Source organism: Papio anubis, chromosome 12, assembly GCF_008728515.1.
Source record: "Papio anubis isolate 15944 chromosome 12, Panubis1.0, whole genome shotgun sequence".
NCBI lineage: Eukaryota > Metazoa > Chordata > Mammalia > Primates > Cercopithecidae > Papio > Papio anubis.
In genome coordinates, this window is record NC_044987.1 from 110,356,205 (window position 1) to 110,500,383 (window position 144,179).

General features: G+C 38.8%; 3 protein-coding genes across 15 annotated transcripts; all 3 read left to right on the forward strand.

Annotated features, from left to right (window-relative positions):
• The first annotated feature begins 4,363 nt into the window (after window positions 1-4,363).
• On the forward strand, window positions 4,364-42,563 carry LOC101010062 (membrane-spanning 4-domains subfamily A member 8-like). Of its 4 annotated transcripts, none has more exons than XM_021925686.2 (7): window positions 4,364-4,575; window positions 5,964-6,060; window positions 13,283-13,426; window positions 24,629-24,685; window positions 36,865-36,984; window positions 39,328-39,445; window positions 42,377-42,563. In XM_021925686.2, the coding sequence occupies exons 2-6, from the start codon at window positions 6,013-6,015 to the stop codon at window positions 39,436-39,438; spliced, it is 480 nt and encodes a 159-aa protein (XP_021781378.2). In that variant the 5' UTR covers window positions 4,364-4,575; window positions 5,964-6,012; the 3' UTR covers window positions 39,439-39,445; window positions 42,377-42,563. The 4 variants fall into 4 exon arrangements, with proteins under 4 accessions (XP_021781378.2, XP_021781379.2, XP_021781381.2 ...); XM_021925687.2 differs by having other exon boundaries at window positions 6,007-6,060; XM_021925689.2 differs by lacking the exon at window positions 4,364-4,575 and adding an exon at window positions 4,586-4,712 and having other exon boundaries at window positions 6,007-6,060.
• Window positions 42,564-47,364: 4,801 nt separating this feature from the next.
• LOC101009144 (membrane-spanning 4-domains subfamily A member 8-like) lies at window positions 47,365-108,027 on the forward strand. 10 transcript variants are annotated; one of them, XR_001894746.3, is made up of 10 exons: window positions 47,365-47,476; window positions 52,639-52,736; window positions 53,716-53,859; window positions 64,489-64,545; window positions 77,165-77,284; window positions 82,987-83,107; window positions 90,295-90,416; window positions 93,368-93,510; window positions 97,903-97,997; window positions 107,788-108,027. XR_001894746.3 is itself a non-coding variant. In XM_021925685.2 (7 exons), the coding sequence occupies exons 2-6, from the start codon at window positions 52,689-52,691 to the stop codon at window positions 83,104-83,106; spliced, it is 489 nt and encodes a 162-aa protein (XP_021781377.1). In that variant the 5' UTR covers window positions 47,365-47,476; window positions 52,639-52,688; the 3' UTR covers window position 83,107; window positions 93,368-93,515. The 10 variants fall into 10 exon arrangements, 5 of the variants coding, with proteins under 5 accessions (XP_021781377.1, XP_017803829.1, XP_017803826.1 ...); XR_004177564.1 differs by lacking the exon at window positions 90,295-90,416; XR_004177565.1 differs by lacking the exon at window positions 90,295-90,416 and having other exon boundaries at window positions 64,489-64,541.
• Window positions 108,028-125,196: 17,169 nt separating this feature from the next.
• LOC101008803 (membrane-spanning 4-domains subfamily A member 8) lies at window positions 125,197-140,281 on the forward strand. Its single transcript, XM_003909756.4, has 7 exons — window positions 125,197-125,575; window positions 126,674-126,893; window positions 129,157-129,279; window positions 132,677-132,736; window positions 134,447-134,578; window positions 139,496-139,609; window positions 139,783-140,281. The coding sequence occupies exons 2-7, from the start codon at window positions 126,675-126,677 to the stop codon at window positions 139,885-139,887; spliced, it is 753 nt and encodes a 250-aa protein (XP_003909805.2). The 5' UTR covers window positions 125,197-125,575; window position 126,674; the 3' UTR covers window positions 139,888-140,281.
• The last annotated feature ends 3,898 nt before the right edge of the window (window positions 140,282-144,179 follow it).

Sequence of the window (144,179 nt, forward strand, 5' to 3'; positions counted from 1 at the left end):
TTTTCTCACTGATTTTGTATCCTGAGACTTTGCTGAAATTGCTTATCAGCTGAGGAAGCTTTTGAGCTGAGAGGATGGAGTTTTCTAGATATAGGATCATGTCATCTGCAAATAAAGATAATTTGACTTCTTCCCTCCCTATTTGAATATACCCTTTTTTTCTTTCTCTTGCCTGATTGCCCTGGCCAGAACTCCCAATACTATGTTGAATAGTAGTGATGAGAAAGGCCATCCTTGTCTTGTGCTGGTTTTCAAAGGGAATGCTTCCAGCTTTCGCCCATTCAGTATGATATTGGCTGTGAGTCTGTCATATATGGCTCTTATTATTTTGAGGCATGTTCCTTCAATACCTAGTTTGTTGAGATTTTTTAACATGAATGGATGTTGAATTTTATCAAAGGCCTCTTCAGCATCTATTGAGATAATCATGTGGTTCTTGTCTTTAGTTCTATTTATGTGATGAATTACATTTATTGATTTGCATATGTCGAACCAACCCTGCATCCCAGGGATGAAGTCAACTTGATCACGGTGGATAATCTTTTTGATGGGCTGCCGCTGGATCCCATTACTGGGTATATACCCAAAGGAATATAAATCATTCTATTATAAAGATATATGCACACTTACGTTCATTGTAGCACTATTCTCAATGGCAAAAACATGGAATCAACCCAAATGCCCATCAATGATAGATTCAGTAATGAAAATATGGTCATATACATCATGGAATACTATGCAATCATAAGAAGGAAGAAGGTCATGTCCTTTGTAGGGACATGGATGGTGCTGGAAGCCATTAACCTCAGTGAACTAACATAGAAACAGAAAACCAAACACTGCATGTTCTCACTTATAAGTAGGAGCTGAACAAGGAGAACATATGGACACACTGAGGGGAACAACACGCACTGCATGAAAAATGTCATGGGTGGGGTGGGAGAGCATCAGGAAGAATAGCTAATGGATCTTGGACTTAATACCTAGGGGATGGGTTGATCTGTGCAGCAAACCACCATGGCACATGTTTACCTCTAAAACAAACCTACAGGCCAGGCATGGTGGCTCATGTCTCTAATCCCAGCATTTTGGGAGGCTGGGGTGGGCAGATCACGAGGTCAGGAGATTGAGACCATCCTGGCCAACATGGTGAAACCCCGTCTGTACTAAAAATACAAAAAATTAGCTGGGCATGGTGGCACACACCCGTGGTACTCAGGATGCTGAGGCAGGAGAACTGCTTGAACCCGGGAAGCAGAGTTGCAGTGAGCCGAGATCACGCCACTGCACTCCAGCCTGGCTAGAGAGCAAGACTCCATCTCAAAAAACAAAACACAAAAACCTACAAACCTGCACATGTAACCCAGAACTTAAAAGCTGAAAAAAAAAATTCAATAGAGAGCATCAACAGCAAAACTCATCAAACCCATCTATGAAGTAAAAGATTACTTTTTTAAGCTTTTTTTTTTCATTACCGAGGAGAAAAAAAGAATAAAGAGAAATAAAGCTTATAGGATTTATGAAACATACATAACATGTAATATTATATAATAGAAAACCCACAAATAAATCCACACATACACAGTCAACTAATCTTCTACAAAGGTGCAAGAATATGCAGTGAGGGAAGGATAGTCTCTTCAATAAATGATGTAACTTGCATAATAAATGGGAAATCTGAATATCCTCATACAGAAGAATGAGACAGAAACTGAAATAGAATATAGAAACCAGAAAAAAAACCACAAAGATTTTGACCTCTACCTTATACCATACAAAATCAATTTCAGATGGCTCAAAATGTAAACAGAACAATAAAGCATTTAGAATATAACATAGAAGTATGTCTTATATTAACTTTGGATAGGAAAAAAACTTTTTAACAGGACACACTAAAGATTACCTAGAAAAATAACATTAATAAATTAGATTACATTAAAATTTGAAACTTATCATCAACAGACATCTTCAAATGAATGACAGAAGATAATTTGAATACATATTCCTGGAAAAAGACTCACATCAAGATTTTTGCAATGGTAAATGAGCATTAAACAGCACTCAACTTAATTAAAAGTGGATATCCAAGTTATAGGTATATTTAAAAAGGCCTTTATGTTTTTCTTTTCTTGGATCTTGTTTTTCTGGAAAAAGGTTTTGTTCTCAGTTGCCTAAATTATTTTTCTCTATTTTGTCTTGCCACTCAATACACACATGAGAGGCCTTAAGATAACTCCTGGGGTCACTGGACTCCTTGGGAAAAACAGTGAAGGCACCACTCACCCTGTTTTGGGAAGAAATCAGTTCTCGTCATGGAACCCCAGGAATTAAAAGTGGATGAATCTCTCTCAAAATCTGTTTTTGCCTCCCAATCATGCCTGTTTATTAGACTCTAGAAGCTGCATGTTTTCCTATATAAAGAAATCCTACTAAGTATTAAGAAATAGACTAATATAAAATTGGGTATAAAATGTGAATAGGTACTTCTTAAATGAGGATCACCAAGTATCCAATAGGCATATAAGAATGTGCTCAACATTATTACCATTAAAGGAAATGAAAAACCCTGAATACAACTCTACTACAAATATGCTAAAATATAAAATTACAAAAACTAAAAACGTCAGGTATTAGCGATATGTGCAAGTCTCATATTGTGTATGAGGGAAGCATAAATTGATATTTTTAGGAAGCTGTTTAGCAGAATCAACTATAGCCAATTAAAAGTATGCCCTATGACTCAGCAATCACATTCCTAGGTATATATTCCTAGGTATAACAGAAATTAGTCCATATCTGAACAAAAAAAAGTTTAGAATGTTTCTAGTAACTTTATTCAAAAATAGCCCTCTATACAAATGATCTCACCTTTAACTTCAAAAATCACCTCTATATACCAACAAGAACTAGGAAAAGCATCTTTTCTCAAGCCTCCAATTCCTCCAGAAACATTTTTCCCTTTTTTACTTGAGGTGCTAATCTCCCTAACTTTGTATAGCTCCACATGTGGTCAGGAAAGAATTCAAAAAGATGTACTCCAAAATAACATTCAATATTCAGTTACACAGAGAAATGGCAAACAGCTCACTCTGCTGAAAGGTATGATCAGGGCAAGGTGTGGTGGCTCATGTCTGAAATTCCAGCACTTTGGGAGGCCGAGGCAGGCGGATCACAAGGTCAGGAGTTCAAGACCAGCCTGACCAACATGGTGAAACCCTGTCTCTACTAAAAATACAAAAATTAGCCAAGTATGGTGGCATGTGCCTGTAATCCCAGCTACTTAGGAGGCTGAGGCAGGAGAATCGGTTGAAACCGGGAGGCAGAGGTTGTAGTGAGCTGAGATCATGCCACTGCACTCCAGCCTGGGTGACAGAGTGAGACTTCGTCTCAAAAAAAAAAAAAAAAGGATTTTCAGTTCTGATACACCAAGCACTTTGTGACACATTTTTTAAGTTTAAATTGCGTATAATATAGAGGGTCTATAAATAATATCAACTGACAAAGATACTAATAATTCATAAAATCATCATGCTATGATGGGTGTTTTTTCTCTTTCATAAACTTCCTGATATATAAAATGCATGTACATAATAATTATAGATCATATCACATATTACACGTTTTATTTTCAGGCTATGGAAAGGTATTTTATCTATATTCAGCAACTTGAATTAAGCACAGAGTCTCACTGGGCATAAAATATTATCTCTGAAGAGTTTTCATAGGAAGCTGAAAAAGTCTGCAGTGACTGTACACTTTGGTTTTGGTTTTTGGGTTTGTTGTTGTTGTTGTTGTTGTTACTTGTTTACTTGTGTTTTGACTGTTTGCCTGACATTTGGCAGGTCATCACCAGGCACAGGATTAAGGGCACATTGAAATCTGTGGTCTCTCTATTTTATAATTTACTTTACCCCAAAATGCACACCTTAACTATACAGAAAAACAACGTAAAGAATAGGGAAGATCAATATTTTGCTCAAACAGGCAACTACCAAATAAAAGGGAGAGTTATGGACCAGGTCCCAGGTTTATTGATTAGTACCCTTCCCTCTAGACCTTGTGAGGATTAAAAGTAAAAAGACTTGTTAATACTAACCTATTACAGAAGTGATGAAGAGGACATTTGCTTGATAACGTCTCTGTGGAGGCATCCAGAGAATCAGCCTGCGGCTGGAGTCAGGCGCAGCGAGTATGACGCTAACATGGACAGGAAAGCATTCGTCTGTGTCAGATCCCACCCCACGCCTCATCTCTCACTGCAGTCCTGAGGGAGAACAGGCTCAGAACAGTTTCCAGGCCCCCAGGGTGCCTGTGTCGGCGCAGGTCTCCACGTGGAGTCCCCTGGCTGCGGCTCTAGACCGTAACCGCTGCGTTGGAATCTCGCGAGAAGAGATGAGGGTCACCACCCAGGAAACATCTCCGACTAGGGAGGTGCTGCCTCCGCAACTCTGAAGCCGGAAGCTCCATAACTAAGGGCACCCCTGCAGGATCACACCCCTCTGGCCTTGTGATCAAGTCAGTGTAGGACAAGGTCTGCTGTGGACCATAAGTTCCTCTTGTTCGAGTTTCAATTTTGTAAGTGTCTTTTTTTGGCTCCCCAATACAGTGCTACAAGAGGGAGGGTGTTTTTTGTTTTGTTTTGTTTTGTTTTGTTTTTGGCGCTGAGGAAACAGACTTTGAAAGAGTAAATGATGTGAACAAGGTCACGTAAGGTAAGATTTGAACTCACGACTGGTAAGATACGAACTCAAGTTTGACTCTTTCCACTATAGCTTTCAATTTCAAGCTTAATGGGCCATCTCAAAGGCAATTTAAGCCTTAAGAGTTCATGGTTTATATAAGTGAAAGGAAACGTTTATAAACGAAAAATGTAAAGACAAGATCTTAGACTTTGACAGTCTTCCCTTGGAGATTGGGGAGACTGTCAAAACCACATGAGAAAATTTACAAGACAAAGCAATTTTTAAAAATGTTGCAAGAAACAAAAGCTATCTCTTATTAGTTTTAGCAAAATTAAGATATATTTGTTATAATATATGAACAGGTATTTTACATAATATAAGGACCAGAAATCAGCCAGGTTTCTGAAAGAAATTGGAACTAGAAAATGGAAAGCCATCATAATCTTGGGAAGTTCTGTTCTTCCATCTCTGCTTTTCTCTGGGTGTCTTCTCTATCCTCTCACTCTCAAAACTTACTTTCTCTACAATTTTGTCCATTAGAGAAGAGCATGGCAATGCCACTGCTACTAAATTTTTACATCTTCTCAACAAGAGACCAGCCTGAACAATCTTGGAAAGAGAATATCATGAACTCACCTTGCTTTAGATGTTTACCTTTGACCCAATCAGCTAGGATGAAATAATAATTATGGATACTAAATATGGATGCTAGGGAGAATAACACAGGTTATATACAATCTAATGATAGCTATCTGTGAGTTGTAATTTTCTTATCTATTGAACACCCTCTCTATATTTTTATTGGTTCCTAACTTACGAAGCCCACCTTTCAATAATATAACTTATCACTCTATTTTCCAGCCTCCCCTGCATCTGGTGGAAGTATATGACATGGGTTCTTCCAGTCAGGTACCCCTGAACCAGGCTTTAATTTAGAGGGAAACAATGAGTAAGAGAATAAACCATGGAAACCAAAAGCCCAATGTTTCTGACCCTGTAAGATGTAGGGATATGGGTAATTTCTAGAGGGATTGATGTTATTGGGACAGTCAACATATTCTATTTACTAAAGCCTAATTTAAGGTTTGTAAGTGAACGAACAATGTGAGAGGTAACTAATGGATTTCTCAAGATGGTAATCTTGGTGGTTTCATGCAAAAAGCTCTCAGGGAACAACAAAGTCATGAAAAATAGGCAGCTGTAGGTTGGATTTCCCTCTAAAGTTTAAGTTTCTTACCCCCCAAAAAATTAACATTAATTTGTTTTCATATTTTCCTACAGAAAAGGAACACATTTATTCTTTCATTTCTCTATTGTATCTTAGTGAAAAATGCCACGAACTCGTCTGTGGATAAGAGAGGAAACAAGAATGTTGGGGGTAAGAACTAAATGCCACTTGAGTGAATAAATGATTATAGTGTTGCGATTTCTAAATATAAAAGGGAAGAGACTGTAACCACCTCTATTATGAACTCCTCAAATGGAGGAATGTTAATAGAAGTGTCCTGAAATTGTTATGTAGCATCTGCATTTTTCCACATTCAGCCTCAACACATAAGCTATTTATCAGGCTCACATTAAATAAAGCAGAAATTATGAATTTATCAGCAACATGTAAATGACCCAACAACGTCTAAACCCACTCATGCTCTCAGAAAACCCTGACTCTGGAAATGGGTAAAGAAATCTCTTTTTGGCATCTATAAATTATTTCAAGCTAAGCTGATGACATGGTTCTAAATGAGATGATCAAATTGTGGAAACTACATTCAGGAGAAGCTGCAGACCATAAAGCTTTATGGACAGTGGTCACAATAGCACTGTGCTTTCAAGATTACCCCCAAAACACATGACTCTTTTCCCAGTCAACTTCATCAAATATGGCAGGTATTCACCCATATTGCTGGATGATTTTGCATTATCCACTCATTTTTGGATGATGGAACCAGATTAGGATTAAACAAGCAGGATTAAAGTTTGGTTCAGGAAAATTCCCAACATCACAAGTATATTATTACTCCCACTTATTTAAGATCTGCCTGATCCTTTGCCAGAATTATACTAAGAGCCTTACATAAAACAAGCAATGAACCCAATATTTTCTCTCCTCATTTTCAAGGTATGATATTAAAGATGTGGATTCCTAACCCCCTTATCCATTTATCTGGTCTTGATATTGGGAAATAATTAGTTGAAATATATTTGAGAATAAATAAATTTGTTATTGTCTATATTACTGTCTTTCTAATGAGATCTACTGTTATCTTAAGAAGACACAGAGCTTTGGTTTTATTTCATGCTTTAAGACATACCAACAGCCATTTCTCCCTATTCTTACCACTAACTATATCTAAAACTTTGGATAAATACAAGAAGATCCTGAGAAGTACAGATAAGGAAGAATAAGATTTAGGGAGCTTTGAACCCAGAGAATGATATGTTAGTGAGTTTCCTGGGTTTTCTTTTTTATTTCATATACCTCAAACTGGGTCCCCAGTTGAGATATACCTACTAATGTTTTGAAGCCTGCAATTTCAAAACTTAAAATACCTAGGAATAAATTTAACCAAGAAGGTGAAAGGAAAACTATAAGTAAAACTACAGAAGACTGATAAAAGAAATTGAAGAGGGCACAAACAAACAGAAAGACATCCCATGCTCATGGATTGGAAAAATGACGATACTAACCAAAGAAATCTACAATTTCAATGTATTCCAAATCCAAATACCAACGTCATTTTTTATAGAAATAGAAAAAAGAATCCTAAAATTTGTATGGAATCAAAAAAGTTTTCAAATAGCCAAAGCAATTCAAAATACCTAGGAGAGAGGAACTTGAAACATTTGCAACATATAGAAATATCCTAAATACCCTGGCTTGATCATTACACATTCAATAAATGTAGCAAAATATTACATGTACCTCACAAATATGTACAAATATTATATCACTAAAAAATAAAATAAATTTTAAAAATAAAAATTTGATTGATATAACTAAGCAAGAAAAACAAATATATTAAAGAACTCAACACCACCATCAACCAGTAAAATGTAATTAATATTTATAGAATATCTAACATCAGAACATATACTCTTTTTTTTTCTTTTTTTTTTTCTTTTTATTTTTTTACTTTTAGGTTCAGGGGTATATGGGTGGGTTTGTTATATAGTAAATTGTTATTATGGGGGCTTATTGTACAGATTATTTAATCACCCAAGTCATAAGCATAGTACCTCATGGGTAGTTTTTCAATCCTCACCCAGTTCCAAACTTCTACCCTCAAGCAGGTCCTGATGTCTGTTGTTACCTTCTTTGTGTTCATGTGTGCTGGACATTTAGCTCCTACTTATAAGTCAGAACATGCAGTATTTAGTTTTCTGTTCATGTGTTAGTTTGCTTAGGATAATGGCCTCCAGCTCTATTCATGTTGCAGCAAAGGACATGATTTCATTCTTTTTTATGGCTTAGTGTATATGTACCACATTTTCTTTATCTAGTCTACCGTTGATGAGCATTTAGGTTGATTCCATGTCTTTGCTCTTAAGAATACACATTCTTTTTAAGTGTCTATGGACCATTAACCAAATAAACTATATTTTGGGTCATAAAACAAACTTTGAAATATTTAAAAGAATTGAAATCATATGGAATGTGTTCTTTCACCAAAATAGAATCATACTAGAAACCAAGTAAGAGAAAGATAACAAAAAAGCTCCAAACTTGAAAATTAAGACACTTCTAAATGATTAATGCTTTAAAGAGGACATTTCAATGAAAAATTTATAAAATTCAATTAAATTATAATGAAAATACATGATATCAAAATGTATAACACTAAATGCTTACAGAAAACAAGAAAATTGTCAAATAAATACTCTAAACTCTCACCTAAAAAAAAAAAAACTAGAAAAAAGAAGACCAAAATAAACCCAAAGAAATCAGGAGAAAATAATAAAGATAAGAAAATAAATCAATAAAATTTAAATTTAAAAAGTAGAGAAAATCAGTACAACAAATAGTTGATTCTTATAAAAGATCATCAAAATCAACAAACATCTAGCAAGACTAATCAAGGAAAAGAAGACAAAAATTATCAAACTCAGAAATAAAATAGAGTATATTACTACAGATAATTTACATCTCAAAATAATATTAAGAGACTGCTATCAGTAACTATAGACACAAATTTAACAATATTGATAAAATGAACAAATTTTCCCAAAAAGCACAAACTACAGCTCAATATGAAATAGATCATTTTAATGGCCCTATAATTGTTAGAAAAATTAAATTTGTAATTTCAAAACTCCTGAAAAGGAAATCTCCAGGCCAGGCCTGATTTCACTGAAGAATTCTACCAGATGTTCTTAGAATATTCAACACCAGTTATTTTCAATGTATTTCAAAAAAACAGAAGAGAATGAAACATTTCGCAACTTATTTGAAGAGGCCAATATTATTCTGATACCAAAAACAAATAAAGATAGTACAAAAGAAGAAAACTATAGATCCATATCCTTCAGAATATAGACCCAAAAATCATTTATGAAGTATTAGCAAATATAATTCAACAATATTTAAAAATACTTTTCCACCATGACTAAGTGAAGCTTATTCCAGATATACAAAGCTGGTTTAGTACTCAAAAAGCAATCGATGTAACCCATCATATTAATAGGCTAAAGAGGAAAAATCACATGATCATGTCAGTTGATGCAAAATAAACCACATTTGACAAAAGTTAACACCTGTTCATGATATTTTAGAAAGCTCTTAGAATAATAGAAATGTAAGGGAACTTCCACAACCTGATAAAGAACACCCACAAAAAAACTTACAGCTAACATTATATTTCATGTTTAAAAATTGAATTATTTTCACCTAAGATTGGTAACAGTGCAAAGATACCATGTCTCACCATGCTTACTAGCACAGTACTAGAAGTCTTAGCACAGATCAATAAGATAAAAAAGAAAATTAAAAAGCATACAGATTGTAAAGGAAAAAATGAAAATATCCCTGTTTGCAGATGACATGATGATCTATGTAGAAAATCCCATGCAATTAAAAAAAAAAAAAAGACTCCTGGAACTAATAAGTGAGTTCAGTAAGGTCACAGGATACAAGATTAATGATCAACATACAAAATTGATTATATTTTTATATAATAGCAATGAACATATGGACAACAAAATTTAAAACACAATGCTATTTAATATCAGCCAAACAAATACTTAGGTATAAAGTTAGCAAAATATGTACAGGACTCATATTTTGAAAATTATCTAATACTAATAGAGGCTGAGGCGGGTGGATCACCTGAGGTCAGGAGTTCAAGACAAACGTGACCAACATGGTAAAACCCCGTCTCTACTAAAAATACAAAAATTAGCCTGGTGCCATGGCACATGCCTGTAATCCCAGCTACTCAGGAGGCTGAGGCAGGAGGATTGCTTGAACCTGGGAGGCAAAGGTTGCAGTGAGCTGAGATCATGCCACTGAATTCCAACCTGGTTGATAAGAGCAAAACTTCATCTCCAAAAAATAAATAAATAAAATAAAATAAAAGAATTCCAAGTAGGTTATGTAAATGAAAAGACATTTATTGTTGTGACTGAAAATCTCAACATAGTAAAAATATTAATTGTCCCAAAATTGACATATAGATTTAGCACAATTCCTATCAAAATCCTGGAAATATTTTTTGTAGATTTAAATAAGATTATCAAAAATTTCTATGGAAAGGTTGAGAAGCTAGAATAGCTAAAACTTTTTAAAGAAGAATAAAGTGAAAGGAATCATACTACCTGATTTTAAGACATGTAACTACAGATATTAAGACTGTGTGGTATTGGTGTAGTAACAGATACACAGATAAATGGAACAGAACACACTATCGATAAGTAGACTCATACAGTTATGGTTGACTGACTTTTTATAAAAGTAATTCAATGGAGGAAGTATAGTCATCTCTAAAAATTGTGTTGGACTAACAGGATAACCACTGGCAAAAAATAAAAGAACCTCAAACTAAAGTCTCTTACCTTATACAAAAATTAACTCAAAATGAATACTATATTTAAATATAAAATATAAAACTATAACACTTTTAGAAGAAAGCATAGGAGAAAATATTTAGTACCTAGGACTCTAGAGCTCTTTAACATGACCTTAAAAACATGATCCATCCATAAAAGACACAAATCAATAAATTTTACTTCACCAAAATTAAGTTTTGTTTTGTGAAATACCCTTGTTAGGAAGATGAAATGACAAGCTACAGAGTAGGAGAAAATGCTTGCTAACCACATCTCTGACAAAGGATTTATATCTAAGAATATCCTTCTTAAAACCTTAAGACTCAACCGCAGAAAAAACACAAATGATCCAACTTTAAAACCAGCAAAAGACATGAAAAGACATTTCACTGAAGAAGATATACAGATGGCATAAGCATATAGAAATATGCTTAACATCATTAGCCATGAGAGAAATGCAAATTAAGACCATAATGAGAGATCACTACAAACCTATTAGAACAACTAAAATAAGAAATTGTGACAATACCAAATGCTGGAGATGATGCAGGGAAACTGGATCTCTCTTACATTGCCAGTGAGAATATGAAAATGATATAATCACTCTCAAAAATAGTTTGACATCTTATTTAAGTACTAAACATACACTTACCATTAAATTTAGCAAGTGAGCTCCAGGGTATTTATCTTGGACAACTGAAAACTGATGTGTCTGCAGAATTTACATATGACTGTTCATAGCATCTTTATTTGTAATAGCTCCCAAACTGGAAACTGTCAAAATACCCCCTCAAGAGGTGATTAAACTCTAGTTGTTCATATCATAGACTACTACTCAGAAATTAAAAAGGAGTGAACTACATTGTTACACATAACAACTTGATGAATCTCAAAGGTATTTTGCTGGACAACAACAAAAAAGCCAATCACAAAAGGAACATACTGAATTATTCCATTTATTTGACACTATCAAAATGATAATACTGAGGATATGAAAAACAAATTAGTGACTACCAGAAGTTTAGCATTGTTGGGACAATAAAGATACAGCACGAGGGATATCCTCATGGTGATAGAATAGTTCTGTATCCTGATTATGGTTGTGATTATGCAAATATGCTTATGTGCTAAAATGACACATAACTATACACACACACTGTATCGAGGTTAATTTCCTAATTTTGATATTGTCATATAGTTATGTAAGATATAATCATTCTGAGAATCTGGACTCAGGACACAAGGACCTGTCCATAGTTTTGAAAATTCCTACAAATTTATAATTACTTAAAAATAAAGGTTTTTTTTTAATTCCACATCCTTCACTAAACTCAGACTTCAGAGAAAGTCATTGTGTTCCATGCCAAGCAAGGAGATGAAATGTGCACAGCATGTCAGTCAGTGGGAAAAGTCCTGTCCCTTCCAATTTCCCCTTGCTTCCTGCCACAGCCTGCCTGAAGTACCTCTAAATGCGTAGTTTTGTGTTGCCTAGGCGTTAATCTGCAAGTGAAAATAGTATTTTCATTAATTAGCCACTTCTTGGCCCTCCCCAGAATCACACACCAGAACAGAAGCTCATTGCAAACTTCAAGTAGAGGTGTCCATGTTTTAAGAAAATCTGTAAGAAAAATATGTCAGGAATCCCCAGACATTGTGAAACTATGGTGGCAGTATGGCAAAAGATGCTAAGTTATGAACTCCAATCCTGCTCCTTCAGCTTTTCGAAACTTAACGCCTGTGCTTACCTGGGGGTGTAGGTAGGGAGAGTCAGAATGTTGGTTCATTCAGCTGTGGCAGGAAAAAAGCACCCCTGAGAAATATCTACCTGAAAACCAACTGAAAGGCCCTACAGTGATACGTTAGAGGGCTCTTCATACAACTTAGAATTGTCCTCCTACGGCTGAGAAACTGTCATAGCTGACCTATAACTTCAGTGGGTACGAATTATCTGAGACCTCCACATCAGGAAATAGCCCCTTGGAAAAGTGACAGAAAACCAAGGATCCCAAAGGCTCACTATCCTTTCAAAAGGACCCTCTTGTGAAGGACTCAAGACTATCAGTTATAGATGTTTTGGAGGTGGGAAGAACAAAAGGAACCAAAGTTCAAAACCCAGCTTTGGTAAGATAAGAGGAATCTAGGGAAGGTCAGAAATACCAAGTCTAGTTGCCTGTAGAACATAAGAGTTGTATATGCAGGATAATATTGTTGACCTAGGTCAAGAATTCTTGACCATACAGGTCAAGGATTGTTGACCACACAGGGACTGATGACTCTCAAGAGATCAATTCTTCTGGACTCCAAGACTAATGCTATGTAATCTCCTGAACCGATCAGATAAACAGACTCCTAGAATAATTTTATTGGATATGTACATAGTCATTGTATCTACAAACTGCTCTGAAATAATAAAGTCTCCTTATCTGATTTGAATGTTGAGAAATTTAAAATTCTGTTAGGTCATCACCTTCCATCTTCACCTTGGCTTTTTCTTGATGTATATTCCTTTCAAAGGTTGAACTAAAATAATAATTAATGATAGTGTTATTTTCTTCCAGGCCATACAAATAATTACTGGTATACTTCTTGATTGCCTGGGACTGCTCTGGATGTATTTGTTTTTCACACAAATTTTTGCATTTGGAGCCACATATACTCCTATTGCATTATTAACAGCATACCCATTTTGGTCATCCTGGCTTGTGAGTAAATAATCAAATTTCTGATTGTTATTCATTACATTTAAAGACTGTGTATCAGTCAAGCAGTACGCCAGAGACTGAAACTAAAAATGCACAATCTCTATTCTCAAGGAACTCATTTTATCTAGTTGAAAATAATATGCCAATATGAAAAAACTTAGATTCTTATCAATGATATTCTTTAATAATAAGAGTCTTTTGTTAAAAGGCTACCTTTTACATTTTTCTAGGATATGAAGAAAAATGATAAGATGCACAAGGGGCATTTTGGGAAAACAGAAAATTGTTGGTGACTATTCAACTGCCCATATGGTATTTATTTTGCCAGTGGGGCAAATAAAAAATGAGAGAGCATAACTGCTGAGGAAATAGTGGGATATATACAATTTGTGTAGGGAAAGAAACATAAAATCTTTGTGTTGTATTCAAGAAGTATTTGGTAAAATTGAACAGAGATTTTAAAATTGAATTTTATTGTGTCTGATAGTATGATGAGTGATGTGCCATTGTCTTTAAAGGGGATATCATGAAGAAGGATATTATGGTGGTTGATGTCCCATGTTTCCCACAAAATCCTGAGTGAAGCTTATTATAATATCACATTTGGAGTTTGATCACTCAACCGGTACTTATTGAGTACCATGATGTGTCAGGCACTGTTTTAGGTGCCTGAGATACATTAGCAAACAAAACAAAGATCCAAGTTCTTATGGAGCTTTTATTTTAGCATGGCATAGTATATTAGAAGATGATAAGGCTATAGAAGCAAAAAGAAAAAGAGTAGGCTAAGGGGGACTGGAATTTTTGGGAAAGTGGCAAAGGGATATAGGTTATCACCTAAAATTGGGTGGTTGAGGTAGGGCTCATTGAAAAAGTGACTCTATTACTCATCTATTGTTATGTAATAAACCACCAAAAACCCAGTGGCATACAATTACAAGCATTTATTTTTTACTCATGCAGACTTGGCAGAGATTCAGCTGCTCTTGGCCTGGTTTCAAGCTACAGGACAGGTCCAGATCCACTCCATATGTATCTTATTGCTTTTAGACTAGGGGCTACTAGAGTCATATTCTTCTCACAATGAAAAGTGAGAACACAAGAGGACAATCCTAATCACACAAGACCATTTCAAGCTTTGGCTTGGGTCATGTTTGTTAAAATCCCAGCTAAAACAAATAAAATGATCAAGTCCTAAATTAAAGAGCAGGGAAGCATAATCCAAGCACCATGAGATCATGGCAAGAGTATGAAAATATATTATTATTACCTAAAAGTAAAAAATTGTGACCAACAGTTCAAACTACCATAGTGACATTTGAGCAAGGACTTAAAAAAGTGATGGTTTTGACCACAAAGATATGTTGGGAGAGAACATTTTGGGGAGAAAAGAGTCAGAATGAAGTCTTCGATGAAGAGTTCCTAGAAAAATGTAGTCAGTATTTCTGGAACATTTCTGGAACAGAGTGAGCAACCACAGTAGTAGTAGAAAACAAGCTAGAAAAAATAATGAGGTGCATGACAATATAGGGCTATGTAAACCATTGTAAACATTTTAGCTTTTACTGTAAGTGAATTGGAGTTATTATAGTGTTTCATAAACAGAAGTTAAATAATCTGGTTTAGGTTTTAAAAGAATCACTTTGGTTTCTGTGTTGAAAAGAGAATGAAGGGGTCCAAATAGACTTTTTAGAAAGCTACTTCAAAAGTCCAGGTGAGACTCAAAGTTGTTAGTAGTGAAGGTGGTGAAAGTAATATAGATATATGTTGAGGTAGAGCCAACTTAATATCTTGATGGATTGGGTATGGAGTGTGAAAGAAGTTAAAGATAATGCCAGGGTTTTTGTTCAAGCTAATAGAAGGAATGACTTGACATCAAGTGATACAGGTGAGACTGTACAGAACTGGTTTTCAGAGGAAGATGATGAGTTTGCTTTGACAATATTGAGTTTGAAATATTTATTTAATATTCAACTGGAGATGTCAAGTAACCTGTTGGATATGGAATGTAGAGTTCAGAAGACAGAATTAGAATAAAAGATACAGAATTGCAGAAAGGACAAGAATTCACCAACCAAGTATCTGCTGCCTTCAAGAGACTCACCTAACACACAAGGAATCACATAAACTTAAGGGAAAGGGGTAGAAAAAGATATTCCATGCAAATGGACACCAAAAGCTAGCAGGAGTTACTATCCCTGTATGAGACAAAACAAACTTTAAAGGAACAGCAGTTAAAAAAGACAAAGAGAGACTTTATATAATAATAAAAGGCCTTGTCCAACAAGAAAATATCACAGTCCTAAATATATATGCACCTAACACTAGAGCTCCCAAATTTATAAAACAATTACTACTAGACCTAAGAAGTGAGATCGCAACACAATAATAGGTGGGACTTCAGTACTCCACTGGCAGCACTAGACAGTTCATCAAGACAGAAAATCGACAAAGAAATACGGATTTAAACTATACCCTGGAACAAATTGACTTAACAGATATTTACAAAACAATTCTACCTGACAACTGCAGAATATATATTATATTCATCAGCACATGGAACTTTCTCCAAGATAGACCAAGTGATAGGCCACAAAACAAGTCTCAATAAATTTAGGAAAATTGAAATAATATCAAGTACTCTCTCAGACCACAGTGGAATAAAATTGGAAATCAACTCCAAAAGGGACCTTTAAAACCAAGCAAATACATGGAAATTAAATAACCTGCTCCTGAATGATCATTGGGCCAACAATGAAATCACAATGGAAATTAAAAAATTATTTGAACTCAATAATAGTGACACAACCTATCAAAACCTCTGGGATACAGCAAAGGCAGTACTAAGAAAAAGTTTACATGCCTACATCAAAAAGTCTGAAAGAGCACAAATAGACAATCTAAGGTCACACCTCAAGGAACTAGAGAAACAAGAACAAACCAAACACAAACCCAACAGAAGAAAAGAAATAACAAAGATTAAAGCAGAACTAAATGAAATTGGGGGGGAAAGGCAATACAAAAGATAAATGAAACAAAAAGCTGGCTCTTTGAATAAGTAAATACAATTGATAGAACATTAGCAAGAGTAACCAAGAAAAGAGAGACAATCCAAATAAGCTCAATTAGAAATGAAATGGGAGATATTACAACTGAAACCACAGAAATACAAAAGATAACTCAAGGCTACTATCAACATCTTGTGTACATAAATTAGAAAACCTAGAGGAGATGGAAAAATTTCTGGAAATTTACTACCCTCCTAGATTAAACCAGGAAGATATAGAAGCTCTGAACATACCAAAAAAAAAAAAAAAAAAAAAAAGCAGTGAGCTTAAAATTGTAATAAAAAATTGCTAACAAAAAAAAAAAAAGCCCAGGACGAGATGGATTCACAGCAGAATTCTATCAGACCTTCAAAGAAGAATTGGTACCAATCCTACTGACACAACTCCAGAAAATAGAGAAAGAGGGAATTCTCCCTAAATCATTCTATGAGACCAGTATCACCCCAATACCAAAACCAGGAAAAGGACATAACAAAAAAAAGAAAACTATAGACCAATATCCCTGATGAAGATAAATGCAAAAATCCTTAACAAAATACTAGCTAACTGAATCCCACAGCATATCAAAAAAATAATCCACCATGATCGAGTGGGTTTCACACCAGGGATGCAGGGGTGTTTTAACATACTCAAGTCAATAAATGTGATACACCACATAAACAGAATTAAAAACAAAAATCACATGATCGGCTGGGCGCAGTGGCTCGAGCCTGTAATCCCAGCACTTTGGGAGGCCGAGACAGGTGGATCATGAGGTCAGGAGATTGAGACCATCCTGGTGAACATGGTGAAACCCTGTCTCTACTAAAAAATACAAAAAACTAGCTGGGCGAGGTGGTGGGCACCCCTAGTCCCAGCTACTCGGGAGGCTGAGGCAGGAGAATGGCATAAACCCAGGAAGTGGAGCTTGCAGTGAGCTGAGATCCGGCCACTGCACTCCAGCCTGGGCAACAGAGCGAGACTCTGTCTCAAAAAAAAAAGTCCCGTGATCATCTCAATAGATGCAGAAAAAGCATTTGACAAAATCCAGCATCATTTTATGATTAAAACCCTCAGCAAAATCAGCATACAAGGGTCATACCTCAATGTAATAAAAGTCATCTATAACAAATCTACAGCCAACATAATACTGAATGGGGAAAAGTTGAAAGCTTTCCCTCTGAGAACTGGAACAAGGCAAGGATGCTCACTCTCACCACTTTTATTCAACATAGTGCTGGAAGTCCTAGCCAGAGCAGTCAGACAAGAGAAAGAAATAAAAGACATCCAAATCAATAAAGAGGAAGTCAAACTCTTGCTTTTTCCTAATGATACAGTTGTATATCTAGAAACCCCTAATGACTCATCCAAAAAACTCTTAGAACTGGTAAATGAATTCAGCAAAGTTTCAGGATATAAAATTAATGTACACAAATCAGTAGCTCTGCTATACACCAACAGCGACCAAGCTGAGAAACAAATCAAGAACTCAACCCCTTTTACAATAGCTGCAAAAATAAAATAAAATATTTAAGAGTATACCTAATCAAGGAGTTGAAAGACCTCTGCAAGGAAAACTACAAAACACTGCTAAAAGAAATTATAGATGACAAAAACAAATAGAAACACATCCCATGCTAATGGATGGGTAGAATCAGTATTGTGAAAATGACCATACTGCCAAAGCAATCTACAAATTCAGCACAATTCCCATCGAAATATTACCATCATTCCTCACAGAACTGGAAAAAACCAATCCTACAGTTCATATGGAACCAAAAAAAAAAAAAAAAAAAAAAAAAAAGCCCACATAGCTAAAGCAACATTAAGCAAAAACAACAAATCCGGAGGCATCATATTACCCAACTTCAAACTATACTATAAAGCCATAGTCACCCAAATAGCATGGCACTGGTATAAAAATAGGCACATAGACCAATGGAACAGAATAGAGAACCCAGAAATAAAGCCAAATACTTACCGTTGGCATATCTTTGACAAAGCAAACAAAAACATAAAGTGGGGAAAGGACACCCTATTTAACAAATGGTGCTGAGATAATTGGCAAGTCACATATAGGAGAATGAAACTGGACCCTCATCTCTTACCTTATTCAAAAATCTACTCAACATGGATCAAGGACTTAAATCTAAAAAAAAAAAAAAAAAAAAATTAACATCGGAAGAACCCTTCTAGACATTGACTTGGGCAAAGACTTCATGACTGAGAACCCAAAAGCAAATGCAACAAAAACAAAAATAAATAGGTGGGACTTAATTAAACTAAAGAGCTTCTGTACAGCAAAAAGAACAGTCAGCAGAGTAAACAAACAACCCACAGAGTGGGAGAAAATCTTCACAGTCTACACATCTGACACAGGACTAATATCCAGAATTTACAAGGAACTCAAACAAATTAGCAAGAAAAAATCAAACAGTCCCATCAAAAAGTGGGCTAAGGACATGAATAGATAATTCTCAAAAGAAGATATACAAATGGCCAATAAACATATGAAAAAATGCTCAACATCACTAATGATCAGGGAAATGCAAATCAAAACCACAATGTGATACCACCTTACTCCTGCAAGAATGGCCATAATCAAAAATTTTTTTTTGAAAATAGATGTTGCCATGGATGCAGTGAAAAGGGAACACTTCTCTGCTGGTGGGGGAATGTAAACTAATACAACTATTATGGAAACAGTGTGGAGAGTTCTTAAAGAATTAAAAGTAGAACTACCATTTGACCCAGCAATCCTCTGAATAGAATTCCTCTGAATAGAATTTTTCCTCTGAATAGAATTCCTCTATTCAGAGGAAAAAAAGTCACACAAAGAAGATACTTGCACCCACATATTTATAGCAGCACAAGTTGCAATTGCAAAAATATGGAACCAGCCCAAATGTCCATCAATCTATGAATAGATAAAGAAGCTGTGGTATACATATACAATGGACTACTACTCAGCCATAAAAAGCAACAAATGAATGGCATTCACAACAACCTGGATGGAACTGGAGACTATTAATTTAAGTGAAGTAACTCAGGAATGGAAAACCATACATTGTATGATCTCACTCATAAGTGGGAGCTAAACTATGAGGCTGCAAAGGCATAAGAACAATACAGTGGACTTTGGGGACTTGGGGGAAAGGGTGGGAGGGGGTGAGGGATAAAAGACTACAAATTGGGTTCAGTGTATACTGCTAAGGAGATGGGTACACCAAAATCTTACAAATCACCACTAAAGAATTTACTCATATAACCAAATATGACCTGTTCCCAAAAACCTATATAAATTTTTTTTTTAATGTAATGACAAAAAAGAAGCTTAAGAAAGAAATCTTTAAAAAGTAGAATGAAGAGTCATTGGCATCTAGTAATGAGACTAGATGAGATCACCAAGGAAATGAATAAACATAGAAAAGAGGAGATAACTAAGGACTAGAGCTGCACTGTCCAATACAATAGTCACATGTACCTACTGAACCTGGAAAATGCAACTAAACTGCACTGAGAAGTGCTGTAAAGATAAAATACATATAAGATTTCAAAACTTAATATACATCTTAAAATGTAAAATATATAATTATTTTATATTGATTCTATGTTGAAATAATTTTGGATATGTGAAGTTACAGAAAATATTATTAAAATAAGATATATATTTCTTTTTAGTTTTCTTAATATGGCACTTGAAAACTTACAATTACATGTGTTGCTTGCATTATATTTCTATTGGACAGCCCTAGACAATACTCTGACTCAGGATAGTGCTATGATTAGGTTTGTTTTAATACCATTGCTCTATGAGTAATAAGAGATTAGATTTGAGACTGTTAGGGAAGTTAGAAGAGGCTACTACAGTGATTCAGATAAGAAAAATAGGGCCTTAATTCAATTCAGAGGTGCCAAAAATATGGGTTCTGTCTTAGTCCATTTTGTGTTGCTGTGATAGAACATCACAGGCTAAGTAATTTATAAAAGAAAACAAATGTATTTCTCACAGTTCTTGGGGCTGAGAACTCTAATATCAAGATGCTGGCATCTTGTGAGGACCTTCATGCTGCATCATCTCATGATAGAAACTGTAAGGGCAGGCCGGGGACAGTGGCTCACGCCTGTAATCCCAGTACTTTTGGAGGCTGAGGCGGGCAGATCACGAGGTCAGGAGATCGAGACCATCCTGGCTAATACAGTGAAACCCTGTCTGTACTAAAAATACAAAAGATTAGCCGGGCATGGTGAGGTGGGTGCCTGTAGTCCCAGCTACTCGGGAGGCTGAGGCAGGAGAATGGTGTGAACCCAGGAGGCAGAGCTTGCAGTGAGCTGAGATCGCAGTACTGCACTCCAGCCTGGGCGACAGAGTGAGACTCTGTCTCGGGGGGAAAAAGAAATCAGTGAAACAGGTAGTTGATATTTTGCAAAGTTAAACAAATTTGACAAATGTTTAGCCAGACTAACCAGGAAAAAAAGAGAGAAGATTCGAATAAATAAAATCTGGAATTAAAAAAGACACATTACAACTGATGTTGCAGAAATTCAAAAGATCATTAGTGGCTACTATGAGCAACTATATGCCAATAAATTGGAAAATCTAGACAAAATGAACAAATTCCAAGATACATACAACCTACCAAGATTGAACCGTAAAGAAAGCCAAAACCTGAACAGACCAATAACAAGTAATGAGGTCAAAGCTATAGTAAAAAGTCTCTCAGTAAAAAAAAACCTGGGACCTGATAGCTTAACTGATGAATTCTACCAAACATTTAAAGAACTAGTATCAATTCTACTCAAACTGTTTCAAAAAAAATAGAGGAGAAGGGAATACTTCCAAAGTCATTCTACAAGGCTAGTAAAACCCTAATACCAAAACCAGACAAGGACCCATCAAAAAAAAGAAAAAAAGAAAACTACAGGTCAATCTGATGAATATTGATGCAAAAATCCTCAACAAAATAATAGCAAACCAAATTCAACTATGCATCAGAAAGATCATTCATCGTGACCAAGTGGGATTTACCCCTGGGATGCAAGGATGAATCAACATACCCAAGTAAATCAATGTAGTACATTATATCAACAAAATGAAAAATAAAAACCATAAGATCACTTCAAATGATGCTGAAAAGTCATATGATAAAACTCAACATCTCTTCATGTTAAAAACCCTCAAAAAACTGAGGATATAAGAAACATACATCAATATAATAAAAGTCACTTATGACAGACCCACAGCTAGTATCATACTGAATGGGGAAAAATGGAAAGCCTTTCCTCTAAGATCTGGAACACAACAAGGATGCCTACTGCCACCACTGTTATTTAACATAGTACTGGAAGTCCTAGCTAGAGCAATCAGATGAGAAAAAGCTATGAAGGGCATCCAAATTGAAAAGGAAAAAGTCAAATTATTCTTGTTTGCACATGATATTGTCTTATATTTGGAAAAACCTAAAGACTCCACTAGAAAACTATTAAAACTGATAAACTCAGTAAAGTTGCAGGATGCAATATCAACATACAAAAATCAGTAGCATTTCTATATGCCAACTGTGAACAATCTGAAAAAGAAATAAAAAGATTAATCTCATTTACAACAGCCACACATAAAATTAAATACCTAGAAATTAACTAGGGAACCTGGAAACAAATCCATACACCTAGAGTGAACACATATTCAACAAAGGTACCAAGAACATATACTGGGGAAAAGACAGTCTCTTCAACAAATGGTGATGGGAAAACTGAATATCCATATGCAGAAGAATGAATATCTCTCACCATACACAAAAATCAAATCAAAATGGATTAAAGACAAATCTAAGACCTCAAACTATGAAACTACTACAAGAAAACATGAGGAAAATCTCCAGGACATTGGTTCAGGCAAAAATTTCTTGAGCAATACCCCAGAAGCACAGGCAATCAGAGCAAACATGGACAAATGGGATCACATCAAGTTTGAAAGCTTCTGCACAGCAAGGACACAATCAACAAAGTGAAGAGACAATCCGCAGAATGGGAGAAAATGTTTGCAAACTACCCATCTGACAAGGGATTCATAGCCAGAATATATAAGGAGCTCAAAAAACTCTATAAGGAAAAAATCTAGTCATCCGATTAAAAAATGGGCAAAAGATTTCAGTAGACATTTCTTGAAAGACGACATACACATGACAAACAGGCATATGAAAAGGTGCTCAACATCACTGATCTTCAGAGAAATGCAAATCAAAACTACAATGAGATATCATCTCACCCCAGTTAAAATGGCTTATATCCAAAAGACAGGCACTAACAAATGCTGGTGATGATGTGGAGGAAAGGGAACCTTTGTACACTGTTCCTGGGAATGTAAATTAATACACCCACTATGCAGAATAGTTTGGAGGTTCCTCAGATAACTAAAAATTCAGCTACTATATGATCCAGCAGTCCCACTGCTACATATATACCCAAAGGAAGGGAAATCAGTGTATCGAAGAAATATCTGCACTCCTACATTTATTGCAGCACTGTTTACAATAGCTAAGATTTGGAAGCAACGTAAGTGTACATAAACAGATGAATAAAGAAAATGTGGTACATATACACAATGGAGTACTATTCAACCATACAAAAGAATGAGATCCACAACTGTAGCAGCTCTGCTCCCACCTCAGGCCTGCAACATAGGAGAGCACAATTCCAGTGCTCACTGCTGAGACACTTTCCACAATTCTAGCTGTGGAGGCTCTTAGCCCACACCAGGGCAAGAACTCCAATCTCTGGCCCAAGACCATAATCCTTACGTGGCCATGCTGCAGGCTCACCATAGAATGAATGACTTTGTATGCACCCAGATTAAAAATGATGTCCTGCTATTGGTCCTGGGTTTGGGAAAATGTCTGCAGCTTTTCCCAGCGCTTTTCCCTCTCAGTTTCTCCAAGCTTCTCCCTAAGTTAGCTCCAGGGCTTGGGAGAAATAAAATGCTCCCCCTCAAGCTGGGTTCCTTGGATTTCCCGTGGAAAGATGAGTCACAGAGGGAGGCTCTCTGCTTCTCTCACACAGTGGGACTTCACTCACTTCTATCAGCCAGACATCATCACGGGGACTGTTCGCCCACGCTCTCCTCTCCAGCATCTGGGTGTCCTTAACAACACCCGTGAGTTTCTGTTTTCCTTTTTGAATTAAAGCCCACAGAGTTGATCTTTATTCACTATTCTTTTATTTCCAAGTTGCTAAAGTATGCTAAAAGCCCCCTAATCTGCCATCTTGGAAAAAAAATCGAAACATTATATGTAACTATTACGACACTACCACAATAACTCAGTGTAACAGATTATCCTCATTTTACCAATGAAAAAAGCAAAACTAAGTTATAGGTTAAGTAATTTTCCTGAGTCACAGAGAAAGCAAAGAGCAAAGAACTCAACTTCAGATCCTCCTTACTTCAAAATTCTATTTAGCATTGACATATGAGTTTCCAGATTTTTCTGGGAAAAGAACATCCCTCTCCCATACTACTAACTGACCTGTTCATTTCTTAATGCTGTGGAAAGTTTTATAAGTTCATAAATGTTGCATCTGTGAGTAAAATAAATTTTTGATACACCATAATTGCCATCTTTCTAACAAGTGTCACGAAATGATGGAAGATCTCAAAACAAGCTTCTCATGGAAGACATTGTATAATTCTTCTATTTAAGTATGTAAACTGAAGCACCAATATTTTATGAATGATATTTTCTATTAATAAAATATATAAGCATTATATTAAAAGTATTTTCATATGAAGTCACCAAGATACAACATTTCCCAGTAGTAAATTCATCAATTGTGTGCATTTTCCTGTAATTCACATATTGGCTTTAATAAATTATAATTGACAAAAACTAAGGAAACATTGATACTCCTTTTTCCATAAAGTCACTTCAGAATGCCCTTAGATTCTATTTCCAATACATATATTAAATTAGTAGCCAGAGATTTCATGGCTTTCTCCCATCTCCACAAATAAAAAAAAAAAACCCTTGAATTATATCCTGAATGATTTTCTCAATGGTCCCATATTCTTTATGTTAAAACATTCCGGAATTCTCTTACTTTTTAAGTTTATACATAAGCGTAATGACTGGGTATTAATAAATGTAATCTTTGTTTCCAGTTTATCTTCTCGGGAGCCTTTACAGTATTGTTAGAAAAGAGACGTTCACCATTCTTGGTAAGTCAGAATGCTTATAGCAGCTCTAGAGTTTTATTTGCCAAAAGAAGGAAAGTCAGTGGGTAGGCAGCATTGTCTGTGTGTCACTAGAAACCTACATATAATTGAAGAATAGATTTTTAAAATATAAGAAATGTAAGTTTCCATTGCATTTTCAAACAAAAACAGAATACATGCCAGTTACTGAAGGCATTGTTATATTTCATCAGTTATAAAAATAACTCAGATGTATGAAGTTAATCAAGAAGCTAAATTTCTACATGATAAATCATTTAGTGCAAATTAAAATTCAATGAAGACATAAATATAGCTATCTTGAAATGACCCAGTTTCTGTTATTACCTTCTTTTTCTCTTGCTTCTTTCTTCACATGTCTAGGAACTTTTAATTGTATGGGGACTACTGTGTATGTGGTGTTTTAAAGAGTCTGGATCATGTTGATTTCCTTTAGTGAATATTGCATTTTGTATTGATAGGAAGTGAGGTGAAAGAATAAGAAATTAGAATAATTATGTATGTAAATGCTAGAAGATTGACTTCTGGAATGGCAAACTGAGAACTCCATGAAATCGTTCTTTAACAAAAGCAGGGAAAGCACTGGCAAAACAACCAAAAGTAATGATTTCAGAGCTTTGGAAATTAATCAAAGCCACAGCTAAAACAGAAAATTATCTAAGAGATACTAGTAAACCTCAGAAAAATAGAGAGATCTATAATGTTTTAATTTGAGGCTAATTTCTATCCCCTCTCCCTTCAAGCTCATTGGCAGAGTATGTATGAAAAGCCAGCAGTAGAGCACCCAGTTGAGAGGACCAACATCTTGTGATGCTCTATTAAAAGTGCCATCATCTGAGCACAGTCAATATTTTGTCTGAAATTGCACCTCTGTTCCCAGGATGTTTTGGCTATTTTTTGTATAGATTTCAGCTCAGTGAAAACAAAGTCCTACCACTAGATGGCGTAAACACCATCAATCTGCTAACAATAGCACAGCTTAGTAAGGCTATGAATGCAGGTAAATAAGGGCTTGGTCAGAAATTTAAAAGACAATCCCGAATAACTAGATAATCATAAGGAGCTTTGAAAAGCTCTGACATATTCTTGGAGATCTAAAGTCCCTCACAAATATGGAAAGCTATGTGCATGCCCAGGAAACAACTAAGAAAGAAGAAAGGCCCACCACTCATTTACCTCTGGCTGACTATGAGGCCCTAAGCAAGGAAGAAGTGAAAGCTGAAGCTGTCTTATAAACTAACTGAAATTTTAAGCATATATTCTCATACATACTCTCCTTGGCAAAGGATTATGGACTGACATTAAATTACACTGGGCCAGGAATGGCTCCCAGGAAGCAGATAACCATGGGCCACATTGAGGGAATAAAATATTTACAGAATTAATCCAGGAAATTTAACAAGAAGAAATAAGAAAAACAAAAACAAAAAAAGCAAAAATAGCCAAAAAAGCAACCAACAGAAAAATATTACTGTGTGGGCCAAAATTTGGTACTTACTACTCAAAGACTTTAAATTAGATCTTTTAAGTATGGTCAGAGAACCAAAAAAAAAAAATTGTTTAAAGAATTAAAAGAAAGCATGAAAGTGATATGTCACCAAATACAGAATATCAATAAAGAGATAGAAATTATAGATTGTTAAAAATTAACACGCTAATTGGAATTCCCATAGAAATCACTTTAAAACATGACTGAAAATATACACAACAAGAAATAAGGCCATCTCCAGTGATGCCAGGCACAAGTTCAACTCAAACCATCCTAGACTACAGACTAGTCCTACGGACCCAGACTCTACACCTGCCCTAGCACCAGGCCAACCCTAAGCTGCAGGCCAGTTCCTATAGCCCAAGTCTCCAGAGGACCCAGGGTCTAGGCCTGCTCCAGCAGACCCAAGGTCCAGGCCCACCCCAGTGGACCCCATTGCCAAAATGAGCCACATGGACTGAGGCACCATGACCACCCTTGCAGACCCATTCCAATGCCCATGGACTCAGGACCCAGACTGATCCCTACAGACTTGGTTTAGACTTGCCCCAGCACCAGACCAGCCCCATGGACTCAGAATGCAGACCCATGTCAGTGGTCGCAGGTGCCAGGCCCATCACAACATCTGAGTGACCCTTAAAGACTCAGGCTCAAGGTTCACACTAGTATCAGCTCAGCTCTTGTAGACTCAGGCTTCAGGCTGGCCCCCATGGATACAGGCTCCTGGCCCATACCCATATGCCAATCAACAAGTCCACCATGGTAGATCAGGGCTACAGGCACAACTCCACAGAACCAGGTTTCAGGCCCACCTACCTGCTAACCTGGTATCAGGCCAGCTTGCCTGAGGACTCCTGCAACAAGCCAACCATACCAGATGTTCTGCCCAGAATCTCTGAATCCGGTGAAAATCTTTTCTAGACAAAACTAGTATGAAAAAACTGGAATAAGGCTCCTACTTCAAATGGACAGATATCAACATAAGGTAAAAAAAGATGAGAAAACAAGAAGACATACCACCAAAACAAGACAATATGCTCCCGGTAGCTGACCCCAAAGAAATGGAAATATATGAACTTCATCATCAATAATTAAAGTAATTGTCATTGAAAGGCTCAAGGAACTTCAAGAAAATGCAGATAATTTTATAAAATCAGGAAAACAAAAACTGACCAAAATGAGAAATTTAAGAGTGAATAAAATTATTTTTGAAAATTAAACAGAAATTCTGAAGCTGAAAAATAAATGAATGAAGTTAAAATGCAATAGAGAGAAGCAACAACAGAATTCATCAAGCAGAAGACACTGAAGACACAGAAGACAAGGCATTTGAATATATACAGTCATAGGAGAAAAAAATGAAAAGGACAAAAAAGTCTATAGGATTTGTGGGACAAGATCAAAAGAGGAAATATTCAAAATATAGGAGTTCAAGAAGAAGACGACAAAGACAAATGGCTATAGGAAGATTATTAAAATAACATAAGAAAGCTTTCTAAATCTGGGAAAAGATATAAATATCCAGGTACAGGAAGGACCAAAGGTCTCCAATTAGATCAAATCCAAGCAAGATTACACCAAGATATAATCAAACTGTCAAAAATCAAAGACAAAGAGAGGCTCCTGAAAACAGTAAGAAAAAAGAAGTAACTAATATATAAGAAAGTTTCCGCCAGGCGCGGTGGGTCACGCCTGTAATCCCAGCACTTTGGGAGGCCGAGGCGGGTGGATCACAAGCAGGAGATCGAGATCATCCTGGCTAACACGGTGAAACCCCATCTCTACTAAAAATACAAAAAATTAGCCGGGCACGGTTGCGAACACCTGTAGTCCCAGCTACTCAGGAGGCTGAGGCAGGAGAATGGCGGGAACCCAGGAGGCGGAGCTTGCAGTGAGCCGAAATCGCGCCACTGCCCTCCAGCCAGGGGGACAGAGCGAGACTCTGTCTCAAAAAAAAAAAAAAAAGAAAGTTTCAACAAGGCTGGTAGGAGATTTCTCAGCACAAATGTAACAGGCCTGGACAGAATAGGATGATATAATCAAAGTGGTGAAAGAAAAATACTATCAACAAATGACCCAGGAAAGCTGTTCTTCAAAAATTAAGAATGAAGACTTTCTCAGACAAAAGCTGAGAGAGTATATTATCCTGTAATGGAAGGGTCAAAGCTTACAAAATTTTAGTTAGATAGGAGTAATAAGTTCAAGAGACCTTATGGTGCAACATGATGACTATAGTTAAAAACACCAGATGTAACAGAGGTGTTGAACTTATTACACTGTGACTTCAAAAAACTATGATTAACATGCTGAGAAATCTAATGGAATAAAGTGGGCAACATGCAAAAACAGATAAGTAATGTAATCAGAGAAACAGAAATTCTAAGATGTAATAAAAAGGAAATGCTAGAAATAAAAAACTTTATAACAGAAATGAATAATGCCTTTGATGGGCTCATTAGTAGTCTGGACATGTCTGAGGAAAGAATTAGTGAGTTTAAGGATCAGTAAATATAGAAGCATCCACAACTAAAAAGTAAAGGAAAAAAAAAAACTGAAAAAAAACAGGACAAAAAATCCAAGAACTGTGAGGTAAAGACAAAAGAAGTAACTTGTGCATAATGGAACTGCCAAAAGAAAAACAAGAGGGAGCAGAAGAAATATTTGTAGCAATAATGACTGATAATTAATATCAGACCAAACCACAGATCCAGAAACTTAAAGGACACTAAGCAGAATAAATGCCAAAAATATACACTTAGGAAAATTATACTTAAACCACAGAAAATCAAATATTTTTTTTAAAATCTTGAAAGAAGTTGTATTAGTTTGTTCTCGCACTGCTATATAGAAATACCTGAGACTGGGTATTTATAAAGAAAAGAGATTTAATTGACTCACAGTTCCTCAGGCTGTATAGGAAGCAGGACAGCATCTGCTTGGCTTCTAGGGAGGCCTCAGGAAACTTAAAATCATGGCAGAAGGTGAAAGGGAAACAGGTACATCTTACATGACAGGAGCACGACCAAGGTGGGAGGAGGTGCCACACATTTTTAAACAACCAGATCTCATGATAACTCATTCACTATCATGAGAACAGAGGGGGAAATCCACCCTTTTGATCTAATCACCTCCCACCAGGCCCTACCTCCAACATGAGAGATTATAAATTCAACATGAGATTTGGGCAGTGACACAGATCCAAACCGTATCAGAAGCCAAAAAATAATTACCTATAGAGGATCAAGGATAAGAATTACATAGGACTTCTCCTCATACACCACGCAAGTAAAAAGAGTGGAGTTAAATTTTTAAAGTATTTGGAGAAATGCCAACCTAGAATTCTGCAGTCTGTGAAATTATTCTTCAGAAGTGAAGGAGAAATAAAGATTTGCTCAGACAAGCAAAATTGAAGAAATTTGTTGAGAGTAAATCTGCTTTGCAAGAAATGTTAAAGTTAAAATTTTTCAGGAACCAAAAGAAATGATTTGTCAAACTTAGAACTTAATAAAGAAAAAAAGATAGAGAAAGAAAAAGTGAAGGTAAAAAATTAAAACTTTCATTGTTCTTATATTTAATCTAACAGTTTGTTCAAAATGATGATAGCAGCAATGTATTCAATGATCACACCCTACGAATAGGTATAATGAAAGAAAGCAATGATACAAAAGATGAGAAGAAGGAATTAGAACTACTTTGTTAACATAAGATACTTGTACTATCTGTGAAGTAGTATATAGTTATTTGACAAATAGAATTGGATTAGTTGTAAATGTATATTGAAAACACTGTGGTAACCACTTGAAGAAGTTTATTTAAATATTTGATTTGCTAATAAAGAAGAGAAAACAGAATCACATAAAATGTTCATTTAAGCCAAAAAAGGTAGAAGAACAGCATAATCTGAAAAAACAAGCAAGAACAAGGGAAATGAATAAAGACCAGTAATAAATATATGACAGATATTAATCCATCTCTATCAATAATCACTATAAACACCAGTGATCTAAATGCACCTATCAAAAGACAGATTTTTGAAGAGTGGAACAAAAAGCAATATTCAACAATATGTTGTCTAGAGGAAACCTGCTCTAAATATAAAGACACATATAGATTGAAAGTAAAAGGATGGAAAAAGATATCACATGTTAACACTAATTGAAAGAAAGTAAGAGTAACTATATTAACTTCAGACAGAGCAGACGTCAGGGCAAGGAAAATTATCAGGAATAAAGAGAGGCATTACATAATGATAAAGGGGTCAATGTATGTGACCAACAAAAAAGTAATAAAATACATGAGGCAACAGCTGATAGAACTACAAGGAAACATATATGGATCCACTATTAGAGTTGAAGATTTTAACTCCTATAAGCAATAAAGACATTCTGCAAGCAGAAAATCAGTATTACAGAGTTGAACTCAACAACACCATCAGTCACTTGGATATAATTGACATCAATGCAATACTCATACAATAAAAGAACACATTTTTCTCAAGGACACTTATAACAGCCCCTAAGATAGACCATGCTCTGAGTCATAAAATACATGCTAATTGCTAATCAATTTTTTAAAAATAAACATTGTACAATTTATGCTCTCAGATCACACTGTGATGAAAATAGAAGCTACTTTAGAAAGGTAAGAGAAATGCTTTCACTTTGACTATGTCACCTCTCCACGACAATGGCATAGCACCCACCACACAGGAAGAATTTCCTTAGGCCCAGGATTTCTACAAGGGAATGAAAAGGGAGCCCATGGTGGACATCCAGCTTCCCCAGCATTCTTGGGTATTCTGCCAGAGGCCCACTTCTGTCTTGCCAAATGGGGAACATTGGAAGTATCACCAGGGATAGACTATGTGGTGTCAGCTAGAAATAGAAAGGTGGGGCCCACAGCAACCAGCACGTGAATCTTGGCTGCGGCTCTGTATTCTAGTCAGCAGAGGCACCCAACCAGAGAGATTAACCAAAAGCATCTCTCTGCAGGAAGCACAGTTGAGAGATTTGCCAGGCTTAAGCCTTTATCTAGCTTTGACACCTAGCATCAGAGCTCTGCATAAGGCTCTCCCAGGCTGAGAAGCAAGTCTGCATTTGGACATTGCTACAGAGTGTACCTTCTGGCCCAGCTCAACATGATTAGCTAAGCAGTAACCTAGCCTCAGAGACCTGCATAAGGTTGCATCAGGCTGGGAGGCAAGCCAGTATATGAGCATATCTATGAAGCAGAGCATCTGGCTCTGCCTGACGCTAGCAGTTGAGCAGAGGCCCCGTCAATCTTCAGAGCCCAGTCAGAGGTTCTATCCAGACCCCGGCAGGGAGGAAATCCTCTGACTACACATACCTGTGGAATATAGTCTCTGACCGTGACCATTTCAAATAACATTTTCATAATTGAATTTATAGAAGGAAAAGACAGAAAGGAAGAGCAAGCATATTTAAGAAAATAATGGCTGAAAATGTTTCAAATCTGGAAAAAGATGGCAACATACAGATACAGGAAGCTCAGAAGTCTTCAATCAAATTAAACCCAAAGAAGGGTTAACCAAGACGTATCATGTTCAAACTATCAAAAATCAAAGACAAAGAATTCTCAAAGTAGCAAGAGATAAGAAACATATCATATTCGAGAGGGTTCCAATACAGCTATCAGCAGACTTCTCAGCAGATATCATGCGGGCCAGGAGAGAGTAGAATAATGTACTCAAAGTGCTGTAAACAACAACAACAACAAAAGATCAACCAAGAATATTTTACCTTGCAAAGCTATTCTTTTTATTATTATTTTTTCTTGACACAAAGTCTTGCTCTTGTCACCCAGGCTGGAGTGCAATGGTGTGATCTCGGCTCACTGCAACCTCCACCTCCCGGGTTCAAGCGATTTTCCTGCCTCAGCCTCCTGAGTAGCTGGGATTACAGGCACCTGCCATCACGCCTGGTCAATTTTTGTATTTTCAGTAGAGACAGGTTTCACCGTGTTGGCCAGTCTGGTCTCAAACTCCTGATCTCAGGCGATCCACCCGCCTCAGCCTCCCAAAGTGCTGAGATTACAGGCGTGAGCCACTGTGCCCGGCCCTTGCAAAGCTATTCTAAGGAAATATGGGAAAAATTAAAACTTTCCCAGACAAAAAAAAAAGCTAAGGGGTCTCATCATCACTACACCTGCCTTACAGGAATCATGAAAGGGAGCTATTTAAGCTGAAACCAAAAAAACAATGACACAAATTAACAACATAAAACATATAAAAGTATAAAACTTGGTGATATAAATAATACATAGTCATATTCAGAATATTCTAGTACTATAATGGTAGTACATAAAGCAATTTTATCTCTAATATAAGTGTTAGAAGAAAAACACCTATAACTACAATAAACTAAGGGATACAAACTACAAAAGATACACATTTTGACATCGAAATAACAAATAGGGGAAAAAGTAAAATGCAGACATTTTGTATTGAAAGTTAAGTTGTTATCAGCTTTCAAAGCCTGGTACAACTACAAAATATTTTATTTGTGCCTCGTGGTAACCACAATACAAAAACTTATAATAGTTGCACAAAATATAAAAACTAAGGAATCAAATCATACCACCACAGAAAATCATCAAATCACAAAAAACGTTAAGAGAGGAGGAAAGAAATAAAGGATGGTTTAAAAAGAAAATAAACCACAAAACAGCAATAAGAGTTCTTATATGTTAATAATTACCTGGAATGTAAATTGACTACATTCTCCAATAAAAAAATAAAGTAACTAAATGGACTGCAAAACAAAATGCAACTATTTGCTGCCTACAAGACACTCGCTTCACCTTTAAGGACACATATAGACTGAAAGTAAAGGAGTGAAGAAAGATATTTCCTGAAAATAGAAGCCCAAAAGAGAAGAAATAGCATACTTAACACCAAATGTTAACAGGTATGTGGAGAAAATAAGCCCTTCATATTGTCATTAGAAGTGTAAAATGACACCATGACCTTGTAAAAATATGTGGTCATTCATTCAAAATTTAAATATAGGCTGAGGCATGAGAATTGCTTGAACCTGGGAGGTGGAGGTTGCAGTGAGCCGAGATCCCACTACTGCACTCCAGCCTGGGCGACAGAGTGAGACTCTGTCTCAAAAAAAAAAAAGATTATATGGTCTCTATTTTCAAAATTATTAAAAAGCAAACAAAACAAAACTTCATAGTAGATGGCAGGGTCATAGAGGGTAGCTTATCCCATGCCTCACACTCTTTTACTGCATCTGGCTCTCACATAGTGCCTCTTCATGCTCTTCTTTCTTAATTTTTAATAGCTTTATTGAGGCATAATTGACATACAATAAACAATAAACTGTATGTATTTAAAGTACACAATTTGGTAAGCCATTAATACAATAAGATAGTGCATATGTCACCCCCAACCGTTTTCACATGCCCCTTTGTCATCCCTCTTGCTTTTCCCTCCTCAAAACCCTCCTTCCCCCAGGCATCTACTGATCTACTTGTTATCACTACAGATTAATTTGCATTCTCTAGAGTTTTATACACATGGAATAATACAGTATATATGCTTTCTTGTTTGACTTATTTCATTCAGCATAATTATCCTGAGATTCATCCATGTATATAAGTTATCAATCCCTTTTTTATTTCTAAATCATATTCAATTTTATGGATATATCACAATTCATTTATCCATTCACCTACTGATGGAACTTGCATTGTTTCCAGTTTTGAGCTTTTACAAATAAAGCTACTATGAACATTTACATATAAGTCTTCGTACAGACATATGCCTTCATTTCTCTTTAGTAAATACGTGAATCGTAGGGTATATGCATGTTTCACTTTTCAAGAAACTGCTAACCTGTTTTCCAAAGTGGTTGTAGCATATTACATTTCCACCCACAGGCTAAGTATTCCAGTTCCTCCATACTTTCACTCTCTTCTTACAGTGCACTTACTGTATATCTTTCTGTATTAATGATTTATCAAATTGTATACTTTAAATATGTCCAATACCATCCCAACGGAGGGCAGGAATCAAAACAAGTGTTTCTGCTTGTTTTATTCAGATAAGTTTTTCCCAGAAAAACTTCACGCTCCAGAGAAGAACACCTGCTCCACAGGGCCTTACTGATGCATTTCCTCAACAAGGTGGCTCTTTTCTAAATAAAAACAGATTATTTTGACATAACTATTGCCTGTATAGTTGAGAAAATGAAATATTTACCAAATATACTTCATTTTAAAGACTGGATTATGTCAACATACCAAAATGTACTAAGCAATACAGTTGTATGTTTAGGTTATAAAATGAAATAATAAACATTTTATTTTCATTTGTCTTTCTTTAAGGGAGATTTGCTCCAAAAGAATAAATTAGTTGAGATCACTATACAACATACAACAGCAACTTCGATAAACACATCCTTTATCCAGTGAAATTGGTTTCAGAATTCAGTAGTTTAAGCTTTAGTAATTATTACCTAATTCATATTAGATAGAAGGAAATATACATATCTTTTTAAATTTAACTTTTATTTTAAGTTCCGGGGTACATGTGCAGGTTTGTTATATAGGTAAACCTGTGTCATGGGGGTTTGTTTTACAGATTATTTCGTCACCCAGGTATTAAGCCTAGTACCCATTAGTTATTTTTTCTCATCCTCTCCCTTCTCTCACCCTCACCCTCCAATAGGCTCCAGTGTGTTGTTTCCCTCTATGTGTTCATGTGTTCTCATCATTTAGCTCCCATTTACAAGTGAGAACGGCAGTATTTGGTTTTCTGTTCCTGCATTAGTTTGCTAAGGATGATGGCCTCCAGCTCCTTCCATGTTCCTGCAAAGAAAATGATCTCTTTTTTTATGGCTGCATAGTATTCCATGGTGTATATGTACCACATTTTATTTATCCAGTCTACCATTGATGGGCATTTAGGTGGATTCCATGTCTTTGTTATTGTGAATCATGCTGCAGTGAACATCTACATGCATGTGTCTTTATGACAGAATGATTTATATTCCCTTGGATATATTTCCAATAATGGGACTGCTGGGTCAAATTGTAGTTTATTTTTATGTCTTTGAGGAATCACCACACTGTCTTCCACACTAATTGAACTGATGTACACTCCCACCCACAGTGTATAAGTGTTACTTTTTCTCTAAAACCTTATCAGCATCTGTCATTTTTTGACTTCTTTTTTTTTTTTTTTTTTGAGACGGAGTCTCGGTCTGTCACCCAGGCTGGAGTACAGTGGCCGGATCTCAGCTCACTGCAAGCTCTGCCTCCCGGGTTTACGCCATTCTCCTGCCTCAGTCTCCCGGGTAGCTGGGACTACAGGCGCCCGCCACCACGCCCGGCTAATTTTTTGTATTTTTAGTAGAGACGGGGTTTCACCGTGTTAGCCCAGATGGTCTTGATCTCCTGACCTCGTGATCCTCCCGTCTCGGCCTCCCAAAGTGCTGGGATTACAGGCTTGAGCCACCGCGCCCGGCCTTGACTTCTTAGTAATAGCCATTCTAACTGGTGTGAGATGGTATCTCGTGTTTGATTTGCATTTCTCTAATGATCAGTGATGTTGAGTTTTTTATCATATGCTGGTTGGCCACATGTATGTCTTCTTTTGAAAAATGTCTGTTCCTGTCCTTTGTCTGCTTTTTAATGGGGATGTTTGGTTTTATCTTTGTAAATTTGTTTACGTTTCTTACAGATGCTGGATATTAGACCTTTGTCAGATGCATAGTTTGCAAAAATTTTCTCTCATTCTGTAGGTTGTCTGTTCATTCTGTTGATTGTTTCTTTTGCTGTGCACAGAAGTTGCTTGGTTTAATTAGATCCCATTTTTCAATTTTTGTTTTTGTTGCAATTGCTTTTGGTGTCTTTGTCATGAAATCTTTGCTGATTTCTATATCCAGAATGGTATTATCTAGTTTGTACAGGAGAGATACAGATATAGATATAGATATAGATATAGATATTCAAATGTAGACAAAGAAATAAATATAATCAATAAGGATCTTCTTAGTATCATGTCACCTCTCAGATCCTATACATGGACAAAGTGCAATTATGCAGCAACGTTATACATATGCATGCCATTCTCTACCATCTTTAAGATAAAATCCTAAATATCTAGCTAGATAGCACCAATCTTTCCAACAAAATTTTCTACAGTTCTCCTTCTTCCACTCCAAAATGAACCATAACGAACTCCTGAAATGTTAGGTCTCTGATATTCTGAAACTGTATGGCACTATGAATTTGCCTACATTATTAACAATTTTTTTACATTCTATTCACATTTAACATGCACTTGTTTGTCTTCCTCAGTAGTCTGAAAATTCCTTGAGTGCAGAGACCATTTCTTTTCTGTCTTTTTATCTACTAATGCAGAGCATAGATTACGGAGTATAGAATAGGTATTCAATAAATTGTCAGTGAAGAAATAAACTTGTTTATTATATCAAAAATTGTATCATCTCCAGAATGGTTTATTCCTATTGGGATCCTGACACATCTGCATTTCTGACCGTCTTTGTAATGATCCTACACTGCTGAAAAGATCAGCATTTATATAAACCTTTTACTTTTAAAAAAATCTTTTACTTTAATATACTTGTCAATGATGCATATGGATAATTGCCAATGACCAAATGATTATTTTTCTCTATTGCAGGTGTCTTACGCTTTAGTAGTAAACATCATAAGTGCCTGTATTTCAGTGATTGGTCTGCTTTTACTATCAATTGAGTTTATAAAATATAGTAAAAGTTCAAAAAATCCTCTTTGGCCACAAGTAAGTACCAGGTGTCTGTGAGAATCTCGTCACAATTTTAGAATTATTGTTAAATATTTACTAAGTGATCAGAGCACTTAAGTACAATGCAAGTCATGGAGGTAACCCTCACCATTAGTTTACCTCATGGTATATGCATCTATTAAAAACGTGACTCAAACTACGAGTTATATTTCTAAACCCAAGACCACCCAAAACCTCAAGTAAACAAATGAAAGGTATTATAAATATTAATAGATGCCTTTTGAGTGACTAAGCATTATATTCCATTCTGGACCCACCTGATAGCCATGATATTTTTATGATGGGCAGCCCAGTTCATTCCAGGTTCCTGCATCTCTGAGGTCAGTTCTCCCAGGCCTTAAAAGATCAAGTTTGTTATAGCAAGACTTGGTCTTCCAAGAAGGAACGGGCATATTCATGTACCTGTGATACCCAGGGGTTTATGTTCAATGTCAGGGCTGTAGTTTATAAAAAGAATAAAGCTGAACTCTGTACACGTATGTAATTTTGAATGCATGAGTACTCAGTTCTATATCGTTCACGATTATGTGGACATTTTTGCACTGCCTGCTTGGAGTCTGTCAGTTGTTTAGCAGGTCTGTGGGAGTCTAAGTGTGTTCACATTTGCATTTCAGTATCTGTGTATATCTATGTTCCCATTCATGTGGAACTGTGGACATATGTGCATTTATCTGTACACGTTTGTTGGTGTATAGAGAAGGGGCTAGGAGGGCAAGAAGGTGGAAGTCAGTGCTAAGCAAGTTGTATAGAAATTGAAGCGTAAGGGCCAAAGTCTTCTCTAGGATTTCTGTCCTTCTGCTCTATCCCATCTGTCCAGGGCTTGATGATGGGCAAAACAGAGGGGACTTTTACCAATACTTAGAAATCAACTTTTCTGAATTGAACCCATTAGATATTGCCTATATTTAAATTCCTAACTCATTAAGTAAACTCTCCTTACTTCAACATCCAAAACTCTTGGTTAATTATCTAGTTGCAAAGAATACACCAGTTTGCATTTTGCTGGATTTTTCTTATTTCTATGTAGCTTTGAAAGTGATTTTACCGTGAGTACAACTGTAAACCTCCTTAGGGGACCATTTATGTCTCTGATTCAATAAAGAAATGAGTTTAGAAATTTTAAACTACTTGCTCAGAGTCACATGGCTAGTCACTTACAGATCATTTTTTCTAATGCAGAATGGTTTTAAATTCTAAATTATCTTACCCCACAGAATTGAGCTTTTACAAAAATCAATTCAGTGGCACATCAAAGAATCATTTTGCTGCTACAGAGAATGTTAATATTTTATGACACATACCCTGATGGATACCTTAAAGTGGTATCTTAAATAAATAGAAACATAAAGATGTTGCTTAAGATTATATTTGTATAACAAGAATGTCTCATTTTATTGGATTGATCTTTAATTATGATCTTAACTCTTTCATTTCTCTAATTTATCTCTTAAACTATCAATATTCATATTAGTAGGAAATCCAGAATCTTCCTTCTGAGGTCCCCTCCCTGTTGACCCTCTCAAGTTACTCAAAACCATTGGGATCCAAAGGTTCAATATTGACTCCAAACCCTTAGTTAACAGAGTCATGGAGTATCTCATCAGTCCACCAGCGTGCCCTTAATTTCCACTGCCATGGTTCATTCACTACTAAATGATGTCATTATTTAACACTGATCTGAGTAGCCCGTGGTGACCTTGTCATAAAAGTGCATTGAGTACTGAAGAGGCTTGGGCTTCCAATATTACAGATTCTGTATTATTGTTTCCAACCCAGCTATCCTGTCAGGATATGGATCTATTGGGGCTTATAGACAGAGGCACAATCCCAGGAGGAAATTCCTACCCCCAGGCCACATAAGCCCTTGTGTTGAGTCCAGGTTACAAGTCCAAACATTCTTTTCTTTCATTGTTTCTCTTTAGCATCCTTTCCTTTCAACAGGGCAGATTTGTATATGTTTCTCTATTAAATAAGTTCTACAACACTAAACCTCAAGGGTGTCACAATTCCATCTTCCCCAGAGATTTATTGGCCTCAGTGAAAATTTCCTGTCATTATCCACAACAATAAACAAGAAAACACAATCAATGATTCTCATCATCCACTTGGGAGAAATGTATCAGTTTGTCATCATCCTCAATAATTATCAGTTGTAATTACGATTAAAAAATATTTAAAATTCTCTTGTTGAGGGTGCAGGATATGGTGGGTCATTTTTCTCTTCTGTTTTTCTTCTTCAATTTTAAGATACCTTTATCAATTCTAAAGCACTCACATAGAAAGATCTGTAAGGAATGTACATTTTCTTTTTGGATACAGAAAACTGGTAAACTCCTTTCGGAATATCTGTTCATATTAACCATCTTGGAGTTGTCTGTCGCAAGTATAGTCATCCACTGGGCATTCCAAGCAAAATATACAGGAAGATAAAGATGCAGTAAGTATCCCATTTCTCCCTTAGTAAATCAGAGGATATTGTCTTCTGTTATGAACACTATTTGAATAACTAAGGTTTTGATATGAATTAAGTATAAATAATGCCACCACTAAGCTCTGATTGTAGATAACTGAGAACACTCGGCACTAACTGTCGTGCATGGGTCCCTCCACAGCTGAATAATCTTCCCTTTTATAAAAGTGTTTTGCATTACAGGATACTTTTATGTCCACGCCATATGAGAGAGTAAGGTAGAAGACATGTGATTTTCTGGCTCAGGTCTGTTTAATTCAACAGATATTACCCTGGAAACAAAAAGCTTTGTAGAAGTTGTTACCAGGCACGGGGATATGGGACTACTGAAGTCTGAAGCCTTTGTTTCTCAAAATTTGGGAGAACAAGTCGACTATCTAAGTGTAGAAATTTAGTGTCTTCAGAAACCAAGATGTGGGAGTAATGGAGAAGTTGAAAAAGATGGTAAAAATCTTTTTTCAATAAAGCTATTTTCCTACTTTCTCCATTCCAACTACTTCATGTCTAAAGGAAAACTTAACCTCCATTTGACCTCAATCTCATTAAATCAGAGAACTTCAGTGAAAGATATTCCCACCCTTTTTCCCCAGTACCCAATCAACAGGCTGAGGCTTAGGGATCTGTGAGATCATAGAAACAACTGAGAAGGAGACCAAAGTTAACACAAAGAAGAAAATGAGTTGTCCATATATCCTAGACCACATGTGTAGAAAGGTTTAGGAAATTTAAGCTTCCTCCCCATTTTACCACTTTCTAATCTCATCTGTTTGACCCTTTGACCTGCCTTCTTACCTAGGTCTTAATCTCTTCAGGTTGCTATTCTGTGCCTTGACTTTTCCAACTGTACCTCTATAGCTTTTGTATAGGCAACACCGTATATACCTACAGCTTGGTAGATGTATACCATCTATAAATTGATAATAATCCAAATGTTGAATCTCCACCCTAGACCTTTCTACTGAGCTCTAGGCTCATATTGCCAACTTCAAATGATTCCAAAGGACCTCAAATAAAACACATCTAAAACTGAACTAATCATCTCACCCACAAAGTGATTACCTTGTCTTTTCCATTTGAGAGCACCACTATCTACTTGGCTGTCCTGGCCAGGGAGCTGAGAAATACTCTCAAATTGAAACTAGCTGATAATCCTTTTTATATGATCCCTTAAATGTACTTCAGTTCTGTCCTCTGTTTCTTCATCTCCCCAAATGAAAGTTTAAACAGACAGCACTCACCACATGAAAGCCTGATATTCTAGCACAACATTCATTTCTGCAATAAATTAGCCCAATCTACCTTCTTGACTTCATTTCCTACCACTCACTCCCATAAACGCTGTGCTCCAGCCTCACCAATTTACTTATCATTCTATATAGATGCCTTGTTAAGTTTACCATCTTAATTTACAAATAGCTTTGTTTAGGAATCTCTATTTTGAATTAACTTGATAAAATGAATTAGGAGGGAGAGGAATTTATCATATAGATTTCTTTTCTCGTATTTCCCACTTTCTCTTGACACTCAGAGGCTACATCTTCATTTGTACTGCAAAAGTCATTTGCTTTTCAAAACATGTGAATTAGCTATAATTCCAGATGAATTAGGGTATTGAAAACCTGTTATCTGGATCACTGATTGCCTTTCAATGAATTTTCTTTAAGTAAGGTATTAAAATGGGGAGCTGAAGTTCCATCTAAAGGTATTCAAACTCAAAATCTCAAAAAAATATGGCTCTACCTAAAAGCAAAGTAAACAAAAACACCCCCCCCCCCCCACACACACACACACACACAGGTCTTATTCTTTTTTTTTTTTTTTTTTTTTTTTTTTTTTGAGACAGAGTCTCGCTCTGTTGCCCAGGCTGGAGCGCAGTGGCCGGATCTCAGCTCACTGCAAGCTCTGCCTCCCGGGTTCACGCCATTCTCCTGCCTCAGCCTCCCGAGTAGCTGGGACTACAGGCGCCCGCCACCTCGCCCGGCTAGTTTTTGTATTTTTTTTAGTAGAGACGGGGTTTCACCGTGTTAGCCAGGATGGTCTCGATCTCCTAACCTTGTGACCCACCCGTCTCGGCCTCCCAAAGTGCTGGGATTACAGGCTTGAGCCACCGCGCCCGGCCACAGGTCTTATTCTTAATTCTTCTCTGAATAAAGTGAAAAGAGAGCAAACATGGATTGGGTATATAAGAACATATAGATTTCTACTATAACCAAATAGAATTTAAACTGATAGGTATTCAATGCTATACTTAATAATGCAATCAAGTTTGAGTAGAAAACAGTATGTCCTTTATGATGAGTCATTGTCTTGGGGACTGTCTTGCCATATGGCATTGTCTTTGGCTTTCAATCTATAGAAACAAAAGGGAAGGGAGGATGGAAACCAGGGAGAAAGGGAGAGAGGACAAAGAAAGAAACTAAAAAGTATCAAAAGCACGTGGTTTAATTTAAAAATCTCGCCTGGTGGGGTGGTTCACACCCATAATTCCAGCACTTTGAGAGGCTAAGGCAGGGGAATTGCTTGAGCTCAGGATTTTGAGACCAGCCTGGGCAACACAGTGAGACCCCATTTCAAATAAAATAAAATAAAATAAAATAGAAAAAATTACCCAGGAGTGGTGGCACATACCTGCAGTCCTATAGCTAGTTCGGAGGGGAAGGTGGAAGGAGGGCTTGAGCCCAGGAATTCAGGGTTACAGTGAGCGATGATAGTGCCACTGCACTCCAGGCTGGGTGACAGATAGAGACGTCATCTCTAAAAAATAAATAAATAAAATAAAAATCTCAATGATGAGAATACTTCTATTAGAATTATTTCCAAAATTCTACCCCAGATTTTATAGTTCTTTATTTTAGAGTGTATTAGTGATCAATGTACTGATATCTAACTTAACCTCAGGTTCATGGCAGAAGGAGATCCTTTTTCTACATATTAAAGAAACCATCGGTGAGCTCAGTCAAGGACGAAAGTTTAGTGACAAATGAAGAACTTCATTCTGTTCAAGAGGCTTCTTGGAAAATGTAATTTCATTAAATCCATCTCAGTATTCTCTTTCCCCTATTTCGTTAATAAAAATTAAAATTGATGAATGTGGTTATTTTTGTCTATGTGGGGGAACTGTGCATGAATTTATCTCAGTTTGAATATGGTCAGCCTGAATTAAGAGATTCTTCCATGTAAGAGAAATTCTATGAATGGGCACTTGTTTCTAGAGTAGAATCTATACCTAAAATTGATAATGATGTAATAAATGCTAACTCGAGAAAATTATTTCATTGTGAGAAGGAGACTTCACATAAATGACAAATAATCCCATTACTTGTGAAGGCTTCTTTGCTGATTAGCTCTAAATACTACTTCTAATTATTTCTTTCTCACTGGATATTATTAAAACAGGCATAGCTCACATATAGTGAAGAAGGTATATTACAATTAGCCATATCTTTATGTTATTGAGACTACATGAATTAATAGCTACTGGATTTATTTTGTCTAGAAAGTCCAGCTCCCAAAACGTTATGTATTTTTGCCTATAATTTTACACTGTGGCTTATCACACTCAAATTTTAAGTAAATTATCTTAGAAATGTTTTGTTGTGTCTATAAGGATGCTTCCTACTTTTAAAATTTTCTTTGATGTCCGTACTCCACTCCCCCTTCCCTCCCTCCATGAGCAATTGTTCCACTTTATAAAACATGGATATTTTATTTGTCAGTATCTCCCCAAAAATGTATGCCATTCTATTGTGGGAATGTATTTGGAATCCATGAAGATCATACACACTGATAAATTACATGCACAAATTTTGCTCCTCCCAACAGTAAGTTTTAAAGATCTATCCATGTTGCTATCAGTACCTCTATCAGTTGATTTTAAATGCTGCCTAAAAGTCTGTGCCATGCACCCAGCACATTTATACATTTGCTGTCCCAGGAATGGGCAACTGGGTCCCCCTATCTTGCCCCTTAAGTAATTTGCGGGGATATAAATTCAAGATTAGAGTATCTGTGTTATTTATGTATATGCCATTTGTTTATGAAATGCAAAAATTCCCACCATTTAGAACTGTCTTCTGTTGCAGGTCCTTTATTATTGTGTACTTTTTCTTCAGTCTAGTCTGCATACTTTTGGTCTCTCCGGAATTCACAGATTCTGGCTCACCAAGAGAGTTGCTTCTTATTTTTCAGTGTGGCAATGGAATTTTTTTTTGTAGGGGTGCTCCTTGGAATTGGAGTTCATATGAAGCATAAGTAGCATCTGTTTGGTCCACCTTCATGAACTAGAAACCACAACTGTGAGAGAGACTTGTATAAATGTATGGGTTGAGAAGAAATACGAAGCAGGGAGTAATATTTGAATATACTGGGGAGAAAGAGATAATTGATGGATTAAGGTTTATAAGCCCTTTGAAGGAAATGAGATTAGTAGCACAGGAACAGATTACACTTTAGAACCCAGGAAAGATACCTAATTCTGATCAAGTAAGAAAATAGTGAATCAATAGCTTTAATGTAAATGTTTTTTATCCATTCCTCCATATGAGGAGGATAAGAAAGAACATGAGAGCCTTTGTCTTTCCTTTGAAAATATTGACAAGGAAGTCATTTAGGAGTGAGGGGTGGTAATGAATAAAGTCCTTGTTTGCATTAAGAGTTGCCAGGAATCAGAGGAAAAATTGGCCAAATTATACTCAACGATTTAATTAGAAGCACAGATGAAGACACTGGACTTTCAAATGACATCTTTGTTGGGTGTCTATCCATGCCATTGTGAGTTTCCCTAAAATATCCTACACAGAAAAGGTAGCATTACAAGGTGGTAAACTTGCATTTGTGGGGTTTAATAAGAAGATAATTAGTTGGATCTGTGGGATCCAGGCTGAATGAGGAAGGATATGATGCCAGAAATTTTGAAAGAAATGTAGAGATCGGGGGCCAATAATCTGAAAAGGGGCTACTAACACGTAAGATGCCGTTGTGCAAACTAGACAGGAGTACCCTGTTCAAAAGGACAGACTGCTCAATAACAGCTCCTCTGGGAAAATGAAATAGACGATGAGTCCCCTCTGAACAGTACAATTAGAAATTGAGGCTCCTTCCTCCTAACTGATCAACCCAGCACCAAGGAAGTCTGCCTGCAAGTGGAGATCAGGTGCCATTGCAGCGCCAATCTTTAACTCCATTCACATGCATCCTTGAACAAGGTCCCAGCTTTAGAGCCTGAGCTAGTTTAACACAAAGAATAGCTCTAGATAGGGATGCCATGTCAGATCTGAAAGATATTTGTTTTTTATCACAGAGCAGGATATCACCATTGAGATACTGGAAAGAATGAGCTGTTAATGTAAATACAGGGTAGCTCCTCCATTCATCCATACATTCATCATAAACTACTTTTTGACAATCTACTTTGCACCAGGCATAATGCTTGCTTCTGGGAACAGATTTAAACAAAAGAGACAAGATCCTGCCTTCAGGGAGCTTATATTCTAGGGAAAGGAAGTCAGTGACACTATATGGATCACGCACTGGTCAACAAAGCAAATACATAAAAATTGAAAAGGCCAATCTCTCCCTCCCCCATAAAAAAAGAAAAAGAATCATAGTCACCCTTGTAGGGTGTTCATTATTTCAAAATTTCATAAGTAAAGAGATAAAACATACATCTTGCCTTTCATTTTTATAACAGTTTCATTGAGATATAATTCAAATATTATAAAATTTGCCCATTTAAAGTGTATAGTTTAGTGGCTTTTAGTATATTCACAGAGTTGTGTAAATAACACCACCTAATTTTGGACCCAAACCCATTAAGAGTAATTCTTATTCTCCACCACTTACCTCAGTGTTAGCAAACCACTGGTCTACTTTTTGTCTCTGTGGATTTGCCTACTGGGGCTATTTTATATGAATGTCTTTTGTGACTTGCTTCTTTCACTTACCATAATGATTTCAAGGCTTACTCATGCTGTAGCATAAACTAGAACTTTGTTGTGTTTCATTGTCAAATAATACATTATATGGATATACCAAATATTATTTGTTCATTCATTAGTTGATAGGGATTTGGGTTGTTTTCACTTTTGGCTATTAGGAATATATAGGAATGCTCCTATGAACATTTGTGTGCAAGTTTTTTTATAATGAGGACTTTCCTGACTCCCCTCATTTCCATTTCCATTGACCCCACCTCCCTTTCATACTTTATCATTCTCCTTAGCTCTCATTATTCTTAACATGCTATAAATTTTCCTTATGAATCTTATTTATTATTAGCTTCCTTATTCTTATTAGAATCTCATCTGTTTTATTCACTACTGTATCCCCAGCCTTGTGAACAATGCCTAGCACATACTGGCACCAAGTGGAAATTTGCTGAATTAATTTATCATAAAAACGCCAAACATAAAAGAGTTCAACAAACATGACTGTCATCTATTACTCATAATTAGCCAGCGATGCTAACACTTTAATAAGTTAGACAAAACCTTGCAATCATTCATCTGTTCCTACTATGTGTTGAGGATAGTTGTTAAACACTGAGAATACAACTTAAACTGTCAGGTTCGGCTTGAAGGACATATATGCACCCTGCTTATCGCAGTGGAATATGTTTGTAAAACATCTTTGGTTTTCAAAGTTCTGCAGCATGAGCATATGAGGTACCGGAGCGGGTATCATCTCCACTTTACCAAAGAATAAGCTGAGGACCGAAGGAGTTAAGTGCAGTGCTGTATCCACCACATTTTGCAGAGGACTCTTAGCGGCAAGGAGCTTCTTTTTTTTTTTTTTTTTTTTTTTAATTTATTTATTATTATTATACTGTAAGTTGTAGGGTACATGTGCATAACGTGCAGGTCTGTTACATATGTATACCTGTGCCTTGTTGGTGTGCTGCACCCATCAACTCGTCATTTACATCAGGTATAACTCCCAATGCAATCCCTCCCCCCTCCCCCCTCCCCGTGATAGGCCCCGGTGTGTGATGTTCCCCTTCCCGAGTCCAAGTGATCTCATTGTTCAGTTCCCACCTATGAGTGAGAACATGCGGTGTTTGGTTTTCTGTTCTTGTGATAGTTTGCTAAGAATGATGGATTCCAGCTGCATCCATGTCCCTACAAAGGACACAAACTCATCCTTTTTTATGGCTGCATAGTATTCCATGGTGTATATGTGCCACATTTTCTTAATCCAATCTGTCACTGATGGACATTTGGGTTGATTCCAAGTCTTTGCTATTGTGAATAGTGCTGCAATAAACATACGTGTGCATGTGTCTTTAGAGCAGCATAATTTATAATCCTTTGGGTATATACCCAGTAATGGGATGGCTGGGTCATATGGTACATCTAGTTCTAGATCCTTGAGGAATCGCCATACTGTTTTCCATAAACACATGAAAAAATGCTCATCATCACTGGCCATCAGAGAAATGCAAATCAAAACCACAATGAGATACCATCTCACACCAGTTAGAATGGCGATCATTAAAAAGTCAGGAAACAACAGGTGCTGGAGAGGATGTGGAGAAATAGGAACACTTTTACACTGTTGGTGGGATTGTAAACTAGTTCAACCATTATGGAAAGCGGCAAGGAGCTTCTGACAATGTTGCTGCTTCTAAGTGGGGTTGTCTCTGGGGTTAGCAGTGAGGCCCCCACGTGATCAGCCCGCCAACACATCAAGCACAGCCTCTTCCCCCTGGGCGTGCCAGGCCCAAGGACAGAGGATAAAGCCCACACAGCCAGGAGAGGGCGGCATCGTCGTCAGCCCCTACCCCACCCTCGTCTTGGGAACCTGCAGGCTCCGCGGAGCCACGGGAGCCCCACTGCGCCTCAAGTGTCCGCGCGGGTCTCCCGCACAGCCGCGCTCTTGGACGTTAGAACCCCGCGAGGCGAGGTGAGGGGCGCCACCGAGGAAGCACCCACCGGGCTCCCGGGGCTGCCAGGCCCCGCACTGAGGAAGTTGAATGCCAGATCACACTCTCTGGGCCCAGGCGTGAGTGGAGGGATCCCTGGTTGGATTTTCACTGGCGCTGGGAATAAAACTAGCACCTGCTGAGGGTCAGGTGTTCCCCACCACCCCATAGTCATAGTGTTTTCCAAATCACTTCCAGTTGGAAAGAGCCTCAGTTAATACATTGTGGCACTTTTCACGTAGTTCTTTCAATATTTTTTCTTCCAATGTGTGTTTTCAGTAAGTGACCTGGTTGACACACCCAGCATCCTCTCATGTAAAAATAAATTGGCTAATTGACAGGAGGAGAATATGGAGATAGTGTAGTGAACTGGGGATCCCAGGGTCATGGTTGTGGCAAGAATGACTCTTACTTTCCATCTTTTACCGTATTTCTATATCCTTTTTAGCTTAGGAGATGTGCCTTGGGTTTTGCACTAGAGATTATATAAACAGAAACTCATATTTTGGATGATAGGAATGGTGGATTTCCAAGAACAGTGACTCAAGAGTTTCCCTGATTTTGTATTCCCTTTCCCGACTGGCCTACAAAGTTTTAGGAGGGAGAACCCTCAACCAGGATTATATAAGAGATTCCACTGCTGCTTCTCTGGAGCAGGCCACAGAGTCCTCGTGTGAAAAGTGGCTCTTCTGAGAATCACTTCCTGAAATTCATATTGTCTGCACGTATAAATTCAATGTGATCCTTAACATTGAAACTGAAGTTTGCCTTCTTAAGACTTTTTAGTACCTGCCACATGTCTCAGTCCAGTCTGTTCTATCTCCTTGGGTTCATCTGCTATGGAGAAAGACAGTATGTGTCTTTGGGGTAACCTTCCAAGGCTGCCCAAAACTAATTCAATAAATGCCAGAGAACCTATGCTCTAAGGCCGAACTTCCCAAACATGTTGCACAACTGGCATAAACAAATCTACCTATCTATACCTAATGTGGTAACGCGTCATGCATTTCCTGGTAACGCATCAGCCAGGAAAGGGAATACACAATCAGGGAAACTCTTAAATCGCTGTTCTTGGAAATCAACCTTTCTTATCATCCAAAATATGAGTTTCTGTTTATATAATCTCTAGTGCAAAACTCAAGGCACAAGATACCCAAAACGGGTAGAAAGGATTCTCCCAACAATTATTGTATTCCAACAATGTGCAAACTCATTGCTAGAGCCAGATACTATGACACTGTGAGATTTAGCAGCAGCGATGATGTATATGGGAAGGCACTTAAAAACCATAAGGTGCTTAAATATCACACAGTAGTGGAAATGTCAGCAGTCAGGAATGGATGGAGTGCTGTGTGGGAAAAAGAAGTGTAGGCCAAATATACCTGGCTCCAATGTGCCACACAAAGAAATGTGTACTGTGACCTGAAGAGAACGAGGAGTCATTGAAAGATTTTTTTTTTCCTTTCCAACTTTTGTTTTAAGTTCAAGGGGTACATGTCCAGGTTTGTTACATGGATAAACTGCATGTCATAGGGGTTTAGTGTACGGATAATTTTATTACCCAGCTAATAAGCATAGTACTTGTAGTACTTGAAAAGTAGATTTCTTTTTTTTTTTTTTTTTTTTTTTTTTTTGAGACATGTCATCCCAGCTGGAGTGCAGTGGTGCAATCTCAACTCACTACAACCTTCGCCTCCCAGGTTCAAACGATTCTCCAGCCTCAGCCTCCCAAGTGCTGGGATTATAGGTGCCTGTCACCATGCCCAACTAATTTTTTGTATTTTTAGTGGAGACACGGTTTCACCTTGTTGGTCAAGCTGGTCTTGAACTCCTGTCCTCGTGATTTGCCTGCCTCGGTCGCCCAAAGTGCTGGGATTACAGGAGTGACCCACCGCCCCCAGCGTAATAGGTAGATTTCCTATCTTCACCTCCTCCCGCCATCCACCATCACATAGGGCCTAGTGTCTACTGTTCCCTTCTTCATGTTCATGTGTACTCAATGTTTAGCTCACATAAGTAAGAACATGCAGTGTTTGGTTTTCTGTTCCTGCATTAATTTACTTAGGATAATGACTTCCAGCTCCATTCATGTTGCTGCAAAGGACATGATTTTGTTCTTTTTTATGGCCATGTAGTATTCCACAGTGCATATGTGTCACATTTTCTTTATCTAGTCCGCTTTGATGGGTATTTAGGTTGATTCCATGTCTTTGCCGTTGTGAATAGCACATATGGCAATGAACATACAAGTGCATGTATCTTTGTGGTAGAATGATTTAAACAAGTGATTTCTACACGTGATTTCTGTTTTGGAAATGCCACTGTGGTCATGTTATAGAGGCTGGATTTAAGCTTTTAGGTTCCTTTGCCGTGGTGATTGAGTTGTTTCATATTCTGCTACTTTGTAGCAAATTGTAACTCAAGGGAATTCAAAGGAATGGTGTGAAATAACAGTAGGGTCCAGCCCTACAGGGCCTGTGGGTTTTTCTCTTCGTGTGCGGAGACAAGAGGTTGTAGAAATAAAGACAAGACAAAGAGATAGAAGAAAAGACAGCTGGGCCCCGGGGACCACTACGACCAAGGTGCGGAGACTGGTAGTGGCCCCGAATGCGTGACCGCGCTGCTAGTTACTGTATACAAGGCAAAAGGGGCAGGGTAAGGAGTGTGAGTCATCTCCAGTGATTGACAAGGTCACGTGAGTCACGTGTCCACCAGACAGGGGGCCTTTCCCTTTTAGGCAGCCAAGGCAGAGAGAGAGGGCACAGCTTACGTCATTATTTCTTCTATGCTCTTCTTAGAAAGATCAAAGACTTTAATACTTACACTAATTCTGCTACTGCTATCTAGAAGGCGGAGCCAGCTGTACAGGGCGGAACATGAAAGTGGACCAGGAGCGTGACGGCTAAAGCACAGCATCACAGGGAGACGGTTAGGCCTCCGCATGGCTGCGGGCGGGCCTGACTGACGATGCGGGCGGGCCTTCCACAAGAGGTGGCGGAGCAGAGTCTTCTCTAACTTCCCCTGGGAAAGGGAGACTCCCTTTCCTGGTCTGCTAAGTAACGGGTGCTTTCAGAGGCACTGGCGCTACCTCTAGACCAAGGTCTGCTAAGTAATGGGTGCCTGCCCAGGCACTGGCATTACCGCTAGACCAGGGAGCCCTCTAGTGGCCCTATTCGGACATGACAGAGGGCTCACACTGCTGGTCACTTCTCACCGTGTACCTTCAGCTCCCGTCACTGTATAGCCTGGTTTTCCCTAGGTTATAATTGTAGAACAAATATTATTACGATATTAGAATAAAGAATAATGCTATAAACTAATGATTAGGAATATTCATAGATAATCATATCTATATTCTATGTCTAATACAACTATTCTTATTTTAAGTATTTTGTTTATTATACTGAAACAGCTTGTGCCTTCAGTCTCTTGCCTCGGCACCTGGGTGGCTTGCCACTCACAAATAACCAGTGAGGTTGTTTCTAATACAATCTGGAAAAGAAACCAAAAGCAGTGTCCAATACAAGTAACTGGAGAGAGGTTGAAGGGAAACAGGAAAAAAGCATTATTGGCATTTGACTTTGTGCCAGTTCCTATTATTTGCTTCCCAAAACAACTCTGTGGGAATAGAAAACTAATTCTCTGAAATATTATGTAGAACTTAACATTAGTAATTAATATAGACAACTGTTATTAGTCTAAAAGTAGTTGTACCAATTATACAATTAGCAGTCAATCTAGACAAGATTTGAACTCAAGTCTATATCCGCTTGTTTCACAATACTATGCTCCATTTTCTCAGTTTCATGTGTCATTGGTACATCTATTTGGTAACTGATCCTTAAGAATTAATGGTTGATGTAAATCAGAAAGAAAAATAACGTAAGCAAAGATTTTGAAACCAAGATCTTAGACTTCAGAGTTGGCTATTGGCAAAATATTGAGAAAAAATCTAAACTAGGTAAAGAACGAAGATCCATCAGATATTGTAAAATCTAAAGAGTAAATTCTCAAAGCCGTAGGGCAAGAGTTATAAGAAAGACAAAGCAATAATTTAAAAATACTTTGGCTGCGAGTAACAGAAAACAGCTCTTGCTAGCTTAAGCAAAACAAAGACACATGTATTTTCCAAGGGCAGGAAGACATCTCAGTTTCAGAAAAGGACTATAACTAGGAAATTGAAAGTTATTAGGAACTCCAGTAGTTCTCTTGGTCTATTTTTTATTTTCGATTTTTCTGGATGTCTTCTCAGCTCATATGGTAGAACACATTAATGTTCTTCATTTCAAGAGTTTATATAATCTTATCTAGAGGCAAACCCAGACTAACATTATAATATCTAAGTTCTAAATACACAATTCCTGGGAAAGTGATGGATCCAACCTGAGACAGACTCCCCACCTCTCTTCCAGTTAGTACAATAAGGGAATAATTCCTACAGATGACAAGCATGAAACTGAGGTGAGTTGGCCACATACCCAGAATGGTGTCCACAATAGCAAAGTCATAGAGATAATGTATGGCGGCCATCTTTTAAACATTCATGGCTTCCATGTGTCAAACATCTTCCCTACCTTTTGTTGGTCACTAAGTTGTAAAAGCTACCTTTGCCAAAATAGAATCCAAAAAACGATATTCCCTTGCCTCCCTTGAAATCAAAGTGCAGGCATTTGATCTAGGTTCTGCCAATTACATATTCTTGCACTGAAGTTTGATTTAGGGGAGAACAACAAAAGAGACCCTACAGTAGTCATCAATTGGACAGACGATGGTCCAGGAGACAGGGAAGGTTTTCTCATGATGCCAGTTCTACAACAGAGTTCTGGGGCAGGAAATGGCAAGAGCACTTCCTCCTCAGTTTAGATCAGCGAGTTGTCTCAGGGCACTGTTTGAAAAGCCTGCCCTTCCCAGTGATTATGTGAGCTCACTCATGTTCTATTTTGCTTAAACAAGCCATATTAAATTATGATGTCTGCATCTTAGAATCCTAAGGACCCACAGGGTGTCATTTAAAATTGGTAAAACTGTATAAAATCTAACAGGACAATTAGAATTGCCAAGAGGTTAGCTATGTCCAAGAGAGCTTATCAATTGATTAATTTTTAAATACCTATTTCAGGGAACTGTTTCATTATTTAAAAATTAAAGACAACAATGATAGGTTTCTCAATGACTTTTAAGTGCTTATCTGAGATCACTGTTTTTAAAATCACTATGTTTATTTTTTCTATGTTGCCTTTAGAGATAGATTCCATTCATCCTTTCTAATGTCTACACCATATTTTGGATAACATGCCATCATCTCACATTGTGTTGAAAGAAGAAATCAGAATGTTGGGGGTAAGATTCAGTGCTACTTGAGTGGATAAATGATTTTGGTGTTGCAGATCCCAAATATTTAAGAAAAGAGACATCAATTCCTCTATCTCAGTTACCCAATGGGAAAGAGTTGATAAACTGAGTCCCAGCAATCCTACTGCTGTGATTTTCCCTTTGTCTGTGTATATCTATAAAGAGTTTGAAATAAAGCTGAGACTGGGTCCTAAAGGAGATGACAAGGTCGGGGTCATAGTCAAGAGATAATCTAGATCATAGGGCTTTGTGGACATTGATCATCTCATAGCACGATGCTCTCGATGCTCTTTCTCTACATTTATCTCAAGGAAGTTGATATTTTGGACCACTATCTACTCTTTTTCCCCAACCAAACCTAGTATGCTACGTATTTTTTCATAATACAGCCTAATTATTGGGGACTTGAGTGAGCTCAAAAACCAAACGATGAGATTGTATGGCTCAAGAAAGTGCCTAAGATCACAGGGGCCAGAATCTTAGGATTCAGCAGGACTGATTGCAAGTGTTCCTCCCACCCCATGGTGTTAAAAATCAAAATTGCTATCACAAGAAAACCATTTTTGTATTAACTGATTGATAGGTATGGTAAAAAAAAAAACACATCAGGGAAAGGAGCTGGATCCATGTATTTTGCTGACCTGGCCCATAAACAAGCCACTAGAACACCTTCATTTGCCTGAAAGCAACCATACATCTACTAGTTGCTAAAAACCCTCATGCATAATTCCTGTGTGAACTACATGTAGCAATTCTAAGCACTTTTATGGCTGCTACCTTCTTCTGTCACCTTGGCTTCTCCCCAGTTTTTGGATAATTTTGAGGGCTGAACAAGAATAGTAGCAAAGACTCCTGAGATTCAGAAACATGGAAGCTATACTCCCTCCTTTCCCTTTCCATCACCTAATTTGTAACTCTCTTAAAACGTATGTATCATATAATTGATTCTGACATTCTTTTCTTATAGGCTGCTCAAATAATTATTGGTCTGATCCACTGTGCTCTGGGAAAAATCTGGATATATTTATGTCTTAATCAATCTGCTTCATTTTCAGCAAGCTACTTGCCTATAGCCTTGATATCAGGATTTCCACTTTTGTCATTCTTAATTGTGAGTAAATTATTTTTCTGATGAGCATTTATTTATTCATTCAATATATTTAATGACTGCTTCTGTGTCCAAGCAATGTGCTAGAGATGCCATCTGTGAAAATGTATAATCCTTGCTGTTGAAGAATTCAGTCTTGTATCTTTGAAGATATTTTAAAGTGGTAAATTTACTTATAAAATTGTTTCATACAAAGAGTTTATTTAGTTGAGCAAACATTGGGGGTCAAAGAATGGTAAGGTTCCAAACGACAAATAGTAAGTGGTTAATGAGTGCTCAGCTTACTTATAAAGCTCAGGTTTCCCAATAATATAGGCAATCTGAGAGCCAGAACTTCATTTCTGGGGCAATAGAAGGAACTATTAAAAGTAGTTTCACAAAGAAGAAGAGAGATCAGGGCATTACTGGCCCAAGAGAAATTTGAAAGAATTCAACAGGGATTTCCTTTGTTTGTTTGTTTGTTTTTTGTTTTTTGAGATGGAGTCTCACTTTGTTGCACAGGCTGGAGTGCAATGGCGCAATCTCAGCTCGCTGCAACATCCGCTTCCCGGGTTCAAGCAATTCTCCTCCCTAGCCTCTCGAGTAGCTGGGATTACAGGCGCATGCCACCACACCTGGCTAATTGTTTCTATTTTTAGTACAGACCGGGTTTCACCATGTTGGTCAGGCTGGTCTCAAACTCCTGACCTTGTGATCCGCTCGCCTCGGCCTCCCAAAGTGCTGGGATTACAGGCGTGAGCCACCACACCCGGACTCAACAGAGATTTCTAAGGAATTTATATTATGTCTTATAGCACAGAGTAAAGTATTCCTCCTTCCATTTTCCCACACACTTCTCAGTAATATCTATCTCCCAAAAATATTTTAGTTCATTCACTCAGCAAAAATTTACTAAATACCTACTATAGACCAGGCTTTCTTCTAAGTGCTTCACTTACAGCAGTGGAATCAATAGACCAAGATTAGAAACGTATAACCTACCAACACTGATTCTTGAAGAAATAGAAAATCTCAACAGAACAATATTAGTGAAGATTGAATCAATAATCAAAACCCTCCCAAGTGAGACTGGCCTTTAGGACTGTGGGCTGCATGGGAGCAAGGTGAGGCCTGTGACTCCCAGCTTTCCCCTACTTCTCTGGTGACCTATATGACTCAGCAGAGGCAGCCATAATCCCCCTGGGAATATAACTCCATTAGACTGGGAACCATGCCCCCAGCCCACATAGCAGCCACAGCAAACCCTGCCCAAAAAGAGGCTGAACTCAGACACTCTTATGCCTGCTCCCACCTGATGGTCTTTCTGTACCTGCCATGGTAGCCAAAGATAAAGGTCATAATCTCTTAGGAGCTCTATGACCCTGCCCACTGCCTGAAAAAACTGAGTACTTTATCAGATGTTCCTAGGGCAAGTTTGCATCCTCCCTATAAGACCACCGTTGATACACTCTTGAAAGAATCACCTCCTGGCTGGAGACCAACCAAAACAAAACCAGCGCACTAAACAAAAACACAACCAAGGACCCTCACAGAGTCCACTTCACTCCCCTGCTACCTCCACCAGAGCAGGTGCTGGTACCCATGGCTGCAGGACCTGAAGACAGATCACATCACAGGACTCTTTGCAGACACTCCCCAGTACCAGCCTGGAGCCCAGTAGTTCTGCTGGATGGCTAGACCCAGAAGAGCAAAAACAATCACTAAAGTTTGGCTCTTAGGAAGCCCCATTTCTAGAGGAAACCACATCGAGGGAGCACCCCGTGAGACACAAGAATCTGAACAGCAGCACTTGAATCCCAGATCTTCCCTCTGACATAGTCTACCCAAAGGAGAAGGAACCAGAAAAACAATTCTGGTAATATGACGAAACAAAGTTCTTTAACATCCCCAGAAGATCATACCAGTTCACCAACAATGGATCCAAACCAAGATGAAAGATCCAAATTGCCAGAAAAATAATTCAGAAGGTCAGCTATTAAGCTAATCAAGGAGGCACCAGAGAAAGGTGAAGTTCAACTTAAGGAAGTCAAAAACATGATACAGAATATGAAAGGAAATTTCTTCAGTGAAATGGAGAGCATAAATAAAAAACAATCACAACTTCTGGAAATCAAGGACACACTTAGAGAAATGCAACATGCACTGGAAAGTCTCTGCAACAGAATTGAAAAAGCAGAAGAAAGAACTTCAGAGCTTAAACACAGGTTTTCAAATTAACTCAATCCATCAAAGACAAGAAAAAGAATTTTAAAAAATGAACAAAGCCTCTAAGAAGTTTGGAACTATGTTAAATCTTCAAACCTAAGAATAATTGGTGTCCTTAAGGAAGAAGAGAAATCTAAAGGTTTGGAAAACATATTTGAGAGAATAATCAAGGAAAACTTCCCCAGCCTTGCTAGAGATCTAGACATCCAGTATAAGAACCTCAAAGAACACCTAAGAAATTCATTGCAAAAAGATCATTGCCTAGGCACATAGTCATCAGGTTATCTAAAGTCAAGAAAAAGGAAATAATTTTAAGAACTATGAGGAAAATGCATCAGATAACCTATAAAGGAAAACCTATCAGATTGATAGCAAATTTTTCAGCAGAAACTCTACCAGCTAGAAGGGATTGGGGTCCTATTTTTAGCTTCCTTAAACAAAACAATTATTAGCCAAGAATTTTGTATCCAGCAAAGCTAAGTTTCATAAATGAGGGAAAGATATAGCCTTTTCCAGACAAACAAATGCAGAGAGAATTCACCGCTACCAAGCCAGCACTACAAGAACAGCTAAGAGGAGCTCTAAATATTGAAACAAATCTTCAAAATCACAAAAATAGAACCTCCTTGAAGCATGAATCTTACAGGACCTACATAACAGTAACACAATGAAAAAAACAAGGTTTTCAGGCAACTAATAGCAACATGAATGGAATAGTACCTCACACCTCAATACTAACATTGAATGTAAATGGTCTAAATGGTCCACTTAAAAGATATAGGATGGCAATATGTATAAGAATTCACCAACCAAGTTTCTGTCATGTTCAGGAGACCCATCTGACACATAGGACTCATATAAGCTTAAGGTAAAGGGGTACAATAAGATATTCCATGCAAATGGACACCAAAAGTGAGTAGGAGTAGTTATTCTTTTAGCAGACAAAACAGACTTTAAGGCAACAGCAGTTAACAAAGACAAAGAAGGACATTATACAATGATAAAAGAACCAGTCCAATGGGAAAATATCACAATCCTAAATATATAGGCACCTAACAATGGACTTAAAAAACAATTACTACTAGACCTAAGAAATGAGATAGACAGCAACACAATAGGAGTGGGGTACTTCAATACTCCATTGACAGCACTCGACAGGTCATCAAGACAGAAAGTCGACAAAAAACGATAGATTTAAACTATACCCTGGACAAAGGGGTTTAACAGATATTTGCAGAGCAATTCTACCCAACAATTGCAAAATATGCATTCTACTCATCAGCTTACAGAACTTTCTCCAAGATAGACCATATGATAGGCCACTAAACCAGTCTCAATAAATTTAAGAAAATTGAGGCCAGGTGCGGTGGCTCACACCTGTAATCCCAGCACTTTGGGAGGCCGAGGCAGGCAGATCACAAGGTCAGGAGATCAAGACCATCTTGGCTAACACGGTGAAACCCCATCTCTACTAAAAATACAAAAAATTAGCCGGGCACGGTGGCGCACACCTGTAGTTCCAGCTACTTGGGAGGCTGAGGCAGGATAATGGTGTGAACCTGGGAGGCAGAGCTTGCAGTGAGCCGAGACCATGCCACTGCACTCCAGCCTGGGTGACAGAGCAAGACTCCATCTCAAAAAAAGAAAAAGAAAATTGAAATAATATCAAGTACTCTCTCAGACCACAGTAGAATAAAATTGGAAATCAACTCCAAAAGGAACCCTCAAAGCCATGCAAATCCCTGGAAGTTAAATAACCTGCTTCTGAATGATCATTGAGTCAACAATGAAATCAAGATTGAAATGTAAAAATTCTTTAAACTGAACAATAATAGTGACACAACCTATCAAAACCTCTGGAATACAGCAAAGACAGTGCTAAAAAAAATTCATAGCCTTAAATACCTACATTAAAAAGTCTGAAAGAGCACATATAGACAACCTAAGGTCACACTTCAGGGAACTAGAGAAAGAAGAACAATCCAAACCCAAACCCAGCAGAAGAAAAAAATAATAAAGATCAGAGCAGAACTAAATGAAATTGAAACAAAAAAAAAATACCAAAAAAAAGTTGATTCTTTGAAAAGAATAATAAAATTGATAGAACATTAGCCAAATTAACCAAGAAAAGAAGACAGAAGATCCAAATAAGCTCAATTAGAAACAAAAAGGGAGAAATTACAACTGATACCACAGAAATGTAAAAGATTAGTCAAGGCTACTATGAACACCTACCTTTACATGCATAAACTAGAAAACCTAAAGGAGATGGATAAATTCCTGGAAACATAGAACCCTCCTAGATTAAACCAGGAAGATATAGAATCTTTGAACATACCACTAACAAACAACAAGATTGGAAATGATAATTTGTAAAAACTGCCAACAAAATAAAGTCCAGGACCAGACGAATTCACAGCTTAATTCTGGCAGACATTCAAAGAAGAATTGGTACCAATCCTATTGACACTATTCCAAAAGACAGAGAAAGAAGGAATCCGCCCTAAATTATTTTATTAAGCCAGTATCACCCTAATATCAAAACCAGAGAAGAATATAACAAAAAAAGAAAGCTACAGACCAATATCCTTAATGAACATAGATTTAAAAATGCTCAAAAAAATACTAGCAAAAAATACTAACAAACTAGAATCCAACAGCATATCAAAAAGATAATCCACCATAATCAAGTGGGTTTTATATCAGGGAGGCAGGGATAGTTTAACATGCACAAGTCAATAAATGGAATACATCACATAAACAGAATTAAAAACAAAAGTCACATAATAATCTCAATAGATTCATAAGAAGAATTTGACAAAATTCCGCATCTGTTTATGATTAAAACCCTCAGCAAAATTGGCATAGAAGGGATATAAAGGTAATAAAGCTATCTACAACAAAACCACAGTCAACATTACACTGAAAGTGTAAAACTCGAAATTCTTCCCCCTGAGAACTGGAACAAGACAGGCATGCCCACTTTTACTACTTGTATTCAATATAGTACTGGAAGTCCTAGCCAGAGCAATCAGACAAGAGAGAGAAATAAAGGGCATCCAAATCAGTAAAGAGGAAGTCAAACTGTTGCTGTTTGCTGATGACATGAATGTATACCTAGAGAACTCTAAAGACTCTTCCAAAAAGCTCCTAGAACTGGTAAATGAATTCAGCAAAGTTTCATGATATAAAATTAATGTACACAAATGAGTAGCTCTGCTATACACCAACAGTTACCAAGCTGAGAATCAAATCAAAAACTCCACCCCTTTTACAATAGCTGCAAAAAATAAAAACAAAACGCTTAGGAATGTACCTAACCAAGGAGGTGAAAGGCCTCTACAGGAATACTACAAAACACTGCTGAAAGAAATCGTAGATGACACAGACAAATGGAAACACATCCCATGCTCAGGGATAAGTAGAATCAATATTGGGAAAAACGTTCATACTGCCAAAAGTAATCTAAAAATTCAAAGCAATTACCATCAAAGTACCACAATCATTCTTCACAGAACTAGGAAAAACAATCCTAAAATTTGTATGGAACCAAAAAGAACCTGCATAGCCAATGCAAGACTAAACAAAAAGAACAAATCTGGAGGCATCACATTACCCAACTTCAAACTAAACCGTAAGGCCATAGTTACCAAAACAGCATAGTACTGGTACAAAACAGCACAGTACTAGTATAAAAATAGGCACATAGACTGATTGAGCAGAACAGAGAACCCAGAAATAAACCTAAATACTTATAGCCAGTTGATCTTCCACGAAGCAAACAAAAACATAAAGTGGGGAAAGGACACCATATTCAACAAATGCTGGGATAATTGGCAAGCCACGTGTAGAAGAATTAAACTGGATCTTTGTCTCTCATCTCCTACAAAAATCAACTCAAGATGAATCAAAGACTCAAAATATAAGACCAGAAACCCTAAAGATTCTAGAAAATAACATCGTAAAACCCTTCTAGACACTGGCTTGGGCAAAGACTTCATGACCAAGAACCCCAAAGCAAATGCAACCAAAACAAAGAAAACTAGATGGGACTTAATTAAACTAAAAAGTTTCTGCACACCAAAAGAAATAATCAGCAGAGTTAACAGACAACATACAGAGTGGGAGAAAATCTTCACAATCTATATATCCAATGAAGGACTAATATCTAGAATCTACAAATAACACAAACAAATCAGCAAGAAAAAAACAAACAGTCCCATCAAAAAGTAGGCTAAGGACATGAATAGACAATTCTCAAAAGAAGATACACAAATGGCCAACAAGCATATGGAAAAATGCTCAATATTATCAGGGAAACGCAAATCAAAACCACAATGTGATACCACCTCACTCCTGTAAGAATGACCATAATCAAAAAATAATAGATGTTGGCCTGGATGTGGTGAAAAGGGAGCACTTTTACACTGTTGGTGGGAATATAAAATAGTACAACCACTATGGAAAACAGTGTGGAGATTCCTTAAAGAACTAAAAGTGATCTACCATTTGATCCAGAAATCCCACTACTGGGTATCTACCCAGAAGAAAATAAGTCATTATACATAAAAGGTACTTGAATATGCATGTTTATAGTAGCACAATTTGTAAATTTTTGTAAATTGCCCAGTCTCAGGTATGTCTTTATCAGCAGCAAGAAAATGAACTAGTACAATACCCAAAACTGAGTAATTTATAGAGAAAAGAGGTTTAATTGACAGAGTTCCTCATGGCTAAGGAGGCCACAGGAAACTTACAACTATGACAGAAGGCAAAACTGGCACATCTTACATGGCAGCAGGTGAGAGAAGTGAGTGCTGAGCAAAGGGGGATGTCCCTTATAAAACCATCAGACTTTGGGAGAACTCACTGACTATCATGAGAACAGCATGAGGGTAACTGCCCCATTGTTCCATTACCTACCATACATGGGGATCACGGGAACTACAATTCAAGATGAGATTTGGGTGGGGACACAGCGAAACTATATCATTGTATGGTCTGACTTATATATGGAATCTTAAAAAGTCACATTCATAAAAGCATAAAGTAGAATGGTGGTTGTCAGGGTCTGGCACTTAGGGGACATATTGGTCAAAAAGTAAGAAGTTTCAGTTAACAGGAAGAATAAGCTCTGGACATCTATTGTACACCATTATGACTATAGTTAATAAGGTATTATATACCTGAAAAATGCTAAGAGAGTAGATCTTAAATGTTCTCACCCCCCCAAAAAAATACTATGTTGATGTATATGTTGGTTTGATTATGGTAATCATTTCACAAAATATACATATATCAAAACATCATGTTATACATCATAAATATTTAAAAGTACTGTGGGAAAACAATAAAATATAGAGGAGGGTAAAGAAACATGAGGTTAGTGCAGGTTACAATTTTTTTTTTTTTTGAGACGGAGTCTTGCTCTGTCATCCAGTCTGGAGTGCAGTGGCCTGATCTCAACTCACTGCAAACTCCACCTCCCAGGTTCAAATGATTCTCCTGCCTCAGCCTCCCAAGTAGCTGGGATTACAGGTGCCCACCACTAGGCCCAGCTAATTTTTATATTTTTAGTAGAGATGGGGCTTCATCATGGTGGCCAGGTTGGTCTCAAACTCCTGGTCTCAAGTGATCCACCTGCCTCAGCCTCCCAAAGTGCTGGGATTACAGGTGTGAGCCACCACGCCTGGCAGGTTACAATTTTTATAGAATGTCCAAGCCTCATTGAAAAGAAAACATTAGAGCTAAGACTTGAAGGAGTGAAGTAATAAGCCACTGGATATCTGAAGGAAGAGTAAGAAGGAGAACAGGTCTTAGGCTAAGAACAAGCCTAGAGTGTTTACTAAAGAAGAGGCGAGTTTGGATGGAGCAAATTCAGCTAAGGGAAAATTGGTAGAAAAGGAGGTCAGCTGTATGACAGAAGACATGATAATCTAAGGATCTGTGATCATTGCATGGATGAATATCATTGACAGTCATTGCAGGATGCTGAACAGAGGAATGACATGATCTGAATTAAGTTTAAAGATCATTAAGAAATTATAACGGAGCAAAGGTCAAAGCAAGGAGACCTCCTAAAATCTGATTACAGTTATCCATAAGAGATGATAGTGGCTCAAACCAGGGAGGTAGCAAAACAAAAAGTAGTTTGTTTAGGATATACTTTGATAATAGAGACCATAAAACTTCCTAATGGATTGTATGTGAGATGTGAAAGGGGAAAAAGAAATAAAGAAGACTCCAAAATATTTCCTCAAGTAATTGGAAGAATGGATTTGACATTGACTAAAATGAGTAAGACTATGAGTAGAGGTGGTTTGAAGAGGGTAGAATTTCGGGTGTTCAATTTGGGACACATTGGGTTTGAAATCTTTTTTAGACACCAGGTAGAGATGTCAAGTACCTATCTGTATATGAGTCTGGAGCTTGAGAGAGAAATGTAAGTGTGAAATTATTGTCATATTGATGGTATTTAGTACTGTAAGAAAACAAGAAATTATTAAGAAGGGATCTCAATTGAGTAAATGGGATAGAGTAAAGGACCAAGGCTTGAGACCTGGTGTACCTACAGCATCAGGAATTCAGATTGAAGAGGAGGGAAGGGCAAAGACAATTGAAAAAGAGAAAAATAAGAGAGTATGCTACATTGGAAGTCAACTGAGGAAAGCAGAGTCAAGAAAAAAGGAGCAATTAACTCTTGAAGACTACAGATTAGGCCAAGTTAGATAAGACAAGATCTAAAATTGTCATTAGATTTTATAACATTGAGGTAATGAATGATCTTGACAAAAAGAGGTTCATTGGCAAGGTAGAATTGAAAACCTGATTGGAGTGGGCTTAAGAAATAATTGGAAGACAAGATAGTAAGTTTAGATAACTCTTCACTGAATTTTCCTGCATAAAGAATAATAACAATATGGCAGTAGCTGGTAGAGCAAATGCAGTGTGTGTTTTCATTCTGACAGTGATTAACTGGGTCTGGCCTCAGTTATGATGGGAATCTAGTACATTGAGAGCATTGGTTACCCAGTGTGGATAAGTCGCACACGGGTTAAATACATTTATATGTCATATTATTATTAGGTGACCATGCAGTAAGGAAGCCACCAGTCATCACAGAGTCAAAAGTGAAGATTAGTTTTATCTAGCCTTATTCATTATTCAGGGACCCACAGTACAATTTCACTGGTTAAAATTACCCCCAACCTCAGCCAGTGATCATCCCTAGTGTCTTTACATATTAATTACTTCTATTCACAAATTTTTAAACCTAGTGTATGTACTTATGCAAGTCATCTAAATTCCATTTTGAACTAAGGATATAAAGAGGCAAACAAATGTATGTATAATTTTTTCAACATATTTGAGTGTTATTATAGAAACACAGATCATAGATGCTTGACGCAGATGGTCACCACAACTGGAAGAAAGGAGGGAGGCTTCCCAGAGGCAGATACTCTAGCACAGAGGCTTAGGTCCTTTGTAGTAGCTGTTTTCTCACCTTAAGATGCTGCACCCTCAAGTCTTACTGTCATGCAAATCACAGTTTAAATGTCACCTTTTCTGAGAAACCTTTTTGAAAAACCTCTTGAATTTCACCCTCAGCATAGCCTTTATCATATCATTCTGTTTTATTTACTTCATATTTTAATATGACATGAAAATCTCTTCTCTATATGTTGTTCATTTGTTTATCTGTCTCTAACACTATTTACTGTGATTTTTCAGAGGCCCCATTTTCTGAGAAAGGAACATTCTCTGCTCCACTTGTTACAGATTAGATAATCATATAATGTCATTAAAAAACTGCATACACACATGCAGTTTACACCAATGGAAAAAAAATCAATTATTGATGCACTGAAAACTATTGTCCTTCCAATCAGTGCCAGAAAAACAATAGAATATTCACTATAAGCTACATCTGGAAGCTAATACATGACACTTGCATTTCAAAACTTAAACTGCAGATGAACTATTTTCAATGCTGTTTCTGGTTAGTAAAATATTTTTCAATAACATTATATTGAACATCTGTGAATATGAACTCACCAAATTTTAACAACATATATTTTCTAGCAATAAAACTCATATATTCAGTAAGAAGTTATTAAATAAAAACACGTAAGTTTTTATTTACCCTCCAAGCTATAAAATCATGTTTAAAATATCCCTGTATTTTATGCCAAATACAAGCATCACAGTAATCCAGTAATCATTCTCTATATACTAAAGAACCATTGGATTTATAGCTGGGTGATTTTTCCAGGGGCTACCACAGAACTACAACAGGAATTTTGGTATTTCAGCCAAATTCTTCTTCAACTTCAACTGCTCTTTGCATGGGCTTCATGATATTAAAGTTCTGAGAATGTCTTGTATGATAAGGAAACTATTCTTATGTATGCCTCTTTTTGTTCTCAGTATGTTATATCAGGAAGTTTTGCAATAGCAGCAGAGAGGAAACCTTCCCCAAGGTTGGTAAGTCAAAATGATTAAAACAATTTCATGCTGTGTTAGGCGTCAGAGCCCTGGCCTCAGAAAGTGGTCAGCTCATGGGTTGGTTAGAAAAATTTAGCAACAATAGTATAGGTTTTTAAAAATAAAGTTTTATCAGAATGAAAGAACGCTGCAGAAGAGTGCAGCGGGGCATCTCAGCAGGTGAGGACTGAGCAGGCCACAGTGGATTTTTCCTTAGGGATATTTATGGACCTTAAAGCGGGAGCTTAAGGGTAATATGCATGTTACACGATTACATTTGTAGACATTTTGGTGTCTTAATGTCAGGAAGGGTAGCATGAGTTTAGACATGCATGCGTTCCAGAGAGATAGAGAAATTCCAGTGACTTATAAATTTTAAGTTGAAAAGAGGCCTGGAACTAGGTGCTGACTTTAGATAACAGGGAAATCTAATTACTTCTAAATTACTCAAATAAGGAATTTTTTGTCTCAGATGACCTGTTTGATGGTCACCAGGTGGTCTTCACCCTCCTCATTTGAGGAAAAAAAAAATTTAATTTGTCAGAAACAACGATATCTGTAAGGAGCACATGTCATTGTTTCTTAAGCAGTGCAAGTCTGTCCAAAGTACTAAAATGTAAAAATATTGCTTCACAATACTTTATGATATTTTTAAATGGGTATACTACAACAGAATTATTTGCTAATTTTATAAAACACCAAAATAATACAGGATGCATGAAGCAAACCAGAAAGTCAGATATGGAAATTTAAATAAAATACAGTATTCATTTCAAATTAAGATATCAAGTATGACAGAACAAATGTATATAGATACACTGAAACAGTAGGAGAGAAAAATATGATTAGAATAATAATGTTAAGATTTATTGGATGGCTTCTAAGCACCAGATGCCTTACGAAGTTTTTGCACAATAGCTCACAGCACAGCAAATCCTATCGGGTTGATAATATTATATACATATTTTATAGATAAGGAAACTGAGATACCAAGAGCATATGCAACTATCCCTAGATGTATATTAATTAATAGATCTAGATTTTGTAAGGGATGGAGCTGAGCTTTGAATCAAGTAACCTTAGGTTAAGAATTCAAACACTTAATCATTGCTTAGGGAATATGGCAGAAGGAACAAATGCTTAGACTAAGAAGGCATTGGGTGGGAAGAATCAGAGAGGGCTAAACAGAAAGTCTTGGTTGAGAATAAGATAGGATCCAAGTTCTCTGTGAACTCAGCAAAACAAAGTGACACATAGTATTTATTCACATATCTATATTTTGTTTCTCTTCATTTATTTCTGTATTTCAGCATTACAAGTTGGCAATACTTTCTCTATGGCTGAGATATTCCCTTCAACTTGTTTTTGCACAAAAATCCTGGCAATAAATTCTCTTAGCTTTTGGTAGTTTGAAAACCACCTTATATTGTCTTTGTTTTGAAAGATTCTTTAGCTGTATGTAGCATTCTAGGTTGGCAATTATTTTGTTTTACTTCAGCACTTTACTGATGTCATTCTATTGTGTTCTGGCTTACCTCGTTGCCATTGTGAAGTTTCTGTTTGTCTTAGCTTCTCAGACTACTTTTACAATTTTCTCTTTTAGTTTTTAAAAGATTTACTATGATGTACTTAAATACGGTTTGCTTTATATTTATCTCATTTGGAATTTGCCAAATACATGTATCTACATGGGTTGACTGTCTGGGTTGATAGTTTTCATCAATTTATGAATATTGTCACCCATTTTCTCTTCAAATACTGCTTTTTCAAAATTGCCTTTCTATTCCCTCAACCTCCAGGATTCCAATTATATGTATGTTAGATATTTTCACTGTATATTATATATCTCCCACACTTCTCTCCTTTTTCTTTTATTCTTCTTCTCTTTACTTCAATTTCAACATTTTCTCTTTCCCTTTGCTCCAGGTCATTAATGCTGTTTGCTATTGTGTCTAATATGCTGTTAAACTCAATTATAGAGTTCTCCATTTCAGTGAATGTATTTTTCAATTCTAGAACTTCCATTTGATTCCATTTTTAGTTTCTAATTCTTCTATGAAACTTTCTATCTGTTCATCTATTTTATCCATTTTTTCTATGTTCTTGAACATATAAATAGGAGTTATTTTAAAGTCCTTATCAGTTTTAAGTCTATGAACTGGATCACTTGCGACACTGTTTCTATTATTTTTGTTTCTCTAGTGTTTCTTTTAAATATGGCCATGTCTTTTAACATGTCTAGTAATTTTTTATTAAGTGCTCAAAAATATGTATCAAAAAGTACAGCTATATCAGCTGATGCTTAGTTCTTCCAGACTGAGCTCACTCTTCTCTCCTCAAGGTTGATAAACCAGAACCAAGGCTGAATGGCAGTTGGTTCATATACTTCTAATTTATCTTCTAATTATAGCATATAACCTTCCAAGGTTTTCAACTGAGACATGGTATGTCTTCAAGTGACTTCCTTCTTGCAGTCCTGAACCATGTTTTCTCAGCACAATTACATGGCCAAAAACTCTGTTCTGTTTCTCAGCTGCTTTCTTCTTAATTCCTTATCCTACTGACCAGAAAGGCATCAAAATCTGGCTAGCATGTTAATAGAAAAATTCATTATGAAGCTGGCTCATTTCTCTGACCCCTTCTTCTACTCAGGAGCTTATCTCCTTAGGTTTACATTTTCTTTCCAGACCTTAAAGAACACAAAAAAAATGCTATAATGATTCCTTTCTCCCCTAGCAATTCCTACTTAGACATAATCAGAAACCTCAGCCTCTTGTCCTAGCAAATGCTCCCAAAGGCTAACATGGTGAAACCCCATCTCTACTAAAAATACAAAAATTAGCTGGGTGTGGTGGCAGGCACCTGTAATCCCAGTTACTTGGGAGGCTGAGGCAGGAGAATAGCTTGAACCAGGAAGGTGGAGATTGCAGAGAGCCGAGATCGTGCCATTGCACTCCAGCTTTGACAACAAGAGCGAGCGAAACTCTGTCTCAAAAAAAAAAAAGAAAAGAAAAGAAATGAAATGAAAAGAAAAGAAAGAAAAGAAAAGAAAAACTACCTGTAGAACCAACATCTTCTCACCTTTCTGTGGCTTTCTTAGGATTCACAATCCCTTTATATTCCTGATTGTTTTAGAGGTTTTCTGATGCTTTTATATAGATTAAATACTTTTTGTACTGTATCATGCTTTTATAGTTGTTTTCAGAGGGAACACTAGTCTGCCATACCTTTTTTATCACACCAGAAGCATAATCTTGTCAATGTTTTTATGCCTATAGGATCTCATTGTTTTCTTTCTGATATTGATTATTTGTGTGCTCACTTTGTCTTGGTTAGTCACAACAGGGATAAACAAACTGCAAAAAACCCTATAAATTAACCTATAAAATGTATGCCTTTGAAAACTACCATCTATTGAAAGAAGACATAAGAGGAAATGGAATATATTGATAGTCCTATAACTGTTAAAGAAATTAAATCCATAGTTAGCAACATTCCCACACAAGATAAATTTAAGCTGTGATGGCTTCACAAACAAATTCTATCAAATACTTATAACATCAATCTTAAATTATTTCAGAGAATATAAAAGAAAGTGGACTTCTCAGCATATATTATGAGGTCAGTAAGACTTGAAGTCAAGATCAGGCAGAGACATGATGAGAAATAGAAATTAAAGGCAAATATCTTGTATACATGTACATATAAGCAAAAATTCTAAACAAAATATGAATAAATCAAATTAATTATTATATAGAGAATATAATATGATATAAAAAGTTATTTTTATTACAGGATATAAGGTTGATATAATATTAAAAATTTAAAAATGTAACTTGTTATATTAGTAGAATAAACAAGAAAACACATATCAGCATCTCAGTAGATAGTGCAAATGCCGTTGATAAAATTTAAAATCATTCATACTATATTCAAATCTTAGAAAACTAGGTGTAAAAAATGTAAATCAAACATTATATGTCATGCTAAAATAATAAGAACTTTCTCTTTAATCAGGAATAAAACAAAAATGCCAGTACCAAGATGGTTCACTTAGGCCCAATGATAATCTCAAAGAAAAACAACACAGAAAATACACATGAGATAGCTTTTTAAGTTAAAGTGTATCACTACAAAAATCAACAAATCACAGAGGAAGAAAACAAGATTGGAAGAAAAAAAGGAGCTGCACAATAATCGATAAAAAATTAACAAAGTGACAATAGTAAGTCCTTTCCAATGAATAATTACTTTAAATGGATTAAATTCTCCATCAAAACATATAAAGTGACTGGATGAATAAAAACAAGACCTAACTATCTGCTACATACAAGAGAGTCACTTTAGCCTTAAGGACACACGTGAACTAAAAATGAATAGATTTAAAAAAAAATTCCTTGCAAATAATAACCCAAAAAGACCAAGAATAGCTATGCTTATATCAGACAAAATAGACTCAAAGACAAACACTGTAAAATGAGCCAAAGAAGGCAATTATAGAATAACAAAGGGGTCAATTTATCAAGATAATATAACAATTGTACATATATATGCATCCAACATCAGAGCACCTAAATATACAAAAGGGAATATTAATATATCTGAAGAGAAAATAAAAATAGACTGCAATACAATAGTAGGGGACTCAGCACAAAGTTAACAGAAGTAAGGAAACAATAAAGATTAAAACAGAAATAAAATAGAGACTAGAAAAATAATATAAAAGATAACCAAATGAAGATTTGTTGTCATAAAATGATACATAAAATCAACAAGCTTTAGCTAAGACTTTAGCTAGACTAAAAAACCTTTAGCTAGACTAAAAAAAAGACAAATAAAATTTGAAAGGAAAGAGACATTGCAATTGATACCACAGAAATAAAAAGAATCAGAAGACACTTCTATGAATAATTATATGTCAACAAATCAGATAACCTAGAAAAAATGAATGCATTACTAGAAATGTAAAGCCAAGCAAGACTGACTTCTAAATAAATAGAAAATCTGAATAGACCAATAATGAGTAAAGAGACAGAGTCTGTAATAAAAAGTCTCTTACCAGAGAAAATTCCAGGACCTGATTGCTTCAGTGCTGAAATATACCGAACATTTAAAGAACTAACAACAATCCTTCTTCAAATATTTTTTAAAAATTGAAGGAGAATAATTTCAAACTGATTTTACAAGGCCAGCATTACCCAGATACCAAAGCCAGAAAAAAAAACTGTGAGAAAAGAAAATTAAAGGCCAGTATCCCTGGTGAACATAGATGCAAAAATCCTAAACAAAATTCTAGCAAAACAATTTCAATAACATATTAAAAGGAACATTCTGCATACCATGTGGCACCCCCAGCACTAAGAACCAGAATGTACAATATCCACTGTCACCAGCAACCGCTCCCCCTTGCCCAGCAGAGCCACTATGCATTAAGCATGTCCTCCCATAAAACAAGGACCAGCCCTCCTGGGACCCACCACCACTGATGATTCTACCACCTCAACCACCAGAGGAAGTGTGCACCATGAACATTCCCCAAAGTCCAAGGATAAGACTGTCCATTACCCACCATCAACAGTAACCTTGCTCAATTAACCTGCAGAGCAACCAGGTGCCACATATACTCCTGCAGTCCAAAGAGGGGCTCACCTGACAGCCCAGAAAAACTGCACCACTAAATTCATAAACACCTGCAGTCTCTGTGCACACACAGACACCATTGACATTGGTTACAGTCAAAGAAATCACACAGAGACCACTATTGTGCCCACCCAGAACCACCAAAGCACCCTACTCACACAACACTGTAGAACACATCTAGAAGAAAAAGATTTTCCCTGTAAAAAAGCTACTCCATATAATTGGAAGAGGCACTTTTCCACAAGATGCACAGATATCAAAGTATAGAGACACACACACACACACACACAAATGAAAAAGCAAGTAAACCTGAAAACTTCAAAGAATACAATAATTCTCCAGTAGCAGAACCCAAGTAAAAGGCAATCTATGAAATGCATGAAAAGGAATTCAAAATAATAACTTTAAGGAACTCAGTGAGATACAATGGAATACAGACAATTCAGTGAAATAAAAATAATTATGATCTAAATGACAAATTCAACAGAGATAGGTATCATTAAAAAAAAGCAAAGAGAACTCTTAAAGCTGAAGAATTCAGTGAATGATATAAAAAATACAACTGAGAACTTCAACAATAGACTAACTCAAGCAGAAGAAAAAAATTCTGAACTTGAAAACAGGTATTGTGCAATAATCCGATCAGACTAAGTAAAAAGAAAAAAACAATTTAAAGAAATGAAGAAAGCCTATGAGACTTATGGAACACTCTTAAGCAAACAAATATTTGCACTATGGGGTTTTTGGAAGGAAAACAGATTAGGAAAGGCATAGAAAACCTGTGCAATGAAATAGTAGCTTAACACTTTCCAAGTCTTGGGAGAAATGTGAACATCCAGAGTCCAGGAAGCTTGAGTGTCTCCAATAGACTCAATCCAGAAATGTCCAGACGCTCTAAGGAACATTAGAGTCAAACTGTTAAAAGTCAAAGACACCCATCCCTCTAGGCTCAATTTGCTCCCATAAGAGACTTTAGTCCTAAGGGAACTGTCAGACCCTGTGGTCTTCCACATCAGACAGAGCTGGTCTGACCTGGGCCCTCCTTGGTTTGATGGCCTCTCCCAGGGCCCCAGTCTGGCCATGCCTGCTTACAGAGCAGTCTTGGATGCCCTGGGGGACCCACACGATAACTTCTGCACCAGTGGACAGTGCCTGACTGGTGGAGAGCTCCAGTGAGGTGGCCCCTATAGCCGTGCACCAGCCCGCACATTCCCTCCTCATACTACAGCTTCCCCCAACCCCATGGCAACTCCCCACATCACTTTGATGGCACGTGTCTGCAAAGGCAGGTTTTGCTTTACTTGCCCCACCAGCATACAGGAGTGCAGTATGCTTTCCCACCCTTGCTGATCATCATTGCAGATAAAGCCTTGAAGGTAAAGGGTCAGTAAACCCCACCCCAAGAAACACCCAACCCTTGCACTAACACTGCACAGAGAGCAGGGGATCCTCCCACACCCTAAGTGATCACTCCTGCTTGCAGAGCACAGAGAAGGTACTCAGACCTGCACGGGCCAGCACCCTGTCCCAAGCCAACACCACCTCCATTGCAATAGGGCACACAGTCTTGTTGCCCTGCCTCTGCCACTGTTGTGAATGCCCACAGGGAGGCAGACACCCTGCATGTACTAACACTCTGCTGCAGATGCCGCACCTCAGTCCCCCCAGTACGGTGGAATCCAAACCTCAAGGAGCCAGAGAACAAAGTTCGGGCCCAACACAAGTCCTCCAGAGTTACAGCAGGCAGTTCGTGAGTTGGGAGCTGAGCACTGGCCCCCTAAAATCTCCCAGAAATGAAGACAGTTAGCTGAATCCACCTGATACCACAATCAAACCCTCAAGGTCATCAAATAGGATAAAACTTTAAAAAGATACAAAGGTCAGCAACCTCTAAGACTGAAGGTAGATAATCCCCTAAAGATGAAACAGAACCAGTGCAAGAATGCTGAAAACTCAAAAAGCCAGTGTGCCTTCTTTCCTCCAAAGGATCACATTACCTCTCCAGCAATGGTTCAGAACTGGACTGTGGGTGAAATGACAGAAATGTAATTCAGAATATGGATAGAAACAAAGTTCATTAAGCTACAAGAGTATGTTATAACTCAATGCAAGGAAGCTAAAAATCATAATAAAACATTGCAGGAGCTGACAGACAAAATAGATGCTACAAGAATTTCATAATGCAATCATAAGTATTAGTAACAGAATAAACCAAGCAGAGGAAAGAATCTTAGAGATTGAAGACTGGCTTTCCAAAAAAAGACAGGCAGACAAGAGTAGAGAGAAAAGAATGAAAAGGAATGAACAAAACCTCTGAGAAATAAGGGATTATATAGAGACTGAATCTATGACTGATTGATGTACCTGAAAGATATGGTTGGTTCTATGTGGAGAACAGAACCAATCTGGAAAACATATATCATGATATCATCCATGAGAACTTCCTCAATATAGTGAGAGAGGCCAACATTCGAATTCAGGAAATGCAGAGAACTCCAGTAAAATACTCTACAAGAAGATCATCCACAAGACACACAATCGTCAGATTCTTCCAATGCCAAAATGAGGAGAAAAAAAAATATTAAAGGCAGTGAGAGAGAAAGGCCAAGTCATGTACAAAGGGAACCCCATCAGACTAACAACAGACCTTTCAGATGAAATCCAGCAAGCCAGAAGAGACTGGAGGACAATATTCAATATTCATAAAGAAAATAAATTCCAAACCAGAATTTTATATCCAGCCAAAGTAAGCTTCATAAGTGAAGGAGAAATACGATTCCTTTTAGACAAGCAGATGCTGAGGGAATTTGTTACCACCAGACCTGCCTAACAACAGCTCCTGAGGAAGTCACTAAATATGGACAAGAAAGACCATTAGCAGCCACTACAAAAACACACTGAAGTACACAGACCACTGACGCTATAAAGCAACTACATAAACAAGTCTGCAAAATAAACAGCTAACATCATGATGACAGGATCAAATCCACACATATCAATATTAATCTTAAATGTAAAAGTGACAAGCTGGATAAGGAACCAAGACCCACCAGTATGTGGTCTTCAAGAGATCCATCTCACATACAATGACATACATAGGCTCAAAATAAACAGATGGAGAAAAATCTACCAAACAAATGGTAAACAGAAAAAAGCGGAGGCTGCAATCCTAGTGTCTGGCAAAACAGACTTTAAACCAACAAAGATCAAAATAGACAAAGTAGGGCATTACATAATGATAAAGGGGAGGTCAGGAGGCATATGGAAAATTTCTGCTCAACTTTTCCATTAACCTAAAACTGCTCTTTAAAAAATTATCTATTTTGGCCAGGCGTGGTAGCTCACGCCTGTAATCCCAGCACTTTGGGAGACTGAGGAGGGAAGATCAAGAGGTCAAGAGATCGAGACCATCCTGCTCAACATGGTGAAACCCCATCTCTACTAAAAATACAAAAATTAGCTGGGTATGGTGGCAAATGCCTGTAGTCCCAGCTACTCGGGAGGCTGAGACAGGAGAATTGCTTGAACCGGGACAGGCAGAGGTTGTAATAAGCCAGGATTGCAGTGCTGCACTCTACCCTCTACCCTGGCAACAGAGTGAGACTCCATCTTAAAAAAAAAAAAAAAAAGCTATTTTTAGAAAGTCAGGTTGATCCCAAAATATATGTGTAAATAAAAAGGCTGCGATAATCTTCAAGAAAAACAATGTGGACGTACTCTCTCAAATTTTAAGACTTATTAAAACTTTAAAAAGACAGTATGATATTATCACTCAAATAGACCAATAAAATAGAACAGAATAGAGTTTCCAGAAACAGACACATGCCTACATAGACATTTGATTTCTGACTAAGATGGCACTGCAGAGCAATGGGAACCAAGCAGCCTTTTCAGTAATTACAGCTATCTGAACATGACTCATGTGAAAAGAATGAAACTTTAGTCCTACCATATACCATACACACTCAAAAAAATCAGTTTCAAGAAGATTTCAGATATAAATGTGAAAAGTAAAATTAAATGCTTCTAGATGATAAGTGTATATTTTCATGATTTTGTGGTAGGTAAAAATTTCCTAAACCAGATATAAACAGGAAAATACATTAAAATTAGAAACTTGATTCATCAATTGGCACTATTCACAAAAACTAGGTAAGCCACACAGGGAAAGTTAATTTTACAATTATCACCAACAAAAGACTTGTATCTACAATATATCGAGAACTTCTAAAAATCAATCAAAAGTACAGATAACCCAATAAAAATAGACAAAATCCTTGAGCAGTCACCTTATACAAAATGATATTCAAATGGCCAATAAATTCATTAAAATATAATCAGACTGAAAAGGGAACCCTTATACACTGTTCTTGGGAATGTAAATTGGTACAGTCATTATGGAAGACAGTATGGGGATTCCTCAAGAAATTACAAATAAAACTACCATATAACCCAGCAATCCCTCTTTTACCAAAGGAAATGAAATCAGTAACTCATAGACATATCTGTATTCTCATGTTCATTGCAGCATTATTCACTATAGCTTATATTTGGAAACAACCTGTGTCCATCAATGATAAATGGATAAACTGGTACACACACACACACACACACACACACACACACACACAAAACAAGGGAATATTGTTAAGCCTTTTTTAAAAAGGAAATACTGCCATTTGCAACAACATGGATGAACCTGAGGTACATTGTGTTAAGTGAAATAAGCTATACACGAAAACAAAAAGAATGTATGATCTCACTTATATGTGGAATCTAATAAACACCAAATACATTGAAACAGAGAGCAGGACAGTGGTAATCAGAGGCAGGGAGGGGAGGAAATGAGAAGTAGATCAAAAGGTACAAACTTGCAGTGATGTAGGATGAATAAGCCTAGAGATCTAACATACAGCATGAGGACTATAGGTGATAATATGTATTTAAAATGTGCTCAGTGAGTAGATTTTAAGTGGTCTTACCACAAAAAAAGTAATTATGTGATGTGATGGACATGATCTTTTGCGTGACAGTAGTAATCATTATACTATGTATAAGTGTATCAAAACATCATACTGTACAACTTAAATACATTGCAAAATAATACAGCTATTTTGTATGACAGTATGGCAGAAACAATAAAAATAGAAAAAAAATAAAAGCAATGTGCTTAAGCTCATTAAAAATTAGGAAAATAAAAATTAAAACCACAATGAAATACTACAGCAAAATTGCCAGAATGGTTAACTTACTGGCAAGAATGTAAACAACTACTAGTGGAAGTTTAAATTTCTACAACCACTGGAAATTTGTTTGACCGTATCTTCCAGAGTTGAACATATGTTTGCCCTATGACTGAGTAATTCTACTTCTATCAGAAATGCTTACATATGTTTTATGAAAGGAAATAAAAGTTTATAGCCTCCTTTTTCACAGTGGCCAAAACCGGAAATAACCCAAATGTGCATTGGTAAAAATATGGATAGACAAATCATAGCACACTGACAGAATGGAAAATAACATAGCAATGAAAATGAACAAAACTACTACTAAACGTAACAAGACTGATGAATTTCATACAAACATAATTTTGAGTGAAAGCAACAAGGTACAAAACAGTACATACTGCATGATTACATTTATATAAAGTTCAAAAATAGACAAAACGAATCAATGGTATTGGAAGTCAGCTAGTGGTTTCTCTCATGGAGGACGGTGGGAATAGGGAGTGAAAAGAGATATAAGTGATTGATTTCTGGGTTGCTGAATAGGTTTGGTGTCTTGATATGGGTGGTGGCTACATGAATGCTTACACTTTGTAATAATTCTCTAAGCTGCATACTTTAGAATGCCTGTTATGGCATCAATGTTTATTTTTAAAACGATTTCAATGTAATTTACTGCATTAAAGGATAAGAAAATATTTGATCATTTTAAAAGATGTCAAAAAATAATTCAACAAAATCTGTAATCATTCATGGTAAAAAGCTATTAGGAATATCTAGGAATGTCCTTTTGATGACAAAAATATTTATTAAAAATTTACAGCAAATATCATACTTGATAATGCAACTTTAGAAGCATTCCTATTAAAACGAGGCACAAGACAAGAATAAACACTTTCATTGTTACTACTCAATATAGAAATTTGACGTCCTGGTTAATGAAAAAAGACCCAAAAAAAGTCAGAAATATAAATATTGGAAAGGAAGAGCCAAAATTCACTTTTTTTTTTTTTTTTGAGATGGAGTCTTGCTCTGTCGTCCAGGCTGGAGTGCAGTGGCGCGATCTCAGCTCACTGCAAGCTCCACCTTCTGGGTTCACGCCATTCTCCTGCCTCAGCCTCCCGAGTAGCTGGGACTACAGACGCCCGCCACCACGCCCGGCAATTTTCTGTGTTTTTAGTAGAGACGGGGTTTCACCGTGTTAGCCAGGATGGTCTCGATCTCCTGACCTCGTGATCCACCCACCTCGGCCTCCCAAAGTGCTGGGATTACAGAAACTCACTATTTTAAGATGGTAGGCATGGCTTCTCCCAGGGCCTTGAAAAAAGACCTGTGCATTTGAGAAGCTCAGAGACAAGTGCTTTTAGCTTCATGGTAATCCGCCCCTGCAGAGAACACTGGGTTTATTCATGATGTCAGTATTTATTGCATTGTCTTCACATTTACTGTTGCTAGTTTTTCTCTCCCATTAGAACGTAGCACTTTCTTGTTTGCCTCAACACAGTGCCCATAAGAATTTTATATTTAGCAAGGAAATGAAATATCTGCATGCAGTATCAGAAAACCATCTGTATTATTGGAATCCTGACACATTTGGAGGTTGGGAACCCTTAGAGTGAACTTTGATTCAGAAAAAAATCAGAAATTATAACAAATCCTCAGCTTTAACGTGTTGATCAGAAATGCAAACTGATAACTTCATGTCAGCTTGTTTGTTCCACATATAACCAGTTGACATTTTGTATCTATTCCAGTTGATGTATGCCCTATGGATGAATTTTAGCAGTTTGGGTCTTTCAGTAATTGGTTTACTTCTAACTGCATGTGAAATTACACTCTTTTTACTGCAAGATGAAATTATTCAGTGGCCACACGTAAGTACAAGGTTTTACAATATATTTTTCACAGAAACTTACATTTTAAATTTGTTTGTAAATGAGCAGACCTACTTTGGTGTTGGACAAAGGCAGAGGTGATCAAAATTATCAATTCACACTTGGCATGACCACAAGTCAGGATCCAAACCACTGAATAGACCTTTAAAACTGTGGCCAAAACAAACCTCAAGAAATCAAACAATGTTACATAAAATAAAATAACTGAAATGTAGATTATTGAGATTCAGATGAAGGATGATGGTGAAGATACAAAAACCTTAAATAAATATAGATATCTCTTCAAAATAAAGAGATATTGGAAGTTGGCAGGCTCACTGACACAATGTACTAGATACATTCCAGTTATCTGTGTCTCCTCAATCCGTATTTACAGTGCCCAGAACTTAACAGATGTCTAATAAGAGTTTATTGAGTGAATGTAAATACTTTTTATTTTACTATCCTTTCTGAAAGTATTCCCAGCAAAATACTCCTGAGCATCAGTAATCAGAAATTATCTGTACGCAATAGGCAGGTAAGTCGCAAGTCCCCTGAATATGCTGTAAATTCACCTTTTTTTTTCCACATGGCACTAACCATTTGATTTTAAGGTAAATATTATGGATATGAAAATTGAAATGCAAAAAAAAAAAAGATGAACATACGGTCATTGGCTAAATGTGCATGGGATTCCTAGTTGCTTAAAGTTAGAAACCTACGTATATCGGGACGGGGGAGGTGATCCATTAACACTTCAGATGTCAAAGACCTGATGGAATTAGGACAAAGAAAGGAAGTCCCTTTTTTTTTCAAATTTAAAAGATGACAGGATAGTTAGGACAGGTATCTGCAGTTCAGAATTTTTACACTCATAAGCATTATTGGCATTTTGATCATTTTAGGACTACACTTAATATTTTATGACACCATGTGTACTGCATGCCTTATGCAGAAGGAAGGTCTTAAGAATTCTGAGGCCTATCAAGTGTTCATATCTATTTTTCAAATCCTGCTTGTGCTTTATTGATGTGGCAGCTCAGTACGTATCTGGAAGTTTTGTTTGTATAGGCTATAGGAGTAAATAAGAACACTTTAAATACTTGATTGAGTAACTAGCTGGTGGGTCTTAGAGGATATCACTCACATGCACAAACACAAAAGATATAGAGCAAAGGCCTAAGACATCACAGTACATTCAAAGGTCAGCCTGCCCCACTCCTTGGAAGTTTATTTTGTCACACATCATGGGCAGAATCCTCTCAAGCAAATTTAATGACAAGGATGTTGAAGTATGATGGCTTTCCATACCTAAAGCTATTATAGAGGTCATATAGTGGCCCCTAAAAAACTTTTTGTAAAGTATCAATAATGCATGAATTCATTAGACTTCCGCCCAGGCTTTGACATCAATTTCATGTTTGTTCTGTCTTCAATTTTAGCAGAATTCATGTTTCTCTGGTAGGGGCTTTTTTCAAACTGACTTCTTATCCTTCTAAGTGCCTCAAAGTAAATCCTGTTAAGACATGTTATGACAACTTAGTGTGAGTTTATTTTGGTGCAAAAAGTTTTTGAAATCCGTGCATAGTTTTTCCATAGTATGCATTTCCCATAAACTTTTTGAAGACCCCTTGTATTAGGTTGAACCATTTGAAATTGCTGATATCAGACCATTTTTAATCTACAAATTGTCAGTATTGTATGATCCAATCCAATGTATTAGACTATTCCAATATTTGTAATTTGGAATATGCTCCTTGTGAAATCAAGAGGAAAATAATAATGTAGATATATAGGTTTTAGAATACTATGAATTACCAATATTGACTCACAGTTTTTGCACTAAGTTTCCTGATAGGCAAAGTGAAAATGAAATTCAATCATCATGTGAATAAATTATCTATTAGGCAGAAAGGTTTCAGTTCATTATGGATAAAATGATTCCTGTAATAGTACTTTACAACCATTTATTCATGTATAGTTCAGTATCATGGACATTGTGTCATGAGGTAGATCAGCAAAAATAAACTCCTTGAAGGCTATGATCTTGTCTGCTTCAGATACTGCTACATCCCCAGCATCTTAGAACAGGACTTGGCACAAAAGAGGCACTAATTTATATGTGAACATTCCTACAGAAAAAGCTAGAGTAGCTTCCAAAAAGCTATTTCTTATTTAAAAAAAAAAAAAAAAAAAAAACTTCTAAGGAAATTCTGGGGAAACTTTAGAGTCAAGAAATTGTGAACTAACAATGGTTGCTTCCTAATGACCTGCTTTGATCAAGAGATAAAAGCTCGAGAGGTGGTGAGTTCATGAGATTACATACTTCAAACTATTTCATAAATAAATCATGGCTCCATGATAAGAATTGAGTATCAGACCGTTTTCAGGTGTATGTTATTCTGGAATGATTAGAACCTGAAGATATTTGTAATCACATTAGACTTGTAAAAATTAAGCAAGCTGGTAGTAAATAAGCAGATTTATGTTCTTTAATAGAATTTGAAAAGCAAGGTTTTCAGTAGATGAGCTCTCATTCATTCTGACATAGTTATTATTACAACCGGGACTTCTCTTAATCCATTCTAGCACATATATCAGGTTTCCCATATTTTATGCCACAAATCATGTTTTTAAATGTATTGACTGGAATATTTTGGTGAAAAGTATGTCACCCAAACCAACCTTAAAGAATGACTTAATAACACTCTTGGAAAAAAACCTGGATTCAAGGATTATAACTTCATAGTTATCTCATTAGAAAAATTATTTATAAGATTAATAAAAATAACCAAAGAAATGGAAACTTAGAAAATATATGACATTATTAGATAAAAACAATGAAATTAAGAAATATTTATCCAAATTAATTTTCTTGCTTTAAAATAATTGGTATCAAATATTTTTAGTGGAAATTATTATTTAACATGATCAATTGTCTCTGGTGGCTACTCCTACTTTGTGACAATTAAATAATGTCATTAGCATTTAGGAAGACGTCTGTCCTCTCCTCTAAGTAAAGTATGCCTGAAGCTCTTTTGAAAGGCATTCCAATTACTAGAATATCATTTAAGATTCAAGAGAGACCAAATATGATCATTTTTATCTCACTGTCTGTCAGATCTTTATTACCAATAGTCAGAAGAGCAATTTCTGCTCACCCTATTCCTCAGTCATGTTCACATGAAAGAGTCTCATAAGAACCACTCATTATAATAAATTCATTTAGTATAATCTATTCCTATTCAATCTAGTCATAATGTATAATCATTAATTATATGGTCATTTAATATAATGTAGTCATATGACCATATTATAATTAATATTAATAGATTATAATACATCCATTTAGTATAATCTATTAATGTGATTATACTAAATGGATGTATTATAATTAGTGATTATACAATATAACTAGATACAATATGAATAGATTACATTATATGTATTATACTATTATAGTTAATATAATATATATTATAGTATAATATATAATACTATTATAGTTAATATAATATATATTATAATATATACTGTTATAGTTAATATAATATATAATACTATAATATATAATACTATATTCATAGTATAGAATATAACATATAATGTGATTAAATTACCTATTAGGCAGAAATCTTTCAGTCTATCATGGATAAAAAGATTCCTGTAATAGTACTTTACTCTAAAACCATTTGCTCATGTAGAGTTCAGTATAGTAGACATTGCATCATTAGATAGACTCATGAAAATAAACTCCTTGAAGGAGTTTATTAGAAAGGAGTTTTATTAGAAATTATTAGAATTTTATACATATAGTATATTCTATGCTATGAATATAATATACATATGCTATGACTATAACATATGTATTAGTCCATTTTCACACTGCTGATAAAGACATACCCAAAACTAGGAAGAAAAATAGGTTTAATTGGACTTACAGTTCCACGTGACTGGGGAAGTTCTCACAATCATGGCAGAGGGCAAAAAGCACTTCTTACATGGCAGTGGCAAGAAAGAATGAGGAAAAAGCAAAAGCGGAAACTCCTGATAAGCCTATTAGATCTTGTGAGACCTAATCACTATCACAAGAATAGCACTGGAAAGGCTGGCCCCCATGATTCAATTACCTTCCACTGGGTCCCTCCCACAACATATGGGAATTCTGGGAGATAAAATTCAAGTAGCAGTTTGGGTCCAGGCACAGCCAAACAATATCAACATATTCATAGTACAATAAATTCATATCATTTGTTCCCATTTGAAATGGAAGAAAATGAAAAGAAAGCCGTAAATAGTCTTCTCAAATGTTGATACTAACAGAGTGAGCTAGAGAAATGCATGTGGAAAGCATTTTGGCAGTATTTACCATAAAACAGCTTTTTTGAAATCCATTTTAATCAAAAGATAGAAAATCTTGGATGAACCAAAATATGTAGCAAACTTAAATATTGTATTTCCACTTAAATATTCTATAAATATTAAGTATTAAGATTCTACGTACATATAACTTCTTATGGCATAATTTTAATGAAAAAATGAGAAACGCTATTTTCTTTTTTTTATTATCATACTTTATGTTCTAGGGTACATGTGCACAACGTGCAGGTTTGTTACATATGTATACGTGTGCCATGTTGGTGTGCTGCACCCATTAACTCGCCATTTACATTAGGTATATCTTCTAATGCTATCCCTCCCCCCTCCCCCCCATCCCACGACAGGCCCTGGTGTGTAATGTTCCCCTTCCTGTGTCCAAGTGTTCTCATTGTTCAATTCCCACCTATGAGTGAGAACATGCGGTATTTGGTTTTCTGTTCTTGCAATAGTTTGCAAGAATGATGGTTTCCAGCTTCATCCATGCCCCTGCAAAGGACATGAGCTCATCATTTTTCATGGCTGCATAGTATTCCATGGTGTATATGTGCCACATTTTCTTAATCCAGTCTGTCATGGATGGACATTTGGGTTGGTTCCAAGTCTTTGCTATTGTGAATAGTGCCACAATAAACATACGTGTCCATGTGTCTTTACAGCAGCATGATTTATAATCCTTTGGGTATATACCCAGTAATGGGATGGCTGGGTCAAATGGTATTTCTAGTTCTAGATCCTTGAGGAATCGCCACACTGTCTCCCACAATGGTTGAACTAGTTTACAGTCCCACCAACAGTGCAAAAGTGTTCTATTTTCAACTATAACAATGTTATAGAAATACATAAATGAGAAAACAGAAATTACAATCTTATAAGTCTGCCAGAACTAGGATGGAAGTCACCCAAGAGAGAGAGTAGAGTAAGCGAAGAAAAGGGGGCTAGAACCAAGTTCTAAACAACTCCAACATCCAGTAGTACTAATTTTGCTATTTTAACTTACCCAAGTCTCATTTTCTTCTACTCTAAGGTGAGAACAATAATGCTACCTACCACAAAGGATTGAGTGAACCCAATGAAATAATGCATATGAAGCATTTAACACAAATTCCTAACCATCTAATAAGTGCTCAACAAGTGTTTGTTACTACAGTATTATCTTATATACAGACAAAATCATCACATTGTATTAAGGTTGTGGTACTAGTATTACGGATGAGTTTTCTGTTTTCTACATTTATTACAATTTTATGTTATCTACATGTTGCTAGAAATTTTAGAAATGTGAAGATCTCTGAGGAATATAGATTTTCTTCTTTTTTATTTAGAAAAGTGGAATCATGCTTTCAATGTATTTGTGGATATTCTCCACCTTGGAGTTGGTCTTTGCAAATACAGTGACCGGATGGATAAAAAATGCAAATAATCATGGCAACAATACCATGTAATGTGAGTATTTCATTTCTCTGACTAATTAGGAAGTAGTAGTCTGTTATGAACCCATGCTAAGGGATTAAGATTTCAGTAGAAGCTTTTTCTACTTAGTGCTTCCACTAAACACTGAATATGAGCTGAAGCTGACTGGACTAAATTTATCTGTGTACAAATGAAGATAAACAATTCTCCTAGACACATTTTTAGCATCAAAGGGGTGTGTGTCCACATCCCCAGAGAAAATATAGTAGGAGATGTATCATTTTCTGGCTCAGGTCTATTTCATTTGAAGGATAATTGTGTGGAGATCAGTCCACTAGGTCTGTGTCTTATAATTAACAAATAAAGTTTAGGTCCCTGGCACCTGGGATCCTTGGAGCAGAAGGAAGATAAAACATGTTGGGAGAAGAGAGAGAACACGTCCTACTGTCAGACACGGCTGGTCTTAGATGACACCAGCGATACAGAAATAATGTATTTCTCTTCTCCAAGCATCTCCTCGAAATAGGCAAATAGCAGCCTTGACATTCAAACTCATCCACAACTGCCTGAAAGTGAATTAACCTTAAATCTGATAGGAGAGAAGGAATGAAAATGAAGAATCCAAATAGTATGAGGAAGTGACAGAAATACAAAAGAACATCGGGTCATAGCTGTGGATCAGGCTGGAATAGAAGGAGTAAACCCCCAGTTACTCTGCATTTTCCAAACCCTACCCTGGACTTTCAACATGTACCTGATGGGTTATGTATTAAAGTAACCTGAAATAAAGGAACACTTCTCAAATGGACATTTGCCATATGATTGGAAAAACTGTCAGTTTCGAAGAGAAAGATTTAGGTAACTTAATTTAAAAGCCACCAGTGACCAAGAGATCTGGTTCTCAAAGCTCCATATTCTCTGGAATAAAATGCAATCCATGTGTTTTAAGAAAAGAAAATATTTTGGCTATGTAAATAATGATGAAGCCTCACAACACCAAGGAAAAGGGGGGAAATAGCTGAGTTCTAGCCCAAGAACGTGGAAATAATTAATTTAGAAATCCTCATAATGAGAGGAAAGTGTAAGAGGGAGGAGTTTGACAAGCCTGAAGCACAGCATTGGAGGAGGTGAGTGACTAAAGAATCTCAGCTGAAAAACTCGAGGGACATAATGGTACAATGACCTAAATGTTATAAGAATATCAGATCAAGACTTGGGTAAAAGGTCAGGTTTGTGAAATTATAGGAAGTAGTAGCCAAGTGGTAAAGTAGCCCAAGTCATAAGAAAAGGTACACAAACAATTAAAAACTGAAATCATGGTTGTAGCTAAAAGCAAAACAAACCTCTACAAAACAAAAAGCTATGGATGTCTGCAAGCAAATTCCAGTCTCTGGGTTCCTAAGTCTTGACCCTCTTCTGCAGGACCTGAAGGGAGTTGGCCTCCTGGAAAGGGAAAACCAACAGAAAATGGAAAGTTGGGAAACCAGAGAAGAGAGTTATCAAGAAATTTTTTAATGTTAAATTATGTTTTGTATATTGTTTACAGTTACACCATACAAATAACACTGGATAAAATACAACCTCATGTTAACTATAATGACATTAATAAATCACCTTCCATTTATTCTAAATTCTTTCATCACATAGTATATATCAAGCATAGCACTACACTCTTAATAGTTTAATTTTATTAATTTAACTTGAAACTAAATACTCATGTATGTTCTCTTTAGATTTTTAGTGTTTATAATGCATGGCCGTTCATTTCTAATCAAAAACGAAAACATCAAAAGCATATGTGCCCTTTCCTAGGGGTAAAAAAAAAAAAAAAATCCTGAATGGTGAGAATAATCCCGTTAACATCCCTTCCAAAATGACCACCCAAAATTTTGTAGTCTGACACAGACAGTCCTCACTCATCAGTTTTTCAGATTTGATTCATCTGCCCAGAGAAACATGAAATAGATGACTCAAGAAAAGGCTTAGGGTCTCTCAGAGTCCAAGTAGGAATTAATATTCTTATTAAAGAATAAGCTGAAAAAGTAGAGAAGAGAATATAATGGAGAAAAGGAGTGTTTATTTATTATTTATTTATTTATATATTTTTGAGACGGAGTCTCGCTCTGTCGCCCAGGCTGGAGTGCAGTGGCGCATCTTGGCTCACTGCAGGCTCCGCCTCCCGGGTTCATGCCATTCTCCTGCCTCAGCCTCCCGAGTAGCTGGGACTACAGGAGCCCGACACCACGCCCGGCTAATTTTTTGTATTTTTAGTAGAGATGGGGTTTCACCATGTTAGCCAGAATGGTCTCGATCTCCTGACCTCGTGATCCGCCTGCCTCGGCCTCCCAAAGCGCTGGGATTGCAGGTGTGAGCCACTGCGCCCGGCCAGTAGTGTTTATTTTCATATGATTGCATCGTTCCTCCGAATCCTTGCAAGTTGTGTCTTTGAATCACCTATCAGGTCTAATTCAGAAAAGGAATTTAATTGGGAAGAATTTGGAGAGTCATTTATTAGGATACTTCAATGACTTAGAATAAGACCACTCAGGATATATTAATGATCAGCTTCTAATATTTAACTTATCTCAGGTTCATTGGCACAAGGGGACTCCTTCTTACATATTAAAGAACAGAATCATCATAACCTCAGTGCAGGATGAAAAAGTTTCATGGTGAATGAATCATCATTTCGGTCATGACCTCAGGCTGGGATGAAAAGGTTTAATGGTGAATAAATGGTCATTTTGTTCAAGTGACTTTCTAGAAAACATACAGTGAAGTTTGTCTCAAAGTTTCTTTCCCCCATTCTATAATTAAAAATTAAGAACACATGGCCGGGTGCGGTGGCTCGCGCCTGTAATCCCAGCACTTTGGGAGGCCGAGGCAGGTGGATCACGAGGTCAGGAGATCGAGACCATCCTGGCTAACACGGTGAAACCCCGTCTCTACTAAAAATACAAACAATTAGCCAGGCGTGGTGGCGGGCGCCTGTAGTCCCAATTACTTGGGAGGCTGAGGCAGGAGAATGGCGTGAATCCGGGAGGCGGAGCTTGCAGTGAGCCGAGATTGCGCCACTGCACTCCAGCCTGGGCAACAGAGCGAGACTCCGTCTCAAAAAAAAAAAAAATTAGAATACATAACTCTGGTTATATTTTCTGTATGGAGATACTGAGCATTCTCAGTTGGATCATGTTGTCTTGAGTTAGGGAATTATTTCACCCAAGAAAACTTGCGGGAGTGGTGACAGATTCTCCAAAGTAAGCATAATAAGCAAGATGGACGCAAGGAGGAAGCATAGGTTGATAGGGTAATATTTTAAATGCTGGCTCAAGGAAATCAGTATGTCATTATTAAGAGTAAAATTAGCATGAAGTATAAGCACCCCATAGCCTAGATAATCTTCTCTAGACCAATAATAGTTCTAAACATACTGTACTCTAAATACATTATTTCTGAGTAATTTCTCCTCAATGAACACTTGAAATTTGCATAACTTGCCATTAGAGAGAGGGCATACTTCAATTATACATATTCTTACTGTTACTGCATACACTAACGCCCACTAGGTTAACATGAAATGTTTTAACAACAGTGCAGCCTTCAGTTTTCCAGAAGGTCCAGTTTCCAAAGAATTATAGCATTCCTTATGCCTAATGTCCTAGCTACAAATAATGATACTGTATAGTTTTTTCACAATATGAATTTTATGAAACATTTTACTGAGATTATCGCATCAGATCTGTTAAATCTCTACCCTATTTTTATTTCCTTTATCTCTACACTCTACTCTCAAATATCTCCCCTCATGAGGAACCATTCCTTTGTATTTAATATAAATGGTTTTGTAAAACCACTTTCTAATTTTAAGCTACTTTATATGATTAATACATAAAAGTGTCAAGCCAGTTTCTAAGATCCACAGCTGCTGTTGAGATCCAAGTGCTGTCTGTGGGAGTCCATTCTGTGCTGTGCATGGGAATGTGTGTGGTACTATTCAAGGTAGGGTTCCCAGGGTGCTAGGAGAATGCTAGGAGAATGTGTCGGCTATTTGGGAAGCCCTCTGACAAGTCATTCTGCAGGGTTTATGGTCAGGTCTCTTGGTGGAGTTCAAGAGCTGGTTAGCAGGATCTGCCACTACCTCTTGAGAACCACACCACCAATTCTGTGTACTCCTTCCCCTTTTCTCTGCTCCTACCTATCTCCAGATGATTCACACTGCCAGTCCCCTCAGGGTTCAGGGAGAGTAACAGAGAAGTGGAGTCCTAGACAGCATCTCACAATGCTGGGGAAGCTGACACTCGCTCCACTCTCACTTTCCCCCATGGAGACTGGCCTAAGAGGCCTTTCTTGGCAAGGAGCTATGCTGCCCTGGGGAAGGGGTGATGCAGGTAAAGTAAAACTTTTCTTACCCTCTTCAATGTACCTATTCTCAGATTGTTTGCTCCACTGAGGTGCTGAAATCTCAGCTAGGCTCTGGGGGTCCCACAATATATTCTCAATCATGAGTGTTTAGCCAAAATCTGTGTTTCTATGAGGGGATAATTCCCGAAGTGTCCTCTTCTGCCATCTTTCTAACATTTTCATCTAATGTATGGGTTTTTTTCTATTTTTTAATAGATAATGTTCTTTTGTGTACATATATTTAAATCATGTGGATGGTATAGTGTCTGTGCACATGTGTGCCAGTGCATAAACACATGTCCTTCTCTTAGTTACTCACCACCACACTTTTATAATTCATCCAGGCTGCCAATAGTATATCAAACCTGTTAACGTTAAATGTCGCATAATACTTCATAAAACACACCTTTACCTATCTGCCTTCTAAATGATGAACACCTAGATAGCCTCCAATTCCCTGATCCCTTGAACAAACCTGCAATGAATGCATGCATCTCATATAGAAAATTATCTCTGAGTATAATTATGGATTAAATAGTTTACATCTATTTAGTTTACTTAAATACTAAATAAATAGATATTCCAGAACGGCTGCTACAGTATGTATTCCTACCAAGCAAAGCATAAGCAATCCCAAAACCCACATCTTTTAACAGAACTATCCAGCTTTTGACAGGCTAATGAGTATAAAGTATTATACTTTTATATCTCATTACTTTTCAATCTGAATCTCTGTGATTATCGATAATTATGATCATATATTTATGTGATTGTTAAAATGTTAGTTCTTGTTAATGAAATCAAATTAACAAATTATTTGCCACATGGTTACTAATTTTAAAGTTTTTCAGAATCCTTGCATATGCCTATTACACATGGTATTCTGCTACATTTCTTCCTATTAACTTCAGTTTTACCTTCTATATTTAGAGCCCCCATCCATCTACAATCCAGTTTATATGTGATGATAGGTAGTAATCTACGTTTATTTATCTCTAGTTAGCAAAATGGTTTTCTCAATAATATCTGCTAAACAATTCATCTCTTGCCATGAAGTTTTGTTATCTTTCCCACATATATATCTTAATAATGTATAGAACAATCTGACCCTTCTATGTCCTTCTTTTTTAAGGTTAACTTAGTATTCACAAACATTTATTCCTTAAAATTTTAGAGTTTATCAAGTTTCTCAAAAAATTCAACTTAAATTTTTCACAGAATTAATACATTAATTTGGGGAGAATTGACATCATTATAATACTGATGTCCATCCAAGAGCATGGACTGTCTCTCCATTCATTCAGATCATCTTCCACTATTAGACTTTTAAAGTTTCCTTCACAAAGGTTTTATATATACTTGGTTAAATTAATCCCTGGATAATTTATAGTTTTTGCTATTATGGATGTTTTCTTACTCATTACATTTTGTAGTTGGTTACCACTGGTGTCGAAAAACTGATAATGGCTTTTGTGGGTTGATTTTGGATTTGAAAACCTAGATAGACTATCTTCTTAGTTTTAGTAGTTTTTTGGCAGACACCACTGAACTTTCAAAATAAGTGATCATATTGTTCATATCACTTTACTACCTAGTTTCCAAACCTTTCACTATTTATTACTATTTTCTTTCAGCATTGGCCAGTTTAATGATAAATAGTAACAGTAATAGAAGGCATCTCAGGTTTCTTCCTGTCTTAAAGAGAATGAATCTCATGTTATGGACCCAATGTGTCTACCCAAAATTCATATGTTGAAATCTAACCCCTAAAGTGATGGTGTTTGAAAGTGAGGCCTCTGAGAAGTGATTAGGCCATGAGGATGAAGCCCTCATGGATAGGATCCTATTGCAATGGGATAGGATTAGTGGCCTCATAAGAAAAGGCCAAAAAGTTCACTGGCTCTCACTTCACTGTGTGAGAATACAAGAAGTTGGCAGTCAGCAACCTGGAAGAGGGCCCTCACCAGAATTCATCCATGCTGACACCATCCAGAACCGTGAGAAATAAGTTTCTGTTGTTTATAAGCCATCCAATCCATGGTACTTTGTTGTACCAACCCAAACTGACTAACACAGCTATATTGCATAAGATTTAGTGTAGGTTTCATTTATCATTTTCACCAAGTTAAAGTTTTCTTTAGACTGCATAAATCTGTTTTGGTAAGAGTCTGGGAAACTTTCTAGAAATATTAGATCAAAACTCGTTGTCAAAGGTGCAGTTATCCAGTGTTTAAAATTTAACATGTTAGCTCAAGTACCTGGAAACAACTTAATAGCTTGTTGGTTACTAACTGGAGCCAGGCTTGCAGTTAATGTCATCTAACATGACATTCGAACTTCCCTTGCATATTTTAGAAGGAGCTTAAAGATTCCAAGAAATGGGGATCTTAGAATGAATCTTTTATATGCAACATACCCCAGTGATATTCTCTAAGAAGTTCCAGAGGGCACTGTCTTCACAGAGCATTAAGACATATACTGGTGACAGTTTAGCGGCATACTGAAGAACTTTGTGGTGGCTCTATTTTGTAAGCCAGAGATGACAGTGGGTGGTGCAGCAATGGAATCAAGTATCCTCATAACGGGGAATTATGGGATTCCAAAGTGGCAGATGGCTAGTGATGGCATTTAACTATCAGTGACAATGGTAATGAAATTAGAATCCCCTCCAAAACATGATCCCCAGACTTCTGCCAATACAGATTGGTGCAATCCTATAACTCTTTTGCAAACAGACTAATAGCACAGAGATGAGAACAGTAAGTAGGAGGTTGTCTTATGTTTCATATTAGGATACTGTGCTGCTTTTATTATACTAGGATTCCATGCTGCTGTGATTTTCTCAGAATCTGGACTTGCAAGTTTTACACATATGATTCTTCAGTATCATAATAAAAATATACATTTATGCACCATTTGTTGGGCATTCGTTGGGTGTGAGGTAAGTGCTTTACCTACATGCATTCTTTTTGTCCTTTACTTTCTTTTTTTGGAACATTATGAATTAGGGATACTATCCCACCCCAAAAGAATCTGTATGTAGTCAATTCGCTCTCCTCTGCATCAACCCTAGGTTATCTAAGAACTTGCAGGGTCTAAAGCTGTACCCCCATTAGACTATTAGATTCCAAAGAAGGATTTTTGGATGTGCCCATCTTAGATTAGTCACATAGCATGCCCTGCAGCACGGAATGGATCACATTCTAATATGGGAATCAGGGTGTTTGATAAGCAAAGGAGCCTTTGGCTCTACACTTCATCCATTCATTCACTCGTTCTCACTGTGTGCCAGACACAGTGCTATACACTGCTGAGAGTTGATTGCCAGCATTAGAGGGGAGAGAGGGATGAATAAGCTAAGCACGGGGGAAGGAAGTCAGACAGGGTATCTGCCCTCATGAAACCCACCTATGGGACGTTTCTAAATAGTTGGCCCTTTTTTTTTTTTTTTTTTTTTACTTAGAATAAAATAAAGTGAAACAAAATTACCTAATTATAGCAATAGACTATATTTGTATAGCAGCTTTGGTCTTCAAAATTCTATAGCATGAGTTCGAGCTTGCCCAGTACCTAAGCAGGTATCATCTCCACTCTACAGAATAAACTGAGGACCGAAGGAGTTAAGTGCAGTGCTGTATCCACCACATCTTGCAGAGGATTCTTAGCGGCAAGGAGCTTCTGACAATGTTGCTGCTTCTAAGCGGGGATATCTCTGGGGTTAGTAGTGGGGCCGCCACGTGATCAGCCCGCTGACACGTCAAGCACAGCTTCTTCCCCCTTGGCGTGCGCGGCCCAAGGACAGAGGATAAAGCCCACACAGCCAGGAAAGGGCGGCATCGTTGTCAGCCCCTACCCCACCCTCGTCTTGGGATCCTGCAGGCTCCGCGGAGCCACGGAAGCCCCACTGCGCCTCATGTGTCCGCGCGGGTCTCTCGCACAGCCGCGCTTTTGGGCGTTAGAACCCCGCGAGGGGGGATGAAGGGCGCCACCGAGGAAGCACCCACCGGGCTCCCGGGGTTGCCAGGCCCCCAGCTGAGGGCGCTGCCTGCAGAACCATGCCCCCTTGTCCCTGTGCTAAGAGGGTGACGCGAGTGCCCGAAGCCCTGACCTGGTTACCATTCGCGACTCCCTAGTCCTGGGTTCTCCCATCACCAGGAATGTTTTACTAGCAACCATCATATAGTTGAGACGATCCACTCTTGTCCTACGCATTTCTGCACGATACAGGCGTCTAGGAGGCTTACCTGGCATTGCCTGAAAGAATCTTCCATCCATTTAAGTAAACCCCAGCGGGGGATTTGGCCTTATGAGTTGCCATGAAAAACCAAGGCCTGCAGTTCTCAGCATCTGCCCAATTTGAGCTCTTGTTTGAAACCACTGTTGGTTTTCCCTTCTCTTCCTAATGGTTGAGGTGGCCATAAGATATCCTCTTGAGACTGAGTGTCAGTTATTTTAAAAGATCTCTGTTTATCACCTTGAGACGTTCAGCAGGGTCCCTGAAGTGAATTTTGTGTATTCACATAGCCTAGATTTTAAGTCGTTCCATTCCAGACTTATCATTCAAATTTGGAGTTTCAGCTTGCTCTTTAGAACAGTAGTAATAAAACTACAATCATGGCTACATTTATTGCACAATGTTACGTACTAGACACTTTTTAAAATTATCTATTAATACTAATTTTATGAATACCATGAGCTCATATACTAAGACCTCAAATAGCATGAAATGAAATCCAGCCAGTTTAGTTGTTTGCAAACTGCAGGAACACATAGAAACTTCGTTGTACTTATACATTTATTTGACAGTCACTGAGCTCCAAAAAAAAAAAAAAAAAAACAGTACCATGCATAGTGCTTAGAATCTACAGTTACAAAGATGAATATGACGAAACATACAAAAAATATGACTTATTGGTGGAACTGAAACTGATCAGAAATGGCTAGAGTGTGGTTTGATAAATTAGCCTGGAAAAGAAGCTAGAGGGCACATCGTGAAAGGCTCTTGTATGTTTGCAGACTATTCCAAAGTCAGTAGGGAGCCTCTTAAATGATATGATGATATATGAAGAATTGCTGTGGCTGAGATGTGGGGAATAGGCTGAAGAAGCAATGAAACGAATAATGAATATTAGAGGACAGATGACCGAGTAAGAAGTCTTCATAATAGTCCAAGCAAAAAATGAGCTCCTTGCAAACTCAGCCAGTGATCTTTGTCTACCGTTTCTATCTCTACACCCACCCTTCAATATAATAATAGATTTGGATTTGGAGTTTTCCATGTTTTAATGGGTTGGTTGATTTGGTTCAGCTGGGTTGGACTGGCTTTGGGGGAAGACTAAAGGGGAGGAAGTTGGAAGGGAACAGTGAGGTATTCAAGATAACTTCAGTTATATTACCGATATATATATAAACGATATATATATTAACGATACTTCAATTGGATTTCTAGGCACCATTTTAATTCCACTGAGAAATAGAAGTTTAAATTAGGAATGGGACAAAAGCCAAGTGCAGAATATGGAAAGCTCATGGAGAAGGTTAGAGAAGAGCTCCAATGCAGTGAGCATGTGGGAACCCAACAGACTCATTCCTAAGATATAAGACTTATGTCAGTGAAAGCAATCTAAAACGACATGGTTAGAGGTGATATTAGTGAAAATGGCACAGTGGGGAACACCAAGCAATTAACAAACTGGAAAAAACTTTCAGAAGCAACATTCTCACAACTCTGAAAACTAACCAAAACTTGTGGCAACCAAGGAATGCTTGATCAAGAAAACACAACTAAATGTTGGAAACAGATTTTTGTGACATTTTAATTTATCCTAGTCTCATTTCCCACTCCCAGCTCATCAGTGCCCTTGAATAAAACAGCCTTCATTCTCTGTATAGGTACCCAGTAACAGAGAGAGCAAAACAAATCTTATCCTCAAAGAGCTGCAGCTGCTTGTTAGATCTGCCTGGTGGTTCCATAGAGAAACTGCTCAGAGAACCTGCCTTTACCTCGCCTAAAACAGAACTATCCCAGAGCTCAGGTAAGCAGTGGCATTTGTCAAAAACATGTAAAAGAAAAAACATAATAGTCATTGATTTCCGAGGAAAGGAATAATGGTTGGGGCAAATAATAGACTAACTTAAAAGTTTGGGAGAAAAGGCCAGGGAATGAGATGCTTTAAGTAACAAACTCCCACATATTTCTGATAATCTAGAGGGCCACAGACATGCCCTGGGCTAGACACATGCTCAGAAAAGACCTGAAAACATCCTAAGGTCTCACCTTCGGATAATGTTCAGACTCTGTACAAATAGGAAGTAAAGGATAAGCAGAGTGGTCTTTAATGCATTTTGAGTTGATTTTTATATATGGTGTGAGAAAAGGGTCCAATTTCATTATTCTGCATGTGGATACCCAGTTGTCTCAACACCATTTATTGAAGAGGCTGTCCGTTCTCCATTGTGTGCTTTTGGCATCTTTGCCAAAAATCGGTTGACCATAAATGTGCAGGTTTATTTCTGAGTTCTTCAGTCTGTTCCATTGGTCACTGTGTCTGTTTTCATGGCAATACCATGTTGTTTTGATTATTATAGCTTTGTAATATATTTCAAGATTATGTAGTGTGATGACTTCAGCTTTGCTTATTTTGCTCAAGATTGCTTTGGCTAGTTGGGGTCTTTTGTGATTCCATACAAATTTCAGAGTTTTTTCTCTATTTCTTTGAGAAATAGATTGAATTTTGATAGAGATTGCATTGAATCCATAGACTGATTTTGGTAGTATGGATATTTCAACAACATTAACTCATCCAAACCATGAACATGAAATAGGTTTTCATTTATTTGTGTTTTTTTCAATTCCTTTTATCAATGGTTTGTAGTTTTCAGTATATAAATCTTTTAACTCCTTGGTTAAATTTGTTTCTACATATTTTTTATACTACTGTAACTGGGTTTGTTTCCTTAATTTATTTTTTGGATAGTTCATTGTTAGTACAAAGAAAACCTTCTGATTTTTGCATGTTGATTTTTTCTTTTCTTCTTCTTTTTCTCTTTTTAATAGAGTCTTGTTCTGTCACCCAGGCTGGAATGCAGTGGCACGATCTTGGCTCACTGCAACCTCTGCCTCCCAGTTTCAAGTGATCCTTATACCTCAGCCTCCTGAGTAGCTGGGATTACAGATGTGTGCCACTATGCCCAGCTAATTTTTGTATTTTTAGTAGAGGCAAGGTTTCACCATGTTGGCCAGGCTGGTCTCGATCTCCTGACCTCAAGTGATTCACCTGCCTTGGCCTCCCAAAGTGCTGTGATTATAGACGTGAGCCACTACACCCAGCCACGTGTTGGTTTTTAACCTTGAAATCTTACTGAATTTGCTTATTAGTTCTAATAGTTTTTTGGTGGCATCTATTGGATTTTCTATATATAGGATCATGTCATCATGTCTATGGGGTTTTCTACTTTTAGGGTTGATTTCCTATCTGGATGCCAATGTGTCCAGGAGGTGGAACATGGAGTCAAGCAAAATTATTATGTAGACTTGATATTTAACATTCTTTACCTAGTTGAGTTTTTCTTTGTTGCTATTCTTCCCTTTTAGAATGAAAATGTCTATCCTATGCCTGTCACACCATTGTATTTTGGAAGCACAAAACTTATTCAATTTCATAGGCTCATAGCTGGAGGGAAACTTACCTCAGGATGAATAGTGCCTTGAATCTCATGCCTATATCTGATTTAGATGATACTCTGGACTTTTGACTTTTGAGCTGTTGCTGGAACAAGTTAAGATTTGGGGTCTCTAGGGATAGGATGACTGCATTTTTTACGTGAGGACATATGTTTTGGGGGGCTGTGGGATAAATGCTATGGTTTGAAAGTTTGTCCCCTCCGAAATCATGTTGAAATTTACTTGCCATTGTATCAATATTAAGAGGCAAGACCTTTAAGACTGAGTCATCCATGATGTCTCTGCTCTCATGAATGGATTAATGCCTTTATCACTGGAGTGGGTTTGTCATTGAAGGAATCGGTTCGTTATAAAAGGGAGAGTTTGGTCCTCTTTTGGCTCTCTATCTCTCACCATCTCTTTGCCCTTCCACCATGAGATGACGCAACAGTAAGACCCTTGCCAGATGCCAACTCCTCAATCTTAGACTTCCCAGCTTCCAAAACTTCAAGCCAATAAATTACACAGTCTTTGGTATTCTATTACAGCACAAAATGGACTAATACAACTTGCTTGAGAGGAGCCTAATATATAATGTATCCTGGAGAATGCTCCAGGAGCACTTGGGAAGAATGTGTATTCTGCTGCTACTGGATGAAATGTTCTATATTTGTATATTAGGTCTATTAGGTCTACAGTTTAGTTCAAGTCCAGAATTTCCTTAATGATTTTCTGTCTGGATGATCTGTCCATTGCTGAAAGTGGGATATTGGAGTTGCCTACTATTATTGAATTGCAGTTTATTGCTTCTTTCATATCTATTAATATTATATATATGCACACATTTATATGGTTCTCCAATGTTGAGTGCATATATTTTTACAATTGTTATGTCCTTTTGATGAATTGACCCCTTTATCATTACCTAATTACTTTGTCTCTTTTTATGATTTTTTACTTAAAGTCTATCTTGACACATGTAAGGTAGCTATGCATGCTCTGGTTTCCCTTTGTATGGAATATCTTTTTCCATCCCTTCACTTTTAGTCTAAGAGTGTATTTAAAAGTGAAGTGAGTCTCTTACAGGTTCCATAGAGTTGGGTCTTATTTGTTTATTCATTCAACCATTCTGTCTTTTGATTGGAGAATTTAATCTATTTACATTTAAGGTAATGTTTGACAAATGAAGACTTAGTATTGCCATTTCAGTATTTGTTTACTGACCATTTTATAGTTTCCTTGTTCTTCCAATCTTTCTGGCTTCCTTTGTGATGTGTTGAATTTTTGTAGTGATAGGCTTTGATTTTTTTTATCTTTTTTATATCTGCTATAGGCTTTCTTTTTTTTGTTTTGTTTTGTTTTGTTTTGTTTTTCGGTGTTTTGGTTTTTTTATTATTATACTTTAAGTTCTAGGGTACATGTGCACAGCGTGAAAGTTTGTTACGTAGGTACACATGTGCCATGTTGGTTTGCTGCAGCCATCAACTCATCATTTACATTAGGTATATCTCTTAATGCTATCCCTCCCATAGCCCCTTACTCCCCAACAGGTCCCAATGTGTGATATTCCCCACCCTATCCCCGTGTGTTCTCATTGTTCAACTCCCACCTATGAGTGAGAACATGAGGTGTTTGGTTTTCTGTACTTGTGATAGTTTGCTGAGAATGATGGTTTCCAGCTTCATCCATGTCCCAGCAAAGGACATGAACTCATCCTTTTTTATGGCTGCATAGTATTCCATGGTGTATATATGCCACATTTTCTTAATCCAGTCTATCATTGATGGACATTTGGGTTGGTTCCAAGTCTTTGCTATTGTGAATAGTGCCACAATAAACATACATGTACATGTGTCTTTATAGTAGCATGATTTATAACCCTTTGGGTGTATACCCAGTAGTGGGATTGCTGGATCAAATGGTATTTCTAGTTCTAGGTCCTTGAGGAATTGCCACACTGTCTTCCACAATGGTTGAACTAATTTACACTCCCACCAACAGTGTAAAAGCATTTCTATTTCTCCACATCCTCTCCAGCATCTGTTGTTTCCTGACTTTTTAAGGCTTGCCATTCTAACTGTTATGAGATGGTATCACATTGTGGTTTTGATTTGCATTTCTCTGATGACCAGTGATGATGAGCATTTTTTCATGTCTGTTGGCTGCATAAATGTCTTCTTTTGAGAAGTGTCTGTTCATATCCTTTGCCCACTTTTTGATGGGGTTTTTTTTTCTTGTAAATTTTTTTAAGCTCTTTGTAGAATCTGAATAGCAGCCCTTTGTCAGATGGGTAGATTGCAAAGATTTTCTCCCATTCTGTAGGTTGCTGTTATAGGCTTTCTTTTGTATTTACCATGAGGCTTAAATAAAAAATCTCATAGGTATACCTATTTTAAGATGATGACAACTCAACTTCACTTGTATACAAAACCTCTACACTTTTACACCCCATACCACATTTTACATTCTTCTGTTACAGTTTACATCTCTAGGAAAGATGAAAATAATGGGAGTGGGTCAACTACATCAAAAGGTATCTACCCAGTGTCATTTAAAGGTCATTATAGAAGAACAAAATCTAAGAGGTAGCTTTTGGCTTTTTGCCAGGAAGTTATTGCTATTTAGCAGAGAATAGTATTAGTGGGTTGACGCAAAAAGCTTTTTGCAAGGAATTGCTAAGTAGTGGAAAATCAGAGGCTTCCATTTCAAGTGCCTTATCTCAAAATAATAATTAGTATTACTTGTTCTCTATATTTCTCTACAGAAAAGGAGTCCATTCATCCTCTATAACTTCTATACTATATCTTTGTTAAAATGCCAAGAAGATTTATCCTAAAAGAAGGCACCAAAGCAATGGGGGTAAGGACTAAGTCCTACTTGGGTTAATAAATGACTAGTGTTGCTTCTTCCTAATAGAAAAAGGAAAATACATTGACCACATCTTCCCCAAGGGAAGAAGAATCGACAAAAGTGTCCTAAGGTGATGATAACTAGCCTGAAGCTAATGAGACTCAAATGATGGACCCAAAAACCATTCCAGAATAGTTCAACATTACCACAACCCACCCAGGGTTCTAACAAATACATTCTGAGTTTGCTGATATATGAGAGGTCCATGTTCTGCCTGTGTCTGTAAACAGTTTGAATCAAAGCTCAATCATAAAGTGGTCAGGTAATGGGCTTAAAACCAGAAAGGGCTGTAGACCCTGGGGCACTGTACTGTCAACATGCTCCCCTTACATTCAGCTCAGGTGGGTCATATTCTGCTTCAATGATCTCCTGCTCAGCTCTCCTCAATCTTAGAATACTGTACCCTTTTGTATTATCCACCAATATTTGTGGGACCTTGAATCACTTCTTTCTTATTTTCTCTATTGGAAATGGAAATGTCTAACCTCTGCCAGTCCCACCATTGTATTTTAGAAGTAGATTACTAGTTTTCTGGCTTCACAAGTCCACAGATAGTGAGGAATTTTGCCCCAAGATAAATCATGCTATACTTGATTATTTATAGCATGAATCTAGATGCTATAACTGATTTAGATGATGAGATTTGAGGATTTTTGATTTTATAATATTTAGGACAAGTTTGGACATAGTGTTGATTCTGGAGTGGGTTACAACTTTTGGAGATGTTGAAATTAGCTGAATCTATTTTGCACATGGGAAGGACATGAATTGAGGGGAATTAGAAGCAGACTGTTAAGGGTTGACTTGTGTCACCAAAACATATGTGTTGCAGTCCTAACCAATGGCACCTCAGAATGTGACATTTTGGGGGAATGGGATTATTCCAGGTATAATCAGCTAAATTAAGATGAGGTAGGTAGGTCATTAATCCAGTATGATTAGTATTCTTACAAGAGGAGAGAAATTTGGACATAGGTACATAAGGAGGATGACACTGTGTATTAGTCCATTTTTACACTGTTATAAAGAACTGACTGAGACTGGGTAATTTTTTGCATGGCTTGGGAGTTTTGCATGGCTCGGGAGACCTCAGAAAACTTATAATCATGATGGAAGGCAAAGGAGAAGCAAGTACCTTCTTCACAAGAGGCAGGAGAGAGAGCAAAAGGGGAACAGCTACAGACTTTTAAACCATCATCTCTCATGAGAACTCACTCACTATCACGAAACAGCATGGGGGAGCCACTCCCATGATCCAATCACCTCCCACCAGATCCCTCCCTCAACACATGGGGATTACAATTCGAGATGAGATTTGGGTGGGGACACAGAGCCAAACCATGTTATTCTATCCCTGGCCCCTCCCAAATTTCATCTCCTTCTCACATTTCAAAACACAATCATGCCCTCCCAGCAGTCCCTCAAAGTCTTAACTCATTCCAGTATTAATTCAAAAGTCTAAGTTTAAAGTCTCATCTGAGACAAGGAAATTTCCTTCCACTGAGCCTCTAAAATCAAAAACAAGTTAGTTACTTCCAAGGTACAATGGGGGTACAGGCATCAGGTAAATGTTTCCATTCCAAATGGGAAAAATTGGCCAAAACAAAGGGGCCACAGGTCCCATGCAAGTCTGAAACCCAGCAGGGCAGTTATTAAATCCTAAAGCTTCAAAGTGATCTCCTTTGGCTCCATATCTCACATCCGGAGCACACAGATGCAAGAGGTGGACTCCCAAGGCCTTGGGCAGCTGCACCCCTGTGGCTCTGCAGGGTAAAACCCCTGCAACTGCTTTCATAGGCTGATGTTGAGTGCCTGCAGCTTTTCCAGGTTCATTGTGGAGGCTGTCAGTGGATTTACCATTCTTGGGTCTGGAGAATGGTGGCCCTCTTCTCACAGGTCTAATGGGCAGTGCCCCAGTGGGGACACTGTGGGGGCCTCAACCCCACATTTCCCCTCTGCAGTTCCCTAGTAGATGTTCTCCATGAGGGCTCTACCCCTGTCACAGGCTTCTTCCTGGACATCCAGGCATTTTCATACATCCTCTGAAATCTAGGTGGAACCCACCAAGCCTCAACTCCTGACCTCTGTGCACTCAGAGGCCCAACACCACATGAAAGCCACCAAGGCTTGGGGCTTGCTCCTTCTGAACCAACAGCCCAAGCTGTACCTTGGCCCTTTTAGCCGCAGCTGGAGCTGGTGCAGCTGGGAAGCAGGGCCCCAAGTCCCAAGATTGCACAGAGCAGCAGCAGGGGCCCTGGGCCTGGCCCACAAAACCATTTTTTTCCTCCTAGGACTCCAGGCCTATGATGGGAGGGGCTGCAGTGAAGATGTTTGACATGCCCTGGAGACATTTTCCCCTTTGTCTTGGCTATTAATATTTGGTTCCTTGTTACTTATGCAAATTTCTGCAGTGGGTTTGAATTTATCCCCAGAAAATGAGTTTTTCTTTTCTACCACATACCAGGCTGCAAATTTTCCAAATTTCTATGCTTTGTTTCCCTTTTAAAAACAACTTCCAGTTTCAGATAATCTCTTTGTTCACACATATGTGAATACACTTCTAGAAAAAAACAGGTCACCTCTTAAACACTTTGCTGCTTAGAAATTTCTTCCACCGGATACTCTAAATCATCTTTCTCAAGTTCAAAGTTCCACAAATCTCTAGGGCAGGGGCAAAATGCCACCAGTCTCTTTGCTAAAGCATAGCAAGACTGACCTTTGCTCCAGTTCGCAAAATGTTCCTCATCTTCATCTGAGCCCACCTCAGCCTGGTCTTCATTGTCCATATCACTCTCAGCATTTTAGTCAAAAGCGTTCAACAAGTCTCTAGGAAGTTCCAAACTTTCCCACATCTTTCTGTCTTCTTTTGAGCCCTCCAAACTGTTCCAACTTCTGCCTATTACCCAGTTCCAAAGTTGCTTCCACATTTTCAGGTTATCTTTATACCAGTACCCCACTCCTGGTACCAATTTCCTGTGTTAGTCCATTTTCACATTGCTAGACTGAGACTGGGTAATTTATCAAGTAAAGAGGGTTAACTGGCTCACAGTTTCACATGGTTGGGGAAGCCTCAGGAAACATACAATCATGGTGGAAGGCAATAGAGAAACAAGTTTCTTCACAAGAAGGCAGGAGAGACAGAGTAAAGGGGGAACTTCCACAGACTTTTCAACCATCAGATCTCATGAGAACTCACTCACTATCATGAGAACAGCATGGGGAAGACCGCCCCCATAATCTAATCACCTCCCATCAGATCCCCCCCTCAACAGTTGGGAATTACAGTTTGAAATGAGATTTGAGTGGGGACACAGAGATGAACCATATCACCATCTGAACATAGAAGAAGAGATAGGAGTTATGCTATTACAAGTCAAGGAACACCTGGGGCTACCAGAACCTGGATGAGACAAGGGAGGATTCTCTCCTATATGCCTCAGAAAGAGCATGATCCTGCCAATTTATTTTGAACTTTTGGCATCCAAACCCATAAGTCAATAAACTTCTGTTGTGTTAAGCCACCCAGTTTGTGGTACTTTATTATATTGCCCTAGGAAATGAATACAGGAGGACAATATGTAAGTACTCAATAAATTTAAAACATACTTAGTTGTTATGAAAATACCCAAAAAAATCATAATTGTGTGAGACTGCTAGGATGAATATTACTCCCAATTTTCTAAATGTTGACCTTATATCATTTTAAATGGTTAATTAATATGAATAATTTTATTCAGATAGTTGGTATGGTGCTTTTACAATATTTACTACTCTGCACCATCTTAGAGATGACCATTGTAATCATAATCATCCAGTGGGTTGCAAGAACATTTCATCATGAAAAACACACTGAAGAAAGTGAGTAACTTTGTTTCTGGCAGTCAAATCAAGATAAAGTCAGTTTATTATAAGGACCCTCTCTGAGAGTTCAAAGTTTAGACTTGGCAAACAAGAGTGTTGCTTCAAAAGTAAGGTCAAGAGTATCTGAAAACATGCTGAAATGTCTTCTGCTTAATATTGTGTGGAACTGAAGTCAAACAACCTGCCCTGGCACAACTATGTAGAAGTCTTTTAGACTTAACATCTCCCAGGAGATTAATAGAGGGAATATATAGACTAAAAAGGTTTCAGAGATCATACTTGTGATATGGGGATACTGACTGCTATAAACCCAAAAATTCAAATTTAGTTCTGAAATGTTGTTTCCAACATTTGGAATATCAAATGCCTTCAGAAGATGTTATGCCCAGACTGTTTGTTCCCCAAAGAAGACCACCAGAGTCCAGAGTCAAAGCCAAGCGGCAAGGATCTTTACTACAAGTTCGAACTTGGTCCCTCCTTTACACAGTATACAAGAGGGCCCCGAACAATGCGAGCGTTTGCTTTTTATAGCCCGAAAGTTGCAGGGGAACAAAGAAATTCTTTTGGCTCCCGCGCTTTCAGTAACCTTGAACGGCTGTCTCCTTATCGGAGACTTTCCAGGTGGTGTTTGTACTGGGCTCAGGGAGTTTTGAGCCCGGGGCTGAGGAATGTGCCCAGCTCCTTTCAAAAATAAACACTTTAGAGGACACTGAAAAGAGTACTTCTAGAATAGAATAGTAAGAACCTCCAAAAACCCATTCCTCAATAAAAGCAATGAGAATACTGAAAAAGGTGTCAAAATCAACTTTTTCAGAACTTCAGAAATTAGTCAAAGACCTGCGACAATTAAATAAGCATTTATTCAAGTTAAATGGCCAAATCATGGTAAGAACAGTGAGCTCTATGGTATTGCAGCATGCCCTATTCCCATCCGTCTTACCACATCTCCTCAGTAGCCTTTAAAAGTAACAACCTTGCAACCATAGTACCTGTGGGAAAAAAAACAAAACAGCCTAACAACCACAGGAAAGGACAAAATTGGATTTAAGTGCCCCAAAAAAGCCGCATTCTCAGAGAATTGTTGCTAATTTGTCTGGCAGTTCCCCAGACATCCCCACTGGCAAGACTCTTTTTAATTTGATTTCATTCAGAACTCAGTCCCTGTAAACAGCTTTTCTTTCTGGGATATTTGTCAGAACAATCAGTAGCATTTAACATCACAGCTGCCTGAGGCAGAGATAACAGTTGTGCCAAACAAAAATTCACATTTAAAAGAAAAAATCTGAGCAGTCAGATGTCCATAGAATATTTTGAAATTGTGACATATCTGGAAACGTAAAAGGTCACATGCATATGCAGGGATGTGTACATGCCAAGAAAAGACCTGCAAAATGTCCTAACCTCCCACCTCTGGCTGACCTGAAGAAAATCCAAATCGACCATTCCAGTGAAATGGCCGAATCATGGGAAGAACAGTGAGCTTTGTGGTATTGTAACTTGTCCTATTCCCATCCCTCACAAACCATCTCCTGCTTTTACAATAAAAGCAAGAAGCGATAGCTAAGGTAGAGTTGCAAACTCTCCCAGAGCTTTAAAACCTTACCCCAACACAAACACATGCAAACACGCACACACACAATCTCTCAGCAAAGTCTAGGAAACTTACTGGTTTGAGAGAAGTAAGGAAATCTATGTCCAATCACTAGCTGACCACCAAGTTAACAAAGCAGAGTAACAAAGACAATGATAAAACCAACCCCTAGAGGGCTATGATTTACAATGTTGACACACTATGTTATTTTAAATGTTCAATTTTTAACAAGTAAAAATATAAAATATGCAAGGAAACAGAGAAATATGGCTTAAATACGGGAGAAAAAACAGTCAATAAAAATTTTCCCCAAAAAAGTCTAAATGCTGAGATTTCTAGAAAAAAAACAGTATTTTAAGTCAGCAAGTATAAATAAGCACAAAGAACTTTTAAAAACCATGTCTAAAAAAACTAAAAGTATAAACACAATGTCTCACCAAAAAGAGAATATTAATAACGATATAAAATAGAAACTATTTTTCAAAAAGAACCAAATAGAAATTGTAGAGCAGAAAATTATAATAACTAAAATAAAAATTTTACTCAAGGATCTCAACAGAAAATTTGAGTTGGCAGAAGAAATTATCCACAAACTTGACAGTAGGTCAATTTAAATTACCTAATTTATGAAACAGAATGAAGAAAAATGAACAGAGCTTCAGACACCTTTGAAACACCAGCAAGCATACCAAAATGTGCATAATGGTGATCACATAAGGAAAGAAGAGAGAAAGAAAAAATTGGCACAGTGAGTTTGTGAAGAAATATTGGAAAATGTATAGCTATAAAGACTATATTTTGAATAAGTATCTCAAATCAAAAACCCAACTTTCCTCCTTAAAAAATCAGGAAGAGAAAACTAAACCTAAAGTGAAAATAATAAAGACTAGAGCAGAAATAAATGAAATAGAAGATAGGAAAACAATAGAGAAAAGCAATAAAACCAAAAGTTCCTTCTTTAAAAAGAATCTCAAAATAACAAACCATTAACCACACTGACCAAGAAAAAAGAAAGAAGACTTAATTTACTATAAGTATGAAGAAAGAATATTACTAACAATGTTATAGAAGTAAAAATATTGAACAATCATATGCCAACAAATTAGATAACCTACATGAAATGGACAAATTTCTAGAAATACACAAATGACTGAAACTGACTCAAGAAGAAATAGAAACCTAAATATACGTATCACATGTTAAAGAATCAAATTAATAATCAAAAACTCAGATAGCTACATTGTGAACTCTACCAAAGGTTTAAAGCATTAATACTAGTTATTCACAAACTTTTTCCAAAAAAAAAAATAGAGGAGGAATCAATACTTCCTAACTCATTTTATAAGGCTAGCACTAGTTTGGTACTAAAATAAAACAAAGACATTATAATAAAAGGAAACTATAGACTAATACCCATTATGAATATAGATGCATAAATCCTCAAAAACTATTAACAAATGGAATCTAGCAACATACAAAAAGTATTATATATCATGACCAGTTAGAATTTATCCTAAGAGTACAGAACTGGTTCAATATATGAAAACTAATCAATGTATTACACCTTACTAATACAATAAAAGCCAGAAACCACATGATCACCTCAAAAGACATAGAAGGATTTAAGAAAATTGAACACTCTTTTATGATTAAAAAAATTGAAAAACTAGGAATAGAATGGAATTTTCTCAACCTAAATATGGGAATTTATTAAAAATTTATTAACATAATATTTGATAAAGAGACACTGAATCATTTTCTTCTAAGATAAGAAACAAGATATCTTGTCACTTATATTCAACATTGTATTGTAGGTTCTACCCAGGAAAATCAGGCAATAAAAAATAAACAAAATAATTTAGTTTGATCCAGGAAAAATTAAAACTAACACTTTTTACAGATGACATTATGTGATCTTGTATAAAATGCTAAAAAATCCATAAAAATCTGAACTAATAAATAAGTTTAACAAAATGTCAGAATATATGGCCCATATACAAAAACCAGTCATATTTTTGTATACAAAAACACAGTTACAGTAACATCAAAAGGAATAAATATACATATACTTCACATCTAGGAATAAATTTTTAAAAAGAAGTGTGAGACTTGTCTACCACAAACTCCAAAACATTACTGAAAGAAATGTAAGAAGATACAAACAAATGAAAAGGCATCCCATGTTCATAGATAAAAGACAATATTCAAAGACAATATTAGGATGGTAATACTCCCCAACTTAATATACAATTTAACACAACCCCTGTTAAATTACAGCTGGCATTTTTCAGAAATTGACAAGCTTATCCTGACATTCATATGAACATGGAAAAGACCCGAAATAGTCAAACCAATATTAAAAAAGAAAAACAAACTAGGAGGTGTTAGGTTTTGAAGGGAAGGGAAGGGTTAAAGAAAGACACACACACAAACACACACACACACACACACACACATAAACAGGGTGGCTCAACAGCAAATGCAGGCTTTACGTCCAGCATGAAACCTACAGAAGTGGGGAACCAGTGTAATGCCAGAGCCCACTGCTGCTTACAGGCTGGGGGTACAAAAATCTTCGACAAAAAACTAGCAAACCAAATCCAGCAACATATAAATATGATTATACAACAGGGCCAAGTGAGATTTATTATAGTAATTCAAAGTTAGTTTAACATACCAAAATCAATCAATGCAATATATTTCATTAAAATAATAAAGGGCAAAAACACGCTCACTAAACAAAGTGATGAAAGGAAATAGATTGTAATGGCTGATGATTTTAATCTCCTTATTTACCTATTTTCCCTAAATCCTTTCAAAATAGATAATTAATTCCAAAAACAAAAATCTGTAGTTTGGTGTCAACCTAAAACTCTGCCAGGAGCCAAAGGAACAGCATGTTTGTGGAATTCCTGTAGGATAATATGTGGAGGAGAGTGGCAGGAAATGAGGCTGTAGAAGGACATTGAGACCAGATCTTAATGGGGCTTAACTATGCCTTATTAAAGAATTTTGAATTTAGTCTATAGATACCAGGATGCTCTTGCAGCGTTTTTAACAACAATGTTTCTGGATCAAACTTTTCATTTATATAATTATTTTCATTAGAATATTTCCTGCAGCAAATTACAGCCCTTCCCCCCACCCCCAACTCAAACTGCTAAATCAATCAGGAATCATCTCATGATCATAAAATGGCTTAGGCAGCATAATTTCCAGTTCACATCCAGCAGGAGAAACTGGCCTTTCTCAGAAGCTACAAGGAGACCTCTCTTTACTTCACTTGGCTTAATTGCCTCAGGTCTGCTCATCTCTGAATTGAGTAATAGCAAAGGGAATGGGATTACCATGAAGGATTCAGACAAATCATGTGTAGTAGGATAATTTTGAGGGAGTCAACCAGAGTGTCCTCAGTCATTCTGGGAGGAAAATAGAGATAGAGATAGGAAAAAGAAGAACAAAGCTAGAGATGAATATAATTAGCTGGTTGCCCCAACAGGCAAGCCAAACAATGAGTACCTAAACCTAAACAATGAAGAATAAAGAGATGATAAATTTGAAAGATATTTAGGAAGCTTATTAATGTTTTGTATGTTCATTTCACACTCAACGTTCAATCTTAGATTAAATTAGTTTAATAAACTGCTTATCCCTTATTTCTATTTCCCATACTGCTCAATAACTATTGAACATAGCTTTAAATACTAACCTGTATTTTACTTGATTAGGAAAGTGTTTCTTAAATCATGTATTTTCAGTTTTGTGTGTATGTGCTTATGCAATATCATATTCTGCTGTGAACTTAAAAACAAAATAGAAAAACAGAGGTTTACCCAAGAAAAGAATGACACTGTTCCCATTAGAATGCCTTCTACAGTGGCTCCCAAAAATCCTGTAGTACGAGCCAGATGGCTCTCCACTCCAATGGTTGTTCAGATATTTCTCTTCTGGTCTAGAACAGAAGTAGAGTACCCAAGAGGAATCGGGACTCACCGGAGTCCAGTTAAAATCATTTTAAGAAGAAGAATAATTTAGTTTAATACGGTTGTTGTAGTTCATTGAAACCTCTGATATCTGATGAGTTATAGATCTGATATGCCTTTGGCTAGGCCCCCCAGAACAGAGTAGGTACTGTCTTCTCAGTACACTTTTAACTAACCACTTTCCAGGTTTACATATTTGTTCGCTTGTTGTTGTTGTTTTGTCTTACTTTAACTCAATGTCTCAGGATAAGGCTCTTATTTTAGACTATAATAATGATCCGTTTGCTATCTCATTTCATCTCAGGCACTTCGCCCTCAGAAATCTCATTGTCGGAATCCTTGGAAATCACACCACACACAACTTCTATTTCTTCATAGTTTGCAAAGAACCAGTGTGACTCCAGTCAAGAACAAGAGATTAACTGTGAATTAGCAAAGAACTCTAATTTTTTCAAGAGGCCACATGGAAAATGCATTCTAATGAAGTCCTTTCCATTGCTCTTTTTTCTCAGTTCTTCAATAAAGCATGCGATTTGATCACAAATTGACTCTTCCCTTTTTAAAAGCCAGTATGGGTTAACATGGATCAATATAGCCCCTGCAATCCCTGTGGTTGAGGGGATGTAGGAGAATAGTGTTGAATGACCACTTTATCTTAGGTTGGAGGAGATTGGCTTGAATTAAAGAACTCCTTCATCCAAGAGGAGAAAATACTTTGATTTTGGAAGTTGGCATAATGTTCATGTGATAATGTCAAGACTCTTGCTCTCTCTGCGCTTTTGTTTTCTCATCTGTAAAACGGAAATAGTCTCTAACCCACAGAGTAGATGGGAGGATTAAATGACAATATATCACTAAAAGAGCTTACAACAGCTCTTAACTCATAGTTGTCCCTCAGTAAGTTTTTATTATTTATTATTTATCAGCTCTTATCATTATATCAGTAGCATAATGATATATGAAGCCAGATTGAATTTTTTCCTGTTTTCCAAGAATTGGTGACTAGAACCTCCCTCTGAAAGCAGGAGAGGTACTCAATATTTTAGGGCCACAAAACCACTTAAAATCTTGATGAAAATGTTATGTATTGAGTTGTATCCCCCTCAAAAAAATATATTGAGGTCCTAATCCCCAGTACTCAGAATATGACCTAATTTAGAAGTAGTGTCTTTAAATAACCAATCAAATTAAAATGAAGTCATTAGGAGAAAGCCTAATCCAGTATCACTGGTTTCCTTATAAAAAGGGAAAATTGGGCTGGGCGCAGTGGCTCACGCCTGTAATCCTAGCACTTTGGGAGGCTGAGGCAGGTGGATTGCTTGAGGTCAGCCTGACCAACATGGTGAAACCCTGTCTCTACTAAAAATACAAAACTTAGCCAGGCATAGTGGTGCGCACCTGTAATCTCGCCTACTCAGGAGGCTGAGGCAGGAGAATCGCTGGAACCCAGGAGGCGGAAACTGTGGTAAGACTAGATCACGCCATTACACTCCAGCCTGCGTGAGAGAAAGCGACTCTCATCTCAAAACAAAGAAAAAGGGGAAATTAGAGACAGACACAGATATGCACAGAGGGAAAACGATGTGAAGACGCACAAGGAGAAAACCATGTAAAGATGAAGGATTGGGCGATGCATTGACAAGCCAAGAAGTGCCAAAGATTTCTAGCAAACCAGGAGGAGGTCGGGAAGGATCCTTCTGCTACAGGTTTCTGAGGGAGCATGACCCTGCCAGCATCTTGATTTTGAACTTCTAACCTCCAGAACAGTGAGATAATAAATTTCTGTCCTTCTAAGCCACTCATTTGTGACACCTTGTTACATTAGCTCTGGGAAACTAATGCAGGTGCCTTTTCACTATAAGGAGCACTAGATTTCCCCCACCCCATGGAACATGTTAGGTGTTTATGAAAGGAGGTTATCCGCTCACCTCAGCATTCTGCAGCAGGAGTGTGGCGTTCGAACGGCTCTCCTCTCTGAAGCTGGGGGAGAGAAGCAGCAGCTGTAAAGTTTGTGGCTATTTACAGGAAGCATCCCACCCCCCAGTGATAGTCTTTGGGACCCAGGTGGGACTCGCTGACCTGATCTATAACAACCAGCGCCAAAGCCAGCAATGTTAAAAAGAAGGCACGGTATAGGAGCCTGCAGAGAGGGACCATGGACCACCCCTAAAAGTCGGAGTTTGCAAAAGCTGAGAAACTGAGAAAGGCCAGTTTCTCCTGCTGCATGTGAACTGGAAATTATGCTGCCCAAGCCATTTTATGATCATGAGATAATTCCTGATTGATTTAGCAGTTTGAGATCGGGGTAAGGGGGAACAGCTGTAATTTGCTGCAGGAAATAGCCTCCTTTCTCCTGTATTAGATAAGTCTGTTCTTTATCTTATTCTGTTCTTTATTATTTACAATAGTAATTCCCACTAATGCCGCTGCTCTTTCTTTTTTATATATTTTTTGTACATATGACTTCTGATCTTTTTCTCTTACATACAAAGTATTCTTATAAAAATGTTATAAAAAAGAAAGATGCCTATCACCACTGCCTGCAGGCCCCAACCCTGGAACACTAGAGGGAGATGAGACTGGAAGCCTCAGGTTTCCTGAGAATTGCTGTAGCATGGGGAGCAAGGCATATGAAAGCACTTTAGCAAAATGCTGCCAATGGAGGGTCAGTACAAAGGTGTAACCAAATTACTAAAGAAGCTACTAATGCCTAGGAGAGAGCTTCTCAGAATTGAGTGGCTCTTAACTGGCCAGTAAAAGCTTCCACATACCTGCCTAGGTTAGGAACATAATCCACAGAAAGAGAACTATATTCTGACATGCGAGCTCATTTAATTTCATTTAATTTTTTAAAAATAAACGTTGTTTTTATACGTATAAAATTTGTCATTTTATAGGTGTATTTTAAATGTACATATTTTAATTTATATCATGATTGTATAATTTATATGCATATTTTAAATATGCATATTTTGTAACAATAATTTTTAAAGTCTCTGCTGTGAACATTACCTATTGAATGTATATATTTGGGTTGCCTGTTGTTTTTCAGTCTTACTCGGATGTTATCTCCAGGAGTCCACCACACAATTTCTCCAGAGCCTCTGTTACAACTACCTTCTTCCAATCCATCCTTGATACACTTTCAAAGATAACAGCACCCAAGATCATGTTAAGTACTAGAGACTGAACATATATCTCAACAGATAGTGGGATCTCTCATAGTTCAAACTTTGTATGGGATACTTTTCTATTTCCCCATTTCATGAAATAACAAAAGAAATTAACACTGTATTTGCCCCGGTTAATTATGAGACTATTTCTCATTTTGTCTACTTCAGCACTCTGTAATTGGCCTCAGCCTGTTCTGCCTACACAGATTAACATTATATCCTCCTTTCTCCTGTATTAGATGAATAAGTTTGTTCTTTCTCTTATTCTGTTCTTTATTATTTATAATAGTAATTCCCACTAATACCTCTGCTCTTCTTTTTTATATATTTTCTGTATGTATGACTTCTGATCTTTTTCTCTTACAAAGTATTATTATAAAAATGTACAGGCTTCAAATTATTATGTATTCAGTATATTCAGGTCTGAAATTTTATATAATAAAATGGATATTTTATAATAAATTTACTTGCCCTTTATATTACAGTTAAGCATTATATTGATCTCTTATATAGATCTTACTATTTGTGGTTTGTATCTCAGGAGATGAAAAATATTAACTCTACATTTATTTTACTGAGAAATTTTTAAACCACCTAGATTTTGACTAAAAGTCTTAGTACAGACTTCTAATTACATCCAATGTGAAATAACTGATATCAGATTTACTGAAACCAGCTACGAAAACTGGAGAAAATGCATAAAACATCAATTTTTAGGCACTGTACAAAAATCAACAGAAGGTTTCCGTTCTTTGGAAATGAGGAAGCATAGAAGCTGAGGCCCCACATTCACCCAGACTTCCCTTTGGAAACATCTTCCAGGCCATGTGGTAGGAAAGCAGAAGCCAAATAGTTACAGTGGTCTTGCTGGATGGAAGCAGAGATTAAGTTTGAAACTGCTAAAGTAGCTGGAATTTGATGAGCATACCTACAGAGATAGGGAAGCTATGGAACAGATACCTCAGAAGTCTACAAAGAAATTTTCCTTAGGTCCTTAGCTGAATCCTGGCCATATCCTTTAATACAACTTCAGAAGGCTTAACAGAAAGTAAATTCATGGCCGGGGGTGGTGGCTCACGCCTGTAATCACAGCACTTTGGGAGGGAGGCCGAAGAGGGCAGATCACTTGAGGTCGAGGGATTGAGACCAGCCTAGCCAACGTGGAAACCCCGTCTGTATTAAAAACACAAAAATGACTCGGCATGGTGGTGGGTGCCTGTAGTCCCAGCTACTCAGGTGGCTGAGGCAGGATAATCTCTTGAAACAGGAGGTGGAGGTTGCAGCGAGCCGAGATCCTGCCACTGCAGTACAGCCTGGGCAACAGAGTGAGACCCTGTCTTGAAAAAAAAAAAAAAAAAAAAAAAGGAAGTAAATTCCAGGGAGACTGAGAGCTGAGCATAGATTCTTGATCCTACACAATGTGGTGAGTGGTGAAGTGCAGGCGCCGCAGAAAGAAACTTTCTCGATCGTCTCTGACATTCAAAGGATACTCCAGAGATGCTACAGCTTCTAATGACAAACGATGAACTAGGGGTACAGGCTACACCTCGGAATAAGAAAAAAGGAGAAAAAGACCCACCCTCACAAAGCCTAAAATCAGGATGCAAGATGATCTGCAGAAATTGAATGGCTCGTGTGCCTCCTCCAAGGAGAGGAAAGAGAATAGTACACAGATCCTCCCATTTTGAACAGATCGTCTAGGAAAGAACACTTGGATGCACCAGAGAATAGACGAGAAACGCCAGCAGGAAGAAAGGACATGGTGTGAGGAAGCTTGCCCAGCCAGGAACCGACCGAGACCCAAGAGAGGCTCCCGGACCTAGGGAAACAGGAAGAGAGAAATCCCTAGAACTCCAAAATGGGCATTTATGATCTTGGCTCTGGGAGAAACCCTGTAGTGGATTCACTACAGCATCAGGCCTGGCATATGGAGCTTCCTAAAGATTGCACAGAGATGTCGCCCCAGAAAGGGAACCCACACAAAATCCCACAAGCTTCAGCACCCAGAGCAGCCTCAGCTGGGAGCCATTTTGAGAGCCTGGATACTGGGGATCTACAGACCCAGCTGCTGCCACTGAGCAGCTCCAAGGAGGTATAGGGAAGAACAGGTGCTCCCATGCACCAATGGGAGGGTACCTGCCGCCCTGCTATGGGCTGCAGTTGAGACTGAGATGTAAATAAGCCACGTTCCCCACAGCTTCTTGCTCACACTGCTTGCCTGGGAGATGCCCCACCCTCTCTGGTCTTAACCCCAAGGCACCATCTTAAGAGTTGAATGCTGGACTGTGCCCCGCCCTTGGGCTGAGGTTAAACTAACACAATTACAGCTGCTGCCTAGCCAAGGAGTGATGGAGAAACCAGGCTCTCTCATGCAAATGGAGGACAATACCCACTGATCTGCAACAGGCTGCTGTGAGACTGAGAGGTGAGGGGATGACACTCCCCACAGCTTCTTACACATGCTTCTTGCCTAGGAGGGACCCCACCCTCCCTGGCCACAGGCCCAAGGTGCCATTTTGAGAGTTTAATGCTGGGCTATGCCCCATGGTCACGCCAAATTCAAGTTGACATGGCTGCAGCTACTCCCTGGTCAAGGAGGGATAGGGCAGCCAGGCTTTCCGATGCATACCTAGGATAATATTCAATGCCCGGCCACAGGCTGCTGCGAGACCAACACTCAAGTGAACCACACTTCTCACAGAGTCTGGCCCATACTGTTTGCCTGAGAAGGGCCTGACCCTCTCTGGTCACAAGCCCACAGCTGGCACCATTTTGAGAGTTTAACACTAAGCTGTGCCCCACCCTTGGGCCAAGGTCAAGGTGACACAACAGCAGTCGCCAGCCAACTGAGAGAGAGACAAGGAAGACTAAGGTCTCCAAAGAACACTTAGGACAGTACCCACTGCCCTGCTACAGGCAGCTGTGGGACTAGGGAATAAACCACCCAATGCACTGCAGCTTCCAGCAACACCAACACAGATGGCATGGGTCCCTGTGGTTTCCTCCACCACTGCTACTGCCATTACCCACAGCACACCAGCTTCCCAGGGGCCTGAGACTCCACCTACACACCAGGCCCACTGCTCCCACTGCCCACTTTTAAGCAGCTTGGAGGCCCAAGAATGAGCCCAGTAGAACCACTAACACAAGGGCCAGTATAAGCCACTCTGGGGCCTTAAAACAGGCTCACTCACCCCACTGCTGCCACTACTAGGGCCCAAAGACTGGCTCAGTTGGTGTATTGGTTTGTTCTCACACTGCTATAGAGAAATACCTGATGGCCAGGCACAGTGGCTCATGCCTATAATCCCAGCACTTTGGGAGGCTGAGGCGGACAGATCACTTGAGGCCAGGGGTTCAAGACCAGCCTGGACAACATGGTGAAACCTCGTCTCTACTAAAATACAAAAATTAGATGGGCGTGATGTTGCACACCTGTAATTCCAGCTGCGTGGGAGGCTGAGGCATAATAATTGCTTGAACCTGGAAGACAGAGGCTGCAGTGAGCTGAGATCACACAACTGCACTCCCACCTGGGTGCCAGAGTGAGACCCTGTCTCAAAAAAAGAAAAGACAAAGAAAAAAGAAAGACCTGAAACTGGGTAATTTATAAAGAAAATTGGTTTAATTGCCTGGTGGTTCCACAGACTATACAGGAAGCATGGCAGCATATGCTTCTGTGGAGGCCTCAGGGAGCTTTTCCTCATGGCAGAAGGCAACGTGGGAGCAGGCATCTTACATGGTAGGAGCAGGACTGAGACAGAGGAGGGTGGTGCCCCACACTTTTAAACAACCAGATATCACAAAACTCACTCGCTACTGTGACACAGTACCAAGGAGAAAATCTGCTCCCATGATTCAATTGCCTCTCACCAGGCCCTACCTCCAACACTGGGGATTACAATTCAACATGAGATTTGGGCAGAGACATAGACCAAAACCATATCAGTTGGCATCTAAGTCCCCAGCTAAAAGTCACCACAACCTTAACTAATAACTGTACCATAAGTCACCAAGGCAATCACAGAGACCACTAACTATGTGTACTGCAAAAGAAGTCATACAAAGATCACATTACTGCCAGCACATAAAATCAAAGTTGAAGTATCCTAATCAACAACATGTACACATCCTCAGAAGAAAAAAAAATCCCCTACCAAAGCAATTTCAAAAAACTGAAACAAGCAACTGCTACACTAGATACAAAGATATCAATGGAAAAACACAGGAAGCATGAAAAAGCAGGGAAATGGGACACCATCAAAGGACCATAATTGTCCAGCAACAGATTCCAATAAAAATGAATTCCTTGAAATGCCAGATAAATAATTTAAAATATTTGTTTTTAAAGAAGCTTAATGAGATGCAAAGGATATCTGAAAATTAGGCCAGACATAGTGTCTCGTGCCTGTCATCCCACTGTAATCCCAGCACTTTGGAAGGCCACAGCAGGCAGATCACTTGAGGCCAGGAGTTCGAGACTAGCCTGGGCACCATGCTGAAACCCTGTCTCTACTAAAAATAAAAAATAAAAAAAAATTGTAAACTAATACAAGAAAATCAGTAAACCAATTCAGAAAATCAAAGAAAATAAAATCTCAGTACCTGAAGACATGTCTTTTGAAATAATTCAGCCAGACAAAAATAAGGAAAAAAGAATTATGAAGGATAAACAAAGCCTGCAAGATATCTGAGATGATATAAAACAACCAAACTTAAAAATGGTCAGTACACCCAAGGGGGAAGAGAGATCCAAAAGTTTAGAAATGGCCGGGTGTAATGGCTCACATCTGTAATTCCAGCAATTTGGGAGGACAAAGTGGGAGGACTGCTTGAGATCAAGAGTTTGAGATGAGCCTAGGCAAGAAAACAAGACTCTGCCTTTACAAAAAAATTTTTAATTAGCAAGGCATGGTGGCTCATGTCTGTCATCCCAGCTACTCGGGGGGCTAAGGTGGGAGGATTGCTTAATCCCAGGAGTTTGAGGTTGCAGTGGGCCATGATTGTGCCACTGCTCTCCAACCTGGGTGACAGAGTGAGACCTTGTCTCAAAAACAAAAGCAAAAGCTTAGAAAACATATTTGAGGAAATAATCAATAAAAATGTCCCAAGAATAGCAAGAGAGTTAGACATACAGATACAGGAAGTCCAGTGGTACCCAGGTAAAAACATTGCAAAAAGATATCACCATGGCAATATTATATTCAGAATGTCTAAAGTCAATGAGAAAGAAATAATTTTGACAGTAATAATACAAAAGTTTCTAGTCACCTATAAAGAAAACTCCATTAGACTAACAGCAGACTTTTCAGCAGAAATCTTACAGGCCAGAAGAGAATGGAATGGTATTTTCAAACTGCTTAAAGAAAAGAACTGTCAGTCAAGAATTTTGTGTCCTGTCAAAGGCCTCGTGAGTAAAGTCCTTTCCAGGCAAGCAAACACTGAGGGAATTTGTCACCCCTACAAATGGTCACCCTACAGGAAATTCTCAAAGAGGTCTTAAATATGGAAATGAAAGGTCAATATTCATCATCATTAAAACACATGGAAATATAAAACTTAGTTTGTATGAAACAATCACACAAAAGAGGAAAAGAATGGAATCAAATGGCAACATGACAAAATTTTACTAAACCACAAAGACAGAAACAAAGAATCTATAAAACAACTTGAAATCAATCAACAATATGACAGGAACAAAGCTTCACATATCAATATTAACCTTGAAAGTAAATGGACTAAATGCTACACTGAAAAGATGCAGATTGGCAGAATGGGTTTTAAAAATAGTCCACGTATATGCTGCCACAAGAAACTCACCTTACCCATAAAAACACATAAAAGTTGAAAGTAAAGAGGTGGAAAAGATATTTCAAGCAAACAGAAATAAAAGCCAGCAGGAGTAGTTATACTTATGTCAGATAAAATAGACTTTAAATCAAAAACAGTAAGAAAGAACAAAGAAGGGCATTATATAATGATAAAGTGATCAATTCAGCAAGAAGATGTAACAATCCTAAATATATATGCACCCAACATTGGAGCATCCAAATTTACAAAACAAATATTACCACAGAAAACTAAATACCACATGTTCTCACTTATAAGTGGGAGCTAAATGATGAAAACTCATCAACACAAATGGAACAATAGACACTGAGGTCTATTTGAGCGTGAAGGGTGGGAGGAGGAAAAGAAGCAGAAACGTAACTATTGGGTATGGGGCTTAATACCTAGGTGATGAAATAATCTGTACAACGAACCCCATGAGATAAGTTTACCTATGTAATAAACTTTCACATGTACCCCCAAACCTAAAAAAACACACACACACAAATATTACTAGACCTAAAGAAAGAGAAAGACAACAGCACGATAACAGTGGGGGACTTAACCACCCCACTTGCAGCACTAGACAGATCACAGGGAGAAAAAATTAACAAAGAAACATTGGACTTAAATTGGACTTTAGACCAAATGGACTTAACAGGTATTTATGCAGTGGTGTAATCTTGGCTCACTGCAACTTCCACTTCCTGAGTTCAAGAGATTCTCCTGCCTCAGCCTCCCAAGTAGCTGGAACTACAGGCATGCACCACCATGACCAGTTATTTTTTGTATTTTTAGTAGAGACAGAGTTTCAGCATGTTGGTCAGGCTGGTCTCGAACTCCTGACCTCAGATGATCCACCCTCCTCGGCCACCCAAAGTGCTGGGATTACAGGCATAAGTCACTGCACCTGGCCCAGAATGTGCATTATTTTTATCAGCACATGGACCATTCCCCAAGATAGACTACATGTTAGGCCACAAAACTAGCCTTAAGAGATTTTTAAAAATTGAAATCATAACAATCTTCTCAGATGACAATGCAATAAAGCTGAAAATCCGTACCAAGAGAAATTTCAGAAAGTATACAAATACATGGAAATTAAACAGCGTACTCCTGAACAATCACTGGGTCAGTGAAGAAATTAAGACAGAAATTTAAATTTTGTGTGAAATGAAAAGAAAAACACATCATACCAAAACCTGTGGGATACAATGAAAGTAGTTCTATGAGGGAAGTTTATAGCATTAAATGCCTACATCAAAAAAAGCAGAAAGATGACAAATTAACAGCTTAACATTGTACCTCAAGGACGTAGAGATACAAGGAGAAATCCCAAAATTGGCAGAAAAAAAAAAAAAGGATCAAGGCAGGTCTAAATAAATCAGAAACGAAAAAAGAATACAAAGGATCAACGAAATGAAAAGTTTGTTCTTTGAAAAGATAAAATTGATGAACCACTAGCTAAACTAATAAGAGGGAGAGAAGATTCAAATAAACACAATCAGAATTGAAAATGGGGACATTACAATTGATACCACAGGAATACAAAAGGCTCTGGCATAAGCATTTGGGTGCCTACTTGGGAAGTGACCCAAGACTCACTGTGAAAACAATGGAAAAGTGATACAAGAAAGTCAATGGGCTATGTATTAATGAATGAGTTCTGTTATGGGGAACTGGTACTCAATGCTGTTGGGGACTTTCTAAGAGACGGATGAAACACACTTCAAAATTATCTGTCTTAGGGGACAGAGAAGCTAGGCTAGTTATCCAGCATATGCACATTACACTGGTTAAGAAAAATTCTTGCAGTGTTAACTTCCCAGTACCTATGGCCTGCCCATACGTATGTATCCTCAAAAAAGAAAGGAGTTATCCATAGATGTGGAGATTGGCTGAAGATAGGGCATCAGTAGCATTTGCTGCAGAGTTTGCTGGGAGTTTGAGACTGCAGTGAGCTATGATCACATCACTGCACTCTAACTTGAGCAAGACTCTGTCTTAAGACCTCCAGAGTGGATCAAGGGAATATAGACGCTGCATCAACAGCATTTGCTGCAGTAGGTTTGGACAATAATAATCTCCCTGTTATGTCTCTGGTCCCTTCTAGAAAGTTGGCACCATTTCTATAAACCCAATTAAAAGGTGGCAAATTTCACCTTCTACAATATCTGGTTAAACCTAGTCCCGAATAGTCCATGTGCACTAGGGCTTTGCCACCTACATGTCCTCATTCAGATGCCTCTTATTATTTCTGTCAGTACAGTTTGGTTCATGTTACTTGTCTTTACAAAAAACTATTGACTTACTTTATAGAGTTAGAACAATGCTAAAGTCCATTTGGAAAAACAAACATGCAAAAATAGCCATAAAATATAATGAAAAAGGAATAATTACATGGGAGACTAACTCTACAAGACATTAAAGTACACTGTAAAGCCTCTATAATTAAAACACTGTTGGAATAACACATGAAGAGACAAACAGACCAATAGAAAGGAAGAGAAAGAACAAAATTAGAACCAAATGCATATAGAAATTTAGGCTGTGACAAAGGTGGCATTTCAAATGCCACTGGAGACAAGATGGACTATTTAGTAAATTGCCCTGGGGCAACAAGGTAGACTTTTGGAAAAATATCAAATCAGATCCATATCTCACAGCATTCACAAAAAAATACATTTTACATATATTAAGAATCAAAATGTAAAAAGTAAAACAATACAAGTATTAGAAGAAAACACAGTTAAATTCCTATTTAATCTTAGTGTTAAGAAAGGCTTTCAAACAATGACTCAGATTCATAGGTAATAAAATGTAGGGACCAGCCCTACAGGGTCTGTGGGTTTTTCTCCCCGTGTGCAGAGATGAGAGATTGTAGAAATAAAGACACAGACAAAAAGATAAAAGAAAAGACAGCTGGGCCCGGGGGACCACTACCACCAAGATGCAGAGACCGGTAGTGGCCCCGAATGCCAGGCTACGCTGTTATTTATTGGATACAAGACAAGGGGGCAGGGTAAGGAGTGTGAGCCATCTCCAATGATAGGTAAAGTCACATGGGTCACGTGTCCACTGGACAGGGGGCCCTTCCCTGTTTGGCAGCCAAGGCGGAGAGAGAGAGACGAGAGACAGCTTACGCCATTATTTCTGCACTTCAGAGACTTTTAATACCTTCACTAATTCTGCAACTGCTATCTAGAAGGCAGAGCCAGGTGTACAGGATGGAACATGAAAGTGGACCAGGAGCATGACCGCTGAAGCACAGCATCACAGGGGGACGGTTAGGCCTCCAGATAACTGTGGGTGGGCCTGACTTGTGTCAGGCCTTCCACAAGAGGTGGTGGAGTGCAGTCTTCTCTAAACTCTCTTTCCCGGTCTGCTAAGTAGCGGGTGCTTTTCCTTGGCACTGACGCTAGCGCTAGACCACGGTCCGCTTAGTAGTGGGCGCCTTCTAAGACCATTACTGGCATTACTGCTAGACCAAGGAGCCCTCTGGTGGCCCTGTCTGGGCATAACAGAAGGTTGACACTCCCATCTTCTGGTCACTTCTCACCATGTCCCCTCAGCTCGTATCCCTGTATGGCCTGGTTTTTTCTAGGTTATGATTGTAGAGCGAGGATTATTATAATATTGGAATAAAGAGTGATTACTACAAACTAATGATTAATGATATTTATATATAATCATATCGATGATCTATATCTAGTATAACTCTTGTTATTTTTATTAACTAGGATCACCATCACCATCATTGCTTGTCGTTGAGTTTGGACTTGTCTTCGGACTCCTTGGAGGCATCTGCAGACTAAAAGTAGACAACATAAGCATACCAATATTAATAATGCCAGTGACAACAGTGATCCTCCGAGGGGTTTGATCCATTTAAAAGGATTAAGATAGATAATTCTTTAGTTATCCTTTCAAAAGTATCTGAGCCAGGAACAGTGGATAAACAAGCCTGTGAAGCCTCAAAAATTTGTTCTTTAGGTTTTGAAATACCTAAGGTTAAGTTATCATCCCAGGCTTTTAAAAAAGGTCTTGAGATCTTTTCCCAGCTATGTTGATCTTTATTATAAGCATAAGGCATTATGCAGTAATCAGAAGTATTCCAATCACACTGTAATTGCATACAGTGTTCCAGATTCATAACTCTATCTCCCAGCCATGTTACACTTTGACGGAGATCATGAATTTGATTAACTAATTTTTGATCAACTTGAGTCTGAGAATTCCAAAGTCTGGAGGAGTTTTTCTGCCATGCTTTAACATATTGAGCAGTTTGAACAGAATCGTGGATCGCAACTCCAGTGGCTGCTGCCGTTGCAACCGCTGGAGGGGGAAGACTCCCAAGGACGATGTAGAGAAACTGGCATCCATACCCCCTCCCTAGCCCTTACCAAGAGAATACTTGTTGTGGGATTAAAAGTAGCATCAATGCATGTGAACAGCTTACAATGATCACGTTCTATAGTTTGTGTATTGGGAATGATAATTATATTTCCAACCAACAGCATGTAAGGGGGTTTGACACAGCTCCTGATAGGTATCACCTGTTCAGACATCAAGGTGATGTTGAATGGTGTTTTGGTATCAGTGGGAGAGAGTTGATAGGTAGTGTTCCATATCTTTATTCCTGTCATAACTGCAGCTAATTTCCATAATTCAGGATGTTCTGGGGTAACAATGGGATGAATCATTTTTGGTCTAGGAGGAACAATGCCTGCGTCCATCCATTTGAATGGGTAAGGAGACACCCATTCTCTCAACCTGTAGGACTACCGTCGTCATCTACATATTGTAACAAATAATTTAACTCCAAACATGTCGTATTTTGACCAGAGCAATCCCGCCAATAATGCTTTGGCGCCCAATCAATAACAATACCCGTAGCTAGACTTTGGAACACTACAGCCTTGGGAGCATTACAATCATTCCATAAAATTGAATTCACTAGAAAAGGTCCCTTTGTAGGTTCCTTTGGGCAGTCTGGCAGTCCTTTTGTTTTATTGCTGTTAGTAGGGACAGAAACCCACCATTCCTCATGTGGATTAAGTTTAACAGTCAGAAGTTGAAAAGAATTGCAACTGAACACATTATGTACTTGATAAGAATCATTTGTAAAGGACAGTACTGTCCACATCCAATTCTGGTAAAAATAAGCTAAACAACCAGGTGACATCCCAATGCATAGTGCTGGATATTTATAGCCAATTGACAGATTAAAGTGCATACCTTCTTCTTCTGGTTGAGCTGGAAACCTATCATCATTAGGGACCGGCATGAATGCACTACTATTAGTGTAAACTTCGACTGAGGAGTCCATCCAGGAGACAGACCGAATTAAAGGGGGAAAAGGAACATATGCCCAGTAGGTATAATTTTGAGTTGCCCCAACTAGTGGTATACTCACCGCTGCACTACCATAAAGGCAGCCAGAATTATATTACCCATCATTTTGGGGATTCCTTTTTCTTTTAACAATTTTTCTGTTCGATGGGATAAGACCTTTATTTGACCCCATGTTGGTGGAGTGGAACGAGTGGTGTTGTAGGTCACACAGCGAGATTTTGTCTCAGTGTCGAGGTCATGACGTTTATGTGTCAGGCGGCGAAACTTGCTCTTTGGTTTCTGAGGGGTCTTTGCCTTTTGTTTCTGGGAGCATTTTATCTTTGGAGTTATGGTGCAATTTCAGTTGTCAGGAGGGAACCCACGCGGGCTGTTGTCCTATTCCTTGAGGTAGGACTTTCCAATGGTAATGTGCTGCAGGAGCGATGTTGCTAAGGGTTGGAACTGTGAAAGCAAATTTTTCAAAGTCCTGAGGGGACAGAGGAGTGTTAAAGAAGCAGTCTTTAAGGTCAATGATGATAAGTGGCCAATGCTCGGGAATCATAGTGGGGGAGGGCAAACCGGGTTGTAGTGTCCCCATAGGTTGAAGGACAGTGTTTACTGCCCTGAGATCAGTGAGCATTCTCCACTTACCAGACTTCTTTTGGATAACAAAGACTGGTGAATTCCAGGGAGAAAAAGAGGGTTTGATACGTCCCAATTTTAACTGTTCAAGAACCAAAACATGAAGTGCCTTCAGCTTACTTTTTGGGAGTGGCCACTGATCTACCCAAACTGGTTTCTGAGTTTTCCAAGTCAAAGGGATGGGATCTGGAGGCTTGATAGTGACCACTTCTAAAAAGAATAACCAAGTCCTGTAGAATCTGATTTATGGGTAGGTATAATAGGCTCGGTGATGCCTTGTGCTGATTTTCCTAAGCCCATACCTTGAACAAATCCCATTTTGGTCATAATGTCTTTACTCTGCTGACTGTAATTGCCTTGTGGAAAAGAAATCTGTGCCCCTCCATTGATATAAAAGATCTCTTCCCCATAGGTCAACAGGAATGGGTGTAATGAGGGGGCAAATAGTTCCAATCTGTCCTTCAGGGCCCATGTTATGTAAAATTGTGGAACTTTCATAGACTTCTGAAGCCTGACACACGCTCCTTTGGACAGTGTCGGGGCCATTTATGTAAATCAATAATAGAAACATCAGCACCTGTATCAATCATTCCCTCAAACTTCCTCCCTCGAATATGCATGGAGCACATAGGAAAAGTGTCAGAAATTTTGCTGGCCCAATAAGCTGCTTTGCCTTGATAATCTGTGCCACCAAAACCTCCGTTTCTCGTACAACTGGATCCTAAAGGAATGTAAGGGAGTATCAGAAGTTGAGCAATGCACTCCCCAGCTGCCGCATTCCAAGGGACTGCAGAGCTAATGACAATATGAATTTCACCTGAATAGTTAGAATCAATTACACCATTATGTACTTGAACACCTTTTAAATTTAGATTTGAACGACCAGGTAGCAAACCGACACTGCCAGTCGGCAAGGGACCAAAAACACCTGTGGGAACTGCGGCTCTCCAGGCAACAGAGAAATATCTCTGGTACAACAGAGATCTACTGCTGCTGAGCCTGTGGTGGCAGGGGACAAGCATTGTACTGAGATTCGTGCTGGGGCTGAGCTGTTAGATCCCGTGGCACAAATTGCTGAAGTGGGAATTGGGGTGGAGGTTGAATGGATTGGACTGGGAAGGCACCCATCTGGCCGGACACCGGGGGCTGGGAGTTGAGGAATGCCCCGTTGTTTAGAGGGGCCAGGGGCTGGCACCTCGTCCCGTTTCCCTGGTTGTTAAGAGACCGTAAAGTATTACCATCAATATCAAATCTCAAATGGCATTGAGCAGCCCAGTGATTTCCCTTTCGGCATCGTGGACATAAAGTAGAAGGTGGGACTTTTTGTTGCTGAAAAATTTTGTTGGTGGTGGTGGTGGTGGTGGTGTTGAAAAGAACAGCGACCCATACACCAGGGACAATTTCTTTTAGCATGTCCTGTCTGACCGCGTATAAAGCATTGGCCAGAGAATCGTCTGGGCATTCGAATAGAGGCCGTGGTTTGTGCCATGATCATTGCTGTGTGCAGAGTTCCTCCCATCCCTTCATAGGCTTTAAGGTAGGAGGTGAGTATATCACCCCCCAGTGGAATTTTGCCTTTAATGGGGCAAATAGTTGCCTGACAATCTGGATTTGCTTGTTCGTAAGCCATGAGTTCCACAACAAGTTGTTGGCAGTGGCTATCAGGGATAGCTTTTTCCGCTGCGTCTTGGGGACAGGCAATAAAGTCTAGGTAGGGTTCATGGTGTCCCTTTCTGACGGCCATAAAGGATGGACATACTTTGCCATCATCTTGAATCTTATCCCAAGCATTTAAGCAACATGTTCGCGGTTGTTCAATAACCTCATCATTTAGGTATAGTTTGGTTTCGAATTGCAGCCCACAGACCCAGTCCCAGCTGTAACGTTAACAAGAGGATTGGAGCCCTGATTAAGACAAATACATTCCTGGACAGCATCAACCCACCAAGTCCTGAGTTGTAAATACTGGGATTTAGATAAGTCTGACTTTGCTAAAATTTCCCAGTCATAGGGCACCAAATGTTTATCTTCTGGCAGGGCTTTTAATGTGGAACGGACAAAAGGAGAGTTGGTGCCATATTGTTTTACTGATTCCTTGAAATCTTTGAGGAATTTAAACGAAAAACTTGCCCAAGTAGCAGGAAGTAGCTGAACCTGACCTGGATGTATGAGGTCAGGTTGAACTACTGCCTGAATGGCTGGAATACCAGGTACTGGCTGTGCCCCAGCGGCAGGCAGTAGTGGAGCCTGATTATTTCCCTGAGCAGCCTGATTGTCGGGCTGAGGGGCTTGATTATTAAGCTGTTGATCTTGATGAGCTGCAGGGTCAGCCGCTTGCTGAGCAGGATCAATGGGCTGTGGGTGATTTTGTGCCACTGGGGTGGTGGGTACTGGAGGTTGTAAAATTACAGGAAATTGCCAGGCTTCAGGATCACCATATTCCCTTGCCTGAGCTATAGCCCTCATAAGCGGAGTGTCATTTTCAGGAATGTATGTAACTTGTTGCTTATGAGTGGCAATGTTAGTGTTGGCAACAGCAGTAGCAGCCGGACCAGGAGCAGAAAAAAGGTTGGAATTTTGAATGGAGGAAGAGTTGAGAACCTGAAGGCCAGGATGAGACCAGATTACCTGCTGAGCAGGTCTTTCATGGGCCTGAAATCCAGGCTACCATGGCAACTGCAGACCAGGCTTCAAGGGAGCCTGTGACTCCAAGGGAGTCCGATTAGCCAAAAGGAACCAGGCATGAGAAAACTAGGCTGTGGAGGGATAAGGTTGAGGGCCTCATTACTGGGCGAGAATTGTTATGTCATCCTGTCTCATGTTACAGCTAAATACAGCGCATCCTGGGTGCCCAGTTCATTCTGTGTCTCCCAGAGCAACCAGCCAACCATATTTCACTGTCTCATTAACCAAAACAGGAAATAAATACGAAGGAAACTGAGCTCTAAGCAGCACGTAACCTGGCCTGCATCCAGGAAATAGAGGACTTTGGATCCTTCTAACCCTACCACCCAACTGGCCCCAGTACATTCGTTCTCTCAGGAAAAAAGCAAGGTCCCAACAGCAAAGAAAAGGGAATAGGATCAAGAGATACGTGGCTGCTGGCAGAGCAAGGTGAGTCTGCTTAATCTAGTGGTTGGTAACTGGGAATTGGTGATAAGGTTTTTCTACCAAATGAGACTTACGGCAAACCAGTGTGGGTGAAGGATAGGCAGAGTGTATTGTACTAGCTTTATTGGGTCTGCTCCAAGAGAAAGAAAGACGAAGACGGGAAATGGAGGGGGACGGGAGAAACAAAAAGAAAAAGAATTTTTTAAACCACATCAGAATTTCTAAGTAGCCTAGAAAATTGAGCAGTAGAAGCCACCCAATGAACATACACTGCCTTGGCAATGGGGCTTCCCTTGAGGAGGATAATCTCCATTTAACTAATATTGACATAACTGGGACCTTGGAGGATTCTTGTCCACTCTCTCACCCCGTTTCCTCTTCCAGAAAATAAGAGAATTGAACTCAATGTTGTCCAAGAGATTTTCTAGTTCTGAAATTTTGCTTTCAGCCAGTACTAACATATGCAAAGCAGCACTCTAAACACTATGAGAGACCAGGCACAGTAGTTCACGTCTGTAATCCCAGCACTTTGGGAGGCCAAGGTGAGCGGATCACCTGAGGTCAGGAGTTCGAGACCAGCTTAGCCAACAGGGTGAAACCCCATCTGTACTAAAAATATAAAAATTAGCCGGGTGTGGTGGCGGGCGCCTGTAATCCCAGCTACTCAGGAGGCTGAGGCAGGAGAATTGCTTGAACCTGGGAGGCGGAGGTTGCAGTGAGCCAAGGTCGTGCCACCGCACTCCAGCCTGGGTGACAGAGCGAGACTCTGTCTCAAAAACAATAAAAAATAAAAAATAAAATAAACACTGCGAGAGACAAAAAGATGGAAAGACGGACCCCTTGCCCTCCGGTAGCCTTTACCTTCTTTGAGTCTTAGTTCTCTCATCTGTAAAACTGGGTGGGTGAGAGGATAAAAGGAAATGTATTTGTAAAGCACCTTTTAAGTGCCCTATAACTGATGTCTATTATTTGTAACGTGGGATTCATAAACTTGTAGAGGGTTAAGATGCTCCAATGAGCTAGAAGAAGTAAAAGTCCTCTTTAAATGTAAGTACAAGTCCATACGTGAGGGACAATTCTGTCACATTTATTTTTTGGCAGCATGAATTCGATGACTTCAGCAGTTCCAGTGGCCAATTCTGTGTTGGTGGTGGCACCCCACAATGGTTATCCTGCGACCCCAGGAATCATGTCTCAGGTGCCCCTGTATCCAAACAACCAGCCACAAGTCCATCTAGTTCCTGGGAACCCACCTGGTTTGGTGTCGAATGTGAATAGGCAGCCTGTGCAGAAAACTCTGAAAGAAGGCAAAACCTTGGGGGTAAGTGGGATTTCTCTTTGCAGGCCACGGACTACACAGCTGGACTGACGGCAGAGGGGAAGGGAAGGCCTGGGAAATACACAAACACTACGTCTCGCAAGTGAGGCTGAGCTGATCGCACCTTGCCAAACACAGGTCTCTTAGAAAGAAAGCTCAGCTGCACAACATCATGGGGGAGGCCTCTGTACGGGCCTTGTATTTTCTGATTTCGGCATTTAGGAAAGAGAAAGAAAAGCAACAAAAAAGCAGTGCGCTTGAATGTTGATCCTGTTGCCAGGCTCCATGCCCAGCCCAGTGGCCTCAGAAGAAAGGGAAAGGGGTCCCAGCAAGACCAAAGCAGACCACAAGGTGGAGTCAGAATCCAGTAAGATGGAATCAAATAGTTGCCCAACAGGAAACAAAGCAGGTTAGGCAATCAACAACATAAATGCTCACAGCAATCCCTGAAAGGCTGTCCCGCGCAGGACAAGGAAAGGCCCATTTCACTGTGTAGCCAAATGATGATGAGCATGAATTCGGATGCAGACTGCCCGAGCTCCGACCCTAGCACTACGGGAACATACATTGATACAACCCTTAGGGAGGGAAATTTGTAACTGTCAAATTTGCAAAATATCCAGTAATTCCATTGCTGGAACTTCATCCTCCAGATATGCCTGTATCCACAAAAACTGTGATATGTTATGAGCTTATTCATTGCAGCATGGTTTGTGATAACAAAAAAAATTGTAATATCCATCAATATAATACTGGTTAAGTCAGTATATTGTGCATCCAAAGAATAAAATGTAGTGGAGCTATAAAAAGAACAAGAAAGCTCTTTATGTAATGATAGGGACACACCCCGAGATATGGAGTTAATGGAAGAAAGTAAGGGGCAGACACTGTGTATTATTTGCTGACATTTATGTGAACTTATGGAAATAATACATTTGTATTTGCTACCACGTGTGTAATATACAAACATACACAGATGTTCTTTCATTTACAATGGGATTATGTCCCAATGTACCCATCATAAATTTAAAATATCATAAGTCAAAAATACATTTAATACATGTAACCTACCAATCATCATAGCTTAGCCTCACCTACCTGAAACATGTTCAGAACACTTAGGCTAGCCTACAGTTGGGCAAAAATCATCTAACACAAAGCCTATTTAATAATAAGTTATTGAATATCTAATGTAATTTATTGAATACTGGACTGAAAGTGAAAAGCAGAATGGTTGTATGGGTACTCCAAATACGGTTTCTACTGAATACATGTCACTTTCACACCAGACTAAAGTTGAAAACTCTTTCTTTTTTTGAGACAGAGTCTCACTCTGTCACCCAGGCTGGAGTGCAATGGCACGATCTTGGCTCAGTGCAACCTCTGCCTCCTGGGTTTAAGTGATTCTCCTGCCTCAGCCTCCCAAGTAGCTGGAATTACAGGCACCTGCCATCATGCCTAGCTAATTTTTGTATTTTTATAGAGACAGGGTTTCACATGTTGGCCAGGCTGGTCTTGAACTCCTGACCTCAGGTGATCTGCCCATCTCAGCTTCCCAAAGTGCTGAGATTACAGGTGTGAGCCACTGCGCCTGGCCCACATGGCACTTTTTATAAGGATACCAGTCATATTGGATTAGAGACACATTCTACTCCAGTGTGACCTCATCCTGGCTAATTACATCTGCAACAACCGTATTTCAAATAGAGTCACATTCTGAGGCACTGAGCGTTAGAATTTCAACATATGGATTTGGAAGAGGGTTGGGAGAGGGGAGCATAATTCAACACATAACAATATCCTAAAGAAATAAGAGATGAAGGCAAATTTTTACATACAAGAATGTTTATCGCAATGTTACATATAATAGAAAAAAGTAAAAATAATCTTACCTGTCCAATAACTCTGTCTCAACTACTCCACAGACCATCCATAATGGGATCTGAGCAGCCCCAAAAAAGCATATGTTCCAAGAATACCATGAGGACACATTCATGATGAAATATTAAGTTAATAAAATTCAGGGCCATGTTGTGCTATCAAGGTATATATTTGAAAAGAATAATGGGAGAATACACCAAAATGTAAACAGTTGTTTTCTCCAGGCGGCGGGGAGATTATACGTAGTTTTTATTTCATTTTTGTATTTCCCATATTACTTTTTAGGCCATGAAAATAAAACACATATTAAAATTAAAAGTAGGCTCATAGGGGAGGCAGGACCCAGCCTCAGAAACAAGACTTCAGCTTGTGGCTCTCCTGACAGGCCATCCAGATCATCATCGGCCTGGCTCACATCGGCCTCGGCTCCATCATGGCAACAGTTCTCGTGGGGGACTACCTGTCTATTTCATTCTACGGAGGCTTTCCCTTCTGGGGAGGCTTGTGGGTGAGTAACGCAAGTCCTCCTGCAGATGAGTTCCCAGAAGGTGCCAAGGCACTCAAAGCCACCTTGCCAAGTTGTGCAGCTGTGCTCTGCAGAAGGTTCCCAGCCACCTAAATGTGGGGGATAGGAATCCAGCCAGCCCTGGCCTTGTTCCACAAGTATATGAGTTTGGTAGGGCTGCCCCAACCAAGTGTAGTACCACAGGTTGGGTGGCTCAAACAACAGAAATTTGTTATCTCACAGTTCTGGTAGTTGAAAGTCTGGGATGGAGATGTTAGCAGAGCGGTTTCCCCTGAGGTCTCTCTCCTTGGTTTGCAGATGGTCTTCTCCCTGAGCCTTTCCACGGCCTTCCCTCCATGCCTGTGTCCTAGTCTCCTCTTCCTACAAGGACACCAGTCATATTGGATTAGGGTCCCCTCTATGACTTCATTTAACCTGAATTACAGTTTTAACAACCCTATCTCCAAACACAGTCACATTCTGAAGCACTACAGATTAGGGCTTCAACTTATGAAATTTGGTGGGAGATAGAGGGTGTGGACACAGTTCAGCCCATAATATCAAACTACAACCCCGTAAGGTCACTTCCCCTCAAAAGGGATGTATTTTCTTTTTTCTTTTTTTTTTTTTTTTTTGAGATGGCGTCTCATTCTGTTGCCCAAGCTGGAGTGCAGTGGTGCATTCTCGGCTCACCGCAATCTCCCCTTCCCGGGTTAAGCAATTCTCCTGCCTCAGCCTCCCTGGTAGCTGGGATTACAGGCGTGCACCGCCACGCCTGGCTAATTTTTGTATTTTTAGTAGAGACAAGATTTCACATTAGCCAGGCTGGTCTCAAACTCCTGACCTCAGGTTATCTGCCTGCCTCAGCCTCCCAAAGTGCTGGGATTACAGGTGTGAGCCACCGCACCTGGCCAAAAGGGATGTATTTTCTTAACTCACAAAGAAAAGATCCACATGTAAAGAATACACTAGGAATAGCCCCTGGCGTTGTTGAACATAGGCTCACAAGCCTGAGCTCCAGGAGGAAAACACGCAGCAAAAGTGAAGAGTGGCTTCCCAGCTGTAGAACAGCAAGGGTGTGAGTGTTTCAGCAGCAGCATCTCAATCTAGATCTGCAGATGGGCTTTGGGTGCTCCATTTGGGCAAAATACCTAACATGTTAAAGGTGCATTATTTTTCTGGAAGGGTCCATAGCTTTCGTCAGATTATCAGAGTGATCTGTGACTCCATAAAATGTTAAGAACTACAGTCCTTCCACGTCAGTTTATTACCTTTATGGTTCCTTTGCAGTGTCGCCCTGCACACACACACACACACACACACACACACACTCCTTCTTCCCTCTCCACCTTCCTTTCTCCTTTCTCTCCCTTCTGTTACAGTCCTTCTCCTGACTCACACACCTACCTATGACACTAATGCAACTTTCCTCATAAATGGCACAACTCCAGAGTAACCTAGGTGCCAGCCCAAGTCACTCTACCTCATAAGAGTTAAATAAAATAGCCTAGAGCTATCACCATCCCCCACAGCCACACAAGGTCTGCAAATGAACAGGGCTCCTCTAGCGAGGCTCTGCACACACCCAAACTCAGAACTCAAGCCCCTTTTCCCTCCCACAACCACTCACAAGATACCTGTTCCTGTATCTCCGACCTTCGTGGAATGCGGGGCTATGGAGAGAGCTAGCATTACGGTCACCCAGGCCTACCATTGAGCACACAGTGCCTACCACTGAGCACTGGATTCCAGCAAGTGCCGGTGAGCAGCACCACGCCCCCTCCCACCAGGCTGCTGAGTCCCTTCAGCCCTCATGACTTTCCTTCTTTTGCTCTTCTGCAGGGCAGTTGTGCTCTTTGCTGCTTTCTTGATCCCAGGACTGTCTTTCTATTTCCCAAAGACCAATATCCTCTTCTGAAACAAAGGCCCATCTCCTCTGGCACCTCAGAAGGACTGAGAGGGACATCGAAAGTCCAGCCCTTCCTCCCCATCAAATCTCTACAAACAGAAGGGTGTGAACCTGAGATTTGTTTTTCCACTCATAGGAGAATATGGCCTTGGCCTTGGAAGGCAGAAGCTGCTGGAATAAGTTTTCATTGTAAATAACTATTTCCACTCTGTGGCACATGCATCTGCCCTGGGTGGGAGGGAATATGGGTTGAGGGTTAGGAACATGGAGTCTGAAATCAAGCTGCCTGGATTTGATTCTCAAATGCATGTGCCATAGAGTGGAAACAGTTATTTACAACGAAAACTCTGCCGGATGATGTTGTGTGAGTTGCTTACAATCTCCAAGCCTTAGTCTCCTCGTTGATAAAATGGCAAGAGTAATAGTGCTTGATGGGCCACCATGTGGTTAAATGAGGCGAGGTTAAATAAGCACTTCGTGTGTTGGGAGGAGGGCGGTGATGGGTTGCTAGTCAGTACGCGGCTTCTTTTGGGAGTGATGCAAATGTTCTAACTTAGATTGTAGTGATGATTGCAAAACTCTGTAAATATACTAAAAATAATTGCATCATATACTTTAAATGGGCGAATTATATGATATATGAATTGTATGTCAATGAAGCCTTTTTGTAAAAAAACATTTTCTATAGTGCCTCACAAATGCTAGCTCCTATTAAATCATAGCTCACGCCCTCTCATACCACTGTTGCTAACCCATTGGGCCAATGATGACAGGCAATCTCATCAGCCACAGTGCAGAATACCAGTGTTGGATGAAATGCACACAGTCGACATCATCATCCTGTATTTGATGTTCAGCATCGTAGGAACACAACGTTTATCTGAGTAACTAAAAGTTATTTGTCCAGATATGCAGACAGGCAAGGATTGATTTCAGGCTTCTCTCTAAAAGCATCAGAGAAGACGCTGGTAACCCCTTCCTTCTTCCTTCCAGAGACACCAAACCTAACTGAATCTTGATATAAATCTTGATATAAAGATATGAATCTTGATATAAAATAATAGGGTGTACATGTGGGAAAATAAAATACAGGGAAATAATCCAACATTTATTGAGCATCTACTATATGCAAAGATATGCTAAATGCCAGATATAGGGCATAAGTTATCTCATGACAATGACTCTTGGGAAGAGCTAGAAATTTTTCTATTTTGCAGATGAGGAAATAAAGATTTAGAGAACTTAATAACTTACCTAAGGTCAAGAGTTTCTAGCTAGAATTTAAAACCAGGTTTGCTGGGTCCTAGAATATATATTTACCCCACCCCAGGGCCCTTTCACGCAGTACAGAACAGCTCATTTTTTCTGTTCCCCATGTTGAGCTGATGGTTTCAGCAAAGGTACCCACTGTGTGTGACCAGAATCACAGAAGCCTGGGGAAGGGCACCCTAGCCCCTTACCTCTTTCTAAACCCACTCTGTTCTGCACCAGTTTATCATTTCAGGATCCCTCTCTGTGGCAGCAGAAAATCAGCCATATTCTTACTGCCTGGTAAGTTACACTCTGAGACCAGCTCTTCCAACTGGAGACCTACAGAATGGTGTCACAAGGGGGAAAATAAGGTCACATACGATTCCTCCCACAGCCTTGCACCTACTATAACCAGACACAAGGTGCTCGCATACATTCCTGCTCATGCAGACTGGCCACAGGAGCCTGGCCCTGGAGTCACATGTAGAAAAGTCCCAAGAGGAAGCAGAAGTGAGAAGGGGCAACACAGTCACCTTAGCTAAGGCATCAGAGTATGGAGAGCGGGAGAAAGAGAGAGATAACAGCTTTCCTAAGAAACCCTGCCATGGAGAGGCACAGAGCTCCCAGGGTCCCGGGGCTGCCCTCTAGCAGAGCAAGGAGCCAAGAGTACCTCCAATACACAGAGCAGGGCTCCGGGGATCCGAAGGAGGCTCAGTCACTTGCTTCCCTAAGGAATCCGGCCGACAGAGCTCTGATAATCAACACAGACAGAGCTTTGTGCTCCCCTAGCAACAGACCAAGAAAGTACCTTCATTTGTCTCACAAGCGGGGTGAGGGTACCCTTTATGAAGGGTAAAGGGACTCAAGGTGACCAGGTCCCTACAACCAGATGAGATCTATTTCAAAGTCTTCAAAAGAAAGCTCAAAATATCGAAGCATATCTTTCTGCACATGACCCAGAATCATGGAACATCTGAGCCTATCACATCCTGAGACACTTGAGCTGAGACTCTATTTATCCTATGGGACAAATAGGTCAAGTGTTTCCCAGAAACTATTCTTTTTTCTTTTCTTTTCTTTTCTTTTTTTTTTTTTTTTTTTTTTTTTTTTTTTTTTTTTTTTTTTTTTTTTTTTTTTTTTTGTGAGACGGAGTCTTGCTCTGTCCCCCAGGCTGGAGTGCAGTGGTTTAATCTCTACTCACTGCAGACGTCGCCTCCTGGGTTCAAGCTATTCTCCTGCCTCAGCCTCCTGAGTATCTGGGACTACAGGTGCACACCACCATGCCCAGCTAATTATTGTATTTTTTGGTATTTTGGTAGAGATGTAGTTTCGCCATTTTGGCCAGGCTGGTCTTAAACTCCTGACCTCAGGTGATCCGGCTGCCTCCGCCTCCCAAAGTGCTGGGATTACAGGTGTGAGCCACCACGTCCAGCCCCAAAGATTATTCTTGAGAACATTTCTCCCGTGCTATGCTCAATGAAGATAGTTAGATGAACTTGGGAAAATCTCCATGTATTGTCCCCTCTCTGAAAGATCTAAAAGATCTAAAATCCTCATTAAAGGCTCTGAGATCTAAAAGATCTGAAAGATCTAAAATCCTCATTAAAGGCTCTGAGATCTAAAATCCTCATTAAAGGCCCTGCCATGATGATCTGTTTACCTTTGCTCAACGCAACTATTTTCAAAGCTAACTTACCCCCAAAACCTTTCTTGCACAGAACACCTCTTTACTTGCAGTGGAAATAGGGTACCTGGGATTTGCATTAAGAAACACTTTTTGATGAAAAGAGTTATAGAGATGGATGGTGGCAATGGTTTCAGAGCAGTGCCGAGGTATTTAATGCTACTGAACTGTAACACTTGAAAATGATTAGGATGTTAAATTTTACATTGCATATATTTTAACACAATTTTAGAAATTGGGGGGAAAGAGAAACACTTGTTGGGTCTCGGTTCATCTCAGCTATAACGGTTTTTCTCTCCCACCCTGACCCTCTGTGCCTTCTTCAGCTGTCTGGCAGTTTGGGCTTGAACATCGTCAGTGCAATCTGCTCCGCGGTTGGTGTCATACTCTTCATCACAGATCTAAGTATTCCTCACCCATATGCCTACCCCAACTATTATTCTTACGCCTGGGGTGTGGTGAGTATCCCTCTCAACCAAAGACCCTCTAAGTTCTGAATTAGCTCCATTGAGAAAACTCCCAGAAAGGGCCTGACAACCAAGCTTCCTCATTGAACATGGTAGGAAAATGAGGTGCTTTCAGAATAGGAACAAAGTTTAAAGTCCTTGATCCATAGCTTTAAGCACATGACCTTTCTCAGTTTGGGTTTCTGCCTTTGTAAAACAATACCTACCTTGTGGCAGTGTTGAGAGAATGAAATGCAATTTTACAAAGAATGCATATGTACCCACCAACCAGCACCTCTCCTCACATTCTCTGCCTTCTTGCCCATTACTATAAGCAAGAGGTTAGCAAACTTATTCTCTAAAGGGCCAATAGTAAGCATTTAAGGTTCTGCAGGCCTACAGTCTCTGTCATGCAGCTATAGCTGCCTAATAGCAGCCACAGAAAACACTAAACAAATGAACATGTCTGTGTTCTGAGAAAACTTTATTTACAAAACAGGCAGCAGGCAGGATTTGACCCATGGATCGTAATTCACCAACCTCTACTACACACTAACACTGTCCAATAGAAATATGCAAGCCACATATGTTATTTTAATTTTCTAGTTGCCACATTTAAAAGAGAGAGAGAGAGTGAAAGCAATGGGTGAAACTGATTTTAATAATCTGTTTTATTTAACCCCGTATATCCAAAATATTGTCATTTCAACATGTAATCAGTATAAAAACTTGGTTCGCTATTTTGCATTTGGGGAACTAAATCTTTGAAATCCAGTGTATATTTTGCACTTATGGCACATCTCAATTTGGGACCAGCTGCATCTCAAGTGTTTAAAAGCCAGATGGGAATTGTGGCTGCTGAATTGAACAGGGCAGCTACAGATGAGCTACCTGTGTCCCATGTAAATTCAATCCTCCATCTGCACAACTGAGTCCATCATCTCCTACCTGCTGAAGTTCTCCTCCCCTCTCCCTCATCCCGTCTCTCCTCTACATCATCAGTCTTTCCCCCTTTACTGGGGCTTTTGCATCAGCATTAAGCATGCTTTTGTTTCTTAAAAAACAAACCAACCAACCTCCTCTCCGTTTTACTTCCTTTACCCGCTACCACCATATCTCTCTGACTCTCTTGGCAGACAAATTCTTAAAAGAATTGTCTACACTTAGTGACTCCAATCCTCTTCTCTCATATTCTCTCTGAACCTGCTCCAATTAGACTGTCAGCCTCGCTTCCCCCAAACACCTGCTTTTCTCCAAATCCCCACTGGGGTGATTGATCCTTCTTCTCCAAGGGACTTTGCTTGACTTCCAGCTTCCACCCTCACTGGTTGCCCTCTTCTCTGTCTCCTCTGCTAGTTCTCTTTTTCCCAATCTCTTAGGCTCAATAATTGGTTCTCTGGTTTTCTCTCTCTATTCATTTGTCTATCTCATTTAGTCTGGCAACTTGAAACACCTTGTCTGTGATAATTGTTCCAGAATACATAGCTCCAGCCAAATCTTCTCACCTACACAGCACTCTAGCATGTCCAATAGTCAACTCAACAGCTCAAAGTTCATACGTCCAAGTCTGATCTCCAGATTTCACTTCCCAAACCTTCTCTACACAGTTTTCCTGATTCCAGTTGATGGTAACTCCATCCTTCCAGTTGCTTGGGACAAAACCTTGGAGTCATCATTGACCTTCTCTTTCTCTTACACCTCACAGCCAATCCCTCAGGCAATCCTGTTGGTTCTACTTTGAAAATGCATTCAGAATCCCGCCATTTTCCCCCAGCCCCTCTACTCCCACACTGGCCCAAGCCACCGCATCTCTCATCTAGTCATGGAAACAGCCTCCTGACTGCTCCCCTTCTCCCACTCTGGCCTCACTGCCGCTGTTGATAGCATGGTCACCAGAGGGATCCTTTGGAGACATAAGATCACATCACTTCTCTGCTGGCATCTTACTCAGAAAAAAAGTCAACGTCCTTCCAGCAGCCTAAGATGCTGGCCCTCTGGTGCCCCCAGACCCAGGCTCTGCTGCCATCCTCTGGCTCTGCTGCTGAACCATGGGAACCTCCTTGATGTTTTCTCCAACACTCCAGGCATGTTTCCACCTTCAGGCCTGGAATGTTCCCTTTGACTGGGGCACTCTTCCCTCAGATGTTCCCACAGCTTCCTCCATCTCTTCCTCACCTCCTTCAGATCACTACTCTGCAACCACCTTCCCAATGAGGCCCACCTGAAGAACCCAATACCCACACTCTCCCAGTAACCCGCTTCCCTTCCCCTCATCTATCTTTCCTGTAGTCTATACATCTAACACCCTCTGCAACTGACTTATTTACTACATTTCATGCTTACTGCCTGTTCCTAGAATGAGCTTCTTAAGGACAGGGATGTTTTCTGTTTCACTCACTGTCATACCTCAAATACCTAGAACTGTGCCTGGCACACGGTTGACACTCCATAAGCATTTGTCAAGGAATAAATGAATGTGCCAGCTGTGATGCGTACTCAGTAAACATCAACAGCCATTAACTGTTGTTTATATTCGATCGGATCTTTTTATCTGCAGGAGACGTAAAGACTTATCTTTCCAAGATTCTTAGGCAAAGCCCCTCCCTAGAGACCCTATGGACCAAGTCCATGTCATTTATCAAAAGTACCTTGAGTTTCTCCCCTCCCAGAAACATTTTATGACTCCCAGATACTGTAGGATTAAAGTCCAAATTCCTCAGCCAGGTATTTGCCCTCTCTGGGGGGTCTGGCTCTATCTCACTGTGCCCTACAGTTCACCTCCTTTCGACTCTCTCACTCACCCTGAACCCCAGCTACTCCCGTCCACTGGGAGAGGCAGCCACACCAAGTATGTGGGAATTTTCCTGCTGGGAAAGAACCAATCAGGGAGGCACGGACTGCCCAATACAAGAAATTAAGAAGCAAATGCTGGTGGAGGAACTAAGGGAAAGGAAGATGGGAGAAGAGTTTAGGAAAGACTAACCCCAAGCAGCATAGCTATTTGCCCTGGATTAGAGGGAGCAGCAATTTTTGATTCAGAAAACTTGGCTTTTAATCTTTGTTCTGCCAATGATTGATCTTGGAATGAGAACTCGCCCCATGCCCACCACCCATTCCAACTTCAAGCCTCAGTCTTCCCATCTGAATGTGGAGGGTCGGGCTGCATCCGAGCTTTACAAATAATGACCCAAGGAATGGAGAGGCTCCAGGGTTTCAACAGAAGGAATTATTTTTCATCAAATAACAAATATCTCAGCTGCTTGAGGGACCCCTTTTCCATGAAAGATTTTATGTGTAAAAAATTTTATTTAAAAAAAATTGAAGAGGGCCAGCATATTTTGCCTGGGCCATTCTACTCTAAGTCTCTGTGATCCGTTGACTTGGACATCATTATCCTGCCCTCCCCTTTTCTTGGGACAACTGCCTCTACCCTCACCCTCTCTAAATCCCTTCTTGAGAATGAACCTCTCACTCCTCAGTGCCCTGAGATATCTTTTTGCTGGTCTGTAGCTCTTACCCCATCTGATGTGAATTATAATTATCATCTGCATCTGTTTTCCCACTAGCTTGTGCCTCCCAGGATGCATTTCTTAGCAGCTTCTACCAAACCACTTGCTAAATGGAGAGGAAGGAGAAGAAAAGGGGCTAAGGAGAGGCCTCTCCAAAAGAGAGAATTCTCCAAGCATCTGGCTGTCACCAATACTGTTTTTAAAAATCATAATTGAGATAATTGAGGCTGGGCGTGGTGGCTCACACCTGTAATCCCAGCACTTTGGGAGACCGAGGCAGGTGGATCACTTGAGCTCAGGAGTTCAAGACCAGCCTGGGCAACGTGGCGAAACCCCATCTATACAAAATATACAAAAATTAGCCAGGCATGGTAGCGTCTGCCTGTAATCCCAGCTACTCGGGAGGCTGAGGCACGAGAATCACTTGAACCCAGGAGGCGGAGCTCACAATGCTGAGCTCATGCCACTGCTCTCCAACCTGAGTGGTAGAGTGACACTCTGTCTCAAAAAACTTAAAAAATCATAATTGAGAGGCATTTATTTGGTACCTACTGCATGCCATCCACCTTCACTATGAAATGTTCTCATGACACATAATTGAAACCCAAATGGCAATGGGAGTCATTCCTGGACCTTTTAGATTGAAATTCTCTTCCTAGACACTCTGGAAGGCCCCATTCTCCTGGGTATTCTTGGGTAACAGCAAGTGAGGTTTTTTTTTCTCCTGGTTACCTCCTGCTATGGTTAAATTACTTCAGTTTGGGGATCCTTTCACTGACTCTTCTTCCCAAGCCAGAGAAACAGCCCCAATTCCTCCCCTCCACAAAACACCATTGTCACAGTCAAGAAAGTCTTTTCAGACGCTGACTTTTTCCCAAAGGTTCAGAGGGATGGTGGAGGTTTACATCAGAGCCCAGCAAACCACCGATTACTGAAAATTAGACATCCTTGCTTTGAGAAGTCTTCATTTTTCACAGGAAAAATTCATTTTCCTGTGGCTTCCCCCTTCCCACTATGGTGTTCAGCTCCTTTTTCCTCTAACCATCTCCCTGTTCTCTCTGTGGCTTGTCCATACCCTCCAATTCCTATCCACGGCCTCCCCAGAGCAGTATCACTGCTCCCCTGTCTGACTCCAGAGCATGCCCTCAGGTCTCCACACCCGAAGCAACCTCTCAAGGGGCTTCCCTAAACATGGTCATCCCTTTTCTCAGAGGAATACTACCAAGTAAATGTTGCAATAACAATTCTTTTACTCCCACACTTGATCCTTACAAAAACCCGGTGGGAAATTTCCCCCCAGGCTGAGAGAGGATAGGGGACTTCTGCAAAGCCATAGAGAGTCCATGGCAGGGCCCTAGTGAGAGGTCAGTTCGGACTCCCAGTCCAGTGCTCCTGTCCTCCCCATCTGTTCTGCCTCCAGAACCCTGGATTGGCGATTTCTGGTGTGCTGCTGGTCTTCTGCCTCCTGGAGTTTGGCATTGCATGCACATCTTCCCACTTTGGCTGCCAGTTGGTCTGCTGTCAATCAAGCAATGTGAGTCCCAGGGCTCCTCAGTGGGTGGAACGATGCCCCCAAAAAGGTGGAGACAAGGGAGCGCTTTGTGCTTTCCACTGCCTGTTCAGGAGCAGGAGTAGTTCCTCGGTGCCCGAGGCCTTTGGCACATGCCCATCCTTCTTAGCATGCCCCCGTGTGCCTGTGTTTTCCAGGTGAGTGTCATGTATCCAAATGTCTATGCAGCAAACCCAGTGGTCATCCCAGAACCAGTGACCTCACCACCAAGTTATTCCAGTGAGTTCCAAGCAAATAAGTAAAGCTACAGATTCTGGAAGCATCTTTCACTGGGACCAAAAGAAGTCCTCCTCCGTTTCTGGGCTTCCATAACCCAGGTCATTCCTGTTCTGACAGCTGAGGAAATGTCTCTCTCACTGTTCGTACTCTCACCTTCATTCTTCAATCAGTCTAGTAAATCATGCTGTTTCTCTATCAAGAAGAAGACAGAGATTTTAAATGGATGTTAACGAAGAGGGCCTCCCTAGGGCGCATGCACCTGCACGTATGTGGGCATCCAGCCTGGGGCCTTGGCACACACACATTCGTGTGCTCTGCTGCATGTGAGCTTGCGGGTTAGAGGAACAAATATCTAGACATTTAATCTTCACTCTTTCAATTGTGCATTCATTTAATAAATAGATACTGAGCATTCAATGTGTTCAAGGCTCTCTTCATGGCAGGAGGGGGCTGGACATTGACGTGACACAGTCTTGGACCTCAAGGCACTTCTGACCTCAGGAGAGAGGACACCAGGACATCATGGGAGCAATTTTCACTCACAAAGGGCAACATGGGGGAGAGGCAGAAGGAGTACAGAGTGAAGTATGATTTATTCTGGCTGTGATGCAGAAAGGAAGGAATGAGGAGAGCAGAGGACAGGTCTGGTTGGGGGAGCAACATCTGAATGCGGCACTAAAGGACAGTGAGGATTTTCAGTGTAATAAGGGACCACATGGTTTGGGAGGCCTTTGGAGAGAATGATCTGTCCTTTTAGATTCTGTTACCAATGATGCAACCAAATTCACAAATGTGCAAGAATGTAGAAGGAATCTTCCAGAGACATAAGGCCAGTATATCATTATCCGTAAAAGGACTAATTCCAAAGAGAAATGGCTGTGTCATTATTGTTACCACTTCTGCATTTACAGTGGTAACAGCATCTAAAAGGACTAATCCTTTCAGCAGATGACTCACTCTCTCCAAAGGTCTCCCAAACAGCATGGTCCCTCATTACACTGAAAATCCCTCACTATCCTTTAATGACCCACTTAGACATTACTTCCTGAACCAGACAAAATTTAAATATTGTTATGTATGATAACCGATGGGCATCCAAGAAGTTGCATTCTGAGAGGTTGTAGCAATCATCTCTGAAGTCCAGGTGTTGTCAAGCTTTCCTTAGCTACAGAAGCACTGCAAGAATTTGTTTGTGTTTGTTTGTTTTGATTACTAAATACAAAATGTGATTTTGCTCTTGTAAATAACTTTGTTCTTGGGGTTATCTAAGAAGCTTCTTCTAAATGGCATGCAGTTAGAGATCTGTCACCTGTACACGTGCATCTTCTCATCTTCTCTGATCAGGGATCCTTCTGATGCCCATCAGCTAGCCAGGAACAGGAGAGTTTTCATTTGCTAGAACTAAATGGGCCTTAGGAATTACAGACCTCCCGAAAAATTGATTTCTCAAGTGAAATATGAGGCATGTAATATCCTGGTTCTAGATCAGTCCTTTACATATCTGTTTTGTAAGCCAGGAGATTAGGACATTGAGCTCCCCAAAAGAGATCCACCTGTTTGCACCGTTCTCTGAGGGCTGGGTAAACAGAGCAAGCCTGCCCCTCACACCACCTCCTTTCTTATTGCTGCCTCTTGCTGCCCCATCTAACTCCACACCTCCTTCTCATTCTACAGAACTCTACCCCTCAACCCCGACCCTCCATTCTGTTCTCAGAGCCTCCTTCCTGGCATTTCTGACCTATGAGTTAACTCAGATATTGCTAACATAGCTCACTTCCTACAGTGTAGGTCATCCCAGAGAAAGCACTTTCTAACACATCTGGTGCCTCTCCAGATGGGGGCACCTGACCCTGCCCTCCTGAAGTCACCATGGGGCTTGTTGGAACAGATTCTTTCCTATCTTATCACCTACTATATTAGTCCTGTGTTCTAGGCCCTTGTCCCAGGGGGACCAATTGCCAACCTAGGGTGACAGCTCATTGCATAAAATGCTATGCATTCTCTGCACCACCCCACAAGCCCTCCACCCACAGGGCTCCATACCCTCCCTATTCACTCCATAACAATGGAACATAAAACCCAGAAGAGATCTCAGAGATCTGTGGCCCACCCAGCTATTTAACCATAGCACTGTGGTAGTGCAATGGTTTAAATCTGCCCTCCAAAACTCATGTTTCAATTTAATTGCCATTGTAATGCTATTTAAAGGTGGAGTCTTTAAAAGATGATTAGATCATAAGGCCTCTGCCCTCATGAATGGAGTAATGCCATTATTTTGGGAGTGGGTTAGTTATCACAGTTGTGGGCTCCTGATAGAAGGATAAATTTTGGCCCCGTCCTCTCTCCACCTCATGTGCTCATTTGCCCTTCGGCCATGTTATGATGCATCAAGGCCCTCAGCAGATACTGGCACCATGCTCTTGGACTTCCCAGCCTCCAGAACTGTGAGAAATAAATTTATTTTCTTTATGAATTACCCAGTCTCTGGTATTCTGTTATAGCAATGTAAAACAGACTAAGACAGGTAGAGATGGAAATTTGCCCAAGGTCATCAACCCAGCTAGAGGTATAGCCAGGTCCAGAACCAGAACTTCAGATGGCCAGTGCAGGACTCCTTGCAGAAGGAGGAGCACGTGGTTTAAAAAAAAAAAATTCAGGATGATTAAGATTAAAACACTGTCTTCACTTCCTTAGCTTGAAATGACACAGGATCCTCTGGGTGCCACTTCACCAGCCAGAGACTTCCACAGCCAGCAGCACCTCTGCTAGAGTTTTGCTCCTGACTGCTGGGCTGGCTCGTCCCACTTGGCCCAGCAGGCTGTGCTCAGCTCATGCTACCGGCCTGGATCTCACACCCACCATGGGCAAGTTAGGCATGGAGCAGCAAGGGGTGTGTGAGCAAGTGAGCGAGAGTGGGGTCTGGCCATGGTACACCTGTGCTGGCTGCTGTGGTGGGGCAGGCAGCTCCAGGGGCCAGCACAGGCACAAGCTCTGTGCAAGGCTATGGCTGGACCAGGCATGCCTTAAGTGGCTTCCACCTTGAGCACTGGCATCTGGATGAGGGGAACGCATGGTGCCTGAACACTTAGAGATGGCAGCAACTGCGGAGCCCCAAGTCAGCGTTACAGCATGTCACAGCTCTGGCTCAGGGAGTACCAAGATCTGGGCTCCCAGAAGGGTCACAGTTCTTCTCTCATAATCCGGCAAATGAGAGCATGTCACCACCCAAAACTCGGCAGTCTGGCCAGAAACGTGTTTCAGCTTGGTTATTTTACAGCTTGTTTGATACTGCTGCCCTGCTCCAGCCCACAGCTCCTGGGCTGGCCTGGCCCTGCCCTGACCTGCCCTGCCATGTGGAGCAGCTGCCCAGCGCCAGTAAAGGGCAGGAGGGCTACAATGTTACAGCTCCTTTTGCAGCCGCCATTCCGTGGGTCCTGGGTTTTTGTCCTGTGTCCAGGAAGAATGAAGTTACATGGACAACCAGAGAGTGAGCAAGGCAGAGAAGAGTTTTACTGAGCAATAAAACAGCTCTTAGTGGAGAAGGGGCCAAAAGCAAGTAGCCCCTACCCAGAGGTGGGTAGTCCCATGTGGCTGAGTTCAGGGTTTTTATGGGCTCAGAATGGATGAGTGCATGCTCATTGGTCCAGGGCAGGCCTGGAAAAAGCACCACTTGATTGGCTAAAAGGCATCAAGGAAGTTCTCACTCCAGGTCATGGACTTTACCTGGAACTGGCAGCCCAGTTTTCAGGCTTCAGGCTCGAAGGTCGGGTTTCACTGAGGACCCACCCCTCTCTGCCTTGGAATTTGTCTACCTCCTGTGGCTATCAACACCACTCTCAACTGGCTTTCTCCCCCAATTTCCCATTCACTGAAGATACCATTCTCATGAAAGTCACAAATGCCCTTCATGTTCCCAAGCCCAGTAATTCTGTTTCCTACCTTACTGACATCTGCAGCATTTGACCCAGCAAACCACTTCTTAGAACACTGTCTCCTGGTTCTGCTCTGGCTTCTCCAGGTGTCCTCTTCATTCTCCTGCACGAACAACTATTTTTCTTTTTGTGCCTCCAATATGGCACGGCCCTTGACCTGCTTCTCAGTCAATGTACTCAACCCTGTCTCTCGGAGCTCTTATGAGGCTCAAATATGCTAGTAAGTGCATGGAAATGCTGTAGAGTGATTCTATCAATCAAACCTAAGCCTCACCATCCTCCAATTTTGGATTATTTATGAAGGAAGTCATGCTATTTCTTTGTGCAAGTTCAAGTGCCACTTCCACAGGGAAGCTAAGAGTCTGTATAAGATAGGAAAAAAA

Coding starts and splice junctions, on each gene's coding strand:
- LOC101010062 (XM_021925686.2), top strand. CDS start 6,013: ATGCCACGAACTCGTCTGTGGATAAGAGAGGAAACAAGAATGTTGGGG. Junction 6,061..13,282: donor AGGAAACAAGAATGTTGGGG/GTAAGAACTAAA, acceptor ATTTTCTTCCAG/GCCATACAAATAATTACTGG. Junction 13,427..24,628: donor CATTTTGGTCATCCTGGCTT/GTGAGTAAATAA, acceptor CTTTGTTTCCAG/TTTATCTTCTCGGGAGCCTT.
- LOC101009144 (XM_021925685.2), top strand. CDS start 52,689: ATGCCATCATCTCACATTGTGTTGAAAGAAGAAATCAGAATGTTGGGG. Junction 52,737..53,715: donor AAGAAATCAGAATGTTGGGG/GTAAGATTCAGT, acceptor CTTTTCTTATAG/GCTGCTCAAATAATTATTGG. Junction 77,285..82,986: donor AAATTATTCAGTGGCCACAC/GTAAGTACAAGG, acceptor TTTTTTATTTAG/AAAAGTGGAATCATGCTTTC.
- LOC101008803 (XM_003909756.4), top strand. CDS start 126,675: ATGAATTCGATGACTTCAGCAGTTCCAGTGGCCAATTCTGTGTTGGTG. Junction 129,280..132,676: donor CCTTCTGGGGAGGCTTGTGG/GTGAGTAACGCA, acceptor GTTCTGCACCAG/TTTATCATTTCAGGATCCCT. Junction 139,610..139,782: donor TCTGCTGTCAATCAAGCAAT/GTGAGTCCCAGG, acceptor TGTGTTTTCCAG/GTGAGTGTCATGTATCCAAA.